Source organism: Vicia villosa, linkage group LG5 (assembly GCF_029867415.1).
Source record: "Vicia villosa cultivar HV-30 ecotype Madison, WI linkage group LG5, Vvil1.0, whole genome shotgun sequence".
NCBI lineage: Eukaryota > Viridiplantae > Streptophyta > Magnoliopsida > Fabales > Fabaceae > Vicia > Vicia villosa.
This window is the reverse complement of record NC_081184.1, coordinates 135,887,921-136,026,455: the sequence shown is the minus strand read 5'-3', so window position 1 is coordinate 136,026,455 and position 138,535 is coordinate 135,887,921. Positions and strand designations below refer to the sequence as shown.

The following is a 138,535-nucleotide window of genomic DNA, read 5'->3' as shown; positions in this document are numbered from 1 at the left end:
ACCAACTTTTACCTCGAGTTTGTCCTACACTTATATTAGTATAATTGAAACACGTACGATTGTAAACCAGAAGTTTACAAATTACATTTAAATGTGTCGTTGGTAAAATCGGTTGAGTCATCTCAGATATAATATGATGCGAATAATTAATATTGAAGAACCGGAGTTTCTTTAATCCATAAATTTTTTGTGTTTCTAAAGGAAATTAAAAATCAGAAAAATTGAGTTTTTCATGACATTAATTGTTGCATCGACCAAAATATCATACAAAATATTTATTGTCTACTCATAACCAGAAGTTTGTGAAAATGTTTTCTCAAACTACGATCTCATTTTCTGAATTTTTTTCTTTCTAGAACTTTCTTGATAAATATCACATATATTATTAAAAATTGATATTGAACATCTTGTAACATATGATCATATGAAAAAAAGTGGACTTGAAGATCCATTCTTTAGACGTTTAAAGTTAGTTATATGATTGATACTTATGAGATTATAACTTCTAAACTATGTTTTAGGAAAATGCAATCAAGTACATTAAAATATTTATTCGCATCAAGCCAAAAAAAATACTATATCTTAACCCTCCCTTAACTTACATTTTATTATAATATTTCTCATCTAAGTGGACATTTGGATGTCTTGTGTATATTCCAATTGCTCTAATATAATACATTAAGATGAGTCATGAAAGAATGTTGAAAAAATATAATTGATATGAATCTCAATTTTGATTATATAACTTGAGCAAATAATAAAATACTTGATTGCAGCCCTGTAGGCTAATTATCACTTAATAAAAAAAAATCTCAATATTAGGGGGAGGGAATAAGCAGCTGAAATCATGAACGAGAAGTTCAAATAAACAATTTTAAATCTTGATCCCTGTACAAACCAATATGAACTAGAAGTTTGAAATATTATTCATTTATAAATTTTATGCAACCAATTACAGTTGTTAATACTACAATCGGAGTGGATTCTCCGGTTGGATAATCCTATGTTGCAAACGAATTGAAACCGTGCATGAAGCATGGTTGGAAAGTAAGTTCCAATATTAACAACTGTAAACCTGAAGTTTACAAATAATAATAAATTTTGTTATTTAGCATGACCGGTTGGGTCATCCCGATTATATAATGATGTGAAAAATAGTTGAAAATTCATGCAGTCATCAATTAATGAATCGGGAAGTTATTCAATCAAATAAACTCTCGTGCAACTCTTGCTCGCAATGAAAATTGATACTTCAGTCATCACCAACAAAAACTAGAAATGAATCTATCAGTTTTTAGAGCTTATACATGGAGATATTTGTGGGCCAATACATCCATCATGTGGACCATTTAGATATTTTATGTTTTTAGTTTATGCGTCAACTAGATGATCACATGTTTATTTGTTGTCAACTCACAACCAGGCGTTTGCGAGATTACTAGATCAACTGATTCTAATAAGAGCTCATTTTCCTAATTATCCTGTTAAGAAAATACGTCTTGATAATGCTGCATAATTTTCATCTCAAGCATTTGATGAGTATTGTATGTCTACTGAAATTGACATTGAACACCCAGTAGCACATGTTCATACACAAAATGGATTTGCATAAACATTTATTAAACATATGAAATTAATTGCAAGAGCGCTTATTATGAGATGCAAAATCTCAGTTTCTGCTTGGGAACATACAATTTTGCATACTGCAACAATGATTCACATCAAGCTAATAAGTTACTACACCTCTCCCCCTTTATAATTAGCTTTTGGCAAAGAACATAATATTTACCATCTAAGAATTTTTTGATCTGTAGTGTATGTTCCGATTTCTGTACCACAACACAATAAGATGGATATTCAAAGGAGGATGGGAATATATGTTGGATATGAATCTCCATCTATCGTAAGTACCTTGAACAAATAACAGGAGATTTATTCACTGCTTATTTTGTTGATTGTCATTTTGATGAATCAAATTTTCCAGCGTTAGGGGGAGAGAATAAGAAGATGGAAAAAGAGATAAGTTGAAATGAATTATCATTATATCATCTTGATCCTCGAATAAAAAAATGTGAACTAGAAGTTCAAAAGATAATTCACCTGCAAAACTTAGCAAATCAATTACCAAATGCATTCACTGATCCAAAAGGTGTGACTAAATCATATATAACAACTACAAATGCTCAAATAAAAACAGATATCCCTGCTGGAAAATCCAATGAGTCTAAACCATGTCTGAAGCGTGGCTGATCAATCAGTTCCAAAGATAAAAATACTTGAACAAGAAAGGGAGCTAAGTACAAAGATCGCCTAGGTGAGGATATAGAAAATATAAAAGAATCTTCAGAAATAATAAACAATTTATCTCCAAAAGAGATTGATAAAGTACCAGAAACTTATGAAAATAAAGAGATCTCGATAAATTATATCCACGATGGAATACAATGGAACCAAAATGAAGTCGACATTGATGATATTTTTTATACAATATAGAGCTAAAATTGATAAATGACAAAGAGGATCATGAACCGACGTCTATTAAAGTTTGTACACTAAGTGAGGACTGGCCTAAATAGAAATATGCAATTGAAGCTGAATTAAACTCACTTCACAATAGACAAGTGTTTAGACATGTAATTCAAACACCTCAAGGTGTGAAGTCACTTGGATATAAATGGATTTTTCATGCGAAAACAAAATGAAAATAATAAAATTGTGAGATACAAAGCACGACTTGCCGCTCAATGATTTTTGCAAAGACTTGAAATTGATTTTGATGAGACATATTGACCTGTAATAGATGCAAGTACTTTTTGATATTTAATAAGCCTTGTAGCATATGAAGGGCTTAATTTGTACATGATGGATGTTGTAACAGGTTATTTGCATGGTTCACTTAATAGTTACATTTACATGAAACTCCCTGAAGGGTTCAATATACCAGAGGCACATAATTTTGGATCTCGAGAAAACTACTTCATCAAATTGAACAAGTCTCTTTATGGGTTGAAATAATATAGACGAATATGGTATAATCACCTTAGTGAATATTTACTAAAGGGTGAATATACAAATAACTCAAATTGTCCTTGTATTTTCATAATAAGGATGTGAAAAATAATTTGTAATAATAGATGTCTATGTGGATGACATGAATATTATTGGAACTCTTGAAGAGCTTCCAAAAGCTATAAATTTCTTAAACAAAGAGTTTGAGATGAAGGACCTAGGAAAAACAAAATTATGTCTAGGCAAACAAATTGAGAATTTGGACAATGGAATATTTTTACATCACAAAGGTTATATAGAAAAGTGTTGAAACGCTTCTATATGGACAAATCTTATCCGTTGTCTACTCAAATAATTGTTATATCATTAGATTTAGAGAAAGATCCTTTCAGGCCTCGAGAAAAGGATGAAATATTGTTTGGTCCTGAAGTACCATATCTTAGTGCAATTGGAGCACTAATGTACCTTGCTAATTATACACGTCATGATATATCATTTGTGGTCAATCTATTAGCAAGATACAATTATTCACCTACACGAAATATTGGAACAAAGTCAAACATATACTTTGTTGTCTTAGAGATGCAGGTTACTTGTCTGATCTTCACAGTTGTAGATCAGAAACAGGTTATTTGTTTACATGTGATGGTAGAACCATTTCATGGATGTCTATGAAACAACTCATGGCAACTACTTCATCAAACCCTGCATAACTATTAGCACTAAATGAAGTCATTTCGAAGAAGAACTTTAAGCAACGAATACAAAGAATATCATCTCAAATATAAATGTATGCAGGAGGGGAGAAATACATATATTTTGCACTCTTTTTCCCGTCACCATGGTTTTGTCCCACTGGGTTTTCCTGACAAGATTTTTAACGAGGCAATTCACATTCAAATGATATTGTGCTTTTTTTTCTTCACTAGAATTTTTACACTATGTTTTTTCTAGTAAGGTTTTAACGAGCATATCATCAATGAACATCCAAGAGGGAGTGTTATAAATAATAGTAAATAGATGTGGATATTCATTTACCCAACTTTCTATAATAACTCTAATGAATTAATTTCTTAATCTTTGTGTATTTCTTAAGTTAATGATTGATTATTGGTCATGTACTATAAATATGTTCCATATTACAATGTTAAGTGAGCTTGAAGATGTAATATAAGATTACTTTTTCTTTTTTCTTTTTTCTTTTTCTCTTTCATCTCTATATTATTTTGGTTAATTTCAAAACAGACCCATTTTAATAGTGACCACTAATTTATATGGGTCCTGTTTTTATTCACGTGGTGTAGCCATTTTGTAAATCTGTATCATATAAATTAAATAGTTATTAAGTATGCAAAAGAAGAACTTTTGGCCTTTAGGATGTAGATTTCCACGCATTTTTTATATATATTTTAATGTAAAATATCATAATTTATATTATCATTTTCAGAACACATATTTTTAATTATATATTATTTTAAATATCATAAGTTGTATTATTAAAATTATTAATTAATTTTAAAGATATAATATGATAAATTATAATTAAAATATATTATGATATTTATGTTATTAAAATAAATAATTAAAAAAATTACACTTAATTTTAATTAATTTTATTTTAGAATTTTTTTAATTATATTATTATTAAAAATCTAAAAAATGATGTGGAAAAAATATAAGATTTAGAGAATTAGATCAAGTTAATAAAAAATAAAATATACATATAATGTAATAAAAGCATGTCCATATGGTCCATATAACACTTGAGAAACCTTAGTCGTTTCTTTGGAATAAAAATAAAACGCAAATTACTGGTGTATTATTTTAAATGGTTATATAATCAAGTTGTTATAATATTTAAGATAAGCTTCATTAGCTTTTTTTGGCAAGAAATAACAATTTTATTTTAAAATGCTTAAATACATTCTTGTTCTATGTAAATTAGCGAGTTTTTAATTTTTGTTTCTATAAAAAAAAATTTTACCTGAGTTCCTATATTTCACTTTCGCGTTCATTTTAGTCCCTAAAATAAAAATTCGCAGGAAACCTGCAGATTTTCCTACGGATTTTGGCTTTAGGGCCTAAACCTCAAGCAAAAAGTAAGATAAAGAGACTCAAATAAAAAAAAAAAAACTTACAGAGACGAAAATAAAAAATTTACTAACTTACAAGGACCAAAAATGCATTTAGCCATTTTAAAATTATAAGTTATTAATTCTTCAATTTTCAAAAAATATATATTCTAAAAAAGAAATAATTAAAAATTCATTATAATATTTTTTTCATAATATAGATTTCTTTAATTTTTTTATAATATTTATTATAGGGGTGTTCAAAAACAAACCAAACCGCATTATGTTACAAAATATAGATTTCTTTAATTTTTTTAGAGAAATCGACAAGTATTGTGTGTATATTTTATCATATTCTTTGTATGATATTTATTCTAATTTACATATCAACAAAAAATAAAATATTATTCATTTATAAATACTATTTTGATAAAATAAATTTTATCGTATTCTTTGTATGATATTTATTTAAGAATGCAATTTTATGTATATCATTCTTTAGATTAAAGATAAACTTGTAAGATGCAATTTTATGTATCAAATTTTAAACTTATTTTGACAATTATAATTTTTTTTATGATAATGTATGAATGATAAAATACAAATTATATTTTCCTCTATATGTTTATGTGTGGCTCAATAATAATTTTGTAAAAAACTGAACCAATCAAATCAACCAAAACCACATTAGTTTGGTTTTATTTGGTTCAGTTTTAATTTTAAAAGTCAACCGAATCAAACCGAACCACGCGCATTTTTCTCTTGCGGTTCGGATGATTTTTAGTGTCAAAACCGCTCAAACCGTACCGCAAACACCCCTACATTATTATTAAAATAATAATAAATGATGTGGAAATTAATATTGCAAATCTGATAGTGACACGTCATTAAATAAATTGACATGTCATTAATACTTAATCTAAAATTGGAAGGGGGACTAAAATTCCGAAAAAACCTCCATTGAGAAATCAAAAATCAGAATTTTAAAATGGATGGACCAAAACTCAAAAGGAATTAAAATAGAGAAATTAAAATTGCAATTAAACCTAAAATATAAAAATATATTTAGTTTTAATCTCTAAAGAGGAATTAAAAACAAACAGCTTTGTAATTTATAAAGACTAAAAGTGGATACATATTATAAGAAATATATAATTTTTATAGATACTTAAATCATACACCATCACTATATCTTTTTCATATCCATGAAATTTGTTGGAGGGTGAAAAAAACTTATGAGTTGTTAGGGTTAGTATTGATCCATGAAAATGATTTAAGTGGGGTGGGGGAAGCTTTGGGTTGTTTTTTGTCGGGAAATTTTTTTTGTGATTGGAGTTTTATGTTGGTTGTTGGAAATGGTGGAAGTCTACTCTTGATCTGGTGTAGATCCAATGGGACCTGTTTGTTCCTTTTTTGGGGTTGGATTTTCGGTGTTTTCCTAACGTTGGGGGCAACTATGATGGTCTATTTTATGATGAATTTTTACTCTAAGTGTTTCCTTGCAAGATAAAAAGGTGTCAGAGAGACAATTGAAGCATCTTGGAAAACTTTAATGACATTCGCATTGTCAATGAGAGGATTTGTGTGGGTGGTATTGATTGAAATGGGGTAGAATGAATAGAGTTTTAAAACTTCATTGATCTGATGGATTTGATTGAACTACCCCTCCTAGGAAGGTAGATCACTTGATTTTAGCCTAATAGAAAAACAACAAGTCAAATTATAGAGTTTTGGTTTCAAAAGGCTAGTGTGAGAAATGGGAACGGATTTCTTAGTGGACTCTCCCAATGGATGTTTCTTATCATTTCCCTTTGGTCCCCTGGTATTCAAAACTACACTTGGGTTTGAAGCCTTTTCTTTTAGTAGCTATTAATTTAACCGTAAAGATCTGTAATATGTGGTTTTGAGTTATTGGAGCTCTAATGTTTCTTTAGGATGGAAGGATTTTACCTTTAAAGAGAAGTTCTCAAATATCTAGAGGGTAAAATAAATAAGTGGGATAAGGAGGTCGTTGATGACCTAGATTTTAATATTAAGCTTCTAGGGGGAAATTAAGTACTTTGATTCCAAATAGGAAGAGGAGTGCATTCTCCAAGTACGAGTTACATATTAGGAATAAGGCGTTGTCAGATTTGTTGTCCCTGCGTAAGTGTAAAACAATATTCTAAACTTCTAGAAGTATATCGCTAGGTGACTCAAGAAATATGAATTCAACTAAGGATACTTGCATGGTCGTGTGAAAAAAAGGATAGTAGTAAATACCTTGGTAGCTATCAAAGTAAAAGGTATGTAAGTGGAAAGGGTCTCAAAGGTAAGAAATAAGGGGTTAAATACTTTGCTAACCAGTTTGTGGAGCCTCTCCTAGATAGGCTAACTCAGAATGGGATTGAGTTTTGATTGATCTCTTAAGAAGTTAATTCCATACTTTATGCCTTGATTTCTCTATCTAATATTGATGTCATTATTGTTCAAGGTGATGGCAACAAGAGCTTTGGTCCTGATGGTTTTACTAACTTCTTTTTAAAATATTTTAGTTGTTACTTTTAGAAAGATATGAGGTTAATTTTTAACCATTTATTTTGATTGGCACCTTTGCCTTGTATCTTTTATTCTTAATTTGTGGCATTGGTACCTAAGGTGGATTCCCCGAGTTTTTTTTTGTGGAGTTTTTGCCTATTTTCTTGAGCAATTCTCTTTATAATTTGATGGTCGTGATGTTGGATACCACAATAGCTTCGGTTATGAATAATCTTATTTTAAGGAGAAAATTAATTGTCCTTTATCAAAGGGAGATAGTTGATGGAGGGAGTAGTAGCAGGAAATGAAATTATTTATGTGACAAAGAAATCTAAAAGGGTTCTCTCATCTTCGAGGTTTATTTAGGCATATTCTTCTGTCAGTTGGAGTTTTTTGGGCTATATGATTGGGAGTCTGGATTTTAGTGACAAATGGAGAACTTGGATGAAAGCATGTGTGTTTCTTATAAGTCTTTTAGTACTAGTTAACGGTATCCTAACAAATGTGGTTAATATCCAAAGGGGTCTCAAGCAAAGTTATCACATTTCCCTTTCCTCTTTCTCTTTTTGGTTAAGTGCATGAGCACATCAATTTCGAAGGTAAGACAACTAGGGCTTCTTACTGGCTTATAGGTTAGGTCCTTTGATTATGTCCTTTATCATCTTTAACATGCGGATCATACACTTATTCTAAGAGGGCTAATGTCAAAGATATTTTGACCGTAAAAATGGACCTTAGATGTTTTGAACTAGCCTATGGGCCTCATCTCAACAACTCTATGAATAGCCTCATGGTGTTTAATGTATATGAAAATTTCCTTGGGGATTAGAATACTTTATGACCTGCAAGTTAGGGACTCTCCCTTTTAAGTACATCGGTCTTAAAGCAGGGGGAACCCTTCGTTTGGAGTCCACATGAGTGTGGATTTACATGTTGTGCATGTACAGTTGTTTGCACCCCATTAGATGATATTGTTGGTTTTTAAGATGACATCACTTTATGTTAAATGGCATTTAGTGAAGTCTTTATCTATCAAGACAGTTCAGTAGTCAAGAAGTTCTTTGTGAGGACAAATGTCAAGTCATCTCAATGATGAAAACACCTTAGGCCAAAGACATTCAGTGCAGTTTTGGTATAAATTGTTCAACAATCTCTAATGATGAAATTCGATCAAGATATCTCCAGCCTCATCATTCAGAAGATTTAAGTTCTTGGTAAATTGCTTATGTCAATGATGAATCGAGCAAAGGGGCTTGAAGCTCCAAAGTTGTGAATGAGAGAAAGTGTTAAAGCTCACTTGGTCATGCCCTTAGCGCATATTTGAGTGATCAATTTAATGTAAGGGTATAATAGTATTCATCACCATCAGACCAAGACACGAAAAAACCCTTCTTTTGTTTCTTGAGAAAGGAGAGACATTTAGACTTAATGTGACCTAAGCCTTCACATTCAAAATACTTAATACCTCTATCTTGACTGGACTTTTCTTCAGTTATGGTTTTTCTCTGAAAATCATAGTTCTTGTTGATGTCAGGTGAGATATTCTTGACATTAGGTATTGTCCTTCTGTCTATTCTCTTTAGCGCCTTGTTAAACTGCATCCCAAGTAACACAATGGTATTTGACATATTTTCTTCGGTGTCAAGGTCACATTGGCTCTTTTCATCTTCAGTGTTGGAAACAAAATCTATGCTCTTGTTTTTCTTTTCAAATTTGTCAATAATAGCTAATTCAAATGTTTGAAGTGACCCAACAAGTTCATCCACTCTCATGCTGCTAATGTCTTGGGCTTTTTCTATGGTTGTCACTTTCATGTCAAATCTCTTAGGTAGAGATCTGAGAATTTTTCTAACCAACTTTTCTTCTGACATCTTCTCTCCCAAGGCACTGGTAGAGTTGGCAATATCAAGAATGCTCATTTGTAAGTCATGAATGGATTCATCATCCTTCATCCTGAGATTCTCAAATTGAGTAGTGAGAAGCTGAAGTCTTGACATTTTAACTTTTGAAGTCCCTTCATGAGGGGATTTGAGAATTTCCCATGCATATTTAGCCATATTACAAATATTTATCATCCTAAACACATTTTTGTCAACACCATTGAATAAGATATTTAGAGATTTAGAGTTTCTAAGAGCAAGTTCATCTGGTTCTTTAGACCAGTCCTCTTATGGTTTCAAAGTTTCATTCCCATTTTTGTCCTTCACAGCAGGATGGTTCCAACCTTTTAAGATACCTTTCCAAGTTTCGATATCCATAGATTTTAGGAATACTACCATACGTGTCTCTCAATAGTCATCATTGGTATCATCTGAGAGTGGTGGTTTGTTGTTGAAACCTCCTTCTTTGGCCATGGTACAAGAAAATATCTTCCCTGGAGCTCACCCAAGACAAAACAGGGTGCCTGCTCTAATGCCAATTGAAATTCTGGCACACAAATACCATATGCCAAACCAGATGTTACGACATTGGGATCAAATCAGTAACAACAACAAGAATAGTTATGGAGATAAAAGAAATTTTTGAAAGTAAAATAACACAAGTGATTGTTTACCCAGTTGGTGCAACACCACCTACATTCGGGGGCTATCAAGCCAGGAAGAAAATCCACTATAACAGTATTATTTTGAAATCCTAAACAACCCCTATTTACAAGTTTCTCACCTAATAACTACCGATGCAATTTCTGCCTAGGACACTCCTAGATATGAGAACCCCCTCTCACTTCTCACCAGTCACAAACCATTGACTAACTCTCAATAATAACCAAAAGATAGAAGACACTATTCCAAGACAAAATCAGTTCTGCTTAAAAGCTTTTGACTGATGAACAATAGAAAACTTGACACACAGTCCTCTCTTACAAGCCTATGAGTGATTGACAATGAACAATATAAAATTAGTCCAACGCTTATTATCAATGAGAAAATAGAGTGGACCATATTAAAAAAAGAACAAACTAAACTCCTAAACCCTTATCTCATACACACGACTTCTCCAAGTGTTTTTAGGTCTTGAAAGTCCTTATAAAAAGACTCTTGCAATATGGGCTTGGACTTTTCACGCTAATCCAATCTTCTAGTTGTAAATCTTTTGCAAAGTCTTCTCCACCAAAATAGAAACAAATCTACAAAGTTTCCTAAAAAGTCTCCAAGATATTTTTTATTAAACTAAATCAAATATGCAATGTTTATAAATTATCCTTCCTTAGCTGCGATCATATGAGAACTAAAATTATTCAGAATCTCATATTTTAAAAACAACTAGAGAGGTACATGGTTCGATTCCCATGAAAGGCAAAAACTTTACTAGAGAGGGGGTAAAGAAGATCGTGAGGTGACAGTGCCGGGAACGCCGAAGGCTCGGGCTGTTACACTACCAATCATGGATCTAACACTTACCGCACTAGTTGTTGTGTCGAGCGTCGTCAAGAACAAACCAAAAACTATGAGAAAGATTGAGTTTCTTGAACAGACACAAGAAATCCTTCAGATTTGCGAAAGAGAGAGAAGAGAAAAGAAGAAGAAATTTAGGATTGGTTAAAACTGTTTTACTATTCACTTTCTCAATTAGGGTTAAAAGATTACAAGTGAATAACAATGATCAAATGCTCTCTCAACAACCTAAGAGAACCAGTCTATTTATAAGCTACTAAGCTAACTTAACAACAAGCTAACTTGAGCAATTGGGCTAACAGACTGGCTCAATTCGACATGCTAACAACATAGCATATTTCGAAAATTGCATGCTTAAATAGACTTCGATAATATGCAAGACTTCGACTTATGTCAAACCAACCCTTGTCGAGACTAGAGTTAGGTCCAATTATCATACTTTAATATTCCAGAGTTTAGTGAGAGGACCTCCATTTTTCGAAGTAATGTGTGTCCTCTCACTTATTAAATGTTTAACCTCTATTTTTTCAAGTAATGTGAGACTTACAACTGACACTTGTGTCATAATAATCCCCTATTAAGTGTGAGTACATCCACTTATATGCTCTCCCTCAAATGAAAGCTCTTTTATCTACATACACTTCTATAATCGTTGACACCCGTACCATATTTTAGACACTTCAATAGGACATGCCACATGACCACCACCTTTTCAAGTAGACTTTCGATACAAGGAGGTAGTTTCTTACTCGAACCATAGTCTCTGATCAGTGGCGAAGCCACGTTATGACTGGGGAAGACCATGACCACCCCCATCATATTTTTTTCAACATGGAATCTATATACTGCCAGACTAATAGTTGGTACGTTAATTCAAGAATTTAAGTATAGATAAAAATACAATCAAGGCGTATGTGGGCTAGTTTGTTAATCAAAATGTAGTGGGTAGGAAAACAAAGTAACCATATAGCAGTATATTGGGTCAATTGTTTTATGAATAATAAATATACGATTAGAAAATATTTTTTTCTAATAAACTTTACTATAAAAATAAATAAATAAGGAAGCATAATTAAAATATAGTTAACCTCAAATTAAAATACAATTTTTTTAAATTTCAATTTAATAATTAGAATACACAAACCTCAAATTATAATACAATTCTTTTAAAATTTAATTCCATAAGCTAAATATACAAAAATATATTTATAAAGTAATATTAATATTATTCATATTGTAGTTACAAAATCTTAAAATTTTTATTCAATAACAAATATGAACACATTAATATAGCGCAAAAAATTACTAATTAAAAATTTATTTTATGAGTTTCACCGATGAAGAATAATTTATAATTTCGTCTTTTAACATTTTTTTATTTGATGTTCTTCAACATCAAAAAATAAATAATTTATTAAATATTCAAGACTTGTGCAATTGTAATAAAGATTTTAAAACCTCAAAAGATCATCGATTCAATGAAATTGTTGGATCGTTGGATTATTATTCTAACCGATAAATTATTGGTCGAACTGCATGACTACTAGCTTATTTATACAAATTAAAATTAAAAATATTCATGAAATAATTTTTTTAAAACTATCTATAAAATCATCAATGCAAATAAGTTGATAATAATCTTACATGAAATTTCAACTTTTCAACATAATAAGTTTTAAATATTTTAAAAAATAAAATGTAACACAATTATAAAATAAAATAATTTTTAAACAATCAATAAGAACATAGCTCAAACGAAACCAATTTTATCAAATTGGTTTATCTCCCGATTCACGGTCTAATTGATCCGACCGTTCAATTTAAACCGAGTTTTATAAGTATTAGTTATAATAGAACATATAAAAATTTAAATATTTATTACTAAACTACTCTGTATTACAATAACTTTTCACCGTTCACCTTCAATTTCTTACTTAATTGTGAGAATCAGAATGCTAACATTGTTTGGAACTCTCCGCGACATGAGAATCTTGTCGACCACGCCAAAAGCGTCTTCAGAGTGATCTTCATCCGGATACCAATCTTTCATGTTCTAGTATGAAATAGATAATAGTTTCTTTTAGCTACACATAAGTTGTTTTTAAAAAGTTATATTAATTCATGAGAACTAGTCTAAAGACAAACATAGCAAAAAGAATATTAAATGAGTTGTTGTTTGTTTCATCCGTAAGCCCAGCAACTACTTGGTCATGCGATTCGGTAATTTTCACTTTCTCAATGTGGACCATATCTTTTCGCGTGTTTGTTTTATTCACACATGTTTGTTTCACTTTGTTGTTGATTCACTTTGTACATTTCACCATACCTTAAATTAGACATGCGAAACTTATATATGATGAACTAATAATTAATGAAGAATCATTTTTACCGACAGAAGCCGAATTCACTGGTTTCTTGAAAAAAAAGTACCTCGTGTTTTTGTCCTTGGGTGTACAGGCAAGGGGCCAAAAATACTGAAAATGATTCAAACCAAAATTCATTAATTTGAAGAAGAACAAGAGGTTATTAAAGAGCGTGCAGTTGTGCCTTATTGTGTTTCTTCTTTTTTACCTTTTTTTTCTTCTTTATGCTATTCTAATATTTATTACTCCTATTTCATAGTTGTTTTTGTTACATTCTAATGGTTTGCATGTAATCATATTTTACGTGAAATATCAGGTTTTATTCCGGATCACCGGTTTTTTTTCCGTAAATATTTATTTGAATAAGGGTTGATCATTAAACCAATATATAGCAAAATGAAACAGCATTAACTTGTTATCACTCATGTTGCACACTTATACTATCACCTTTTAATATTAAAATATGAAGTTGAAATACAATGAGAGAAGTATTTATGTCATATATGTATTTAATTTTTCAATCAAATAAGTTTTTTTATCTCTATAAATGTTTTAAGTTTTGTTTTTAATTCCCTTAAAAAAAAATTAATAAGTTTTGGTTTCAAAAAATTTGCTCTAAAGTTTTGGTCATTATTTGATCAAACACTATTTCGGATAATACGAATAAGTGATATTATCTCGATTGGTATAGAGATTTCACATCAATTTCGTAAGCAAGGTAAAGAAGCATGTCATAAAAAGAACTTCACTTTTCGCCTTGAGTGTTTTGTCAACCGAGAAAACATCTAAAATTGGTCATGTGTCGGAACCTTATAAACAACATTTTTTTTATTTTCAAGCGTCCCCGCTATTTTCCTCGGTTTGATTTCAGAATTGAAGAAATATATTGAGTCTTTTTACCTCGGTTTGAGGAAACAATTGAAGATAAAATTAATTTAACGGTAGACATAATTGATTTTGAGAAAATTGAGTTTGGTAGAATTAATTTAACTTAAATGAGCTTATTGGAATTAATTTATGTTTGGATACAATAATATAGAAGTGGTTATTATTAATTAATGTTGTTTGGATAATTTTATCAAAATTGCTTTTGAATGTATAGTTACCAAAATGACTAAATTCTAATACAAATAAAAAAGAAAAGAAGTAATTGATGAAAATTAAAGAGGGTAAAGAAGGCATATTAAAAAGAGTTGTAACAAATAAAGTATAATAATATAGAATTGATTCTACTAAACTCAAAAGCTATGAATTGTTTCTTCTAAGAGAATTGCTTTTGGAGGAGGAGAATTGATTTTGAAAAAAAATACCCAAACAAGGAAAAAAAATCAATTTTTAGGTTGAAGTGAAATAGAAGTGCTTTTGGAGCTTGTAGAAGTCAATCCAAACACGCACTTAATTTCTTCCTATTAAATCCTCTACTATGTGATCTACTAGATTTAAACTCTAATCTAATTTTACTCAAGAAAGGCCTTTGATTTGATAGAATCAAATATAGGTTTTCTTTCCTCTTAAATTTACTTAGAGTTTCACACAAATCTTTCAATTCCTTTTTCATCGAAACACAAGTCTCACATTTTTCAGCTTGGTTTCTAACATTAGTCATTTCATATTTAAGCGTTTCATTACTATTTTCTAGAAACTCAATGTAGTCTTTAAGATCTACGTTACACTTTTCAATCTTATCATGTTCCTCGATTAAATTAGAATTTTAAAACAATTTCTTGTAAGAGTTATTACCTCACTGTCATCTTCTTTGTGAGAGACTTTCAAGCAAACTTGTTCATCTTCTTCGTTGGAAGAGGATTTTTCAAAGATTCTACCATAAATTAATTTTTCATGATTTCTCCTTGATGTTGAGTCTCTGAATGTATTTCTCATTAAGACTTCTTCCTCATTTCTTCTTTCTAAGATTCCATTTTATGAAACTTCTTTTTCTTCGTATTCTCTCGTTGATGAAGTTTCTTCAGTCGATGTTGAATCTTTCGAGGATCCTTCAACCACCGAGATTGTTCTTTTGAATAAGATTATTGGAGTCGAGTTTTCTTCTTCTTCAAAATAGGTCTTTGATGAAATTGCTAGAGATTCTTCTAGGTTTGAGCTCATACTTTCATCTTTTAATAGTTTAAATCAACTCATTTAATTTCTCGATGATTTCTTACTTTGATTTTTTGTTAAAAATCATAAACATTTTAATCTCTCGATTTAAGGATTAGATCAGATTTTTATTTCAATTCTTAACTGTTGGATATTTGTTAGCGACAAAAGTTCTAGCATGGCAAGATTTCTAAATTTTTAAAAACATTTGTAAAAGTAACATTTACATTCATCTTCTTCATCGCTTGTGTTCATTCCCTCTTGTTTAATACTTGGAAATACTTCATAGATGATTTCAAGAGTGTCCCACATTTTCTTGGCAAACGAGTCCATTCTCTACAAAAATATTTTATATAAAAAAATCAAATAGTCTCTTATTTTTTTAAAATAATTATGCAATGCTAAGCAATATATCTATTAATTATTAAAGTTCAAATCCAAAATTAGAATTTTTAAAATAATTTATCTAAAATAAAATCAAACAACACATATACAGTAAACATGCTAAAGTGGATCTATGTCATTTCTATATAGTAACTAAACTAAGTTAAGATGTAGTAAACTAAGCTAAGATACATGGCAGGGCTTGGGTAAGGGCAATCAATCCCATGACGCAAGGCATCAAAAAATCAGGAGCCTCAAAATTTGGAGAATTGTTAAAAAAAATATATAAAAAATAATAAGTAATAAATACAATGTTTGCTACAAGAATAATATTTTTCAGTAGAGGTGACAATTAAATCCATTAAGGCAAAATTCATTCATTCTATCCATCAAAAAATTCATCCAATCCATCCACCACATAAAAAGAAACTTAACGGATGAGACAAAATCTATCCAGTTATATACATGGATTGACCCAATCCATCCAACATATTTTAATGATCCAATTGATTATTTTTATCATATACTTTAAATTCATTAAATCATTTAAAAAACAAATAAAAAAGTTTTTTCAAAAAAAAAAATTGTTTTTTTTTAAATAAAAAAAATTAATTTTTTCGATTATACAAAAAATCAAAATTTTCAAAAATACAATAAATCGAGTTTCTCAGAAAAACAAAAAAAATAATTTTTTCAAAAAAAAAGAGTTAGATGCACGTTTGGTCCCCCTGTATTGATTTCCTAACATTTTCGTACCCCCGTAAAAAAACTAGCTTTTAGGTCCCCCAATATCAAATAACGTGAATTTTTGTTGGTCCCTGGTCAGTTGGCAGATTTTCTAATGACATGGCACCTCAAGATTTGTCCAGTCACCTGCCACATCATTAAAACCAATAAATTCTGAATTTTTTATTTGAAATATAATATTTAATTTTTTAGAAACATTTTCATTAACATTTTACAATTTTCTTAATTTTGCAAAAACATAATATAACCCCTTCACCTTTTCAATTGACTCCATAAAAGTTCATCAACAAAGACAAACCCTAGCAAAATCGAAGAAGAAAAGTTCCTCAACGAAGACAAAACTCTAGCAAAAACGAAGAAGAAAAGTTTTATTGTCCCAATGTATTCAGCATACAGCAGACAAGCCAAGACTTGATGGTTGGCCAAGCAATTTTCCCACATACTTAGACACACTCCCAACATGAAACCAATTGGGCTAATAGTTATAGCAGTTGAAAAATGGGGTGTGAAACTGTCAACTGATCAGGCTTATAGAGCTAAGAGAAAAGGAGTTGAATTGATACAAGGTGTTGGGAGGGATCAGTTTAAACATCTAAGGAGTTATGCACAAGAACTACTGAATTCCAACCTTAACAGTAGTGTTATTTTACAATGTTCTGATTCAACAAATGGTCATGTGTTTGAAAGAATCTATGTGTGTCTACATGCATGTAAAGTTGGAGTTGCTAAAAGTTGTAGACCATTAATAGGTTTGGATGCATGCTTTATGAAAGGTGACTATGGGGGACAATTGATGGCAGCTGCTGGAAGGGATGGGAATAACCAAATATTTCTCATTGTCTATGATGTTATAGAAGCTGAGACTAAGGATTCTTGGGAGTGGTTCGTTAAACTTGTCCTTGAAGACCTTCAGTTAGTTAACAATGTTCCTTATGCATTCATCTCAGATCAACAAAAGGTAAATGTTATATGGATAATATGTCATTAAATGTACTAATATATTTATCCTATTAACTAACTATACTAATGTGGTTATCTTATCAGGGACTTGTTCCAACAGTTCAAGGTATAACAGAACATGTTGAACAGAGGCTATGTGTAAAACATTTGTATGGAAATTGGAAAAAGAAGTTTTCTGGGTTGGTTTTGAAAGAGAACTTTTTTAGTACAGCTAGGGCTCTTACCATGCCAGAATGGGAGAAAGCAATGCTTAGGCTAAAAGATTTACATCCTGATGCTTGGAAAGATATCATGGAAGTGCCTGCTAATTTTTGGTCAATATCACACTTCAAGACACATGTTAAGTGTGATCTTCAAGTCAATAATATGTGTGAGGCATTTAATAGAGCTATATTGGAGCACAGGGACAAACCAATAATAACTTTGTTGGATGTAATTAAGCATTATCTCACTAAACGGATTAATAATCAAAAGGAAATGATGCAGAAGTACCCTGGAGACATATGCCCTAATATCCAATTGATTCTTGAAAATAACAAGAAGTATGCTCATGGTTGGACTCCAACCTGGCATGGTGATGAAGATATGTCAATATTTGGAGTCACCAATGGGAGAGACACTTTATGTATCAATCTCAAAGAAGGGTATTATTCATGTAGGAAGTGGATATTTACTGGTATTCCTTTCATTCATGTTATCTCTTGTATGTGGCAAATCAAGAAAGCACCAGAAAAATACGTTGATGACTATTATAAGTAAGTTAATGTTAATGACAAATCTTTATGTCTTGTGCCTGTATTTGTAATAATCTGTTATGGATGTTATTGGTAATAATTGTGCAAGAAGTCTAAGTATTTAGAATGTTATTCTAATATCATCTACCCAACAAATGGACCACAACTGTGGCTTGTTGTAGATGGACAGATGGCAGTCAACCCACTATTGATGCGAAGGGAAATTGGACACCCAAAAAAGATGAGGAAAGAGTCAAATGATGAGCCAAGAAATCCACATGTGCTGCCAAGGAGCTTAGCCACAATTACATGCAAAAAATATGGAGGTGTTGGTCTAACATGAGAAGTTTCAAAGGCAAAAGATCTGCAGACAGAGCCATACTTGTTGGTGGGAACAAAAACGCAAAGACTAAGGACAAGTCAACTATAGAGACCAAGTTGACTTTAAAGAGTAAGACTACTGCAAAGGACAATGGGAAGCCTAAAGTCAAAACAAAGACTAAGGCAACGATAAAGAAAAAGACAAAAACTCCTGATGAAATTGGCACATCATCTCAGGGACCACCTATTACACTACCAAGTCAAGAATAGTTGTAGGAAATGATGAAGTTATTGTGGTTTTTTGTAAAGTCATGAACAAGTTTATCTCATGGACTTATGTTATGTTATTTTAGTATCTTGTCATGACCAAGCTAATTATGATGTCACTTTCATGTTAATTTTTTGAAGCTAATTATGATGAATCAAATGAAGCTGTTATTTTGTGTATGAATTGTGTTAAGGTTCTGTTACATATTCTCATCTTCATGTCAATTCAATTGTAACTGTTACAAAGTGAACAAATACAAGGTTAACCAAAAAATAACATCTTCATTTCAATTCAATCCAAAAAGGCCATTCATTTGATTACAGGTTTCAATCAACAGAAAACATTAATCACAAGTTGACAACAACAACTTATACCCAAGCAACTGCTAACACTACTTCATAACATTTGACATCACTAATCCTACTGATGTAAGACCCCGATAATTAGATTTAATTATTTAATCTGTTATTTGATTATTTTGATGTGATTATATGCGTCATTGTGAAATGTCAATGAGATTATGTGATGTGTGATGCTTAAGTTGATGTGTGTGGGGTGGTGGAATTAAGGTATTGGTTAGAATAAAATAAATATAGTTATAATTAGTATTATTATTTAATTAAAATAAAATAAGGGGATAATGTGAGATGGAATTAGTAAGGGCATAATAGAAATATCATATTAGGGGTCATAAGGCTAACTAAGTAAATGAGGAAAAGGGGAGAATATTCATTCTTCGTAGAATTTTTGGAGAAGCGTGAAAGAAAGAGAGAGCTAGGGCAAGAAGAGGAGAAAGAGAATCAACCGTAGAGTTAGAGAGGAGGGTCAAACTAACCAATAATCTAAGGTAATGGGGGGTTATCATGATTATTATATTTGATTTAAGGGGTTGATAATTGTATGTTGGAATTTGTGATGTTCTTGATAATTTGATGAACTATGATGATTGTTTGCTTGGATGGTATGATTAAATGTGATGTATGATATTGATGATTTTTGTATTGGTGAATAATAATTTGATCTAGAGGGAAATCCACCATTTTTATGGATTTGTAGGTCTAGGGTTTAATGAAGATTATTGAAAAGGTGATGAACAATTATGGTTTGATGTTTGGAATGAATAATCCATGTTAGAACTAAGATAATAGACCTTAAATGGCAGAAAATCAATTATTAAAACCTGTTTTGGACAAAATGTTGGGACTAGTTTGATGCAGGTCGCGCAGGGATTTCTGTAGAAATTGCAGACCCCACTTAGCGCGCTTTTGAAAATAAACCAAAAGTCAAGTCAGTGAGGAACACACTTAGCGCGGGCTAGGGGCCCTTGTGCGGTATACTGGGTCAAAATTGTATATTTTTGAAAAATGATTTCAGATTATGGAAGCCTATAATTTATACTAATTTTTGAATAATTTCCCATAATCTAATAAGTATGTTTGGATGGGTTTAGAGGGACGTTTACATGGAACTTGATGATGTGACTACATATATATATATATATATATATATATATATATATATATATATATATATATATATATATATATATATATATATATATATATATATATATATATATATATATATATATATATATATATATATATATATATATATATATATGCTTGTTGTAATTATATGTTGTTGTGATGATTGATAAAATGACGGTTGTGGAGTATGTGTTGTGTTGATTGAGATGTTTGTGATGTTTGTGTAATTGAGATGATGATATGATTTGATGAATAAATGAATGATGGTGTCATTTTGACTAGTCGTGGTCGTTAATTTGTGACGTTGAGCGTCATGCATTCATAGCATATTTGTAGGATGATAGTCCAACGATGTTTGCAGGACAAATGGTCCAGTGGTGGCCTCAATCCCATTGTGCGGATTGGGAGCGATATTGTGAAGTACTCCGGTTCTAAGCGGGAATCAATTCTATTAGTGGGGGTCTTTGGAGAATGATGACTGAGTCATCAGTAAAGTTTTGGTACCACATGCATGAGTCTATTGGTGTTGAATTGCATTGTTTGTGACATTTTATGATTTGAATGATGTTTCATTATCCGTGATGTAAATGATGATTTAAATGATGAGTGTGATTGGATTATATGATGATGTTATGAATAGATGATGATGTGCAGGTGAGTAAGTATGTGAAGCACGAGGATACACTTGTATCGATATATGTGTAGTTGTTGACTAATTGTGTACCACTACTATATTTATTCTTTATGTCTTATATAATAATTATGAAATACTCACCATTTTTGTTTGAATGTTGCCTCCACGTGGGTAACGCACGGGTAATCAGGAGTAGTCTACTGAAGTTAGAGGATAGCATTCGTGGAATAAAGAGAGTTTTGCTCTGATACATAACATCGGGGTCGTGTGTTTTGGAATTATATGTTCAATTCAAATTGTTTTTTCATGATGAAGTACTTTTATTGGTTTATGAAGCATGAACGGTGAAGTCATGAATCATGTTTTCATGAAGCTTTTAATGATATTTTTACACTATGAATTCCGCTGCGACTAAAGTGATGATATTATTGTTGTGTTTAAGAAGCAATTGAATTACAAACCTTTGTTAACCCGTGTTACGGAGCAGGACGTTTATGTATGAAGTTTTTATGAAGGTGACACCCTTATGTGGATGGTTTATTTGAATTATTCCGTATTATATTGTGAATATTCTTTGCGGGTTAGAAGGGTGTTACAAGTGTCGAGACAAATGTTAGTGAAACAGAGAATTTCATCATTAAGTTCATTGAAGTCAACTTCATCTTCACTTCTGCTACTTTTATATTGGCTTCATCCACTTTTGCTCTTTCTTGATCCAACCTTTTTTGTAGTGCACTAATAATTTTCTTAGCTCTTGAAGACATTTCATCATAATACCAAACAAAATACCCACACCTTTTGTAATCCTATACCTGTAAAAAACACAGATGAATGAAAAACATGGATGAAACCCCACACATATGAACACACTCAAAAAACAAAGACAAAATGCATTTTATAGTTCAAAAAAAACCTGACTAATTGTACATCCCACACCCAAAAAAATCTAACTGGGTTAAAACCTGCCCATGAAGTCATCAATGGAGCTTTAAGATCACACATGCACTCGCTTCAAAAAGTACATGAACACGTAGCTCCAAGACTGCTTGCTTTTGAGCAATGAGACATCTTCAGAAAACGAAAATGGAACATAAATGAAAGAAGAAATTACAAACGCAGGTTCTTGTTGAAGATCCTAGGGTTTTCTACGAACAAGAAGAAAAAACAATCTTTCATTTTATAACATAGATTTACGGTTTTTTAAATATTAAAAATGTTAATTAAAATGTTTGTGAAAAACTAAATATTATATTTCAAATGAAAATTCCTAATTAATTGGTTTTAATGATGTGGCAGGTGACTGGACAAATCTTGAGGTCATGTCATTAAAAAAACATGCCAAATGACCAGGGACCAACAGAAATTCACGTTATTTGATATTGGGGAACCTAATATCTAGTTTGTTTATGGGGGTACTAAAATGAGTATAATTAATATAGAGGGACCAAAAGTGCATTTAAGCTAAAAAAATGAAAAATCGAGTTTTTTAGAAAACGGAAAAAATTGAGTTTTTTTCTTCAGAAAAACGAAAAAAAAAATAAGTTTTTTAGAAAACCAAAAAATCGAGTTTTTTGAAGAAACGAACATTCGAGTTTTTCAAGAAAAAAAAACGAGTGTTATCTGAAAAATGAGTTTTTTTTCAGAAATACGAAAAAATTCGAGGTTTTTTTAGAAATACAAAATATCAATTTTATTTCTGAAAACGTAAAGAAAATAACATCAAAATATTATTTTAAAAATTAAATATTTTTTTTGATAGATGGATATATATCCATTAAAATGACTTTAATGGATGGATTGAATGTTTTTAAAGAAGTTTTTGTGGATGGTTAATGGACTAATGAATTATTTCCTTAATTTTGTGTCCTTTTTCCACCACACATTAATGCCTCTAATTTGTGGAGTGGTAAAGCTTCAATGACTCTAATGGGAGTCACTAAAGTTACATAGTTAAAGTCACTAAAGTGTGTTGTGTTCGTCATGTTGTTGAATTATATAATATACCATTTCATAATACTAAAGAAATACAACGTGTTACTAAGAGCATAATTATCGGCAACTTTCAACCGTTCATACACTTTAACCAAAGCCACGGTGTCAGAAACATTTGGATATTTGAGAAAAAGTAACGTTGGCTAGTATGTAAACGTTGGCTAGTTTGTGACCGTTTCTACATGCCAGCTGGATTCTAATTGACAGAAAAATTACACAAAGACTATTATTATAATTTGTCAACAAAAAATTATTACCTACCTATATTATTAATTGTAACATATACATATACTATTAATTGTAAACCTATTTGTAACCATTTCAAAATCACTAACGGTAATAATATTTTTGAAACAAACAAATGTAACGTTAACATTTTTTTACTTAATATTTTTGAATGATTAACGGTAACTTTTTTTAATTATATAAATAAGTTAGTAATTTTATTATAATTTTCATTCACAACTAACCTACTTCTAAACTATTGATTTTATCTCATCTTAATTTTTTTTCTTCTAATTTTCATTCACAACTAGCTCTTGGTCTAATTTTATTCAAAATGGTGGTAGTCCTCCTTCTATTCCAAATCAACAAAGCAACCCATTCTTTAGAAATGCACTTTTTATCTCAAATTCACACCATAACCCAAACTTTCAAAACTCTCAATTTATCCCAAATCCACAAAATAATCCACACTTTGGAAATTACTCATACTATACACCACCTTATCCATATCAATATCAACAATTTACATCTCAATCAACTAACCCCACTATGCATCATGGAACTCAAATATGTAGTAGTGGTGTGCAACCAATCGTACTGAATATAACAAGGGCTATTATCTATCAGATGGTATTTATCCTGAATGGGCCACGTTTGTGAAAAGTATTTCGATGCCACAAGGTGATAAGAGAAAATTGTTTGCCCAACATCAAGAAGGGGCAAGAAAGGATATTGAACGAGCATTTGGAGTTCTTCAATCTCGATTTGCGATCATACGTAATCCAGCACGATCTTGGCACTTAGACACACTCCAATGCATAATGAATACATGCATCATATTACACAACATGATTGTTGAAGATGAACGTGCCACATATGGTGGAAATTTTGATTTTTCTTACGATCATTTGAGCAATGACCCAACAATATTGCCGAATGACTCTAATATTGATTTTCAAGAGTTTCTACATAGAAGATTTGATGTTCGTGACAAACAAATTCATCGGCGTCTTCAACAAGACTTGATAGAACACATATGGCAACATTTTGGTAATGAGAATGACAATAATTAAAAATTGTTTTAAATTTATCTTTTTCTTATAATTCGTATTAGTGATGCATTTTTTAATTTATGATTTTTTTAATGTAATTTTTGATGAATTATTTGTATCATGTATCATTTTATTTAATATATATATTTATTTTAACCTTATTTTGAAGGTATGTCTTTTTAATGTATTTTGATATATTTGAATTAATTTTTTAATTATATTTTATGTAATATATTGTGGAGTGTAGTGGGACCCATTTTAGATTTTTTGATGAGTTAGATGGATATTTGAGAATTGTAGATGAGTTGTTTAAAAATTTAGGAAGTGTAAAATAATATAAAAAATTAGGTGGGTCCCATTTAAAGAACTCAAATGGGTATGATGGATGTGGATTCTCTAAGTACATTGGACAACATGGTGCAAGTTATTATGCAATACAGGAACATTTTCTAGCATCAGCAAATTGGAGCACGTTTCACATGTTGATTTCATACTACTAAGAAAAGTTAAAAGTAGTGGATATTTTTTATTAATCCAATTTACAAATCATATTAAAATCAAATATGATAAATTAGAGATATGATAAGTTAAGATTAGTTCATAAGCATATTATATTTCACAATTAAAAAAAAAGAGTGAGTCATTTCTTTTCAATAGGTCTGTCACTAAACTATATCCTCGATATAGGGAAGTTAAATTAAATTTGTGTAAAACATGTACTTCCTTTTTTTAATAAAATAAATTAAGTAATAGGTGTCCGGTGTGTTTCCTTTTTTTAATAAAATAAATTAAGTAATAGGTGTCCGGTGTGTTTGTAAAAATGTTGAATGAGTTAAAATATAGGCTAAATTACACTTTTGGTCCCCCTATTTTGTCCAACTCACGATAACAGGCCCCCTATTTTATTTTTAAACAGTTTTAGTCCTCCATACCCACTTGTCAGCAAAAAAGCGCTGAGGTGTACATTTCATTAATTACGTGGCATTATTTTTGGTTGCCATGTCATTTTTAAATAAGTTGCAATATAATAATAACTTTAAACAAATTAAAAACAAATTAAAAACATATATTTGTAAATAAATTGCAATATTCTGATGCTGTAACCTAAATTCCATTGCAGCTTTACACGCCCTTCCAAGCCCCAATCTCCATCGTTCCCGTTCCATTCTCCTTTCCGATTTTCATCTTTTTCTTCCCACTTCCAATTTGCAACGTTATCTTCTCCTTACCTAGTGCATCTTCTTCCCTTTCCTTTATAATGGATTCTGAATCTGTGCAAATTTCAAGTTTGTCTTCTCATTCTAGGAGGAGAAGGATTCAATGCTATTGTGGATTTGATTCTCCACTTTCAACATCATGGACATCTCAAAATCCAGGTCGGAGGTTCTATGGCTGTGGGTTATATAAGGTACAATAAGAATCCCAAAATTTCATAATTGTTCATCCTAAAAATCTGGGTAATGCCTAACCTTAATGTTAATTTACTTTTAATTTAGTTACATGGAAAGAAAGGGTGTTCCTTTTTTGATTGGTATGATGAGCAGATACCGGACCGCTCACAAGAAGTGATTAACTCTCTATTGAAGAAGGTTAATGAGTTGAAGAAGAAGGATGGTTTAATAAAGAAGAGTGATGATGACCTAAAGAAGAAGATCAAGTTGTTGATTGTTTTGCTGATTCTGTCCTGGGTTTTGATCATTATGTTGCTGACAAAATCATTTGCTTGAGTATTGTTTTAATTATGTAGTAGTATTGTTGTAAGGTTTGTCTTAAATTAGTGTATTAACTTTGTATTAGTATTGTGGTTACTTTGTGTTTGGGTTATTATGTATTTTGGTTATTATGTAATTTGGATCTTGATTCTGATGTATTCTGATATATTGTGAGAATGAATCTGATTTTGTATTCTGATATATTGTGAGAATGAATTTGATTTTGTATATCATGTTATTACTATAGTTTGGTTATTAATACTGGTACTGTTATTATGATCATGTTATTATTATATTTTGGGTATAGATACTGACAAAATAAATATCAAAAGATACTACAATATGTTACACATAAAAGTTGTAATCCATTACAAAATAACATGATCCAAGTTTAGACCAATAAACAGTGCTAACATTTAAACAACAAAACAACATGATCCAAGTTTAGACCAACAAAACAGTGATAACATTTAAACAACAAAACACCATGATCCAAGTTTAGACCAAGACCAACAAAAAGTGATGTAGTAAGAACATTAAAGCAATCAAGAATTCTCTTGAGTTTGTGGCGCTTGGGACCCTTGCGTCAAAACGGTAGGTGCGTCCTCGTTTGAAACAGTCCTTTGCTTTTTTGCATTGTTACTTCCTTTTGGCAATTGTCGATCCGCCGCCGTTTTGCCTTTACATGTTCTTGAATTGTGCCCAAGATTCCCACAGGCCTTACACTTTACGGTAGTCAACGTTCTAGGCAACGCACTGCTTGAAGTGGCTTCATCATTTGATCTATTTCTCTTTTTTTTGGGTCGACCAGGAGCTCTTCTCATTACCGGCGGATGAATTGGCTCCCCTTGGGCTGTTGGCCAAAGCCTTGGACCATTGGAAGGTAGCACAATGTATGAATATATTGCCAAAAAACTTGTTTTCCTATATCAGCACCACATAAAGAAATAAAGTATCAGTTCAGTATCAATAAAGTATAATAACCAATATAGTATCAATACAAGTTCAGTTTATTGGCATATTACACCAATTCAGTTTATTGGCATATTACACCAATTCAGTTTATTGGCATATTACACCAACACTTTGTGCATTCATTTCATTCAGCCTACATTCTGTCTACATTCTGTCAACAACACATACTTGGTAGCATTCAATATCAGTATTCAATATCAACAACACATTCTGCCTACATTCTGTCTACATACAGTCAACAACACATAATCAGTATTCAACACATAATCAGCCTATACAGGTTCAATAGCCATATAGTATCAACATAGTCTAACAATTAAAATACCACCATCGTTTTCAGCATTAGCATATAGCCAGCATTAATAATAGTATCAGTTCAGTATCAATAATTAGCATATAACAGCAATTCAAATAACAGTAATTTTCAACATTCAGTTTAGTTCAGTATCAATAATTAGCATATAGTATCAGTTCAGTATTCATATTCAGAATTCATATTCAATATTCAGAATTCATATCAGTTCAGAATTCATATCAGTTCAGTATTCAATTTTCAACATTCAGAATTCAGAATTCATATCAGTTGAGAAAATACCTGTAGTATTGAGAAACGTACGGTTCAACTTCAGCCTTGTTGTGTAATATACAAACGATTGCATGGACACAAGGAATTCCAGTCAAAGCCCATTTACGACAAGCACAGTAATGTCGTTGCAAATTCACCTCGTAAGTGTCAATACCATTAGTCACGCTAAATATGTTGAAGTCATCATCTCCATGCCAAGTCGGACACCAACCTCCAGAAATGCCTAAATTACTCTTTTAAAAAACCATTACATCATTTTTGCCACGTTGTATATTTCTTTTTCTTTTTTATTTTACAATAAATAAATTATAACCAAAAATAATGCCACGTAATTAATGAAATGTACATCTCAGCGCTTTTTTGCTGACAAGTGGGTATGGAGGACTAAAACTGTTTAAAAATAAAATAGGGGGCCTGTTATCGTGAGTTGGGCAAAATAGGGAGACCAAAAGTGTAATTTAGCCTAAAATATATCTTAAGAAATTAATAAATTGATTGAAAGAAGTGTGAAAGAAGTTGAAAAGAGAATAAAAAATTGCCGAATCTCATCGTTTTTACAATTCTCTTCAATTTAAACAAAAAAAGTGGGAAAAAATAAATTAAGGGGAAAAAGTGATTATATTTCTTTTGATAGTAGACATTAATTATTTGCATTGTTAAGTTAAAATTGTTTACTCAGTGTATCACAATCATTCATAATTAACATGATTATGATTAAAGTAAAAAATTACAAAAAATTAATTGTTATGATTAATTAATAATGTAAAATAATTTTAGTGTATATCGACAAAATTCTTTATAGTACCAATTAAATTAAGTTGTTAAATTAAAGTATTAATGAATTAAATTTTATAAGTAATAAAATTTTATTTTATTTTTTAAAAGAATAAAGGAAGCTTGTTAAATTTGTAATAAAATATATTAAATATAATTTATTGAGATAAATTATAGGATATGTTGAAAAGATATATGTGTTCTATTAAAAGTAAATATTTGAAACAGTTAGTTTATAATATAAAAAAATAATTAATTATTTAATTAAATTTTAATCGACATAATAGATTTTATAGGAATTTAACAAAAAAATATGCAACATTTTTCTCTTCTAAATTTTTTCTACATTTTATATTTGTCTCTTACATCAATCATTAGTTTAAATATACTTTATTTTATATTTTTCTCTCTTCTTATAATTTCTTTTGTCATTTTCTCTATTCACAACTTCTCTTCCAAACTAAACACACTATAAAAAATGAGAAACAACTCTTTAACATATTTTTGGCTCTAGTATGGGCCACCAACCAGAATCAATTTCGGCCCTGGATTGAAACCAGAATATATGAAACGTCATTAACCTTTACCACACTTTAGAGGTTGCAATTAAATTCATTAAGGAAAAATCCATTCAATTCATCCATCAAATAATTCATCCAATTCATCCACCATATAAAAAGAAAGTTAACGCATTGGACAAAATTAAGGGTGACAAAATTTTAGATCCGCTCTCTTTAATGTGTCTGCCCCGTTTTTTTGTGGACTTTTATAGGCATGAAATTTTTTATACAATTTTACTATTTTTATGCCTAAAAGATTCAATGCCCACAGACCTTCTCTGCTCCGCCCTTACTTTTTTGCTGGACGGGGCAAGATTTTAGACCCGCACTCTCAAATATGTCCGCATCGCCCCGTTTTTTCGCGGGACGGGCCTAAATGGGGTGGGCATGCCCATTTGTCACCCCTAGACAAAATCCATCAAACATATTTTAATGATCCAATGGAGTATTTTTCTCATATACTTTAAATTCAATAAATCATTTAAAAAATAAATAAATATATTTTTTTTCAAAAATAAAAAATTGATTTTGTTTCGGAAAAAAAAAAGTTAATATTTCCGAATATACAATTTTTTTTTTGAAATTACAAAAAAACGAGTTTTTCGGAAAAATGAAAAACAGTTTTTTTTTTCAAAAAAAAAAGGAAATTGAGTTTTTGGGAAAACGAAAAAAATTGAGTTTTTCAGAAAAACAAAAAAATTGAGTTTTTTTTTCGAAAAAATGATTTTTTTTCTGGAAAAATATATAGTTTTCAAAAGTATAAGAATTTGAGTATTTCCGGAAAAAAGAAAAATTTGAGCTTTTTGGGGAAAATGGAAAATTGAGTTTTTTCAGAAAAACAAAAAAGTCGAGTTTCTTTCCGAAAAAATGGAAAAATTCAAGTTTAAAAAAAAACGAGTTTTTGAGAAAAATGGAAAACAACTTTTTTTAAAAAAATGAAAAAATTAAGTTTTTTCAGAAATATGATCGAATTTTTCTGTACTATGAAAATTTTGAGTTTTTTAGAAAAATGAAAAATTTGAGTAGATGTAATTATTTGCCTGGTTTATCGCCAACGACTCTCTTCCACTAACTCCCTTCGGATGTTACGTCATCCCTCCTCAATTTCTTCTTGTAGTAGATGTAATTATTTGTTGGAAATTATAAAATAATAATTTCCTTAGTGTGTTCTAATGTGACAAAAAATGGGAATAGATTTTTGGTTGTTGCATAAATTTGTTTTTTGAATTCAAATTTACAACATTTCATGAAGGGGTGCCTTGTGTCATTATAGATGAACCATTGCAATATATGGTGAAAAGGTGTTGTTTCATCAAGAGTTGCAAACTTATGAAACAACACATGCATGGCCTATAAATACACATTTATGAATCCAAAACATATACATAAAATAATCATTCTCTAATATATTATTCCAGACAGCTTCCTTGCATTCGAGTTTCTTCACCGGTCTTGTGCAGACTCGAGTAAGGCTGAATTATCCTGGGTGTTCAGGCCATTCCAACTCTAAGACAATCGAGAGTGTGCTTGAAATACTTATAAGGAAAGTGATTTCGTTCACGATTCTAGCCTCGATTCCATTCGATTGAAATTAATTTTTGTAACAATCTTATAAGTATTTTGCATAATGGAAATCAAGCAATAGAAATTGAGACTTCCGTTTCAAGCATCAAAGCATGAACTGTTGTGTCGTGGACATATTCTAATACAAGAAGAATCGCTATTATAAATCCGGGTACGTTTTGTTATTTCTCATACAAATTTCAGAATTATGAAAATCATAATATCGACTTTGAATTAATTTTCTAACAATTAATATCAGAGTAATAGTTACTTATATTATGATTATTCAATAATGATAGATTGATAACAAATTATTTTACTCAAAGATAATCAATTACATATATGGCATATCTATTTTATTTTGCATTTGTTTAAAAAAAAAAATTACGAAAATCAAATTGTTTGCATATTCATATAAAGAAAATATGAAATTTTCTGTACTGTGTTAGAGTACAGTGCGTTAAAATTCAATTAAAATTCTGTATGTGTTTCACACTTCAATGCACTATGATATGATAGACATTGTCATGTATAAATTTTGTTGCTAATATATTATTAACTATAGAGGTGCATTGTTAAGAGTACCATCATTTTCCAACCAGTATAACGGTGCCATCCTTTTTCAAACAATGTTAGTTGTATTGAAACTTCGTTTTTATTTATTGTCTGCCAATGTTGCACGAAAATAAGCATGTCGTGAATCATATATATGTTATATAGAGTATATAAAAGCAACATTTGGCTTATAGTCGGCAATGCAATGCTTCTTGCACAGAAAATATATAGAGAGAGAGATTATTTAAAGATAATGAATAAGTGAAAAAAAAATATGTCTTTTGTTTGATAATTAATCATTAAAGTATATAATTGAAAGTAAATCTTGTTTTAGAATAATAGTTTTTCGGAAATGGCTTTTGAAAATTTGGAATCAAATTGTTTTGATTTGAACAATAAGCATTGATAATATAAACTGGTACTGTATGATATTTTGAAAAAGAAAAAAAAAGGAAAATTATGTGGTGTTAAGTAAATTAGTGGAAAGATAGATTGAAATCAAAAATTTAAAATTTTATGAATATGGATTGATTGATTACCGATGTAGTCAAATTTATTAAGGATCACGATTTCTGTTATTGAGTTTTGATTTGGTTTCTACGAGACATAAAGATGATCCAAGAATGGATCATGACTTATATAGACCTTTGAATTTGGATTCTAATGTAATTGAATCCCGAGATGTGGAATTTTGAGAACCTATCACGGAGGATATGGAATTCGAGATTCTCACTAATGAAAAACTTCGTGAGGAAAGTTCTCCACAAATTGTTGAAACACAAACCAAAGGTTTGTCACTGATTGTTGAAAACAACTCGAACTCATAATAAGCAGGAAGTCTGAAAGACTAAGGATCTAGGACATAACAAAATAGATTCTCGACTTATTTTTCTTTTCTAAAAGAATGAAATAGTGAGAATTTTGTTCGTAAGATTCTGATTATTCTTCAAGTGGAAGATGATCCTTAGACTTACAATGAAGAAGTAACTTCAAGAGACTTCTCTTGGAATGATGTTCTTATCTAAGATGAAATAGATTCAATAATGCCAAACCATACTTGAAACTTGTCAATCTACTTACAAGATCAAGATCCATTGGATGCAAATGGATGCTTAGAAGAAAGTATCATAATGATGGTACATTAAACATCTACAAGGATTGATTAGTAACCAAGGGTTTTAGACAAAATAAAGATGTTGCTTATTTTGACACATATGCACTAGAAGCAAGCATAATGAAAATTATAGTTTTGTTTGCATTAGCTTCATCAAATAAATGTCAAAGGACATTCCTAAATAGAAATCTCAATGAGGAGATTTATATGGAGCAATCAGAATGTTATATTGTTCCTACTGATGAACAAAAGGTGTATAAGCTTGTTAAATCCTTGTATGGATTAAAACAAGCACCGAAACAATGACATTAAAAGTTTGACTTTGTCATTGTAAGATTCTCCGATTAAGGAGGAACCACACAAGTTAGGGGGAGAATTTTCAATATTATCAAAACAAGAATTCAAAGAATTTGTCATCATCAAAAAGGGGGAGATTGTGAAGAATACATCTTATATTTAGTTTTGATGAAGACAAAGGTTATCAAATAAGAAAAGGATCTAAAGTGTCATGTACATCAATGATGTGGTTGATCAAGAAGGTTGAACATAGAAATTCAAGAGAAGATTTGAGAGAAGTGAACATAACTAAGGTACTCATTGCAATTCATACTATTTATTTTAAATTGCTCATAATTTAATCTCTCACTTCATCTAAAAACCTTCTTGCATCATCATGCATGATTATCTAAAAACCTTTTTCATCTAATTCTTGTGATAAGTGTTTGTACACAAAGTTGTGTAAGAATTTTGTGACATTCCTTTGTCTCCATGTTGATCATTATCAAAGAGACGAATGAAATCTTAGAAACAAAGAAGTTTCTAACTTCCACATTCAAGATGAAAAATCTTGAAATAGTGGGCACTCTTTGCGATCAAAGTAAAACGAAAGAGTGGGGGTTGAGAAAACCACATTCAAGATGAAAGATCTTGGACTAATTGACACTCTTTTGGAGATCAAAGTAATGCAAAAATAGTGGGGGTTATAAAATTAGTCAAAGACACTTTGAGAAAGTTCTTGATAAGTTCAAACTATCACGTTTCAAGAAAGTGAATATTCAATTTGATCTTAGTGTCAAAATGATGATGGAAGAAATGTGGCTATATTAGAATACGCAAGTGAAATTGGTTTTCTAATGTAATGTACTAGACCTGACATAGAATTTGCACTTAGTAAATGAGTGGATTTACTAGAAATACAAATGGGTGAGCATTGGAAGGCCATCACAAGGATTTTAATTATCTTTTAAAAAATCAAAATCTTGACCTCCGTTATGGTAGGATTCCTGCCATATAAGAAGGATATACCAATATGAGTTGGATATCGAGTGTTGGGGATCATATATTTACACTAGTTGGTGGTGAGATTTCTTGGAAGATCAAGAAACAAAGATGCAACACTCTTTTGACCATGGATCCATAGTATGTGGATCTCGCTTCCACTGGTCAAAGAAGTTGAATGATTGAAGGACTTTCTGTTGGAAGTTCCATTGGCTAAACACAGTGTTTCAAAGATGTTAACACAATGTGTTAGTCAAGCCAATTTAGAAAAAGAATTCAGATAAGTGTAAAATGGAAGTCTGGGCACTGAGGCCTTAGACATTCGTGAGAAAAGTGATTAAAGATGTAATCATTTACTCGCATATATACGATCGATCTGTAATTTGGGAAATTCATTTACTAAGCCACTGGCCAGAGACTTAGTAAAAACAACCTCAAGAGGTATGAGGTTGAAACTCCTTGAGTAAGAGTTCCGACAGTGGCGGCAACCCAATCTTACGTTAACAGAACATTAACCTCAAGATTTTCAATGGGTAACAACAAGTCGCTGATTTGGATAATTGTCGAACATTTCGTGATAAATGTTGACCTTAAAACGAGGGTTGAGTTTTATTTTAAAACTCTTAATGAAGTTCAATACCAAGGGTACGTGTCTCGTGGAAAAGGACACAATATGAACTTCACCTATGTGAATTTCGAGATGGTGCCGTCTCAAAGTGAGAGTTGGAGTTTCTCTCATGAAAAATTCATGAAACAGGATAGCACATGGCCATAAATAAGTGCTAAGCGAGTTATGCAGAGGAAGAACCTTTAAAGAGTGTGTGTAAGGCAACACCGGTCTAATCATATGGATTCATGGTTTAAAAGCTTTGCTACCTAATATTTCGATTAAACTTTGTGTTGTCCTCACTAAGGTTAAGTTTTAAATCGAAAGATACCTAACTGTATTAACACTCTTTATATCTCATTTCTGGAATTATTAATTTTGTCATTATTAGAACAAGTGGGGGATTGTTGGAAATTATAAAATAATAATTTCCTTAGTGTGTTCTAATGTGACAAAAAATGGGAATAGATTTTTGGTTGTTGCATAAATTTGTTTTTTGAATTCAAATTTACAACATTTCATGAAGGGGTGCCTTGTGTCATTATAGATGAACCATTGCAATATATGGTGAAAAGGTGTTGTTTCATCAAGAGTTGCAAACTTATGAAACAACACATGCATGGCCTATAAATACACATTTATGAATCCAAAATATATACATAAAATAGTCATTCTCTAATATATTATTCCAGACAGCTTCCTTGCATTCGAGTTTCTTCACCGGTCTTGTGCAGACTCGAGTAAGGCTGAATTATCCTGGGTATTCAGGCCATTCCAACTCTAAGACAATCGAGAGTGTGCTTGAAATACTTATAAGGAAAGTGATTTCGTTCACGATTCTAGCCTCGATTCCATTCGATTGAAAATAATTTTTGTAACAATATTTACATGAAACTACTCACTTACTCTCATAGACTTTCCAATTTCATGGAATATTTGGATAAATAGTCTTTTTCTAAACTGTGCATGCTTTCTTTTTACCGATGTCTCGTACTGGTCTCGTCAACATGATACTAGTCGTACAGGGTCCTTTTTTGTCATCACTTGTTGGGAAATTTGGAAAGCTAGGAATGAGAAAATATTTCAATCTAAAAGGAAGCCTACTTGGTCGATTGTTAATTATATTTCTAACTCTCATAACTTAATTTTTGCAGGTTTTAAAGATTGTCACCCGGTCGCAGAGTATTTGGAAAGTCGCATGCGTCCCTTCTTTGGCTCCAAGTATGAAGTTAAATGTCGATGGTAGATTTTTTTGATAATCTAGGTTGTGCTAGCTTTGGTGGTTTGATTTATGTTTCTCTAGATCATGTGGTCATGCCTTTAACCTTATGACAAAACTCTATGTTATCATTAAAGGTCTTCATTTCACTTGGGATCTAGGCCACCACATTATTATTTTATAATCATATACAAAATATGTTATTGATCTTATTCACGAAGGACACATCACTTATCATCTCATATAATTGTCCTGGTTCAAATTCGAGCTTTAAGGATGAAAGATTGGTCTTTGACTTTTACTTATACCTTTAGAGAAAACAACAAGTGTGCTGATTGGTTTGCTATAAATATGAGAGTATAAGGCTCGTCTTCATGTTAATCTTAAGTTGTGAGCTACTCCCCTCCTCAAATAGGGCATATGCTACTTGCAAATGCAATGAGAGTATAACACACGTGCTACTTACGAATGCACTGAGAGTTTTGAGGTTATGCCCTCACTAATTTGGTTCTTGTCTTCTTTCCTTGTAATAAAAAAAAAACACGAACTTGAAATCGATCAGGACAAAGTTGCTTATAATTATTAACTTTGCTTTTTAAAAGTTTTATGGACAAATGTGATTAATTCATTATTATATATTGACTATTATACTCCATATGTCCCAAATTATAAGACGTTTTGGCAATTTCACACAAATTAAGAAATACAATTATTATTTTATTAGAAAGTGAAAAGATGTATGACTTTACAAAAATGCCTTTCAATAATTACTTTGGAAAATAAAATTAAAAGAATTGAAAGTAGAAAGAGAAATAAATAGTAGAGGATATATTAGGCAAAAAATTATTAATGATTGATCTTATCGGTTGATTACAATCAGAAGATGGGCCAGAGACGTCTTGCATAGTGATGGTGAAAGGGAGAAAGGGGGTGTACATGCAAGGTACTCCGACATCAAGTATGCAGGAGCACAAATACGTTTGAATGTTTTTAGGATTTAAAATTGTGTTACCCGACCTTCTCAAATGAGAGGGTTTTATATTGTCCACCAGCGTTTGGCCATTGGTCCATGTTTTAGGATGAATCGTGGATCTAGGTCCAAAACGTGTGACTGTCAAGATTCTAGGAGTATGTTTAGGAATTCTGGGAGGCTGCCCGAAACCAGTCGTTAGTCAGGTAGATAGACACTTCTGGGCGGCAGAGGTGTCCAACGAACAGAGGGCTACTTGTCCCCGACGGAAGAGAAGAGCAGATGTCTCGCTGCTGGTGCAGATGTATCTCTAGCTGAAAACAACAATGATATGTTGTCCCTCGAGCCATATGGAAAAATGTTATCGACGGAGGAAAAGGAGGAAAGGGGATTTCCTTTGTCCTTAGTTAATACTATTCAGATCGTACAATAACTTATAATATAAGATAAATATTTTTTAGAAGTGTCTTATAATTAGGGGTGGCAAACGGGCATGCCCGCCCTGCAAAAGCCCGCGAAAAAACCGGGCGGGGCCGGACGGACTTTTTTAAGAGTGCGGGTCTAAAACCTTGCCCCGCCCCGCAAAAAAGTAAGGGCGGGGCGGGGAAAGCCCGCGGGCATTCAGCTTTTTAGGCCTAAAAATAGTAAAATTTTATAAAAAAAATAAATGTCCGCAAAAGCCCAAAAAAAAACGGAGCGGGACGGGGCGGACACATTAAAGAGAACGGACCTAAAACCTTGCCACACCCCGCGAAAAAGTGCGGGTAAAACGGGCTTTCCCCGCGGGCCGAGCCCGTTTTGCCACCCCTACTTATAATTTAGGAGAAGGGAGTATATATTATAATTTTATACTAGTATTTATCTAATACTATTATTTAGACTATCAATTTGATGTTTGCCAAGTTTTGGCAGGAAGACGGAAAAATTGTTTCCGTTGTTAGTATTTCTTTGGCACTTATATGAGAAATTCCTTAATTTCAAATTTTTGTTCTTTCTTGCACCGAAGAACACAATTACCAAGACTCAAAAATGGCGAACCCTAGCAGAAGCAACGAAAGAGCAGTGATCGAAGATAACATGCTTCTCACCATGTTTGATGCCTCCATTACCAACGACACTACTCAAGACTCTCTCGATGAACGTAACCATCTCACTCCTCTTTTTCTTTTTTCAAATAACTTCCTATTTTGTGCCCACCAACAAAATCAACGTGTTTAACCTATTTCGTCTTGTGGGTAATGGGAAAAATGCAAACTTTAGGTGAATTAAAAATCTATTTTTGTTTATTTATTGATTCATTTATGCAGGGATTGCTTTTTTGGATGCTGTTCGTGCTTCTTCAATTGGGCTTGAATATGGAAAACCACCAAATTCGTAAGTCTCTCTCAGTGCTTTTCTCCTCTAAAAGCAAGTTTTTTTTTTGGTGTTTTGAGTTGTGTATTTGTAAGCATTTTTAAAATTGTGTAGAAAAATATATGAGGCAGTCTTCCAAATGCTGAGGACTGGGAAGTCTTTACAGTTGATTGTGGCAAGTTATAAGCTTCTGGTTGATTTAGAAAAGGTATGTGATGTTTGATGTTCAAGGCTTTCTGTTCGATCGATATACTCATAGTCACAGGTTTTTGATTTTAGTGAAACTAATACCTTCTAATGTGTGGATTCTTTTTCGGCTTAGCGTTTCCCTCGTGCATATTTATCCGGTGAAGATGTTTCTATGTCACCGTCTACTTCTACACCGGAATTGGTTGTGGACGAAGAGGTATGAACGACTACAAGTCACCTCAATCTGTAGTTTTTTTGTTCTGGGTTCATTATATCGATTGGTAATACGGGAAACTGGTTGAACTTGCTTTGAGATGTAAAATGTTTTTTGCTAGGCATGGTCTCCCCTTATTGTTGGCTTGGATAATGCCACTGCTGTCAGTGAAGCCGGTGGCAAAAAGTCCGGCGGACGTTTGGACTCTTCTGTGAGTTAGTTTATTCACCACTCAACTTGATTATCTTACAATGTTTTTTGTTTTCTTTCATGTATTTGCAACAATATTTACGGCCGTGTTCACTTTTTACCTATCATCAGCTGAGCCAAAAGAAAGTGTTCTTTACAATATTCAGCTTCTGCAAAGTTCTCTTAACTTTCTTTTCTCTCAAATTGCAATTTGATTTGGATTTTTTTATAACTCATTTTTTCTCTTTATTTTTTCCACCTACCTTAGAGCTTTCATCGCCTGATTGAAGAGCTCGCCGAAACTTTAACTGAGTCCAACAATCAAGCAGCAAGCATGAAGGTTAGTCCACTACTCAACCATTTCTGAACATTCTTTTCTAGGGTTTTGTTGATATACTTGTTTCAACAAATCCGTGATAATTGAGACAATTGTGATTTTGCAATCGGCGCGGAATAAAATTCCGACTGAAGTCATAATATATTAATATCATATACTTTTAAATGTTTTAGATCCCAAGCTTCAAGCTTTCCCATGTGGAGATGTATTAATGTTAAGCTTTGGTTCATAGAGTTACCATTTTTGTCAACAAAATATATGCCTGATTTTTGTGTAATTTTTGGCAGCCCTTGCAGAACTTGCTACTCTTTCAATATCTTGTCATTGTACTTGAAGGCGATTTTCTACCTCGCAATGGTATGTATGAAGTTGAATGGAATTTATGCAGTTGTTGTCATTCCTCAAACTAGTAAATTCTAAGTAACTGTTGTTGCAGCTACCATGAACTGGAGCTTGCAGAGGGAGTCTTTGCTCAACCTGTTAATGGTAATTGGTTCACTCTTAGACTTATTTCCAATCGACAACTTAACCATGTTGGTTAATGTTACGTGAAAACTTACGCTTCTCTTTCCACATGTTCTGTTGTTGTGATCTTATGCATCTTGATTCCACTGCCTTGATTTTTACAGGGATCTAGGAAAATAAACTACAAGAGTTTAATGAAAGACTGCATTAAAGTTATCTGTCTACTATGCCAACTTCTTCAAAATGTTCTTAGTAAAAATCTAGAAGTTGAAAAGAGTTCTGAATCTCAGTTATCCGAAAATTACCATATTGCATTATCTCTTGCTTTTCTTGAAGTATTAAAGAACACACATGTTTTTATGGGGAAACTTTTGGTGATGGTAAGTTCCTGAAAAATTAAATTTGTTATGTTAATGCCAACTTCAATAAACTCTTATGTGTCTGCTTACATTGTGGATGATTTTAGATTATGGCCCTTGATATGTCTAGGAAGAAAGCAGATATTGAAGGCCATACTTCAAGAGTAGATAGTCCAAGGTAGTTTGTTTCTCTTAAATTTCATTTATATTGTTGTTCCTTTCAGTTTAATTTCCATGTTTCTTTATATGCTATGTTTTCTGATTGAAGTAGTCAATCTTGTATTCTGGTGCATTTTATACAGAACACCGTTAGTAGACATAGTTCTGGATGAACTTGCTTACGATAAAGATAATATTCCTCATTTTCTTAAGGTGACTCCTGAAATCCGTATCTCCTCTCTTTGCCTCCTACTGTTCATATCAATGTTTTCCACTTTTCCCCCTCTACACGCATAATTATGTACGGGGCTACAGTCTATTATTGACGGCGACTCACTGGTCTAAATCGTCGTGCCGAACCCTACCACCATTATACTATTTCCGCTATAGCGCGTTATTGACAACATATGTGATAGTGCCTATAGCCACTATTTAACTGACATTGAGTCATATTTTGAGGAAGCTTTCTTGTTGCTAATAGTTTCTACTATTTTTCATGAGAATGGATGTAGATCTTCAGCGAGCCTAAATGGAAGCTGGAAATAGTTGTGCAGTATTTTTGGAAATACATAAGAAAGGTAATCAACAACTTTGACTGTTTGAATATCGTCATACTTTCTTTAACAATATATTTCTCCATCCTGAAAGGGAGACTTAACGGTAGGCCCAGTAGCTTTTGATAATCCGTTGACGTTTGTTTTATACAAAATTGCAGCCTGCTGCTCGCACTCGCCGATCAAATGGTGATACTGTAGTAGATGCAACATTTGATGGTGTTGTGAAATGCTTTTCGAACAGCACTGGCACCAAGAGCATAATAAAAAAAATTGGTGCAGATGTAGTTCAGTTGCTTTTGGCTCATGGTTTTCTGGTAACTAACTGTCTTTGTTCAACAAATCAATGCACAATTTTTATTGAATCAAATGATATGCATAAAGTTATGGGGATGACTAGGAATTCAATAACTACCTAGGATATTTTCTCTCTTGCTTTGTATTCCTAATTCCCATTGTCTACACCAAGACACTGTAATCACCTTGATATATAGGTCTGCGATTTACAGTATTGCAGTGAATTTCCATCTTTTGTTATTTTTCTGCTATTTTTCATCATAAACTGTTTGAGAAGCTTCTTAAGTTAGTTCATTTTTTTACTGGTTTTCAGGCTCAATTATCAATATTATTAGAAAGAAATGCAAACGACAACATTGCTGAAGACAGAGAAGAAGGGGCCAATGCTCTTGTAGATTTGTGCCACACGTTGATATCTGCTTTTGATAGTTTGAGAAGCACCGATAAGTAAGAAAACCATTTCTCAGGACTTTAATTTTTGCATCGCCTGTTTGGTTTTGCGTCTATATTTTGTTTTGTGTTTATCGACAATTTTCAAGTTTATTTTCTGTCATAATGTAGGGATATGGAAATATTGTCGATTGGAAAAGAGGCACTATTTACTGCAGCAAGTTATATCTCCATGGAGTCATAGGAGTGTAAATTAAAGCATTTATTTTATTTAGTTTATTTTACTCATTCTTCTTATAACAAATGCGTTGATTTCAATCAATTCATTCTTTATTAGAGTATGAGGCTTTGTAACTTTTAGATTAAATGCATGAGATACTTTTCCTTAGGGAAATTTTGTATATTGTCTTTCTGAATGATTTTGAATGGCAATACCTCAAAAGGCCAAAACCATTACAAGAGTAAGTAACATGATGAGTAAGTTACCATTGAAAATGATTTTAGATGTTGTCATTTTTTATGCTAATATTGGAAATTGAATAAAGTAAACAACTATTGCATTTATAACTGCACTAAATAAAACCAGTGTTTCAAGAACTCCATGAAAGAAAAATTGTAGTGAAGTCAATGAATTCAGTTATAAATGCAAGAATTGTGTAAACTAAATATCTCTCTGATTTCTTACATATGCATGCTACAATCTCTTCTTTTCTCCCCATGCTTTCTCCCTCTCACAACTTTCACTAAACTCATTTTGTCTATGGCAGCTGCAAAAGCTTGAAAAAACTTCTGTTTATCCTTTGCAAAATCTTGAACCAGTAACTTGGTTCGCATGTCCGAAGCCAAAGCTTGGTCGGACGCTAACAAACCCATCTTGTTCTGCAAGTTACCGTAGTATGCATGATCGAATACAAAAGGGGTTGTGGCATCAAATGGAGCAACAATATCCGAGTTCCCTCCAAAATTCGGACAGTACATTCTAAGAGCTTTCAATAGTTTAGAGTTCATATCTGGATCGGGCTGACCCTTACCCCGATAATTGTAGAGTCGCGTCACAAAGTTTTTACAATGTGCAAACCCAATTGTGTGAGCACCAGAGAGAGCAACCATGTCCTGTATTGTTAAGCCTTTTGAGTTGAATAGTTTGATGAGTTCATCAATAGTCGAGTTTGCGCGAGGGATGTTCGACCCTACCCTCGACGCCATCGATATCTTTCCATCCCATCTTCCCTTCTTTACTTGGTAATAAGGACCCCCTGCCTGTGTCACATGACACACTAAAATTAAACTAAGCACAATCAGCCATTAACATAAAATAATAGTCCTTTGTTTTTAGTTTCTTTGATTTAACTTGTATTCTTTCAGATATAATGTGTCATAGAGAAAAACAACAGTGAAAATTGGACCTATAAGGTTAAGAAGCAAGTGTTGTAACTGGTGCCTAAACAAAGTAAAATCCACAGTAAAGTACAAAAGTTGGTCTGTTTTAGAGTATAACATACCAAACAGTAAATGACAACATGAAACCAGATTCAATTTGACTTTATGCAGATCCCTTATATGAAACAGTGACTCTGCTAACTTCCATAACTACAATTTATATTATAGAGACATTTTTGTATTTTTACTATAGGAAAATACTCTTAAACCAAGACCAACTTGTCTGTTTCTGATCTCTAGAGCTAACTTAAAATTATTTTGGTTAATATTGCTTATTTAATATGTAACAAAATCAAGACCAGCCTGTAACAATATTGTGTCATTTTAGCTAGACAAATTAACAAATGGAAAGATGAATTAATTCTACAATATACTAATTGTTAGCTATTTTGTCTTTTTGCATTATAAAGAAATTTATTAGCAAAAAATAATATCCAGTTTATTGATAAATAAATAAATAAATTTAGAACATATTTTCCTATATACCAAAAGATCATGTACCTAAATCTTATAGAACCATTTCTCATTATTAAATCAGTATTTTCACAAAACTTGTTTGTTGTTCTTAAAAGACAGAAAACACCTCCATTGCTCTAGAAGGATTTTTCTTCTGAGTGTAAGGCATGGTAGGTATAGAAGCAAAGAAGATGCCGTAAGAGAAAAGGGAAAACAATGGAATTTGCACTCAAAATATTTCAAGAAAAGCATATCATTGATTTCTTCCCTCTTTAAGAAAATTAAGTGGACCAAATGTGGTTACATCAGAGAGCAGAATAACAACTTTCAAAACTAGGAACACTTTGTACTTGTATTGCATGTGAACTGGTATATCTATGATGTCAAAACTTAATGCACTACTGGATGGCATTACCAAAGTGCCTACTTTATAGAATGGTAGTGCTCACCATGTTCTTGCGGCCGAGATAGTGACGGCCGAGACAGTGACCTGATTAGTGTTAATTTGACAAAAATAAGAGAAAACTGATTATGCGACCGTCATAGTCGTGAGGACAAGTAAATACTATGAGCTTCTACTTATGAGGAGTGATAGAAAACCAGAAACTTACCAGGTGCACAAAATCCCTTGCTGCAATTGCAAGAATATCTGCACAAGACACTACATTAGGACACTTTTTCTCCACCACTTCCTTTGCCTTCTTTACAGTCTCAAAACCTTCCACTCTCAAATCTTTATTATCCTCTGCATCTTTCTCTGCCAACTCCTTGCTTCCAGGCTTTGATGCTATTAAAATCGACGCATCACAACCCTGCACTCACTCATTCAAATCAGAAATCATGAAAACGGGTTCGACGAAAACAAATCAACACTTGCATGCAAATATATAAAAAGCATTTTTATATGTTTGTATGTGGAATCATGAACCATCTTACTTCTACAAAGCAATCGTGGAAGAGAAGACGAATGGTGGCAGGTCCAGAAACAGGTGATTCTTTGAATTGCTGAGAAGTGACTGAACCAACAAGCTGTTCTACATTTGGACAAGATTTCGCATAGTAATCAGCTCTAAGCTGGCGAGGTACGCGTGTTGTGCTCTTTCTAAATATTGCTAAGCATGATGAATTTTCAGTCAAAATGCAGAAAATGAAGAAAAGAAAGAAAGAAAATGTGAATAGAAATGAACTAGTGACAGACATGAATTTTGGAGAAAATGAAGAGAAAAAAAAAAACAGAAAGAGTGAAAGTGAGGATGGGAAATTTGTTTGTTTAATAATTAAAGGGAATCAAATCCCGTGAGTTTTAAAGAAGAGGTAAATGAAGGTTTATATATTATATTTATTGGTTTCTAATGCTGAAAAAGACAGACATACTCAAAAAAGAATTCATATGATTTTAGAGTTTTTTTTGTAATGTGTTGAAAATAAGACTTGAAGTTCACCTACCTGATAACAAATTTCTGACAACATATAATTGGTTTATTCATAATGTGTTTATCTTTGGTCAAATGGAAATATAGTGTCTAAGAAATACTATACTATTATGTTACTTTGGTTATTTGTGCTAGTGACAGGTTATCAGAGAGAAACTGTGGTTAATTACTAATTGTTTTTATAATAATTAAACAGGAAATGATTAATGAATAAGGTTATGGACTAAGAGTATGTTTGGATTGATTGCCATTGGAGTTGGTATAATCAAAGTGTGCTACCATTGTTTTGGTAAAATTTATAGTATTATTGCTACACCTTAATTTTGTGAAATTCACTTAATACAAACATGTACCATAAACACTAAGCTAATAGTTAATGGTCCTCACACAAACCTATAATTTAATTATAGATATACTATGATATTTGTCTCTATAGCACCAACATGTTTGACATGTTCAATTGAAATTAATGTAAAGGTTGAAGATGATTGTCGCGGTAAGACTTTCGGTGCGGTGGTTGTGGTTCAGTGTTGATCTGAGGGGTACCTGTAAAAAAAAATTAACACTCTGACACTTAAGTAGTATATAAGTGAGGTGAAATTTTACAAATTTGAGTGAAATAATACAGGGAATTGTGACTCAAGGTCACACTTATATAGAAAAGATTGTTATAAACCCGCATGGAGCGCGGACGATCGTTAGATGTGTCGATCAACAATTGAGATGAAATTGGCCTAAAAATCAACGATGAGAGGTCTTACGCGCGTCAAAGAGTACGACGTTGATGTCTAAAGAATAAAATCGAGAAGAATTAGTCTCCTTCACCTTCTCATTTCCCTAGACAATTTTTTTCATTGAATCAATAAGTTTTACCATATCTCAGTTGATGAAACGGCAAGATTTATTGATCAAACATACACATAGTACAACACTTATTTCATCTGTACATCATAGCATAATTTACATACAATAATAGAGTAGAAAAAGTAACACATTAAATTTACATAACAAGCATGCTAGTGAGTGAGTGCGACCCACCAACACCACTGTGGTGCCACCATTGGAAGAGTAATTTAATGCAAAGCATGTGCAACCAATATAGCACCACTAGATTATTAACAAACGAAGTTATTCATACTAATTAATTAAGCTGAACAACTTCACCATCCCTTTGAGTAAAAAAAAGTGAGTAAGTAGCTTTTTACTTTTTTCAGGTTGGTCTTAAGTGGGAATAGAAAGCCTTTTTTTGTGTGACTGCATTAAAAAGGTGGTGGACCAATTTTGGGCAGAGCAAATTCATTCCTTCTGTAAGGCTAAGCATTGGAAGAAGCTACTTTATGATAGCATCAAATGCATGCATTCAGTTAGTAATGTGAAAGTGACACACCATTTCATTGGTAGGGTTGAGTAATTATTATCCTTTGTTTTTTATCCACAAATATATGATTTTGTATTGTTTTTCAAATTATGTATAAGATGTGTTTGGTTTGTAGATTTGTTGTACTATTATTTGTTGGAGTTCTAATGTCATGTTTACTATAAAATATCACATTTTAGAGAGATAGATCAAACAATCATCCACATATACATGTAAAGTGATATTAAGGGGTGTAAATAGCTCATTTTCTATCTTTTTCTAATTTTCTCCACTTGTTTACTTTTTTCTAATTTTCTCCCTATCTCTCTCTTGATTTATTTTTTCTCGCATTTTTTTCCTCCAAAATTAATACCACCAACCCCTTTAAATCATAAAAAAATATGATTTAAAATCATTTTAATTTTCCCTCCTTAAAGTTAGAGGATCTTTACCCCATATGTATTATATAATGAGTGGATTGGTCGAACGTGTAACCTACAAGTAAAAAAATAAATTATTTTAAAGGTATAAAAACAAACTATTTTAAAAGTATACAATAAAAATAAATTTTAAAATATGTACTTTTAAATATTATACACATATTTTAAGATGCTTTTTTTTTTATATTTCAAAATGAGTTAAGAAAGGCTAGCTTAAATTCTAAAACAATAATAATTAATAATTAAATTACGATTAAAGAAGTAAATATAAAAATTTAATGATTAAAATACTAGCAAGTGGTTGGGTTTAACCATTTAACCCTCCATTTTTGGTAGCCTGAATCGAGATTTTGAATGCATGTTCTTTACCTTGATCGTCCACATTATTTTTGGCGTACTTTGGCGGTATGTGCCTAAAAAGGGCAAACATGCCCCCGACTTCATAATACATTTTAGGGGTCGGACTTGCTTGTTTAACCACTATTTTTTGGTGTGATGAGTCATGATTGTTAAACTAGAATCGATATTACATGATATTAGAACACACTTACTTGTTGAAACTGATTATCAATTCTTTAGAATGATCGAAGTATTTGACTAAGTTTTCCTTTACCTGATCACGTGTTTAAGTATATGAGATTCTCAATGGAGAAAACCTCAGACAAACGTATTTTAACGTGATGACAAAGATGATCTAGCCTATCTAATTATAAGATAACAACCCTAATACCAACCATCATGAATTCTAGAGGTTAAGCTTACACTTTGTTCTGCACAAATCAAAATTAATGCTCAAAGCCATTTGTTGACCACGTTTCTCATAATTAAGCATCATCCAATGGATCACATTTATAACAACACTGCGAACGGACCTGTCGCGCCGCTGCAAACTACGTCGTCCAGACCCACTGCTAGTCGCGACTCTGACACCTCCTGGTCTATTTTTTCCTGTCTTTTCGACTTTCAAAAATACTTTCTACAATTTTCAATTTTCTATTTATGCAATATTCAAATATATTTTCTTTCTCTTCATCGACAAAGATTTTAAGACATACTTCAACAAGTATCATATCTCAATGTGATTGGAGCACTGATGTATCTCAGGGAGAAATAAATTTATCTTAAAAGAATGTCATAGAAGTACTATTTTTCTTTCACTGAGTTTTTTCTAATAAATTTTAACGAGACATATCTTAAACTAACATTCAATAGAGAGTGTTATCAATAATAGATATTAAACGTTCTTGTTTCCTAATAATTTTTTTCATGTGTAATATTTTTTACTGATTATATTGTTTGATTTTAATATCCTATAAAATAAGGTTTATATTATTGTGTAAAGACACGCTTGTGAATAACTGAATACAATAATAGAAATACTCCCTCCGTCCCAAATTATAAGAGAAAAAAATAAAATCACGTTTATTAAGAAAAGTAAAAACACAATCATTTAATTTATGGTTTTCTTGAAATAAAGTGTTTTGAAAAATGTAAAAAAAATTCTAATTGGTTGTTGGTTATAGAAATGATGAGAGAGAATGTAAGTTAAATGCAATTTGCATTTAATTTTACCTTGAAAGAAATGAAAGATGATTTCTTCTCTTATATTTTGGGACAAGAAAAATGCATTTTTTTCTCTTATATTTTGGGACGGAGGGAGTATTATAATTTGTCTAAGCTTTAGTTTTTTTCTCTTAAGTTTATGACACAATCTTATTTTTCATGGACAATGGAAAAGAGGAGTCCAAATCAGTACACATTAGACAATAATTTATTAAAAATTGATTTTAAACTGCTGACTATTGCATATAACATGACTTGTTTTATGTTTTTTTATAAGATATTTTTGATGATTTTCCAACATAAGTATCAAAATCGACTAGGAAAGTTATTACTTTAATTAGCTATTTATTAGCGAAGAATAACTAATATAGTATTTACATGTTTGTTTGTTAACATATTTATACCTCGCATCCTAAAATTTTCAGATGGAACCAAGATTAGAGCTGTCAAAATGGGCTATCCGGCTCATTTATGGTCGGCCCTGATGGGTCTGAGCTTTTTAGGGCTGAGTCAAAAAAGCCCTATTGTAATATAGGCCTCAAAATTACTACCCGAGTCCGGCCCTAGATGGGCTTCGGGCTACCCGGCCCTAAACAGACTTTTTTTAATAAAAAATTTAAATAAAAAATCCATAATATTTATTATAAATAAAATCAAAAATTATATTATTTTAAACATAATACATTTTTAAAAGTACTATATTATCTTTTGTAAATACAATAAAGTGTTTTTAAATACAATACATGTTTAAATTGTAGAAAATAATACTCAAATATTTAATATAAGAGATAGGGGTGGCAATTGAATCCATTAAGCTAAAATTCATCCAATCCATCCACCAAAAAATTCATCCAATTCATCCACCACATAAAAAATAAGTTAATGGATGGATTGAATTCATTCATTTATATACATGGATAGATCCAATCCATCCAAAACATTTTGATAATCCAATGAATTATTTTTATTTTATACTTTAAATTATTTTTTTCAAAAATAACTAAAATTATTTTTTTTTTAAATAAAAAAATTTGAAAATACAAAAAAAACGAATTTCTTCATAAAATTGAAATATCGAGTTTTTTTCGAAAAAACGAAAAAATCGAGTTATTTTGAAAAAAAATGGAGGTTTTTCGAAGAAACAAAAATCGAGTATTTTTCGAAAAAACAAAAAAATCGAGTTTTTTTTTCGAAAAAACGAAAAAGTCGAGTTTATTTTGAAAAACAAAAAAAACGAGTTTTTTAGGAAAAACGAAAAGTCGAGTTTATTTCGAAAAAATGAAAAGTCAAGTTTTTTCGGAAAAAATGAAAACATCGAGTTTTTTCAAAAAAACGAAAAAAAATCGAGTCTTTTTCCGGAAAAAACGAAAAAATCGAGTTTTTTCAAAAAAACAAAAAAGCGAGTTTTTCGGAAAAACAAAAAAATCGAGTTTTTTTTTCTTCAGAAAAACAAAAAGTTGACTTTTTTTTCGAAAAAACAAAAAAAAAACGAGTTTTTTTTCGAAAAAAACGAAAAAAGTCGTGTTTTTTTTATAGAAAAACGAAAAAATCGATTTTTTCAGGAAAACGAAAAAAAATCGAGTTTTTTTCGGAAAAACGGAAAATCGAGATTTTTTGGAAAAACGAAAAGTCGAGTTTTTTTCCGGAAAAATGAAAAAATCGAGTTTTTTACGGAAAAACAAAAAAATCGGGGTTTTAATCGGAAAAACGAAAAAAAATGAGTTTTTTCGAAAAAGTCGAGTTTTTTCGGAAGAACGAAATTTTTTTTTAAAATTTTTTTTTTATGAAATTTAAAAAAAATTAAGAATTTTTTATTTATGTTTTGGATGGATGGATATCCATGCATTAGAAATAGGTTAAGGGATGTATTTGATGGATTTTATTCTTTAATGGATGAATTGGATTTTTATTAAGAGAGTTTAGTGGATTGGTAATGGATTAATGGATTGGTTTGGTCCATCCATTAACCATCCAATCCATATTCATCCATTTTGCCACCCCTATAAGAGAAACTAATAGAATACGAGAAAATAATGTTGATTATATTAATGTATAATATTTAAAAGAGAAAATTGAATATAATAGAAACAAACAAAATTTAGTGAAGTGGGAAAAATCAATGTTTTATTTTGGAATAACACAATATAAGAATTAATATGATTTTTAAAATTTATAGTTGTGCGGGCCTAATGGGCTACCTATGACCTATATGGGCTAGTCCTAATGAACCGCGGCCTTTTAAGGTTGGGCTAAAAAAACTCTTAAAAATATGGGCTCTAATTTGAAGACCCAAGCCCTATGATTTTTCGGGCCGGGCGCGCCGGTCCATATGGGCTAGCAATGGGCTCTAACTAAGATAATGTAGCGCCATTATTAATGTTCTTAAGCTATTATATGTTGCACAAATATGACAATGTTGTTTGTACCATGCACGTGTTTATTTCCACCATTGAAACAATTGGCACCACTATATATCATTTGATCTATCTTTGAGACATACTAACTAATGGTGAAAACAAACTTGTACATTAAGTAAGTGTAGTTCAATTTTTTTATTCCAAAATTTTGAATGACAACTAAATTTGACAAATAACTTCAACTAAAATAGAATGTTGTACTCTAGGAAGGCGATAATGATGTAATTTCCATTTAAAGTGATATTGAAGGGTACAAATAGCTCATTTCTCACATCTGGACCTTATAGCCTCTGGGCTGATCGCATATCTTGCAACCGACAAATAAAAAGTAAACTAGTTTTAAAAGTATAAAAAGCAATAAAAACAAATTTTAAACTACGTAATTTTATTTTTTTATGTCAAAAAAAAAAAACTACGTAATTTTAAGTATTATATGCATATTTTAATATTTTTTTAATATTTTTAAATGATTTAAGAAAGGCTAGCTTAAATTCCAAAACAGCAACCAAATTATGGTTTAAAAGATTAAAAAAACTTCAAAGATTAAAATCTATTGGGTAAGTACCAAAAATTACAAAAACTTCAAAATTAAAATCTACTGGGTCAAGTATCAAACTTAAAAGTAAAATATGCTTAAAAGGATTTGATATTTGATATGAAGCTTAAATCTCTAAAAACAGGAAAAAAAAATGTCAATATCGAATATTGAAATTGTTGAATTTGACTCATATGAAATGTCAAGTGGGCAAGAGGCAGAGCGACCACGACACTTGCCCTTGTGTTTGACTCAAGTGTTTGTTGGGGCGATTAGACTGCGTGGGGGTGCGGGAGATTTCGCCCTCGCGGTACGGTTTAAAGTTATTATTGTAATCTGAATAATTAGTATTTCTATATATACTTGTAACACTACACTTTAATTTAGGATAATTCAGAACGAATCAATAAGACGGAACTATAGATGCTCTATAGTCGTAGGCGTAAACAATTTTGCTGAATTGCGTGAACAAATGTTTTGGGTATTTCTCTCTACTCTGATTTTTATTTGCATTTTTGGTCCAACAGAAACTCCATAAATATATATTTAGAAGTATCCATTTTTTAAAATGTATTTTATTAGGTATGTATATATATATATATATATATATATATATATATATATATATATATATATATATATATATATATATATATATATATATATATATATATATATATATATATATATATATATATATATATATATATATATATATATATATATATATCTTTGAAAAGATAAATAAATAAATATTTTAAGACAAAATTGTGAGACATTATTAGATTGGTTGATGATCCAATTCAATATGGTGTTGAATTTCTTATATTAGCATAATTGTTTTGTGATGAAGAGCATTTAGAAATTGTTCCCACTACTACAAAAAAAACACATAATACCTCAGATATGAAATGTATTTAATCTCGACTAAAGAAGCGAGGTAACGAAGAATGTCATAAAAATTTGTCACACTGAAGGGTAAAATTATATGCACATGGCTTCGAACCCCAACATTAGCACTTTTATTATTTTCAAAAAATTAGCGTATCTTATATTCCTGTTTATCCAGAAAATGAAGGGGTAAGATTATTTTATTTCTAAAATATGTGTTACATTGTTTATCCAGAATATTATATTGTTTACACAAAATATTAAAATAATTTTTTTCCAGGGATCTAGATAAAAATCAAATTCTTTGAAGTTTTCTAGATTTTAGATCTTCAAATTATTGAATTTTAGGGAAAATCAAATGTTTGGTGCAAGATTATTCTATACGAGTTTTGTATTCATTTGTTTCTGATGAAAAAAGGTAAGATAATTAAAGCCAATATTCAAATATATGATTTTCGGCTCAAATAAATATTTAAGAAAACAAACCTTGAACTCAGATAATTTTCTGCTCTTACAGTCCATCATAGAGAACTTTTCCAAGTGTCTGTAGGTTTCAAACGTTTCATGTTTCATTAAGGTTATAAATGTTAATATTCAACATGCTTTTATAATAGATGTCTCTTAGGTTTCACGTGGATTACTAATGGAAGTGTTTTGAACGTTGATACTCATGAATGGACGACACAAATTTGTTTAAGGACGGTGATCAATATTCTCAATTATCACGCCAAAAGTATTCTCTCGGTTTTTGATAAAAATCGAAATAAAATGTATATACGCTTTTTTTAAACACTTCATTGTTTACACATAATATTAAATTACATTATTACAACAAATGCAAGGTTATCATAGTAGTGGTTGCTTGTTGTTCTTGGAGAATAACATATCTTTGCTCTAATCCAGATCCTATTGACATCTTATCTTTATTTAACTTGAAGCAAGAATGATTTTCTGCACTTGTAATTCATCATTGAGAACTTTTCCAAGATTTTTTAAGTTCTAAAATTTCATTATCTTGAGCAAATGTTATCAAGGCAAATGCTTTCACAAGAAAGATATATAGTGGTGGATGTAGATAGTTTGTTGTGGATTGATGTCATGGTAATATCTTGAGTGTTGTTCCTTTAATAATGTAGGATAGATATTCGTTGTTGTAGCTGTGTAACATATTTCCTCGGTTTTTTTAAAAACCGAGCAACTTATTTTCTATTTTATATATAAAAATAAAATAAGTAAGCCCCTCAGTTATAACATAAAATCGAAGTAAATGATATCTATTTTTTTAACATTACATTATTTACACAGAATATTAAAAAAAAACATATTCTTGATCATCACTTAAATGTTATATTTTGTTGCATATATCTTTTCAAATGTTGAACAACCTTTTTTGTTTAACCTGGAAGCATGAATGCTTTTCTGCACTTGCAATATATCATAGGGAACTTTTTCAACACTCTTTAACATATCTTTAACACATAGTTGTTCAAAAAATACAACATCAACACCATTATGTGAGATAGATTGCAAGGGCAGAAAAAATGTTTCGTTCAAGGGTAGAAGAACATTGCAGATTTTTTTTGTCATGCAATCCATCCCAAAAAATGATTCGTACTAGTTTGAGGCGGTAACATATAAGATAGGATTAAGATAAATTTTGTTTGACGAGTGCTTTTATCGTAAAATCTTATTATGTTATCCCTCAGTTTTTTAAAGAATCTGAAGGATTAGATCATTTATTATTCACTTATAAACAAATAAAAACATAAACATCCTTAAGTGAGATTCGAAGCGTGTCCTAATTAGTTTTTCGCCTCGGTTTTATTAAAAATCGGGGGAATATGTTGTTTTTATTTTTATAAAAAAATAAAACATTGCACGCCTTGGCATAATACCTCAATTTTTTTCTGGCTAAGGTGAAAGCTTTGTTATAAAAATCGTTATTTATTATAGTAATCGTAAGGGAATTAGAGTTTATTGAAAAGTGAGGATGCAAAGTTTGTTGTGGTGGCTCTAAAATTTTTATGCGGTGGAGAGTCGATTAATTTGGAAGGTTAAAATTCCAATGCTCAAGTTAGTATGAGAGCGAAAAGTGGTGCTCAAATGAGAGAGGATTTGAATACTTAAGAAATGACGCAATTTTCTTCTTTAAATAGGATAAGTGATTGACAACTAAATATGTGTAGCAAGATGTGAATTGCAGTCATCCATCAAATTGATTTGGATGATTGACATGGTACTTGTGTGAGGGACATGCTGCTCAGTCGAAAAAAGAGTCTACATGTTCTACATTCAGTGCTCCGCTATTTTGTTATTTGGCCTTTGTTCTGTGGGCCTGGTAGATGGACGTGGAAGCTTTTGATGGGTCATCGTCGTTATTGAGAATATGTGCATTAAATGTCATTCTTTTGTAAGAGGTAACGTTTTACTAGAAGTGACTGTTGTAGAATAAAAGTAAGTATGTATTTAGATTATTTTCTCTACAGGGACTGATGCAATTTCAAAAGGCGTTTGAAATTTTGTTCGATCAATGACAAGATGTCGCACACAATATTTTGATAATGTGTGACACAACTCGATATACAAGATGTGAAGAACAATAAAAAATAACACAGATAATTGTTATCCTAGTTTGGTGCAACATCACCATCGTTTAGAAGGCATCGACCCAATAAAAATAAATTCATTAACCATTAGTCAATAGTATACGACTGCCTCATATAAACTCTCCCAGTCCAGTGATATATTTTTAATACTACCCGCGAATTTTGACACAGGCCCCCCTGAATTTGAGACCTTTCACATTCAATCAAACACTTTCTCAAGTGTTTGTAAGATGACAATTACATGTGGTGTGATAAATTACAACTACAACCAGATACTCTATCCTTCAAAATTAAGAAAGACCCAAAAATTGAGTATAAAAAACAAAATACACAAATTTAATATAAATAGAAAATGGTGCGGTAAAAGCTTCAAGGTATGAGTCTTCAAACAAGGAGAATCATCTCCTTGTATATCAACCATAATCCACTCAAAATTTGAATACTAATGATAATGGAATCAAATTTACACTAGAACCCAAGTCAACAAGTGCATTTTCAACTTTCACATCACCTATAGAAATAGGCAACATGACTCCTGTAACATCCCGATTTTTCTATTTTATTTATTTAATAGCTATTTCATTATTAATATAATTATTTAATTATTATTTGGTGTGATAATTATTTAATTGTGTGTTATTATGCCAATTGGGTTATTATATTATTAGTAGAATAATGATATAATGACTATTTGGCCTAATTAATCGAAATAGAAGTAATAAGGGGGTGTGAGTGACTAAGCCCATCTAATTAGAGAAAGATAGTAAGAGGAAACTATGTTTAATCTCTCATAACATTCATTTGGTAAAAGAAGAGAGAGATCAAGAGAAGAGAAGAGAAAAATGAGAAAGAGGGAACTAGAAGAAGAAGGAGATTTGACCTAAGGTAAGTGGGAGAATCCTTATTATTATGAGTATGGTATAATATGTTATGGGTAGTAGTATGCTTAGGTTTTCATCTCTCAATTTCTCATAATTCATATGTTAGGGTTTGTGTATATCTATGAGATTTTGTGAAAATATCATGTTTAATGATGTTATCATGATAACCCATGGTTAGAAACATGATTACGAACCATATACATGTGATTAGGGATGGCAAGCAGACCCGCACCTGAGCCCGAGTCAACGGGTGAAAACCCGAGTTGACTGGGTTCGGGTGCCACCCGATATTTCGGGTGCGTGTTTGGGTAGTGTGAAACCCACACTCGAAACCCGAAATCCCACCCGCTTATATATATAATATTGTGGAAAGTTGTAGGAAAATTGTATTTTATGTATTTTGCTGCTGGTTCGGGTTTGGGTGAAAAAACCCGAACCCAATGGGTGTGGGTGTGAGTGTTATTTTTTCATCCGAAAAACATTTGGGTTCGGGTTCGGGTGTCGATTTCGGGTGCGGGTTTGGGTAGTGTGAAACTCGCACCCGACCCAATCCATTGTTATCCCTACATATGATTAATTGTTGTTTGGATGAACTTTGGTTGGATAAAAGTGATTTTCGGAACTGCTGTCAAAACTGGTTTTTTTCAAAATATCGCAGAGGGCGCGTACCGCGTTATTGAAAACTGAACAACCCATTTTATAGAAGATAGCGAATTTAGATAAAATATCAGCTCTGGTGTTTTCTTCACTTGGGATATGCTCTATCTCAAACATTTTGAATTTGGTTATTTTTTCTCGAGCTATCTAGATGTAACATTGTAGCATTGGATCCTTCTTCCAAGTCTCTCTTTTAACTTGTGACATTACTAGCTAAAAGCCAGAATTTAATTGGATACTTTTCTCCCTCATCTTGGATGTCAATATGATGCCATCTATCACTGCTTCGTACTCAACTTGTTTATTAGTGGGCAAAAAATTCAAACCGTAGAGATACTTTGATATTGAATCCTAATTTGTTTTCTAGAATGAGTTTAGTTCTACTCCTTTGGATATTGGATAACCCATTGATAAACACCGTTCAATAATTCACTAATTTTAGCTCGGCAGACATCATCTCTGTCTGGAAGTCTGCGAATTATTGGGCTTTCAGTGCCTTCCTGGCCTTATATGCAAAGTCGAATTCACACATCTCGACCAACCACTTAGTCAGTCCTCATATAGTGTGAGCTAAGAAGTAGCGCCATAACTTTCTAGATGTGGTTACAAGGGCCAAGTCCGCCTTCTGTATCCTATGATATCATGTTTTTGGTTCGAATAGGGCTTTAAAAATGAAGTATACTTATTGTTGTTAATTGTCTAGTTCTCTGACTAGAACGGTGTTGCCCGCTTATTCAGAGATAACCAAGTAAAGGAACATGGATTCTCCCAACAAAGGTTTGGTTAAGACTGGCGGGGTGGATAAGGTTACTTTCAAGGACATGAATGCTTACTGGCATTTTACAGTCCATTCGAATTGAGCTTCTTTATTTAATAGTTTGTAGAAGGGAAATACATACCGTATTGATTTCAAAATGAATTTGTCCAGGGCTGTAAGCATTTCGTTCAATTTCATTACTTCTTTCTTAGACGTGGGTACACTCATCTACATTTTCACATCACACTTGTTCGAGTTTGCTTTTATTCCCCTTTTATTGAGGTAGAAACCTAGGAAGTTCCCAGCTTTCACCCCAAAGGTGCACTTCTCGGGATTTAACCTCGTATTATATTGGACCCTCTAGAAGACACGTGGCGAGATGCTAGTCGTGCAGTTCTTCTTCGCTTGACTCAACAATCATGTCGTCCACATTCACACTTCCAAGGTTTCTCATATCTCTTCCTTAAAAACTTTATTCTTCATCCTCTGGTATGTGGCCCGATGTTTTTCAGTCCGAAAGGCACGACGTTGTATTTATATTTTGCATGTTCGCTCGTGAAGGCATTTTTCTCTCTATTTAGCTCATACATCAGGAAATGATCTTATCTTAACAATTCTTAAAAGATTATCATCCAATTGGATGACCTCAAAGTTGGCAGTTGGGGTTGGTCTCAGGTTTTTTCGTTCTGGCTTCGGTTGCCAGTTCCAATACCCCGTACCCGAGATGCTCTTAATCACACACATCGACATGGCTACGCCTGTCGTCAAATTGCTTTCTTCGATGTCTTTCACACGGACGATAAAGGATATATTAGACATCTTATTTCTCGCTTCTAGTATCTGCATAGCTCTGAAGAGATTGGCTTTAACCATGTCAATTATGCCAAATTCGTAATGGTACTTCAACTTCAAATGCACGGGAGGTGCGAGCGCATCTAGCTTGGGTATGAACATGCGTCCAAGGATGCCGTTGTACAAAATCTCACCCAGGATCACGAAGAAACACATGTCGAACGTCTTTATTTCCTTTTTTCCCCTAAGGTGACATGCAAGTAAACTTGTCCGCAATGGCGAGTGGCAAAGTCATCAAATGCAAGTAGGCTTTGATCTTTGCAAGATCTCAAGTCTTGTGATCATATTCCAAGTTTAGTAAAAGTTTCTAAATATATCAAGTTATATGTACATTCGTTGTCCACCAGAATTCTTGAGATGAAATTATTTGCAATGATGGCGATAATGACTAGGGAAAGATATGCATTAGGAATTCTGCCTACTTTTTCTTTGTCCAGTAACTCAAGGACCGATCATTCATCTCCCCGTTCTTTGTCAGCAAGCACGTCTCCTTCTGAAGTCAGCGAGAGATCTTTGGTTCGATTGAATGAATCTTCTCCAATGGTATCGATATGGAGTACCAAGACGTAGCTTAGTCCAATAACTTTGGAAATCGCCTCTATTCAATGTAATTTTCGAATCTTATAGAGATATAGAACGAGAAGGTTCAGTGATGAGATGTAACATGAATCAATTGACGATTCTCACATACTGTACCGATGTTCTACTATGAAACAAGAATGGAGAAGGTATGTCTTGATGCTAACGATGACGCTTGTAGCTCTGATACATAGGAGAATATGGATTTCCAAAGTTAACACTTAACGCCTAAGTTAATTATGAAAAAACTTAAGATGAAGTGAAATACTAGGAAATGAAAATCACACCTACTTTGGCAAAAAAAGATAACGTATTTATAAAAGTGAGAAGAATTAGACATTCTTAATTTTCTTCTTGGACCTTGATCCGGCCTATAAGAGTACCATCAAATTTAATTATTTTATTTTGACTACTAACTTTACTAAATTAAAAGTGAGAAGAATTAGACATTCTTAATTTTTTTTTTTTGAGCTTGATCCAACCTATAAGAGTGCCATCAAATTTAATTATTTTATTTAGACTACTAACTTTACTCAATTAACATGAAGGAATAATATATTTTTAATGTTAAAATAAAAATGAGAGATTAAAATATATAAGGGCCTGTTTGAAAGGCTTTTTAAAAACTCTATTTTAGTTTTTGAAAATTTAAAAACTAAAAACTTGTTTGAATATAATATTTTACAAATGTGTTTTTAAAAACTCTTCACAATTTTTAAGTTTTTAAAAGCAAAAAACTGAAATGGCTAAATTGTGTTTTGATTTTTACTTTTCAGTTTTTAAAAACTAAAAACAAAAACTATTTCAAACAGACCCTAAGTATTTTCTTTTAACTTTTCCAAGGGTAGTGTGGATATTAGTTAATCTTGACGTTCAAGTTAGAGTGATTAGATTGTTGATATGAATCCAGATAGTTTTGTCTTGGGATAGAATACTAGTAATAGAATACACAGTTTGATGTAAAAGGAAACTCGTCCCCATCGAAAACCAAGTTGAGGCTTACATCACTGAATCCCACCTCTCAGTCACACATACGTATACTACTACCAGTACAGAAACATAACTTAACTCTATTTCTCTCTCTTAAGTAACCTCTTGAAAAAAATCAAAGCAAAACGAAACGAGAAACCCTTGTATTCTTCACTTCATTTCAGGTACTCTACTCTATCTTCCTTACCTAAATTCAAATAACACTCTTTCTACTCTCTATCTCTATTCTTCAACTTCGCAATCGAAATTCCAGAACCTTCTCCAATGACTGACCCTTCCGAAGAAGCTGCTTACATCGAGAAGCTCTACGAATACGGCGAGCAACTCAACAGCGCCAAAGACAAATCTCAGGTCTATAGAAATCTTCCATTCTCACCTTTTATTTAGGGTTTTACATTTTCTCTTTCAATTAGGGTTTTTGTTTGATTTTCGTGTTGTTTTTTCGCAGAACGTCAAGGATTACCAGGGAATCATAGATGCAGCTAAGACTAGTGTTAAGGCGAAACAGCTCGCAGCACAGCTCATTCCTAAGTTCTTCAAGTTCTTCCCTGAACTATCTGGTCCTGCACTCGATGCTCATCTTGATTTGGTTGAGGCCGAAGAACTTGGGGTATGTTATGTGTGATTCATAGATAATGTTTATATATAATTAGAGGCATATTAGTTCTAGTATATATTGCTTGTTGTGTTTTCTATGTAGTTTATTTGTATGTGCTATATGAAGTTTGTATTTTTAGTTTACAATTTTTTTTATGTTGCTGAACAGGTTCGGGTGCAAGCGATAAGAGGACTGCCTCTTTTCTGCAAGGATACACCTGAGAATATTGGGAAAATGGTTGATATTCTTGTGCAAATTCTTGGGTCTGGTAAGTTGTGGTTGGTTTCTTATGATGTTGGATTCTTGAGAGTATGGTCTTGATTCTGATGTTTTTATTTATTTTTTGGTTTGAATCGTTTAGAGGAATTTGTGGAGCGTGATGCTGTGCATAAGGCTCTTATGTCTCTGCTGAGGCAGGATGTGAAAGGTAATCTGATTTTTTTTAATGTCAAGTATAGAAGACTGGTTGTTAAATGCTATGTTTCAAATAATGTTAAGGATCTTTCATCTGTAAATGTTTCTTATTTTGTCATCAGCCATCATGATAAATTCTGAGTTGTGTATTGTGTATATGGTTGGGTAAGAAAACATAAACTTTAGCTACATATTGGTGTCTCAATCTTCTTGATTGTTTAGTTTTTATCTTAACATCAGAGGCAAAGCTTAGTTGTCGCATAGGAATGTCACAGTCAGACTGCCCCCTCAGACATTTTAAAATTATGTATCTATAATGGGTGTTTGCTCCCCGAAGCCAAAGCCCCCCAAAGAAACGACCTTTTCAGTCTTCTCAATAACTTGCACAGTCTCTGCTTCTAGTTTTTAAGTATGGATTTATATGCAATATTTATGATACCAAAGAGCTGATATTGTTAGCATATTTATGTGTAATAATTTATGAAATATCTTTGCAAATAGTTGGCTTATAAATAATAATTATCTATGCCACTGCTTAAGATTGTAGTTCACGTCATTTACTCTTTCTACAACTTTGACCCTTGCAGTGGCAAATAAAGCCAACCCATCTTAGATCTATATAAAATAGATAAAAGAGAATGTCAATCTAACAATGATCTTACTTATCTAGCACCTCTTTAACGTGCATTGCATTTTCATTAAACAAATAGTCTTTTTGTTGAGGATAATATTAGTATTGCAATGCGCTGAGCCTTCTTGATATATCTAGCATTGAATAGTTTGTCAGATAATTAATTACTTGTATATTTGAGGTGGTTTTTCATGATTTCAGTATAGATGATCTCCGGCAGCTTGTTAATATGGTGACTGCTGAGGAGCCTTTAGGTGGTAGTTAAACTTGAAACATTTGATTTGAACCTTGGTACAGGAATGAGATTAATTGTGGAAGTCCAACAATTTTGTAACTGATACTTGCCAAACTGATGCCTGCCTAGTTAAGGCTTATATAGCCTAGAAACCTTTTTTGTTGTTGTCAGTTATCGCAAATTATGCTTTCAAGATTCTGGACATTTGTAATTACTGTTGCATTTTGGGGTTTTCCTTATAATAGTATAATTGTGAATGCAGCTTCTTTGACAGCTTTGTTTAAGCACATTCGTGGCAGTGATGAAGAGCCAAATACAGATGATGTTATTCGTGAAAAGGTTTTAAACTTTGTTAGAGATAAGGTGAGAAACCATGTGTTTTGTTATAATTATCATGGCCCCTTATTTTGTTGTATCTTTAATATATAAATGATTACTGAATTCTAAATATCTTCAATATAGGTCTTCCCTATTAAAGCTGAACTGTTGAAGCCCCAAGAGGAAATGGAAAGACACATAACCGATCTAATAAAAAATGTATTCCCAATTGCTTTGATTTGTATTTTTACGAGTTCATTTGTTGATATATTAGTGTTTTCATTTTTTGCAACATAATTAAGATTGATGTATGTTGTGGTTGCATTTCATTTCAGAGTTTAGAAGATGTAACGGGTTTAGAATTTCAAATGTTTATGGATTTCTTGAAAAGTTTGAGCCTATTTGGAGAAAAGGCTCCAATTGAGCGGATGAAAGAGCTGATTGAAATCATTGAAGGACAAGCGGATTTAGGTTCACCGTTCAATGTGATTACTCAATTTCTATCTTTCTTTGTGTTTGTTTTAAATCTGAAAAGAGTCTGTTCTATGTTAGTCTGGCAAATAAAAGTCAAAGCTGCGCAAATAAATTTTGAGGATATTATGTTATTTATTTACTTTTTATTTAACTGGTATTTTGTAGGTTGCTGATGCAGGCCATACAGATCATATTGATAGGGTGATATCATGCCTTCTCATGGCACTTCCAGTTGTCATAGTAAGAACTGTTAATACTGTTTATCTTTTCTCATAGTCATTGCTGTTTGATTTTTCTTCAACTGACTTAATTTTTGTGTGCAGAGGGGTGCATCTAGCAGCAAATTTATCAACTTCATAAACAGTTATATAATTCCTGTTTTTGACCAGGTAATTAGATTATTTAGTTTGAATAGTTGGTTTTTGCTTGAATATTTGAGTTTTCTTGGTTGTTTGGAGTTACAAAGTGTTGGTTTCCTTCATGCATAATTGAATAAGATTTTTATTGTTATATTTTGTATATCTGCTCAACTTTGGGCAGTTTAATCATTAAACGTAAAGGTTGGCATTTTTTGAGGATTAAGGGTGGCCTAGTGGCAGTATGAATCTTCTAATACTGTGGGTTGGCCGGGTGGGGTCTACGGAGTATCAGATGCATGCTGAATCTTTACCCAATAAGCAGAGAAACTGTTTTTGCTGCTGATGCGCAGATACATTGAGCACTTGATACATTATTTATCCAATACAAGAATACGCCTCTTGTTGAAAAAAATCGGATATGATGCATCTAAGACAGATATAGTCATGCATAAACATATCATGAAACATCATAGTCATATAATTGCACTACAAAAATTCAAGCTAGAAGATATTCCTTGTACATTCCTTTATATAATAAAACTAGTATATGGTTCTACTAGGATGCTGAAAAATATGCCATAAACTTTTAAAGCCACAAATATGTAACAACCTAATGATGAAAAATAAAGTCAGGCTTTTTACTGAAATGCTTATAGTTACGTAAGCAACGGCCAATGTATTCCATCAGAAGCTGCTTTTATTATTATTATTATTATTATTATTATTATTATTATTATTATTATTATTATTATTATTATTATTATTATTATTATTATTATTATTATTATTATCATTATTATTATTATTATTATTATTCATATTTATTTTTTATTTTTAAATTTCATTTCACATATATTGTTGAAAGAGTGAATGCCATCTTAAATTTCTTAAGCTGCATTCTTAAGCTGCATTAATTGCCACTAATGTATCGAATTAGAATAGATTAGGTTTCTTTACAACTTTTTTTTACTCGGATACTGTATAGCCATCAGTTAAGTGTCCTGAAACATTGATATTAGATATGTATCCAAATTAAAACTATTGATATATGCAGAAAACATAATATGGTGCTCCCTCCGGAATTAACTAAAGCAAAAATTGATCAAATTACACATATTAAGAAAGATAGTTGATCACATTTAATCTATGCAATCCCATTAAAAAAATAAAGTCTATTGTCTAACTTACCTTTCATGACTGGTAAATTGGGTCATTAGAAATATAACAAGTTAGACTAAATGAGGAGGTGTTTTAGAGATACCATCATATTATAAAAAAAGAGAGAAGTTGTTAATATTTGCTTACTTTTCATTTCATCGAACTTCAAAATAACTCAAGTCATAAATCAAAATGATAGTGAATTGGCTGGTTAGACAAAGTTTAAATGTTCAGCCCTAAAAAATTATAATCTAACTACACTTTGGGCTCATTCATCATCCCCAAGCAGTGTTTTTAAAACCCATAGATGGTTTGGTCCACTTATTCGATCAGATGTGCATTTGACTCAGATCTGATGTCATTAAACTGGCCTAAATAGGTCAGAACCAGTAGGCTCGGTGATGTAGTGTTAATCTTTTACTGCCTTATTGCACAGTGTGAAACAGTTCCCACACATTCTGCATTGTCCATAATCCACATATAAATAGAGTTGCGCTCCTTCCCAAAATAACACATCCACCTGCACTTGAAATTAAATGGCAGCAAAAGTTTCCAATGCAACACACCCTCTTTGTACTTAAAAAATGTGAAATTGATATGTGCATCGGCGAGGATTGAACCAAGAAATGATTATTGCAAAATGATACATTAGAGGAATAGTTGTGAATAGTCTCTAAGTGAGGTGTTTTTCTTGAAAAACTTAATATAATGATTTTATTTCTGTCAGCTTCCTGGAAAACGGAAAGGAGATTTGCTCAGAAACCTTGCAGAGTTCTCACCTTTCACAACGCCACAAGATTCACGGCAATTGCTTCCTTCTATTGTTCAGTTGCTGAAGGTAACCATTTCTTTATGAATGGCATGATTGGTAGACATCAATGTGTTGTATATATCAGTTCTGACATAATACCAATTTATTGTTTATTTGTTCTTGTTTATGCTGTTATTTGGATGTTCAAAGAACATTGTTAACTAGCTTAAGTGGAATTTTGATGTGGATATCTTGTATGTTTTGAGGCATAATTTGTTCATCAAATTTTGGCTCTGTTCCGGCTCATCATCTGCAGAATATATTGTTGAGTTGATCAACATTCAATCCCCAAAATATTTGATTTACATTGATTAGTCCTTCAAATTCATTTGAACCAATTGATCACATCATTATCCAAAGTTTGATCATTTAAGTCCAGTTATGTATTAAATTATTATTGTTATGAACCCAACTTTTTGAAAGCAGTATTCCAAATTAATTGAGTTGAAAATTATAGTGGTAAAATTAACTGTTAATAATCATTGATGGATTATATTCAAATTTAAACACAATATCTCAGATCAATACATCAATTTTTTTTACTTTCTATAAACTGTGCTTTGCTATTTTCAGAAAAACATGACTTGGAAGAAGACCGGAGAAGAGATGAATTTTACATATGTTGAGTGCTTGTTGTACACATTTCATCACCTTGCTCACAAGGTAAACCTTTGTCATAGCAGTAAAAAAATATAAGCTGTTGCGAGTCACTTAAATGCAGCACATAATTGAACTTGTTTGTTATATAGGTTCCTAATGCCACCAATAGTTTATGTGGTTACAAAATTGTTACTGGTCAGCCATCTGATAGGCTTGGAGAAGACTTTTCAGAGCATTATTCTGATTTTACTGAAAGGTATTGACTTTATTTTGGTATATATAAATAAAGAATTTATCTACTCTTTGGTTTGTATTTTTTAGATAATCTTGTTTGTAGTACATGTGTACTTGTGCGTGCACATACTAATGAAGGACCACCGTCAAGAATCCAAGACCTGCGAGTTTAGGGTAAAATAATGCTAATTTATGAAGCCAGACAAATTTAACAAAGTATGTCGTCAAAGGGTAAAAGGACAGTAAGGGCTTCTTTTGGATTCGCCTTCAGGATGTCTTTGTAGTCTTAGGCCATAACTGAATTAAGAGTTCTGCAATAAATTTAACATATAAGCTGCAATAGATTTAAACTTGAACTTCTTACAAGGTTTGAGCATAGCAGCGGCTAGTACAAAGTGTTGTCCAATAGCAGCTATAGGCACTGTAGCATAGCAGAATTTTAGCTAGCCTCTACTTTCCGCAATCTGTGATTGAAAATGCTGAGGAAAGTAGGCTTCTGATTCATGATTCAAATCTCTATTTGGTAACCTATGTATGGTCTGGTTTACAGTTATGGTTAAGAATATGAGTATCTGTGCATGATATTAGTGTAATCAAACTTATATTGCAAGTGTAAAAATGAGGTAACAATTGTGTTTCATTACTTACTAGGGTTACAAAGTTATGCATATATATATACAAGAAACTAATGGGCTTGGGCCTAATATTTAAAGTATTCTACTAAAGCTGGAGCATATAGATTTTATGCACCAAGCTTGTTACAATTACATATTCACTCAATTCGTGAACCCCTAAGAGAATTAGTAAAAATATAACCAGACAAAAATTTCTCTCTAATGATGTTTGGTTCTCATGAAAAATGGGATTGGGAGCAATGTGAAGAGCATCCTGATTATCACAAAACAACTTCATTTGAGAGACCTCTGTAAAATTTATTTAATTCATGAATTAACTGCTTGATCCAAATAAAGCTCACATGTCCCAAACGGCTGTGAAGAAGCTACAGTGATGAAGTAGCAGTGGAGGCAACCAATGACAATTAAAGATAGTACAGACCCTGTGTCTTACGTCCTGCGCCAATCACCCGTCCCATGCAGAAATCCTGAATAACAACAAAGTAATGAGAAATATGACATTGCAATTTAAGGTACGCGTCAGATAACTAACAGAAACAAGATTGAATGGACGTTGAGGAGCATATAACACACTGTTCAAAGAAATAGAAGGTAAGGGTTGTGCACTACCTACTGCAGTAGCATTCTGATAAGAATGGAGTAACTAATATGAGAAAGAAAGAGGGAGTTACCACAAATATGATCAGAGGCGCTATAATCAATAAACCATGGTCCCATAGAAGGTTGGGACACAGGCAAAGGAATTACCAGAACGGGCAACAGATGAAGATGATTGTTGTGATGCCTGATACCTCTGTTAATCATCATAACTAGTCCTAGTAAGCTTGACAGATTGCTGTGTTGGATGGTCCCTTGATTGCACAGGTGGATTGAGGAGGACCGTGCAACTTGTAACATTTCATGAAGTGTGCACCCATATGTGACGATAAGTACATTTAGAACAAGATGCCCTATTGCACTCGATGATGACCACCATGTTCCTCCTTAGAATCACAGTGTCATAATAATATAAATGTTTTCACTTGTCTAGTAAGAGTACAATAATTTGGGATAGTGAAAGCTCTTGATTTGGTTGCAATTATTCCATTATTAATAAACTTTTCATTGTTGCCTCTTTTGTATCCATCCTTCCTTCGAGATTTGTTAGCCACCCTGGTGTGTTAGGTTACATTTTGGGTTCATTTTCTTTTTCCAGATTGAAAAATGTTGAGGAGTTCGCCCGGGCTACAATCAAGAAATTAACTCAAGGAATGGCTGAAGACAACAAAGCTATGGCAAATGCTAAAACTGATGAAGAAAAGGAAATAATTGTAAGTCTTATCTTGTGGTTTGTTAGTTTTGTGTCATGTCTTTATCTTATTATGGATAAGAAAATTGTGACTCAATAATTAAATATTGTGAGTCTTATCACACTTACATTTTACACGGTGTTGCAGAAAACTAAAAAACAGAACGCTACAAATGGGTTGCGTATCTGCAATAATGTTTTGACGATGACGAAGGTAAGAAAGATACACCCGTTTTTTTTTTAGCTAACGAGATATTGTGTATATGAGCTTGATTTTCAGTTGTCTTTGGCCTCCCTTATCTTTTAATTATTGAATTGTTCAATTTGTATGGTCAGCCGTTGCACGCCAAATCACCTTCTTTTATTGGAGATAAGAGAATCAACCTTTCATGGAAAGAAGCACCCAAATCCACATCAACTACCGTACAAGCTGTTGGGTACTGTATCTTTGTCTTTGCTTTTGAAGATATTTTATTCTCTTTCTCTTTTGAGAGTACCTTGTATCACTGTATGTTTGTCTATCGCCCTAATTACCAATTTAATATGAAAATCAATTTCTTAAAGATCTCTTGTTTATTTGGACAACAAAAATATTTAAAAGTGGAGTGATAACTTAAATTTCTTTACTTCTGCAGAGCAAAACGGCCTGCTACCGCGGGCAATGGATCCAACAATATTGCATTGAAGAAGGGCCGAGGTTCTGGTAGTGTGCAAAACCAACTTGTCAATAGAGCAATAGGTGGATTATCTGGTGGAGGAAGAGGCAGAGTATCTGGCGGAGGGAGGTTTGGAACTAGGGGCCGAGGTTGGGGTGGTCGTGGAAGAGGAAGTGGAAGAGGTAGAGGTAGAGGGTATTGGTGATTCTGTGGCAGTTCTGATATAGATAACATTAAGTTTCACGGAGATTACCAGAATACAAGTAGGACTTGTTAATGTACTAAAATTCTTTGGCAGAGGAAGTTTTGATTATAGAGGGTGATGACATTTTTCATTAAGTTGTACTTTCTCCAAAGCTTGTTTCTGTAAAATGGGAGTTGTTGATCATTTTCCTATCCTTTTGATGCTAGCGGGAATCAGTTGACTGGACATTTTATGCCCCTAGTTATGTATGCTTGTAATTTTAATGAGAAGTGGATTTATATATGAAGCCCATTTCTGGTTTTAGCTTTTTTTTTTTGAGCATATTTTTAGAATGTTGTTCGCATAAAAAAATTATGAAATTAAAGTGTTTCAAAAAAAGAAAAAGAAAGCAATATGAAATTGATTAAGTAATTTCTTTACACAAGTGTCCCCTATAACAGTGTCAAGTTTAATTCCTTCATGCTCTACTATTACAAGAAGCAAATTTATATACATGCTTTCTTCCGCTGTTTCCTTCCTAGATCTAATATTGGATGAAAAAGATCATTGTTGGGGTTATCTTTCCTAGTTGATAAGTTACTGTATTGGTGGGGAAGAGACTGTTATGATTTCTGGTAATTGAAGAGCCATTCCCTGCTGATGCTCAGAGACTGTTATAATTTCTGGTAATTGAAGAGCCATTCCCTGCTGATGCTCATCAAGGGTACTGGAAGGACAATCAGTAACATCTTGCTTCACCATGCTTGCTATATTAAGCTTTCTGTTATAAATCTTACTAGTTAACTTAACCATCCTTTTCCATCTGCTCACATAATTTCTGCAGCCATTAATTTCTTGCGAGTCATCATTTGGTGTTTGACTAGATTTTAGAGAATGGATGGCCGAAACTATAAAACAAATAGTAGAAGTTGCACCAGAAATCACATAGAGAATCCATAGACTTCCTAGCTTCAAACTTTCTGTATTCTCGGAGTTCAAATTCTTGGAGCATGTGTCCGGATTCAACCATATATCTTCTAATTTCCTCACTTCCCCCTTCTCTAAGAGCTGCAAAATAGCTTTTGAAACATCTCTGACCAAGGGGGAGCCTTTCTGGAACATCTGTGTCATGAGAATGAAAAGAAATTAAGCGACACAGAATATATAAACCAATTTTTTTAGAGATTTTCCTTTGTAACTAGAGTTTTAGATTATTAGTTGAGTCAAATTATAGAAAACAGTGAGTTAGACAGATAATCCCAGGTTGTAGAATTCTATTGTCACTTACAAATCCAAGTCCTCCGAATCTTGTGGTAGGCGTAGAAGCCGAATACCCCTTGCAGTATTTACTGATGTATACTTTCTCGTAAGGGAGTTCGAGAAACGCAGCGGCAATTGAGTTGTTTTTGAATACAGGGTCATAATAGTTTTCATTGCTAATGTTTATGATGTTCCCTGGCTTGAATTTTTCGACTTGCTCAAGGTATGTCCTAACGAATGAATCTCCATCACAACCAATTTTCATGTTGTTTTTCTTCAGCCACTCAATGCCAGTGACATTTGTTTGAAGTTGTTGAACTGTAAGCATTGAAGAAAGACTCGCAGTGTAGCTCGAATTAAGAATCAAAACTAGAAACAGCCACGATACCATCACTACGCGAGATAAATTGCTATGCATTTTCTCCCCTGCAATAAGAAATCACTGGCACAATCAGTTCAATTTGTTATACAGTTGCAAATTGTTAAGTTGAAATACGAGATCGATACTCACTATGAGCAAAGAATAGCGAGGAGAAAGTAAACAAAAAAGAAGTGCTGATTTGCTTTTTCCAAGTGCCTTGAAACTCTTGATTATCATCTTTCTCCAGGTACCACACTACTGTCATTGTATAAATCAAGATGGCACCAGTTGCCACCCATAGTTGCCATGTGAAGGGCTTCACAAACATCCATGCTGATTCTTGCGACTTTTCCGTAACTATCATCGACAATCCTGATTCTGCATACGGTACAGTAAAATCTACATATTGCAATCTCTCTGCCAGTATGGTCATGTCGCCAACAACACCGTCGTAAGTCTGCATCATTATGAAATAATTATCTTAGTTAGTAAGCAAAAGCGAAAGGGAAAAGAAGGTTTATTTATCGTTTCAGATGAGACCGGATTGTTTACCTTGTTATAAACAAGTTGAACCAGATCAGAATAGGTTCCATTGATAGGATAGTATTCATGTGGAAGATCATAACCCAAAAGCTCCAAAACCTTATCGAAAATTTCAATGCAAAATCCACTATATTTTGGATTTCCTTGCTCATCATAATCGACCTTGACGAATTTGGAAAATGAAGTTCTACCAGGGACCGCGATTCTCAATGGTTTTTGTTTAGTAGGAAGGTTCCATCCCTTTGGAACTCCTTGCAACTTTCCAGGCCAAATTACTACACTGCTTAAACTCTCCGCGTTCCTAGAACCGCCGTTTTTACCTATTCCTGTGGAAATGTTAGTGAAGAATCCATTTTCTAGAGTCCAATAGTCTAATTCTCTGTAACTCTTCCCATCTACATTTACTATCCTCAAAGTAGGATTCTGCAAAAGCTGTTCTGATTCAAATTGAATTTTTCCGCTTAAACCAAGAAAATCGCTCGAGACTAATTCTTGCAGCAAAGTCTTTTTCTGATTACCATTGCCACTGGCCATTCTGTCTATTGCATGTCCAACCATTTGAATGCTGTCATATGCTTGCAAAGCGTAATACCCCGGATCGCGGTTATCTTCGTCCGGATACCTGTCCCGAAAAGCTCGCCTAAACCGAGCTTCGAAATCTTTAAACTCATTGCTGTTTTCTGAGTAGTAGTTCTTGATTCCTAAAGCTCCTTGCATATACGAAATACTAGACTTATTGACAGAATCCAGTAAATTCGTTACGCTCTCAGAGATTATCCAAACCGAATCTCCATCCACTAGTCCCATTTGTGAAGCTTCCTTAAACAAACGAATCGCCATTTCTAACGACGATTGCAATACAATGAATACTCGAGACTGCGTGTTTTCAGTTATCTTAAACAGCTCGTCACGAATAAACGTTCCTGGATCGCGCAGATAAGTAAGCGATGGCAAAGCCAAACGATATTCAATCGTCGAATCAATCTCTTGGAGGGCCTCGGATAGAACTGCTAGCATCCCGGAATCACCACCATAGGCATCATCTTCATAGATGGCAACCACACTATGCCAATCATAAACATGAACCAAATCTGCTATGCATTTTACATATGCTGTTCCATTGGTAGCTAGTCTCACCAAAGACGGCCATCGAATCGACATCAACGGCGGAGTAACTGTAGGTGCTACAAAGGATATGATAGGAATTTCAACTTCAGCTTCATGTAGTACTTCAGCCACTGAAGCTGCTTCTGTCCATGTTTGCATCCCTACAATCACTTCCACCTTCTTTTTGATCATCTCTTCAGCTTCATTGGCTCTGAAGGAATTCTTGGTAGGTTCTTGAAAATGGAGAGCAAGCTTGTAGGTATTTGAAGTGTTATTGTAATTTTGAGCTGCAATATCCATGGCTATTCTTTGTTCTTTCCCGACTCGAGAGTTAATATCGATCATTGCACCGATCGGTATAACTTTGTTGTCTCCACTTGTAATATCAGCTTGATAGCCATTGATGAAAACTAAGGAGATGAATAAATAGGTGAGAAAACAAGTTCTTGATAGTGCTTGAGGAGTAATGAAAGAGAAATGCATTTGTTGGAAATTTTGAGTATGAAAAAATAGGCTTTTTATGGCAAAGTTTCAAGTTTTATTGAATGCAATGCAAGCAATATGTTGTTAAAGTTTTGAGGAAGAGAAAATATTTATAGTGATGGATGTGAAGGATTCTGTGGGGTAGGGTTGATTGTTGATTGAGTCAATTATCCAGGTTTGAGTTTTGACTTGTCTAGAAAGATATTGTTATGAATTGTGACAATGTTGTGTTTGAAAAGAAGGATGTGGAGAAGTTTTTGTGACCACAAGTTCAAGTACAAAGTTGGCAAATAAATACATAAATATAAATTATATAATAGTAGCAAAAGTTTGAATCAAACTGAAAATAGTGCACATGGCAACAAACTACTTGCAAAGTTTGCTATGAAAATTTGGATATTTTGAGACTGTAAATTGCTGGGAAGTATCATAGAATGAGACTTTGAATGCTAAATTGTGGAAATGGAGGTTATGAGATATATTGATTTATTGATTTATTTAAAAATATTGAGATAGACCTGTTCAAAATTATGTAAGTACTAGAAAAGGTTTATAGAGTTGAAGTGAGCACAACCAGGTTTGAAGTATATTATGATAATAATTGATACTTAGACATGTCCTCTAATTAGTAACATTTTAATTACTCTCATTAACCTTGATTTTCTTCCAATGAGTATGACATCTCACAAAAAATATGCACTTTCTTATATTCCTAGTAAAAATGTAGTTTTACATCAATTTTATTCAATAAAAAATAAATGTGAATATTGAAAAGAGAATATTTTAACTCTTTTTATTTTTGTTTTTGTTACGTAGGAAGATTCTTGTATAAGAATACGCGGTTATGAAATTGGAAAAACAGTATTGATGGTGGCAGTTTTTGATAGAATAATAGTATAATATAGTTAGCAATTAAAAGTGGACACCTTTGTTTTTAGCATCAAGGTTGATACACTATCCTGGCACAAGTTGATTTGACAAAGTATAAGGAGTGAGTAACAAGAATAACATTTTCGGTCAACAAAAATAAAAGAAAAATAATAACATTCAAGTTACATATTTAATTTCATGCTTAAGTTGTTGGAGACACATTAAAATAGTTAGCAGTATCTTTTTAACTATAAATGAATTAAATATGATATATCACATGAATATTCATACATTATATGTTTTAAGCAAGGTAATTATAATCGGACCGAATATTAATTTGGTGTATTTTTCTTGGCTTTATACCACCGGTTTAGTCCGGTTCGGGGGCGAGTTATGGCATCAAGTGGTTCCATCCCCCTCTCGATCGCAGTTGTGGGGGATCAAACTGTGATTCTCACTACCAAATCCAGCGCCAATCACCACTGGACCAACTAACAATTGATAATTTGGTGTATTTATTGGTTCAAGGTTTGATGGTCTAATAGGAGTCGGACTGAGATTTAACCGATATTAATTGAATACATGTTTTTTTTATAAATAATCTGATTAAAAATAAAAAATACCTATAAAAATATAGAATATAATCTTTAAATAATTTTATATTAAAAATGATGTAGACTACTAATAATCTTACATTGAAAAGCATTTTGGAATTTTGGCTGATTTTCCTGGATTTCGTCCGAGTTTCTTGTATTTTCATCGGAGCAGTTTTCATAGTTATTTGGGCCGTACGCAGCTTCGATTCACGGTTGAATCGGCCGGTCTGATCCAGTTTTTATTACCTTAGTTTTAAGATTTTAAAATTAAATGCAACATCTCATTGTAATATTACAAAGTTTAGATTTTCTTTACCTAAAATAAAAAAATAGTTGTGATAAATATTTTATAAATGTAATTTAACTAATATTTTAGAATAAATATTTATTTTGATTCTCACAAAAATTGCAGAGTTCAAATTTATTTTTGAAAATTTTTTTATTTAATTTTTTACAAAATTTAAACGAATCATATTAGTTTCTCTGTCAACATTTTTTTCAAATCAATCTTTTTTTTCTTATTTTGAACTGGTACTAGACTGTCACATGTATTATTTATAAATATAAGAAACATTTAGGTCTCTATATTGTTTTTCTAGACAATTTGGTCGCATAGTTTTTATAATTAAAATTGAATTTTATTAAATATTCGTGAAAAAAATACCAAAAATTTTGTTTTTAAATTTTAAGAATCATATTAGCATCTATTTTGATCCTCTTACAAAATTGGTAAAACTCAAACTAACCAGAGAAAAATAATCATATTTAATTTCTTAGAAAATTCAATTGGGATGAAAAGTTATATTGAAATATATACATTATCATTATCATGCACATTTAAAAATCATCAAACCCAAAAGATAATTGTATTAATAATGATTTAAAAATTTAAAATATTATAGTACCATTAAGTTTCAAAGACCATTGTACAAACAATTATAATTTCAAAATCCAAAATATTTGATATCATCCAAATAAAATCAACAAAATAAAGTACTGTAAAATTCCAAAGAACATTGTAGTAATAATTAGAACTTCAAAACCAAACATCATAGTGCATTTAAATTCAAAAGAAAAACTAATTAAAATAGAAAGAAATATCAAATAGATTGCCATTGTTTAAGACTCTTTTATGAGATGTCATTGTCATGTTCTCCAAATATCTTAACTTAGTTTTGATGAAGATAAAAACTTATCATAGAAGAAAGATCAAAGAAGAAAAAATTGAAATCAAATATTAAGAATGAATAAGTTTTGAAAATCAAAAGATTTAATCATGAAAATTAAGGTACAATGGCAATTCATATGTATATAAGCTTTAGGTGCTCAAAATCTTTTCATCTAAATCATTTTATATTTCTTAAACATTCATGCATGATTGCCGTTTAAAACACTACTTTTAACATGCAAAATTTCAAGTTTTTAAGGGAGTCAATTGATTTACCCTTTACATCAACCGATTTATGTGCTATCTTTTAAAGAGCTGATTTTTCGTAAATTGTGGTCTTTAGAAACCGCCACAATCTTATTGTCATAACCGTCATGATTTTACTATTTTTATTAAACACCACACTAGTTCATAAACGGTGGCAGTTTGAAACCGTTGTAATTTATATATTTTTTAAACAATATAATGATTCGTAATTTGCACAGTTTGAAACAAGCACAAATTTACTATTTTTTCAAAACAACTTACTATTTGGAACAATATGAACCATTGTGATTCCAAAATATTGTCAATGTTCATGAAAATTTTCCAAAAAATTGCATCAAATCAAAGAGGTACAATGAGATGTATTTAAGTCAAAATACATCATTTTTTTAATTATCTCTTTCATACATCACTTTTCTTATAATTCAAATAAGTTTTTTTCCAAGTGTTCATATATCTATTACAATGAAACTTTGTGCATGAACTTTCATATCATTGAATAAATTTCATTCAAATTTTTGAGCACTTAAGGTTCATATATATTTGAATTGTACATTGAAAATTAAATCATTTTCATCTTGTAATTCAATTCAAGAAACAACTTTGTTCATTTCTATACAAGTGTGTATATTGTTTTTCATCAACGTGTGTTGGTGAAAGGTGTTTGTAAATAGAAAGTGGAGTAATTTTTATTTTTAGAAAAGGTCATTTAAATTGGGTTGATCCAACGTCCACCATAGGTTTGGTGCTTGTGAACTCAAGGAAGTGGCGTGTTTCTTTGTTAAGTTAGAAGATTGTTATTGGTGTGAGGCTGGTATAAAGATCTAACATAGTGGAAATCCTTTAAGGTGTGAAGGAACTAGACGTGTCATTGGTTGATAATGGGAACTAGTATAATTTCTTGTGTCATTTCTTTTCCCCATAATATCATTCTAAACAAAGTGCAGTATATCACTTGTTTTCGGAAAAGTAAAAAGAAAAGGAATTTGCATAAATTACAAGAAGAATCTAGCAAGTCTAATCCACCTCCTCTTATATTACACTCTATAATTACAATTGGCATCTGAGCAGGTTAAGGTAGCTTGCTCTTCGATCTAGAAAGACGACTTACGCTAATCCTATTTTTAGAGATAGTGGCAGTAATAGCAAACCTCTATGTTACGTCGGTGAATATTATGACTTTTGGAAAATTCGCATGCAAGCATATCTATACGCACGAGGAAAAGAAATATGAAATGTTTTTGAAAATGGTTCATACGTTCCTAAGACGGTCATCAATAATGTAGAACAAGAAAAAGTAAAAGGCTATTTGAATGAAGATGACAATAAGTGCTATTTGAAAAAAATACAAAGAACATTCTTCAATCAGCCCTAGGTATGGATGAATTCTTTCGTATATCTCATTGTAAAACAACAAAAGAGATTTAAGATACTTTGGAAGTGACTCATGAAGGTACAATAGAAGTAAAAAGATCAAAACTAAATACTTTATCAGAAGAATACGAAATGTTTAAAATGCAGTGTGAAAAAACAATTCTTGGCTTGGAAAAGAGATTTTCACATTTGACAAATCATTTGATGACTCTTGGAAAAACATTCACAAATAATGATTTGAATCACAAATTCCTTATATCATTAGCAAGAGTATGGCAACCATAGGTGACAAAAATATCAAAAAATAAAAGTCTCTCCAAAATGTCTTAGGCCGCATTGTTCGGTAAACTCCAAGAATATGAAATAGAACTTAAAGGCTAGAAAAATACGAAAAATCCAGAAAAGAAACCCAAAAATATCGTCTTAAAAACAAGAGTCAAAGGCCGTGATAGTGAACAAGAAGATGAATCTCAATCCACTAGTGATGAAGAAGATGTATTAATCAAGAAATTCAAAAAATTCTAGAGAAAGGAAAAGAACAAAGAAAACTAGTAAAAAACAAGCACCAACTTCAAAAAGGAAAGTTATTTATTTTGAATGTGGAAGAAGAGGACATGCCAATAGTGAATGCCCTACACTTCTAAAGAAGAACAAAGTCATTAGTAAGAAGAAATAAAGGCCAAAGGAAACATATGTGGCATGAGAAGACAATCAGAGAACTCTTCTTCAAATGAAGAATAAGGAAACTTAGCATTAATATCTTCACACCATTTTGATGATGAAGAAAATGAGGTTAGTGATTATGAAATTAATGATATACTTTCATATGATGAATTACAAAATTCCTTTCATGAATTACATGGAGAATGTTTGAATCTTTCTAGAAAATGTTCAAAGGAGTAATCCCTATAAAGACATAACAAAAAAACCATGAAAATAGAGCCCAAAACAAAAAATAAGCTAAATAAGTCCTTCACAATTGTTAGTATGGACTAAATAAGTCGTTGTTAGTTATTGGTGTGAGTCAAATAAGTCCTTATCACGTGATAACTACATGCAACAATAACTAGAATATAACAATCATGTAAATTATAAACCAAAAAGTATAAGAGAATATCTTTTATTAATTAGATATGAAGGATATTTGCATCATCACCATCATTGTCCTTCAAATTATAGCGTAACTCCTCACACTTCAAACATTGATTCATATTTGCATATTCTTTCATATACAATATCTTATTGACCTCGTAATTATAGTTCGGCAACATGTTACCTTCTAAAAGCATATCTTTCAACAATTTATGCAAATTTAATGAAACTTTTATTCATCCACCCATTTTTCCTTCAAATTAAAAAGTATTAACACCGTTGATAATCATGTAAAGTTTGTGCATCCTGGATACAACAGATCTTTCATGTCACTAAAGAAAGTATCATACACAGGGGCTCTCCTAAAAGAATCTTCTCCAGTATCACATATTATATCCTCTAGTCGATCACCCATATATACACTAACTTCCTCTCAATGTGATGTATTTGGGAGTTTTATTTCACTTCACCATGCCACATCCATGTTCTATAATGTTAATAAATTTCATCATAACATAGATGATTTAATATTTCTTTGTCTCTGTGTTTTTCCGTATTCCCACAAAAACACAAGGATAATATTTTTCATTATTGTCAGAAAGATTTATTTTAGAAAATTGAAGAAATTAATGAACTTCATTCTCATACTCCATACTTAATCTATTAGATTTCATCCAACTACGATCCATAACTATTTTCTAAAAAATAAAATCAAAATTCAATAACTATAGTCCATAAATACGTGTTATACAACCATAAAAAAACATTCAGACACAATATCTAACACTTGTTAATTCAAATATATTTTTTAATCAAGCAAATATTTTTGCAATTAAGATTGAGTAACTCATTATTTACCTAAACAAGTAAATAATTGATTAACTCACTATATAACTCACTTTAGAGAGTAAAATGAGGTATTATTGATCACATATTAACTAATCGCTACACCTATGAAAAAATTGATATTAACAAAATTGATTCCTCCAATTAATTGTATTACATAATTTCCATTGACTACACCTATTAAGAAATGCTAATACTCTCTCTTACTCCATTGTTACTCTTCACTCAATCCTCACACACATTCTTCTTACATTTCCACCATTTTTGTATGTTATGGGTGAGTTTCTAATTTGTAGGACATGGCCATAGTTGCATTCAAACTCAATCTTAATCGACGAATTTTTTTTGCAAATTAATGTGAATCATGTAAAATAGTCTCAATAATAAAGTAGTAAAAGTTTTGGTTGATAGGAACAATGTGAATGCTATCGACATGGAAGCATTTTTTTTTAATAAGCACATGGAAGTATCTTTGTGGCAGCGAAGACTTAGTCATATTAGTGAAAAAGAGCTGAATGTTTTCGCAAAAAAGAATGTTGTTGCTGGATTAAATAATATATATTTGGAGAAGTGTTCTCATTCATTGACTGATAAACAAACTATAGTATCTTTTCAGAGACATCCTCCCTTAAGGAAGTCAAAGTTGCTACAATTGGTGATGTTTGTGGTCCATTAAAGGTAAAATCCTATAGTGATGCACTTTATTTTGTTACCTTTATTGATGATTGTTCCATGAAATTACGAGTTTATGCCTTGAAAACAAAAGACCAAGTATTGAAGAAGTTCAGAGAATTCCATGCTTTGGTAGAGAGGCAGACATGTGAGAAGCTGAAATGTGTTTATTCTAATAACTAGTAACAAACCTGTACATACGCACGGGTTCTGGTTTGGTACGCACATTTGATTACATAATATATTTATTTTAAATCAAAATCAAAAATTTTGGATCATAAATATCATTTTTCGCATATAAAAATATTTAGATCAATAATAGATTTTTTCCCGTAAACAAATATTATTTATGTTTAGGCATCAGTTAGAAAAAAATTTGGATCAATAATAAATTTTCGTATATAAAAAAATATTTTTTTCACATATACCATTTTTTAATGAAATTTTTTTGGATCACAAATACCAATTTTCATATATAAAAATATTTAGATAATTAATAGATTTTTCACATATACAGATATTATTTATGTTTAGGTATCGTTACAAAAATATCCGAATCAATTGTAAATTTCGTATATAAAATATTTAGATCAATAATATTTTTTCCCGTATACCTTTTTTGAATAAGTTTTTTTGGGATCATAAATAACATTTTTCACATATAAAAATATTTAGATCACTAATAGATTTTTCCTATATACAAATATTATTTATGTTTAGGTATCATTTACAAAAATATCTGAATCAATTGCAAATTATCGTATATAGAAATATTTAGATCAATAATAGTTTTTTCCCGTATACGTTTTTTGAATAAAAATTTACATAAATATCATTTTCATATCTAAAAATATTTAGATCAATAATAGTTTTTTTCCCGTATACCTTTTTTGAATAAATTTTTTTTGATCATAAATACCACTTTTCATATATAAAAATATTAAATCGTTAATAGATTTTTCCCATATACAAATATTATTTATGTTTAGAATTGTTTACATAAAAATATTTAGATCAATAATAGTTTTTTTCCCGTATAGTTTTTTGAATACATTTTGTTTGGATCATAAATACAATTTTTCGTCTATAAAAATATTTAGATCAATAATAGATTTTTTCCATATACAAATATTATTTTTGTTTATTTATCATTTACAAAAATATCTAAATCAATAGAATTTGACTATAAATAATAGTAGTATGCTACAGTTGAATAAGTAATACACTTTTTCCCCGTAGATATATATATTTCTCATATTTACATTGATAACATATATTTGTGAAATGTAATCAATAACAAATAATTTTTGTAATATTTAATTGTGCAAACATTATTTTAAACATTATTTTTATTGTATACACTTCATTAATGATATATATTAATGACATATGTTTTATTGTATACTTCATTAATGATAAGTGACACACATTTTTGTATTTTATTTTTATCCAATAACACACATTTTCAAGTATATTTTTAAATTCATTTTAATTTAAATATTTTTTTTAAAATTAAAATTATTATTGTTTTCTTAAAAAATATTGTATCTTAAAATAAAAATTATTTCAAATTATATTTTGTCGTTATTAATATTCAATTATTAAAGTTAATTTTTAAAAATTAAATATTATTTTAAATGTAAATTAACAATCATTTAAAATGATCATAATAATCTTTTTATTAAAAATAATTTATTAAAATATTTTTGTTAATTATTTATTAAAAAAATAATAATAAAGTAATAAAAAATGAAAAGTGAAAAAGTGAAAAATGAAAAGTGAGTTGGAAAGTGAAAAATGAAAAAGTGAAAAATTAAAAGTGAGTTGGAAAGTAAAAAATGAAAAAGTGAAAAGTGAAAAATAGGTTGAAAAATAAAAAGTGAATTGAAAAAAATCAACAAAAAACATTTTTTACCCCTAAATTATTAATTTAGATTAAGATAACAAAAGAGTATTTTGGTAATCTCTATAGCAACAACTTTCCTTATATTATAGATTATGGTGAGTAAGAATTATGGGATTGCGCATGAAATGAAAAGATTCGAAGATGAATCGAACACTGATTAAGAGAGTAAAGTATACGCTATTTGAAGCTAAGTTGTTATGCATTATTAATGTGAAATATTTTATACTCTCAATATATTATATTCATAAAATATTTTACATTAATAATCCATAACTATTCATCTTTTAAAAAAAAAACTGAAAGAGTATTTTTAAAAAAATTATAAATTCTCTTATGACATACACAACTACCAAAGTTACATTACACCCTTAATTTTATTTATCTAAAAATCTCTTAATAGAACTAAATCATTTTAAAATAAAATACTTTTTCTGAATCCATTACAACCATTTTTGACAAAGATTCAGCAAAATTCATTTGCATATTTTTACGATAACCTAACAGATCTTTCATCATCAACTTCTGAAAAAAAAAATTAAGAAAATTTAATTCATAGTAGTAGATGGTAGGTGGGAGTTATAGTATTATTAATTTCGACAATCATCATTACACATGAATTCCATTTTAAGAACAATAACAACAACGTTAATACCAAGAACAATCCCTGTCTCCAAATTCATGGATTCTTCTCCCAACGCCACCATTGGAGGATCTCAGAGGCTTCTAGCTTTGGCACAACACCTTCGCCTCTACAAGCCACCACCTTTCCCTGAAGATATCTTCGAACAGAGCATTGAAGATAGTGGTAGCGGCAAAGTTGTATCTCAATTGGGTTTTCCTGAATCAGCCACCACAATTCAACACCCGGAGAAATTCAAACCTAAGAAAGCTGCGGTTTTGATTTGTCTCTTTGAAGGTGATCATGGGGATCTAAGGGTTATTCTCACTAAGCGGTCTTCTAAGCTTTCTTCTCATTCGGGTTAGTTCAGTTGAGGGTTTTGAATGTAGAGCATTGTTTTGTGTAATCTGGTTTTTAATTTTCAGTTTTTGAATTCAATTGTGTTTTGTTTGTAGGTGAAGTGTCTTTGCCAGGCGGGAAGGCTGATGAAGGGGATAAGGATGACGCGGATACTGCGAAAAGAGAGGCAAATGAGGAAATTGGGTTGGATCCTGAACTTGTCAATGTTGTTACTGTTCTTGAACCATTCTTGTCTAAGGTATATATTCTGTTCAATTATTCATTAACTGAAATGGAGTTATCATGAGTATTTAACTATGAAGCACGGTTCACCTTTATGAAAATTATGTCTGTCATTGATGTTTGGTTCATGAAATACTTATGTGCTGGGAATTGTTGATTTTTTTGAATGTGTCTTTAAGTCGAGATCTGCTTTATCATATTTCGCTTGTGAAGGAGATTCCATGCCGCGAGAGGAATAAGTTTGTAATAGGTAATTTGTGGTTTGAGTCTGAGATGATCATTTCAGAAGTTGGGCTGCTGTCACTAGTTATAAATTTGTATTAATGGAAATCATGTTTTCATTCGCCGGTGTTAGATAGTTTGCACACTTTTTGTCAGTCTATTTTTCATTTGTTTCGGTTTGAAAGGGTTCATTGGGGAAATTTCACCTATCATTGTTTCTTTTACAGCACCTTCTAAGAGTAGTTCCTGTCATCGGCATACTTCATGATAAAAAAGCGTTCAGACCTGTTCTGAATCCTGCAGAAGTGGAATCAGTATTTGACGCGCCTTTAGAAATGTTTCTCAAGGTACCATGCTTAGTGTTAATTTTAACTCACCTCATCTTCCTTTTTGTGTATTCATCTTAAAATTGTCTAATGCCGTAATTCATTTAAGCAGGATGAAAATCGGAGTCAGGAGGAGAGAGAGTGGATGGGAGAGAAGTATTTGATACATTTTTTTGACTACGACGACATTGAGCAGAAAAAATATCTGATATGGGGATTGACCGCCGGGATTTTGATTAGGGCTGCATCAGTTGTGTACCAACGGCCACCTGTTTTCATTGAGCAGAATCCGAAATTCAAGCTTCCACAGGTTGTAAGCAAGGACAGTTCAATGACTTGAGTTCAATAACCATTTGTATCATATGTTTTTTTCTTCATCCTGCAAGAATATATATTTGTCACAAATATAATTTATATTTCCTGGTAGAAAGGAAGAGGATACTCTCCATCACTTGGAACTCGCCTTGTGTTCGGATATCTAATTATCGGTAGAATCAATTAAATGGAAAGGGATGGGGAAGAAAAATCAGGATAATTTTGGGATTCTGGTATAATAAAATGTTGTAAAGGCTTTATTCTATTATTTGGAAATGGATGAAATGATAAGGAGATGATGATGCAAAATGAACTTGGATTGTTTATATCATTTTTAATCTATAGATGTGATAGCAATTTGCCATTTAAGATACTGACATCTATCTTTGTTTTTAAGGATTTTATTTAAGGAAATTTATCTTTTATTAAGTTTATGTATCTAATTTTGATTTGTTAAGAATTTCTAGTATCTTTTAGTTATAACTATGCCTGAGTGTCTTATGTGCCTTATATGTCGTATCCTATCTGGTGGTTTGCTGCTACATATCCATTTTTGCCTCAGTGCTTTGTTGAAAATTCATGATTTGCGGAAAATCCAAGTTAGTGTTGGAATGTATAGACTTGAATACAGTGGTTACTTTGTAAGTTGAGTTGAATAGATCCGTCTCTGCAGCACAAGTCATTTTCTAACGACACTGTTGGCAAGTTTTAGTAAGGATAAAACTTGGACAGTTCTCTGTCAAAAAACTTAAGTCAGTTCTATAGCTGTTGGTGCTGCTTTCCTCTAAAAAAATATTATACATGGGAAAAAAGAATTGATTATGTTAATACTGTTAATAAATAAATATTACAGCCATTGTAATCTAATAGAAAAACATCTTAAACACTCTACAAAAGTTTTGTCCTTGTAAATGACTAGTATCTATTCCGGAGAGCAGAACAGCCGATATATTAGTGACACAAACACTAATACAATTCATGCTAATGAACATATTATTCTTTAAGATTAAAATCACCTTCCTACCCTTAAAAGTTAATGGATGTTAAAGGGTAATCGCATATACCACTGATTGACATGGCTGCTCTCTACGTGATAGCAGCGGCATTCTGAATCCAACCTTATTCTTGCAATTGTCCGAGTCACACGTCTGTGATGGAACAACACAGTTTGACGAGGCTTTTTGATTTTGCTGTTCAGGGCTGAGATAACGGTTGGAACGGCTGAGTTTGATAACATAAATATCTCTATGTTTGTTTTTTAATATAGGCCATGTTGTAAATAGTTAATTTTACTATTTTTACTTTTAGTATTATTAATATTTTATGTTTGCTCATTAGGTCAGAATGGTTTATTTAAAGAGATTAGTGCTTGTGTTTCGTTAGGTTAGAATGGTTTATTTAAAGACATTAGTGTTTGTGTTCCGTTAAATCAGCTCAGTTGATAGTTGTGCAGAAACATCAAATGCAAAGACGCGAATTCGAACCTACGACATCCCACTTATTCACCATTAAGAAGTGAAATTCTAGCCACTAAACTAATAGACAAAAAAACGAGATTAATGTTTGTATATTCATTATCACAAATAATATTTAGATTTAACATGGTATCTTGGCATGGCATGAGAGGCTATCCAAGACCACTTGTTAGGCTTCCCGCATCATTCACGCTTCGGCCTCATTTAGGACCGAGTGTGAGGGGTGTTTTGGAATTTTTGCCTTCATTGCGGTCCGCCTAGTCATCTAACTTGGTCTGTGTTGTATTTATAAGTGGAGGTAATCCTCAACTTATATGCCGGTTTTGTAGGGATAAGAGTTTTGTAGGAATGAGTTAGACTCAATCATGAGACGCAATACGTCAGTAGTTGGTGAAAGTTATGCGTGATTCGACAGTAGTTGGTGAAAGTTAGAATGACATGGGCAAATGAATGTAAGCTTATATGCATGAATATCTTGTCAGACAATTATTTCAGGTGGGAATCATATATTGAAAATGCAAAAATACTTGGCCTCTTACTTAATAGTGAAGCTTAAATGCGTGTAAAAATCATTTCATTCCAAATACTTACATATCAACCTTTAAAAAAAAAAATACAAACTCTCTTTACAAAGCTAATGAAGGGACCAAGTTTCCAAAAAGCTGTTCATTGTTGATTAATCTTCATTTTGAGGCCTCTCAAGCTCATGTTTTTCCTCATTAATCTTCATTTTGGTTTAAATAATCTATCTTACACTGGAAGACTAATCATATCGAAGAAACTAGAGACAGAACCAGGCTTGGAATTTCATAATCTTGCTCATATTCAAGGACAGTGAAATTCCCACAGAAAAAAGGAAAAATGTAAACCATGATATGTTAACATTTTCATTCCATGTTCAGCTGAATACCTCATAAAATTTCTCAATGACAAGTAAACCCGAGTCTATAGACTCCAACGGATCCTTTCGAAGACGGTGTCTCAAGCAGTTAGGAATGACAATAGCGATATCCTCTGCACTTACTCTATCTCTTCCCTTGAGGGCAGAAAGAGCTTTTGCAGCTCTATTCGTTACAATATCTCCTCTTAATCCATCCACATTCAAATCTGCACAAACCTGAGAGATTTTCACCTTGAGTTCATGGTCTATTTCAACAGAAGCAAGAAAACTCCTTGCGGAGGTAATTTGTTGCTCGAGCTTTTCCTGCTCAGCTTTGTAAGAATCTCGAAACTCATTCGGATTTTTATCAAAACGCACTCTCTCCTCCACAATCTTCACTCTTAGCTCAGCCTCCCTCACAGTCCCCACTTGAGCATGCATTCCAAACCTATCCAACAGCTGTGGCCTGAGTTCCCCTTCTTCAGGATTTCCCGAACCAATAAGAATGAACCGAGCAGGATGCGCGATTGAAATACCTTCTCTCTCCACCGTGTTCCAACCCGATGCAGCAGAATCCAATAAGACATCAACTAAGTGATCATCCAAGAGATTAACTTCATCTACATACAGAATTCCCCTATTAGCTTTCGCCAGTAAACCAGGCTCAAACGCCTTCACACCCTCCGTCAGTGCTTTTTCAATATCAATCGTCCCACAAACTCGGTCTTCTGTAGCTCCCAACGGTAAATCCACCATGTTAATTTTGGCAAACACAACTTCAAGCTGTTCTCCTTTCAACACACGCTCTCTTACTTCAATACTCATGAATTCTGGATCTTCTGGATCTGAATTATATGGATCGCCAGCAACAACCTTGATTTCAGGAAGCAAATCGACTAATGACCTAACAGTTGTAGATTTCCCGGTTCCCCTATCGCCCATGATCATTACACCTCCGATCTTTGGATCAATCACATTTAGCAGGAGACAAAGCTTCATCTCATCCTGTCCAACTATTGCAGAAAACGGGTACACCGGCCTTTGGCTTTCTTTAGAAACAATCCTCTGAATCTGATTATGCTAAGTTTACAGAGTTATGATGTTACCGAAAATGCAGAAACTGCAAATTAAGGGTAAGAATGACAGAAGCTAAAATGAAAAATCTCTTACCTACCTGTTGAGGAGAGTTAATTTCAGTGGCAACACTCAGAACTGAAAACTGAGACTTTCCTTTAACTTCATGAAATCCAATTCCACCCCAAAACTTATTCACATATACTTGCCCTGCAAAGCCACAACTGTTAAATATCGTTGATAATTTACCATTTCCATTAAAAACTCCGCAAGATCAAAAAACGTTCATAGCTTTGACCAAAATAAATAGAAAATAGGTTTGCGGCATGCCTCACAGGAAAATTATGGTGAAGTTTGTAAGACAATTTACCTTTGGTTAGGGAGAGAGAATGAGTGGAAGGGCAAGAGTGATGTATTGAAGACAAGGTTGCAATTGAAGAAGTTCGCAAAGCGGATGCCATAACTTTTATGCAGTAGCTGCAGCTTCTTCCTTGTGTTGTTGCGTTTCTATTCACATTCAAAGTTACTCACATGGAAAGCTTGGTATATGGCATAAGAAGACAGCTATGAAGCGCCGACACGCCATCCAGAAGGCGTGTCGCCGCGTCGGACACGTATCGGACACGGATACTCGTACGACACGCGTACGACACGTATCTGACACGTTTTTGCAGTGTCCAACAAAAAAAATAATTTAATTGCAGCGGACACGGATACGACACCTTGTTTCAAATAAAGGACACACCTAACTCAAAAAAATTTAGATTTAAAAAAAAAAAAGAGGCTCAACTCAATAATTATTAGATTTTGATTTATAAAAATAATAAGATTTTCTTACCTTTCATATTTCACTTCTCCACTATAAAAATAACACAATTAGGATTCCTTATTTTTTTCTTATTCAGGATTCCTTATTTTTTTCTTATTCCACAGTTTAGAGACCGGTTTTATCAGTATAGAGGGACTATGATATGATTTGTATTATTTTGTTTTTGTGGATTTATGTCTTTTTTTTGTTAATTGAAAGTACTAAGTTTAAATATATATAAATTTTACTTCTCGTTTCAAACTCTATAAATTGTGCTCATGCATTGCATTATTATATGAATATATGAAATATATATAGCCGTGTCCGTGTCCTATGTTTTCTATATTAGCGGTGTCCTCGTGTCCGTGTCCGTGTCGTATCCCGTGTCCGTATCCGAGTCCGGGCTTCATAGGAAGACAGGTTTTATTATTTCAGTCTTATGCAGATAGCTTATTATATATATAATCGTTTGTTTTTTTAACAGAAAATGATGACAAATGTGCGAAAAGAGGACCATTTAAGTTGTTAATAATTCAATATAGATTTTGTACCTTTTGACTTTGGTGAAGGGGCCAATGTTTAGAATGAAAGAACATAATGAGAGAGAAGATGGAGAGAAAAGTGGAAGTTAAAGAATCTTTGCTTAAGAAAGATGAGTATGACTGAAGAATTAACTTGTTTGAGATGCTAAAGTGTTCATTCATCCAACTCTTATGCATATTTTAAGAGATTGTTACATGTCAAAAATCATGAAGTAGTATTAATCAAAATGTGTGGCATGTTGTTTTCTTTAAGTTTTATTGAAATCCTATATAACACCGACACCTTTGAAAAAAAACGTGTATGTGTCAGACACCTACACCAACATTTGTGATTACGTTTAATGTATTTACTTTTTTCAAACTATTATTAGTGTCGGCGTGTCAGTGTCAGGATCATGTTCGGAGTGTCCGTGCTTCATAGTTGAAATCTATCCACCAAAAGTTTTGTGAAATCCCCTGAAATTTATCATCTTTCTTTGGTGTCTCCATTTGGTTCATTTGGAAAAATAGGAATTAACTTGTCCTTTGGCTGATTTTGCCATGGGCTTTGTTTTCACCCTTGTTGTTTAGGGTTATGTTCACATTACTGAAAGTGAACTCTCAATCTAGCTAGAGAGGCCTCTTTCTATTGTCATGTTATTTTTAAAGTTGCTCAACGCTTTTCACAAGGGGGATATCTCAATTCTCCCTCTTCATTGCACCCTTTTCTGACTTCATACAAATGTTGAGACTTTTGAATTGGCAGATGCTAGAAGGAAAAACCAGAAAATGGATTGATATAAATCACAACTTCAGCTAAACCAAAATCTAATAATATTTGCTAACAGGCTTATAATTTATAAACACACGGATCATACAAAAGCTTCCTGCAAAATTCAAAAGGCAAACTATGAACATTCTAGCCACCAAACTTGTGTGCTCAATAATTTGGTTTTGGAACTACATCATCATTAGAGTTTTTGCCAAACTGAGACATAAATGTGTTATCATTTATCTTTTTATGTTGTTATGAGAAGATATACTAGGCCTTTCAGGTATTCAACAATCTCTGATCCACCAAGCTTTGAACTTCCATAGACTCTATCAACAAACGTGATTGGTACCTGTACACATGGGAAACTAAGGTAAGCTACAAAGTGAATAATGAAAAGAAAACTAAGGAAAAAGTTATATATCAAAAAAAGAAAACAAAGGTAACCATCATGGGTTAAGTAATTGCACCTCTTCGATATGGTACCCTTTTCTGGATGCTCTTACTATCATCTCCATTTGAAAGACATATCCCTTGCTAACGCAGCAACTAATGATATCTTCGAGCACTGATTTCTTATAAAGTCTACCAAAAAAAAAAAGAAGAACAGTACATCAATCTCAAAACCAGTCAACAGAGGAACAATGAACAACAACACTATCCAAACTGTTTAATATCCATTATCAAGCTCTATACCTAAAAGACCCTGTCAAATCTGAGACACCAGGCCATAAAAGTGTGTGTGCAAGAACATTTGCTCCCCTGCTTGTTAGTTTGCGCATAAGATTCCATCCATGCACACCACCGTCTTTAACATAACGAGTCCCTGTAACTATATCAGCACCAGTTTCCAACTGCTTTCTGAAAAACAAAAAGGGCAGAGTTAGGTTGTGGCAGGTGGGAAGAAAACAAGAAAAACACGATTAAAAGCTCTCCTTACCTAAGGAAGCCAGGCAAATATTTTGGCTGCAGAAGAACTAAACAGATCAGAAAAATAATAATACAATGCCACAACAAACAAATTCTCCAAACTAAATCTAAAACAAAGTTCATCCAAGTCTTAATTATTCTTCAAAACTGCAACCTATTGTCTACATGTCAACAGAAGAATTTACATGGTGTGATAGATCGGCATCCATAATGACAACAAAATTTCCAGATGCATGCTTCATGCCATGAATATAGGCCGTTCCTGCAAATTAATAACATCAAAGACCAATCTATCAAGATCATTAAGCAAAAGCATCAAGTAAACATACCTAAACCCATCTTCCTAGGTCTCGCTCTTAACAACTGCAACCACAAGAATAAACACGGTTACTCTAAATGATATAACAGATCACAAATTACTAGTCATTTATCTATGTAAAGGTCACTGCTTACAATCCGATCTTCTCCGTAAACCTGCTGCAGTTGTTTCACAATATCCTGAGTTCCATCAGGACTCCCGTCGTCGACAACAATAACTTCAAAATCAACATCTCTAAAATTGAGCAACAGAAAGAAGTATTCATAAATATGATTGATCATAATATAAAAGGAACAAAAATTGAAGAGAGAGTATATAGAAATTACGGAAGGTGTTTGAATATAAGGTAAATAATGAGGCTTATGTTGAGTCGTTCGTTATATGTAGGAACAATTATACTGTACTTGTTTTTCTGCTTCTGCGTATCCATTCCTATCTAAACATGAAAGAATTCCACTCAATCAAAACCAGAAAGTGATTATTGAAAACCTTATACTATACATGAAAGGAGGAACATGATTATCAATTTCATATAATCAAATCCAAATTCGTATAACCTTGAGTTATTCAATAAGATCTGAGAATCAATGAAAGTTCCGATAATAAGCGGGATGAAATTAGTTTTGTAATTGGGAGTTTCAACATTAATCATACCAACTTGGACCGGGTAAGAACAGAAATGGTGCTATCATGGAATAACAACAGTTATGATTAAAGAAAATTAAAGAGAAAGTGGTAGAGATTAACGAACCTGATGGCGTAGAAAGTGAGATCACGAAGAACAGACACACATTCAGTCACCGTAGCAGCCGTTGACGTGGAAACTAGAAGGCGAAACCAATGTCTGCTCCCAAAATCTTTTTTACTTTTACAGTTTTACCCATGGTTTTTATACAAAGATATTACTTTTTGATAAGGTTATATTTTTATTTCCTCAAAAGAATCTGTTTATTTTTTAGGTACAAGAGTTTGCTTTATTAATTATATTATGATTAATTACAATTTTGGTACTCTATTTTAATTGATTTATGAAATTGATTAATTAATTTTAAATTTAAACCGTTATGATATTTTTATTTTAAATTTAAACCGTTTTGGTTTTTCTCTCATTCTTTTAGATTATGTTTGGGAGTTTGGAGGGAAAGGGAGGGGAGATTTTTGAAAAAATAAAAGGATTGGATGAAAATAATTAAATGATTTTGGTTGGGAGGATGTTAGAGGGTTTGCTTTTATTCATAACACTAAAAATCCCTTAATTCGAGAAACTCAAAATTTGTATTGAATGAGGACTTTTGATGGCTTACATAAATTTTTAATATATCTTTTATGTTGTTATTCGAGGTGGCAAAACGAGCCGCTCACCCCGCCCTGCCTTAAACCTTCCAAAAAAAAAAAAGCGGGGCGGGCATGCCAGCCAAGTCGAAATGGGCGTAAAATCAAATCCGCCTCGCCAAGGTGGCGGGTTGGCGGACGGCGGGCTTGGCCGCCTATATTTTTATTATTTATTTTTCAATTTTTAATAAATTAATAATTTTTTTTTACCCTTCGATTAAAATTTTCACTTATTTTTTAGAAATATTTTGTATAAAGCATCTTTCTAACCAATTTTACTTAAAACAATATTGCATATATTCACAAATAAATGTATAAATCAAATCATCAAGAATTAGAATTATTATAATTAACTAAAATAAGGGCAAACTTAAGGCGAGATAGACTGAACGAATAAGCGAGGCGAATTTTGGTGGGCGGGCGGGTTTTGGTGGGTGACAGACACAAAATCTCAACCCAACCCGCTATTTTATGACGGATGCGTGGGCTGGCCTGACGAACCACGACCCGTTTTGTCACCCATAATTGTTATAGTATTCAGAAAGTTAAAAATATAGTAATGATATACACTCTTTTATCATTCTATACAAAATCAGTTTTTCAAAAAATGTCAAATATTTTTCTATATTTTTTTAAAATTTAGTTTTTGAAAGTCTTCTTCTCCACTCTCTTCCAAACTCCCAAACATAGCCTTACTCTAAAAATTAATGAATTTTCCATTTTTTAAATGACAAGTTAGTTAAGAAACATGACAAATCGTTGAATATAGACATGTTGTTGAACTTTATAGTTAAAAATATAAGTTAAAAATGAATATTTCATTGATTTTTTATGAAAAAACATGAGAAGGAAATTAAAACTGTTTGAATTTAAAATAGAGTGTTGTGAAAAACGATACCAATAACAAAGTATAATAGGGAATTAGGGAAGAGAATAAGAACACAAGAATTGGTTATAACTGCTATTCTTTTACTTTCTCTTAAAACAAGATTACAAGTTTACAAGAATAACAAATAACCTCTCTCACCTTAAATTAGGATTTGCAGCTTAGCAATGATGAGAGACTAGTATGCTATTTATAATAAAACCTAACATACTAACTAATGGGCTTTTTCCACAAGGCCCATTACACAAGTCAACTTAATAAACAAGCTAACTTAACAAATTAGGGTTTAAACACTAAAACCTAATTTAACATGCTAACAACCCTAGCATCTTCGACACAAGCATGTGAACAACCTTCGACTTCATGCTTAACCCTGTCGAACCAAGAAGCTACCCTTCGGCCATACTAGAGTTCGATCCAAAATCTCACAAATCTCCACCTTGGATCTAACTCTACAACATCAAGGGAACAAACTAGCTTTCTTCATGCAGCTTTATCAACTGCATACAGTGGAAAAACTTGCAACTCGGCAATGTCTTGGTGATCATATCAGCAGCATTGTCTTCAGTCGAAACCTTCAGCACTTGGACTTCTCCACGCTCGATTACTCCTCTGACGAAATGCAGTCTCACATCAATGTGCTTAGTTCGCTCATGATAGGCTGAATTCTTCGACAGGTGTATTGCACTTTGACTATCACATTTAACAGTGATACCTCGACCTTGAAGTTTCAGCTCCTTCGCAAAACCTTCAAGCCACAATGTTTCTTTCACAGCTTCAGTTAATGCAATGTACTCCGCTTCAGTGGTTGATAGAGCAACAACCTTCTGAAGTGTTGCTTTCCAACTAATTGCAGTGCCAAACATAGTGAAAACATATCCAGAAATAGATTTTCTGGAATCCATACAACCTGCATAATCAGAGTCGACATATCCTTCTATTACTGCTTTACTATCTTCACCCAAGGCTCCACCATAAATTACGCTGTGTGCTTTCTCGATCATAGTTGTCTTCTCCGCTGCCGTTAATGCAGCATTCATGGCTGCCTCTCCCTTCAACGCTTCCAAACAACCCTGCTGAACCAGTAGGGCTTTCATCTTCAAGCGCCACAGACCGAAATCATTCACTCCGGTGAATTTTTCAATCTCATACTTTGTTGAAGGCATCTTCTCCACGCTCACCGCACCAATTTGTTGTGAAAAACGATACCAATAACAAAGTATAATAGGGAATTAGGGAAGAGAATAAGAACACAAGAATTGGTTATAACTGCTATTCTTTTACTTTCTCTTAAAACAAGATTACAAGTTTACAAGAATAACAAATAACCTCTCTCACCTTAAATTAGGATTTGCAGCTTAGCAATGATGAGAGACTAGTATGCTATTTATAATAAAACCTAACATACTAACTAATGGGCTTTTTCCACAAGGCCCATTACACAAGTCAACTTAATAAACAAGCTAACTTAACAAATTAGGGTTTAAACACTAAAACCTAATTTAACATGCTAACAACCCTAGCATCTTCGACACAAGCATGTGAACAACCTTCGACTTCATGCTTAACCCTGTCGAACCAAGAAGCTACCCTTCGGCCATACTAGAGTTCGATCCAAAATCTCACATAGAGAAATCAAAAGGAGGATTAATTTTATGAATAAGATAAATTGGAGAATTTTACCATTATATTATAAATATTCATTCAGAAATACTAATAATCTTTTTTTCTCAAAAGAAATGTCATTTAAATTTTTATTTAGAGATTTAAAAATGCGTTAAAAATAAATAACTTTATTTTATTAAAATACTCTTATTAATTACTTCATCTAAAATAAAATAAAATATTTTAAAAATAGTGTATTAATAGTAGTTAAATGATATAAAATAAAAATATTTTTATCTTATATCATTTAACTGTGAAAGCCTTAATTAAAGCGATTTAAATTTTTTTTTGCAAAGTCTATGCCTTTCATCATCTCCTTCGTCTTATCAAACTTAAATAGTCAGGTATTTTTCTCAATTCAGCTTTTTCTTCTCAGTGTTTACCGTTTTTCTAGATAGAATGAGTAATACAACGATTAACATAGAGAGTGATTCTTATAGTGATACCTCATCTTCTGCAAGAATAGGAGTATCTCCTGATTCTCATCTTCCTCCTCTTAGTCCCAATTATGAAACTAAAAATCATACATTTATTTGATGATTTCTGACTCAAAGGGTATTTGGGAATTCCTTGGAGGAAGGAATTCTTCATTTGACTAGTTAGAAACCCTTTTATTAAATGTTGGAGGAGAAGTTAATCACGCCTAGGTCCCTATGCCCCATCCCATCTTAACCAATGAGGAGATACAAGCCAATTGGAATAGGATAACAGAGGAGAGAATGCACTCAGGATTATATTCGGCTTTGCCTGAAGAATAATAACGATGAGCCTAGTGAAGCTGATGTGATGACCTTCTTGAACCTCTGAAATTGGTCGGACGTAGCGGAGCTTGAATGGATGGACGTAAAAGTGGCGGGAACTCCCTCTGTTATGAGCACAAAGGCTACCATAGATGTTGCCGCAATTGTGGTCGGTGATCCCTTGGAATAGTCGCCTCTTCTATTGGGGCCAGAGTAGAGGATATGCAGTTCCTTCGATGACTGTGAAATCCTTTTTTTCAAGAGAGACATGAGCTAGTAATGACCTTGACTTTCCATCTATCCAAGAAATGCCTTATCCCATGTTTCCTATGGTGAGACGATAAGAAACTCCAAGGACGCGAGGCGATACCTCCCTTTAGGCAAAACTTACTCGTTACCTCTCCTAGACCGTATAGAGGCATCACAACCTAGACGAGACCCTTTGTCATTATAACACTACAAATATACTAAATCCCTGTAAAAAATGGACACTCAAGAAATCTAATTTTGATTTTCACACTCTGAAACTTTGAATGAATCCTTGAATAATAACACCTATATATTATCTGAAATAGTAATGATTCCAATTCGATCGTATGTATATATGTTTCATTCTAAGACTAATTTTTATGTAGTTTAAGAAAAAGGATGATGCACTTACAATATAAATTATTTTTACACTGTTAATCCATGACAATCATACATTCCACTAAATCAGACTATAAATTTAAAATACTTGTATAATTTAGCATTTTAAAATATTTTGAATGAATGTTTGTGTAATTCTTGTTTAGATTTTCAATACACTAACTCACCTAGCTTTCTCTTTTTGGCCCTTTTGTTAAAAACAAATAAATAGTTATTAAAAAAAACGGGAGGACCATGGTAATCCCACAATGCTTACTTCCTTTTGCCTCCATTTCTCGTCTGTTACCCGCCTTTACGAAGTACGGGCTTAGAAGCCGTTACTATTTAAAGCTCTCATTCGAAAGCACAATGCTTACTTCCATTGTTCCCTCCTCACGCTCTCAGTGACGGGAAATTTTCTCGCGCTTCTTTCTCTTCTCACCTCAACCGTTCAAAACCCTATCGCCGCCGATCGTCACTACCGCTCGGTTGCTGAAGTTGCAAATCGCTTCCATCTCCTCCATCTCCCGAACATACGATCTCCGATTCCGCCGATTCCACTACGTTTCTCGAATCTGTAACTCCGCATTTCTGTTTTACTTCTCACTATATCTCTTTGCGATATCAACACTTCATGTGCGTGCTTTGTGCTACTGCGTTTCATTTTCTATATCAATTTAGTTAAATTGCTATATATGGAGTTCAACTATTTCCAATCGCTGTAACCATTATACACGCATACGTGCTTGATTTATGATCAGTTTCTGTTTACTTTTAACGAACTACGAAATTGTGCGATGTATTTGACTAATAGTTTTCTCTCTCACTGAATCTCTCATGTTGCTGATTTCGTATCTATGCGATTCAAATCAGTTGCAATTGACTTCCGAATCTGATATTTTCATGGATCGCCATTGTTGATTCTCTGTGCGGCATCATAATGTGATTTTTCTGCAATATGTTTTGATCTAATAGCATCTCACAGTAGGAGACATTTCGTTTCTATTTTTCTCGTAATACATAATTAGGTTAGTTTTTTTCTTTCCACCATTACTCTAGGTGGTTATATTGTTTATACTTTGTTTTCTGGTACGGCTATGATACTTTAAAGCATGTATAAGCATTTTGGAACTTTTCCCTTAACTTGTAAACTTGCACTTGTTATATCTTACCGGCTGAATTACAATTTATGATTAAAGGTGAACATATTTCTGATTTTGGAAGATTGACCTAAAGAGTGGCTTATAACATCTACTGTTAGTTCATATGCTAATTACTTTAGCGATTCTTTGGTTTAAGTATTCTATGATGGAAATATGATCAATAGGATATTGCGTATTACTAGTCTCCCGATGTTTGGAGTATATTTGACAGGATACCGTATAATCGTATATTATAATCCTACATATTCTATTATTCAAATTGGTTATTAGTGATTCATATTTTCTTGTCTTATTTCAGTAGATATTTGACACAATTCTTCACCATTAGAGCACCTTAGAGACTTGTCTCGTTGTTTGACATTTGCACCTGAATAATTTTTCTTTTCATTTTGTAACCTTTTAAAACATCTATAATTCATAATAGTTGTTTTAGTTTTTGCTGGTGGCTGGATTTACAGGCAGAATATTCTATTCCCTATTTTTTATTTGGAATATTACAACTTTATCATACATGATGCGTGAATCAGGAAATTTTTCAACCTCAAGGAATGGCAGAACAGCAGAAGGAATCCCCGCCTAAAGATTTGAAGAAGAAAAAGTCATTGCTAGGTTTTTCTCTATATTGATTCTTTACTTTTATTATGTAGTGAGTATCATTTGTAGGTTCGTCCATTCCCCCCGTACATTCCTTTAAGGCTATTATCTTTGTGCTGTTTCTTTATCCTAAGGGTTGACACAGGTTTCTTAGATATCTCTCGACCTGTAAATTTGTGAGATTGCATTCTAATCTACACTCGGAAAAAGTAAATAAACACACACACACACACACACAGTTTCATTTTCCGGCAGTTATCCTTAAACAATAACACTGATGTCACATAAGTTTTAATTTTGCTTCTCCTTTGGATTTTTTTATAATTCAAGCAGATGATGATTTCGGGACAGAATTTCTTGGCTCCTGGAAACCCATGTCAATGGCAGATGATGATGCTATGGATTTTAGCTTTAACACAGGTTCTAAAAGCAAGAAAAAGATATTCGACTTTGAAAAAATGTAAGCACCCTTAATGTTAGTTTCAATTATTCAAAATAAAATATGGATAGCAAGGACTCTGATACTGGTTTCAAACTTCTCTGATTTAAAATGTTTTAGGTTGATATATTCCATGGTCAGTCTTGCAGATGAATTAAATGTGCAGTAGTTTGGTTATTATGCAGATTTACAATGGTTATGATGTTTATGTAAAAGAATATTTCATTTAAGGAATATATTATCTGGAGATACATATATGCTTATACAATCCATTTGCAAGTTTGTAGTTCCTTACCAATTGTTACTAATTATCTTTGGTAGGGACATGAATTTTGATCTGGATACTGCTTTTGGCAAAATATCATCATTTAAGGTGGACATGTCAGATCTTGATTTTACATGCCCACCCAAAAAGCCTTCTCAGTCTACGGACAAAAAGGGAGAAGCTTCTTGTGCAAAAGGAGGGAAACAAGATGGATTTAATTTCAGCTTTGATTTTAATGAGTAAGTGGGGGGTAATTATTCAAGCCAACTTAATGCACAAATATGTTATTTTTGAGTTATGCAACATCAATTTGAGTGATTAAAGGTACACATCTTCTCATATTATCTTGCCTTTTATTGGTGTAGGTTGGATAGCTTCAATCTCGATTCAAACTTACTAAACGTAGATACTAGTAATGACGACAGTTACCTGAGAAAGAAAGGAGTTACTGCAGAAGGAAATAATAGTGAAGATGCTAAAAAGCCTAACATCAATGATGATGACAGAGGTGTTCGCTCATCTAGTGATAATAAGACAACGAAACCTCGAGCATCAGAGAGGCTGGAAACTTTGAATACTGAGACTTCAGTTGGTAACCTAGGGAATCTAGTTTCCAGACAGGATATTTCTGTTTCCAAATTTTCTTCCTCTGAGAACCTTGACACGGAAGTTAAGAATCAGACTTCTGATCTTAGTAAGATAACAAGCATGAAAGAAATGGATCAAGAAAAAGACTTGTCCGAGGAGACAAAGTCAACCAAATCAAAATCTGAGCAGGTTATTGACAAGGTACCTTCCAAGTCTGTCAGTCCAAGTGATTCAGAGCAAGACACTGTCTCAGAAAAGCATACAAATGTTTCTTTATCTGGAACAAGACGAATTAATGTTGCAGCTGATAAACAAGTGATTAATGGTAAGGCAACATCTGTAGATTCCGATGTTGTAGACTTACTGTTAGAGCATTCATCCCTACCTCTTACCTCTGAATCAGATGGCATTGTTAGAGAAGCAATAAATCTAGGTAGCAGTGCTGAAGAAGTTTCTAATGACACTCAACCAGAAAATAGTTATTCAAGTTCCGGAAATATCACTAAAGTTGATTCCTTGAAGAAGAACTCATGTGACAATAGCATAAGAGAAAATAAAAGAACAGCTTTGGAGTGTCACTTGGCTACATCAAGCAGGTCAAACTGTTACTTTTCTTTTTAGGATCATGTCTTTGTAAGTTTTTTATTATTAGCTGAGTTGCTGAAACTCCTTTTCTGCAAGGTAGCAAGGGCATAATGAATTTGGTTTTAGAATTATTTACTGATTTTCATAACATTCACTCATTTAATGCAGTAACCCCATAGTTGATAAAGTCTCGCTGATGAAAGATAAAGATCTCCAAGTGAAGAAGTCAAATATAGTCAGTATCCTAGAGAACAAAAGGTCTTTAAAAAATCCTTCATCAACATCTGGAACAAAGAGTGTAGTCTCCTCCGACTGTAAAAAAAATGCCGACATAAACCTGAGATCCATAGCCCAAGAAAGGTGTGTTATACTTACCTCAATAAATGTATTTGCCGGCCTTTCAATTGTAGAATGTCTTTATATATATTTTCCTCAACAGGAACAGCTTCAAATCCAATGAGACAAAGTATGGGGGCAAAATGGTAAGCGGTTCACTCCAAGGTTCTAGCAAAGTAATTAGGGATGCACCAGCAGTTCTTGGCAGCAAAGATGATCCTAAAAGTTGTAATGCCAGGTAATTTATATTCTCCTGGATTTCAGTTATACGGGAAGCTTCTTATTTTATAAACAAAAATTTTTGCAACTGCAAAGATGATATCTTTGTGGAATTTAGGTTGTTACTTCACAAGTAATGAATGTAACTGTTACTTCCGATCATGATCAGGAAGGGCGTTGTTTTTGATGGTTCGCCAAGCGCAGGAAAGTTGGCTGGAAATATGAAATCATTTCATGAAGATGTAAATAAAAGAAAGGCCATGTTTCTGTAAACGGGCATGTCAACAAAAAATGTTAATATTTTGAGGTAAGGCTTCTGCTGTTGAATGCTGACTTTTGTTAGGCTAGTTGGTGGCTGAACTAAAAGTCATACCAGAAACCAGATGCTAATTTGTGGATATGTATGAATTTGTGTTGGTTGGTTTTGCTAACAGGCAACATTATAAAGTCATATTGGCGGTACTTGCCAATGCTTTATTTAACTAGATGTAAACCCATGTGTCTGATGAGTTAGAAAATAATTTTGGTTTGAACTTTGTTTAATTACAAAACATGTTCTCAGTTCCAACATTTACACAGTATAAATTATGTGTCTTGAGTTATATCTGTCATAATTTTAACACAGCTCACTTTACAACCATACCAAGACAACTTTTTCCCAACATTCTCTCAATGCCTTGTTCTTGTTCTTAAACTTTTGGTTGTTAGATTGGTTCTTGTTTGTGCATTTGCTACCACTTAGTGTCTTTTCCATAATTATAAGAAAATATGGGGGAAATAAACAATGACAAAAATGAAATCAAAATACCTGTGGTAGGGTATGAAAGGAGGTGGCAATTGCAAGTAAGAAACATGAAGAAGAAATAAAATTGATGCATAGTAAATAACACTGGCATTTAAGTTTGCATTAATATGATAAAACATGTAAGTAACTTATGTGATTAAGCTGATAAAATAATACAAATATTAAGTAAAAAATGCTAATGTAAAAAGCCCACCGACTATGTTCTTTATCATCTATATAATCTACTGAAAGTAAGGTAGGCTGTTCACCATTACCACAATGACTAGAAGCATAATACGTGCACCTCATTGTCTGCATCATATCCTATCCTTTCAAATATAAAATATCTCCTGCAAAACACTGCAGTTCCATTTTACCACTATGATTGTAATTCTTTTTCAGTACTGATATGATTTGATGAATGCTTAATGAACTTGATTTAGTCTTCCAAATATGAATTGACAATTACGGCCAAGTTGCTTTTATGGAAAAACAGTAGAAATTCGAGTTGTTGAAATGACATCTTCATAGGTAGGAGTTCAGTATGTCACAATAGATGTAGCCAAAGAAATATGAGTTTCATTTGAAGGGTTTTTGATGGTGCAGAGAGGTCAAATGTTTGATGTTATGGATTGAGATAAATTATTGGATATTTTAAACTTTGTCCTACACACACACACATGATCCCTGTTTCATTTTCTTTGTGAAAATTTTCAGTTCTCAAGTTAATCCTTGCATCTCAACAGAGAAGACAGCTAAACTTACTACTCAGATATCTCTAAATTCTCAACCTGAAGCTTCGGGGAAGGAAGCCTTTCAGAAATCAAAGATCACCCACATAGAAGGAAATAAACTTTCTTCTTTTAAAGCTTGCAAGATCACACCTGCTTTTTCTAGTGTAAAAACTTCAAGGTCTGTACCAAGTTGGTTGCTTTTGTAAAACTCTTGTGGAGATTTTGATTGACGTTTTTTTCTATCTCAGGAACATTGGGGCTAACTCAGTTTTAGCAACGTCTTTACACCAAAATGAGGCGAACTCATTGGCAAGTTCTGAACAAAGAAAAGTGACGCGGGCTATTTTAGCATCAAACGGTGATCGTCTGACTGACAGTGGTGATAATCAAAAGGCTTCAGCCCGGTTCTTGAAGAGGAAAAGTATTGAGGTTTGATATGACTTTTTACTTTTGAACAATTGATGGAAGAAATTATCACTAAATGATTTGATGCCCATAGCCTATGCCTTTTCTCCTTTTTCCTCAATGTCATAGCTGCAACTGTCTTCATTTAATGTTTCCTACTGTACACTTTTGGTGTATAAAACCTTGGCCCACACTCAACTGCATAATTGGAATAATTTTATTTTTCCATGGAAGAAAAGATAACGACAAAAGTAAGAATAATTTAGAACTTCACTGCTATATTACTCTAATAGGAGGATTAAGTACCTCCCAATGAAGAAAAAAATCATCCTAAAAAATTTATTATAACACTTATACCTATGACTCAAATTTGCAGATTTCTGAAGCAGATTTAACATCCTTGAGGCCCCTAAAGCGCCTACCTCAGTCTCCAATCAGAAGCAGGTCCTGCAGAACAAATTGATCTTATTACCTTTTTTTTGGTAGCATATAGTTTCTGTTCTTAATTTTATTGGTTTTTCTGACTAACATTGTTCTTAATAACTCCAGAAATAATGAATCCAAAGAATCTTCCGGAAAAGTTGAACAGGTAAATTAACAGATGTTGGCATTATTTTATCTGTTCTGTTGACTTATATTTTAATGATTACAGATAAATGCTAGGATATTTAAGTGTGATACTTGTTAGTACTAGTTTTCTTTCTTCTTTATCATATATACACATATATATTAGTCCAATTCACTTATATTTGAAAATCAGGTAGAGAGAAAGTCCAACGACTTAGCCTACTATGATTCAACCTCTGGACTTGAAAGTCCGTCAGAGATTAAAGTAACAGAAGTTGAAATACCTGATTCCGTACTCATGGAAGACAACGGTAATGTTGAAAAGGCTGAAGCATATATGAAGGAACTTGAAAATGTGAGTGATCTAAATCTACAGACAAGATCATAAGTTTTACTAATATAAATTATTCAATTTACTGGATTTTCAAACTCTAGTGAAAAACAACAAGGATATGTTTGGTGGCTAAGATATGAGGAATTATTTTACCTTATTATAACCTACTGTTTGCTGAGACAATATGATAAGTTTACCCTGTTTGCTAGAGAATTGGAAGAAATAATTTGTTACATTAAAAAAGCAAAATGACACTTTTTTGGGACATTTTAATATTCTAAAATTAATTTGGGATGGAAGTAGTACCTTGTAATCTATTATTTGGAGCACATCAAAGATTATTAGGCTCGTACGAAATTTCATTCTATCCAACTCTGTATACTATCTTTCCTTATCATGCCTTCATCACCAAATGAGCCCCAATTATGTTTAAGCTCTAGAACTGGTATTGAAAAATGAAAATCGTAAGATATACTACTGGTTACTAAGAAATAGATTTTATTGAAGGGTAATAGTTTCCTTTAGCCATAAGTTCAGACCTACGAAAACAGTTTGGTAGAATTCAGCAATTTATGTGAGCTGATTGTTAAAGTTAAATTTTACTTGACAAACACTGTCTAGCTACCACGGTTACCATTTAATAATTAGTGTATCCCCTGTTTTTAATGTCAGTTCCACCAAAATAACTCCATGCTCAAAATTTTAGTTACTATGAAAGCGTTTATTTTAATCACTATCACAATATGACATTTTGAAACCAAATTTACTGTACAAAAAAAATAAAATTCATGAGTATCATAAAGTTCAAACCAGAGTGTAGAAATTTAGAATTGGCTTTTGTTTCTCCTGATTAATATAACATGTAGTATCTCACGTTTTAGAATTTGAGAGGAAGCATGTTATTTAGACAAATGTCTGTGTTGGCCCGAGGCTGATTAAGAAGCATGCAAGGAAGTATACTTGTATCTCCTTTTATAGTACAATTTCTAGTTCCTTAATTCACAGAGCTTGTCTTTATGTTTAACTGTTTGAGTAAAAAAAAAACTGCTTGTACAAGCAAACCAAATAATTTCATCACTTAATGATATGGTAGTTTTATGCACTTGCATTGATTTAAAATTTGATTTTTTTTAATAGAACTGGATGGTGATGAATTGTCTTTTCCATCCATGTTTCTGTTATAATAAACAGAAAAATAAAACTGCACCTTGGGGATTTCTTTTTAAATGTGATTATTTGCAGATTTGTAACATGCTGAAAAAAAGGCACGAGGAAGCAAAAGAGTTATTAGTGCGAGCTGTTATCAACGACAATAACCTGCTGATGCTTAATCATCCCATTTATGAAGAAAAAATATCCTTCCATTCTTCTTTTCAGTCATATCCTCCTAACCTATCTATTTGTAGATATTAAAGCTGGTTATTTCCTTAGCAATTGTTAACATTCGGAAGGTTCAGAAATTTGCTTCTCAATTGATGTCAAAGGAGATTCAAACTTGATCAACAATAAATTGTTGCATTTGAAGGTATGTAGCCTATTCTGCACTATACCATTTATTGGGTTTTTAATCACCACATAAATTTAAGGACATAGTACATTCATATAAAATTGGTATGCTTATTCCTTCAGTTATGTCTTGACTGAGAAACACTTTCCACTTCTTAAGATGAAAAAACTGTAAAAGAATTGACATCTTTTTAGTCCATGAAGGTTTCAAGTATGTACAAAGTCTATTCTATATTATGAATATGATGCATGCCACAAGTCCATTTTGATGTTGTTATCATATTTAGGCGTTGATGTAGTTAAATGAATATTTAGCAACGCAACAAATAAACACATTTCAGCCAACGCCTAGGCAATAATTCCCTCGTAGTGCTTTTTAGAAAAAAAGGTTTCACAATTGATTTTGCATGTCTTGGAAGATTCCAGAGTGTCAGACATTTGGTCTTGAACATCAATGACGGGGTAGAAATGATGGTTTATGGTATAGCTAAAATGCGAATTCTATTGCACAATGGGTAGCAAAATTAGAAGAAAAACAGCGCCAAGGTCAGTCCAATTACAGGAAGCAAGAATCTCAAAATTTCTTTGTTAAAAATGATTGTTGTTACAATTTGTTGAGTATGAAATAATTTGACATAGAAAATTTCCAAACTACAAAGTGCCTGTTTGTTTTCTCTTTAAACCGTCAAACCATCCATATATGTTTATTTGCACCTGTCAACAGAAGAATTTACATGGTGTGATAGATCGGCATCCATAATGACAACAAAATTTCCAGATGCATGCTTCATGCCATGAATATAGGCCGTTCCTGCAAATTAATAACATCAAAGACCAATCTATCAAGATCATTAAGCAAAAGCATCAAGTAAACATACCTAAACCCATCTTCCCAGGTCTCGCTCTTAACAACTGCAACCACAAGAATAAACACGGTTACTCTAAATGATATAACAGATCACAAATTACTAGTCATTTATCTATGTAAAGGCCACAGCTTACAATCCGATCTTCTCCGTAAACCTGCTGCAGTTGTTTCACAATATCCTGAGTTCCATCAGGACTCCCGTCGTCGACAACAATAACTTCAAAATCAACATCTCTAAAATTGAGCAACAGAAAGAAGTATTCATAAATATGATTGATCATAATATAAAAGGAACAAAAATTGAAGAGAGAGCATATAGAAATTACGGAAGGTGTTTGAATATAAGGTAAATAATGAGGCTTATGTTGAGTCGTTCGTTATATGTAGGAACAATTATACTGTACTTGTTTTTCTGCTTCTGCGCATCCATTCCTATCTAAACATGAAAGAATTCCACTCAATCAAAACCAGAAAGTGATTATTGAAAACCTTATGCTATACATGAAACGAGGGACATGATTATCAATTTTACATAATCAAATCCAAATTCGTATAACCTTGAGTTGTTCAATAAGATCTGAGAATCAATGAAAGTTCAGATAATAAGCGGGATGAAATTAGTTTTGTAATTGGGAGTTTCAACATGAATCATACCAACTTGGACCGAGTAAGAACAGAAACGGTGCTATCGCGGAATAACAATAATTGCTGTTAAAGAAAATTGAAGAGAAAGTGGTAGAGATTAACGAACCTGATAGACGTAGAAAGTGAGATCACGAAGAACAGACACACCCTTGAGTCACCGTAGCAGCCGTTGACGTGGAAACTAGAAGGCGAAACCAATGTCTGCTCCCAAAATCTTTTTTACTTTTACAGTTTTACCCATGGTTTTTAGGCTTTGTTTGGATTGATGGAATCGGATGGAGCGGAGCAGAATGGAATGGAATAAAATGATATTCCGTTGTTTGGATAATTTAAAAACGGATGGAGCGGAGCGGAAAGGAGTGGTATGGATTCCATTTCATTCCATCACTTACCACCATATTCCTTCCCCTCCGATTTGGGCGGAATGAATAATTTGTCTTATTCCGTTCTAAAATTTCCAAACAATGGAATGGTACATTCGTTCCGCTCCGTTCCACTCCGTTCCATCCCACTCCGCTCCATTTCATTCCACTCCGTTCATTTCGTGATATCCAAACATACCCTTAGACAAAGATATTAAGTACTTTTTTATAAGGTTATATTTTTATGAGTAGTGCTATTTAGTACGAAGTAATTTGAAGAAGAAATGTAAGAATGAGTATGTGTCACTATTTTAGTGGTAAATTTTAAATTAATTTTAAATTTAACTTCCTTTTTAATAGGGATCATGGAGTTGTGGTGATAATAGATGGTTGGGATCTATTCTTGCCTTTCTTATTTTTCTATTTTCTTACTAATAAGCATTTTCCTATTTTTATTTCCTCAAAAGAATTTGTTTATGTTTTTTTATACAAGAGTTTGTTTTATGAATAATATTATGATTAATTACAATTTCGGTCCCTTATTTTAATTGATTTATGAAATTGACTAATTTATTTTAAATTTAAATAGTTTTGATATTTTTATTTTAAATTTAAACAGTTTTGATCTCTCACATATTTTTACACTAAAAATTAACAATATTTTTATTTTTAAATGACAAATTACTTAAGAAATATGATAAATCATCGAATATAAACATATTGTTGAATTTTATAGATAAAAATATAAGTTAAAAAATGAATATCTCATCGATTTTCTATAAAAAAATGTGAAAGAAAAATTAGAGCTAATTCTATAAATCAGATGACCAAAACTATTGTTTAGCCATTATATTATTAATATTCATTTAGAAATACTAGTAATCTCTTTTCTTCAAGAGAAATGTCATTTAAATTTTTACTTAGAGATTTAAAAATGCGTTAAAAATAAATAACATTTTTTATATTAAATTACTCTTATTAACTAGCAAAGTTTCTTCATCTAAAATAAAATAAAATATTTTAAAAATAGTATATTAATAGTAGTTAAATGATATAAATAAAAAAATATTCTTAAAATAATCACATTCATTAATTTTTTTTAAATAACATTTGTTATAAAAAAGAGATATTAATTGACTTTTAGAAATTGACTCAAGGCTATTATTAATTGATAGACATAATTTACGACGCTGCTTAATTGTCACAAAATAATCTTGCTGAATGTGTAATATGTAAATCTGTTAACAAATATCTCAACCAAGAAAATAAACAGGTGGTTGTGACCATTGAACAATACTTGACTTTTGTTGATGATGTTTATATCGTTGTTTGTTCTTGCCTTTCCATGAGACAAAGGACTTTTCAAGAAATCTTAATATAAGAAAATCCATTGTTCTTGAAATCTCTTTTTTACCCTTCTTTGGAATATTGCCTGACACGTGGATGCTCTATTCAACTTCCTTCCAATACTACACTTTTTGCTTCATTTTCTTTCTTTCTTCTACTTCCTTTATGTCTTCACGTGCACCACTTTCTTCTTCTTCCTTTTTTTCCTCGAGAAGACAAACTTTGCATCCATACTTTCCCATCATATCACTACTTATCACACCTACTCTACTTCATCTTCCCCTCTCTCTTCAAACTTCTATTCTCCCACAAACTTCTATTATCCTCCCACAAACTTCTCTGTCTCTCCACTGAAAAAACAAACCCCGTTTCATTTTGATTTTGATTTTGATTTGGTGTTTGTTGTTTCAGGTTTGGTGGTGTTGACTCACGCGAAAGGGATAAGCTTCGCTGACGGTGCGGTTATCTGAACAGGTTTGATTTGGTGTTTTGGTGTTTGTTGTTTTAGGTTTAGTGGTGTTGATTTGGTGTTTGTTGTTTTCAGATTTAGGTGTAACAGATCTGATTCTTTATCTTGGACTCTCTACTCAGATCTACGAAATTATGGCGGTGGCTATGGCGTTTCCGGCGGTAGGCGGTTTGACAGTGGTAAACTATAGTAGCGGCAACACGTGTTCAAGATTTAACACAAGCTGTTGAAGATTCTCAAAGAAAAGCTGATCAAGTAAGTCTAAGATTATATTGTATGTTATAGATTTTATAGAACAATTACATAAGAATAATATTTTAAATCATGTTGAACAGTTGCGGGAAAAATTGCACGAGAAGCAAAAACAAGTAGACGAGGAGCTCCAAGAATTAGAATACTCAAAAGAATCTTTAACAACTTTGGAGCAGAGTCTTGCAGAAGTTACGAATGACCGTGATAGGCTTTTATCACTATGCGATGAAAAAGATAATGAACTTCAGGTAAAGCTCTTTCTGTCATGGTAACAGTTTAATTTTTATCGTTTAGATGTTAGCCTTTCTTAACTTAACGATTATACAAATATACTAGGATAAAATTCTAGAGAAAAGGAGTTTGGAAGCAAAGATGGCCAACTTAAATAGTTTGAAGATAGATGGAATTACTAATAAGGATCATATTGAAGCAAATGACTCGGTAAGTTACTTTTTGTTCCTGATATTCATTTTTTTCCTTCTTCCTGATAAGTTGTTTTCACGTTTTAGATATGGAATTTGGTTGGTTCCTAGCAGGCATTGAGAAAGCTTGAAGGTGACTTGAAACGTTGTAGAGACGAGTGTATGGAAGCTGAAGAGAAAATCAAAAGCTTGACAAATGAGAAGTTGATTTTGACACATAAGCTAGCTGAGCTTGAGGAAAAAGAATGCTAAAGAGGTAAAACTGAGAGTTGTATATTAATATTTAAAGCCACAACACTTAATTTTAGTACTTGGGAATTACCAAATGGACAAAATGCAGAAGTATTTTGTGCAATGTTAGTGAAGTTCACGTTCACAAAGTTGCAACTTTATTCATATCAATTCATGGTTAAATCCAATGACAAGAAAGTTGCAACTTAATTCCCTTAGATCATTCTCTTTTTAGACTTTTATGTAGAAAATAAGAAAATGTATATAGTCTGAAAATGTATATAGTAGAAAATAAGAAAATCATAGTCCGAAATGACAAATTATTTTATGATCAACATTTAAAATAGTTTTCTAAATTTATATTAATATATAGAAAATAAGAAAATTATTAAATAATTAATAAACATGTTTTTAATTATCATAAAAATGGTAAATTTGCACAACTAATAAAAAATGTTAAATATGTAATAATTTCTAATTAATTAAATGGACATGTTTTCAATCGTAATTAGTTATATTCCTGAGAAGAATAAAGAAATTAATCATTTATGTTAAAAAAATAATCATTTTAAATGCATATTTATAAATGAATGATATTCAAAGTATTTTTTGATTTTGAAATGACAGAAATGAATAAAGAAATTGTATTTTGTATTAAAATGAATAAAGAAATTGTATTTTGTAGATAAATGAATAAAGAAATTGTATTTGTATTAAAAAAATATTGATCTAAGTGTTTTTACGGGTACCAGACATTTTTTATACATTCAATTATTATTATTTCACGGGTACCGAACATTTTTCTTTGCATTCAATTATTATTTTTTCACGGTACCAGATATTTTTTTAATCATTTAATTATTATTCTTTCACTGGTACCGGACATTTTTCTATACATTCAATCATTATTTTTTCACGGGTACCAGACATTTTTCTATACATTCCATTATTATTTTTTCACGGGTACCAGACATTTTTCTTATACATTCAATTATTTTTTTACAGGTACCAGAATTTTTCTAAACATTTAATTTTTTTTTTACGGGTACTAGACTTTTTTTATACATTCAATCATTATTTTTTTACGGATACCAGACATTTTTCTATACATTTAATTATTATTTGTTCACATGTACTAGACATTTTTCTATTAAAAAATAAACATCTAAAACAAATGCGCGTCACGTATCAGAACCCGTGCGAACGCACGGGTTTGTTCCTAGTATACAATAAAATGCTACATAACGGTGTGTGGTCACGACATCTTGCCAAAATGGCATTACAATTTCCAACCAAAATGAAATGAGCTATTTGACATGAATTATAACCCTAGTCCCATAGCTGTATTCAACTTTTGGTTCCCGCATGAATTGATTAAGCATGTATTCATAGTATGTAATTTTATGTTGGCTGATTGTGAGGTAACTTCGTTTCCCAACTAGCCTACGATATCAAGTGGGATCCTTGAGAGTTTCACTCCCATTTTATTGTCAACACAAAGTCAGGTGTTGTAAGGACATTTGTTTGTGTGCGTGTGTGTGGTCTAGCGGTGAATCGCTTGGGTCTTGAGAGTGTGCTCCTCTCAAGGTCTCAGGTTCGAAACCCACTAGGTCCAAATTGCTTATTAAAAAAAAAAAGGACATTTGTTTGTTTTGCTCCAAGTAATCCATATTCTCCAAATATGTCTAGTGTGTATTTTCTTTGACAAACTATTATTCGTGCCTTAGATCGAGCCACTTTAATACCGAGAAAGTATTAGAGAAGTCCAAGGTATTTAATTTTGAAACAATTATTGAGATATCTTTTGAGATCATTGATCATCTCATTGTTCCCAATAATGACCATGAAATAAAATTTCCACATAAAGTAGCATCACGATAATAGAATTCCCATGAACTTGTGTAAATAGTGAGTAATCACCCTTTGATTGCTGAAAGCCAAAAAATGTTGGCACCAACTATGAGATGTTTGCTTGAGCCCATAAAGTGACTTGTGGAGTTGACAAACTACAATATACCCTTGTTGACAATAGCCCAAAAGGGCAATATGTATACTTCCTCCTCTAGTTTCTCGTGAAGAAATGCAATTTGCACGTCCATTTGGTGTAAAGGTCAATTTCGAATGGCAAAAAAGGCTGATAAGCAACGGATGGTGATTAATTTGGTAACTGGTGTAAATGTATCCATATAATCAATGCATATACGTTGGGTGAAACCTTTGGCGACAAACTGAACTTTGTGACATTCGTTTATACCATCAACATTACACATAATCTTAAATGCCCATTTGTAGTCGATTGGTCATTGGCCAATATGTAGTGGACCTATGCACCATGTTTTATTGTCCTCAAGGGCCAAAATCTCAAAGTTCATAGCGACAACCTAATTGAGATCATGACATGTTTGTTCATAAGTTGTAGACTCAATAAAAAGAGATATGTTATTCACAAAGAAATGATATATATATATATATATATATATATATATATATATATATATATATATATATATATATATATATATATATATATATAAACCATAGCAAGTAACATATTCTTGTTATATATATATATATATATATATATATATATATATATATATATATATATATATATATATATATAAACCATAGCAAGTAACATATTCTTGTCGTGGATAACAAGTGCTTGACATGGAGGATGGCGAGTCAATATGGCTTAGGACATCATCATGGTACATTTTGAAATTTGTTATGTTCGGGAATAAAAAATGGATGCAATTGGAGAAATGATGATCTTGAACGGTGATGTTGACATCCTTCACGACGGTGCGGGATGGACCTGCATGGTTAACACTTTAACACCTAGTTTCAAGATGAGTGTAGTGAAAAATGTAGATTAGAGAATGTACCTTACTTTTTTTGTGTGAATTGAGCCTTAATTATTTGAGCCTTTCTCCGACCCAGAACGGTTGCCCCCATTATTTTTCGAGGACTGAAGGAGCCAGGGGAAGCCTTAAGTGATGTTGGTCGGCTTCCAAGACATTGTTTGATGTGAAATAGAAATGAAACACCTGGAATCAATTGAAAAAGTAGTGGGAAACGAGTGCATTAAATATGATCCCATTGTTGAAACGTTACAAAGCCTTATTCTGACACATGTGGTGACATGATTGGCTAGGGCATGACTTAGTTTATTGTGCCCTCAAGTGCACTTGAGTTGATGTGTTTTCCTAAGGAGGGATCTAAACTTTATTTTTAATTTCTTCATCTAATTAATATGAACCATTAAGTTGTAGTTGCATATAAATATGAGGAATTGAGCGTTTCAAAAACCTTTCGAAATCTTCTCATTCGAACTTATGGTTACTCTATCACGAAACATCTTCATTTATCATTTCTATGAAAGCCTTAATCAAAGCGATTAAATTGTCATGTGCAAAGTCTATGCCTTTCATCATCTCCTTCGTCTTATCAAACTTAAATAGTCAGGTATCTTTCTCAACTCGGCTTTTTTCTTCTCAGTATTTACCATTTTTCTAGATTGAATGAGTAATACAACGATTAACATAGAGAGTGATTCTTAGAGAGATACCTCCTATTTTGTAAGAATAGGAATATCCCCTGATTCTCATATTCCTCCCCTTAGTCCCAATTATGAACCCAAAAATCATACATTTATTTGATGATTTTTGACTCAAAGGGTATCTGGGAATTCCTTGAAGGAAGGAACTTCTTCATTTGACTAGTTAGAAGCCCTTTTATCAAATGTTGAGGGAGAAGTTAATCACGCCTAGGTCCATATGCCCCATCCCATCTTAACCAAGGAAGAGATACAAGCCAACTGGATTAGGATAATAGAGGAGAGATTGCACTCAAGATTATATTCGACTTTGCCTGAAGAATAATAACTATGAGCCCAATGACGCTGATGTGATGACCTTCTTGAACCTCTGAAATCGGCCGGACGTAGCCGAGCTTGAATGGATGGACGTAAAAGTGGTGGGAACTCCCTCTATTATGAGCACAAAGGCTGCCATAGATGCTTCCGCAATCGTGGTCTGTGATCTCTTGGGGGTGGAGTAGAGGATATGCAATTCCTTCGATGATTGTGAAATCCCTTTTTCCAAGAGAGACGTGAGCCAGTAATGAACTTGACTTTCCATCTATCCAAGAAATGCCTTATCCCATGTTTCTTATGGTGAGACGATAGGAAACTCCAAGGACGTGAGGCGATACCTCCCTTTATGTGACACTTACTTGTCACCTCTCCTAGACCGTATAGAGGCATCACCGCCTAGACGAGACCCTTTGTCATTATAACACTACAAATATACTAAATCCCTGCAAAAATTGGATACTCAAGAAATCTAATTTTGATTTACACACTCTGAAACTTTGAATGAATCCTTGACCAATAACACCTATAGATTATTTGAAATAATAATGATTCCAATTCAGTCGTATGTATAGATGTTTCATTCTAAGACTAATTTCTATCTAGTTTGAGAAAAGGGATGATGCAGTATAATTTTTTTTTTATATTGTCAATCCATGACAACAATGCATCATGCTAAATCAGACTATAAATTTAAAATACTTGTATAATTTAATATTTTAAAATATTTTAATTAAATATCTGTGCATTACTTTTTACATTTTTTCAATGCACTACTATTAAACTGAACTCAACGTAGTTTTCTCTTTTTGGCCCTTTTGTTGAAAACAAATAAGTAGTAGTTATTAAAAAAAACGGGAGGACCATGGTAATCCCACAATGCTTACTTCCTTTTGCCTCCATTTCTCGTCTGTTACCCGCCTTTACGAAGTACGGGCTTAGAAGCCGTTACTATTTAAAGCTCTCATTCGAAAGCACAATGCTTACTTCCATTGTTCCCTCCTCACGCTCTCAGTGACGGGAAATTTTCTCGCGCTTCTTTCTCTTCTCACCTCAACCGTTCAAAACCCTATCGCCGCCGATCGTCACTACCGCTCGGTTGCTGAAGTTGCAAATCGCTTCCATCTCCTCCATCTCCCGAACATACGATCTCCGATTCCGCCGATTCCACTACGTTTCTCGAATCTGTAACTCCGCATTTCTGTTTTACTTCTCACTATATCTCTTTGCGATATCAACACTTCATGTGCGTGCTTTGTGCTACTGCGTTTCATTTTCTATATCAATTTAGTTAAATTTGCTATATATGGAGTTCAACTATTTCCAATCGCTGTAACCATTATACACGCATACGTGCTTGATTTATGATCAGTTTCTGTTTACTTTTAACGAACTACGAAATTGTGCGATGTATTTGACTAATAGTTTTCTCTCTCACTGAATCTCTCATGTTGCTGATTTCGTATCTATGCGATTCAAATCAGTTGCAATTGACTTCCGAATCTGATATTTTCATGGATCGCCATTGTTGATTCTCTGTGCGGCATCATAATGTGATTTTTCTGCAATATGTTTTGATCTAATAGCATCTCACAGTAGGAGACATTTTGTTTCTATTTTTCTCGTAATACATAATTAGGTTAGTTTTCTTCTTTCTACCATTACTCTAGGTGGTTATATTGTTTATACTTTGTTTTCTGGTACGGCTATGATACTTTGAAGCATGTATAAGCATTTCAGAACTTTTCCTTAACTTGTAAACTTGCACTTGTTATATCTTACCGGCTGAATTACAAATTATGATTAAAGGTGAACATATTTCTGATTTTGGAAGATTGACCTAAAGAGTGGCTTATAACATCTATTGTTAATTCATATGCAAATTACTCTAGCGATTCTTTGGTTTAAGTATTCTATGATGGAAATATGATCAATAGGATATTGCGTATTACTAGTCTCCCGATGTTTGGAATATGTTTGACAGGATATCGTATATTATAATCCTACATATTCTATTATTCAAATTGGTTATTAGTGATTCATATTTTCTTGTCTTATTTCAGTAGATATTTGACACAATTCTTCACCATTAGAGTGCCTTAGAGACTTGTCTCGTTGTTTGACATTTGCACCTGAATAATTTTTCTTTTCATTTTGTAACCTTTTAAAACATCTATAATTCATAATAGTTATTTTAGTTTTTGCTGGAGGCTGGATTTACAGGCAGAATATTCTATTCCTTATTTTTTATTTGGAATATTACAACTTTATCATACATGATGCGTGAATCAGGAAATTTTTCAACCTAAAGGAATGGCAGAACAGCAGAAGGAATCCCCGCCTAAAGATTTGAAGAAGAAAAATTCATTGCTAGGTTTTTCTCTATATTGATTCTTTACTTTTATTATGTAGTGAGTATCACTTGTAGTTTCTTCCATTTTTCTTTAACTTGCCTGCCAATGTCTGACAATTTCCCCCCCGTACATTCCTTTAAGGCTATTATCTTTGTGCTGTTTCTTTATCCTAAGGGTTGACACGGGATTCTTAGATATCTCTCGACCTGTAAATTTGTGAGATTGCATTCTAATCTACACTTGGAAAAAGTAAATAAACACACACACACACACACAGTTTCATTTTCCGGCAATTGTCCTTAAACAATAACACTGATGTCACATAAGTTTTAATTTTGCTTTTCCTTTGGATTTTTTTATAATTCAAGCAGATGATGATTTCGGGACAGAATTTCTTGGCTCCTGGAAACCCATGTCAATGGCAGATGATGATGCTATGGATTTTAGCTTTAACACAGGTTCTAAAAGCAAGAAAAAGATATTCGACTTTGAAAAAATGTAAGCACCCTTAATGTTTAGTTTCAATTATTCAAAATAAAATATGGATAGCAAGGACTCTGATACTGGTTTCAAACTTCTCTGATTTAAAATGTTTTAGGTTGATATATTCCATGGTCAGTCTTGCAGATGAATTAAATGTGCAGTAGTTTGGTTATTATGCAGATTTACAATGGTTATGATGTTTTATGCAAAAGAATATTTCATTTAAGGAATATATTATCTGGAGATACATATATGCTTATACAATGCATTGGCAAGTTTGTAGTTCCTTACGAATTGTTACTAATTATCTTTGGTAGGGACATGAATTTTGATCTGGATACTGCTTTTGGCAAAATATCATCATTTAAGGTGGACATGTCAGATCTTGATTTTACAAGCCCACCCAAAAAGCCTTCCCAGTCTACGGACAAAAAGGGAGAAGCTTCTTGTGCAAAAGGAGGAAAACAAGATGGATTTAATTTCAGCTTTGATTTTAATGAGTAAGTGGGGGTAATTATTCAAGCCAACTTAATGCACAAATATGTTATTTTTGAGTTATGCAACATCAATTTGAGTGATTAAAGGTGTACACATCTTCTCATATTATCTTGCCTTTTATTGGTGTAGGTTGGATAGCTTCAATCTCAATTCAAACTTACTAAACGTAGATACTAGTAATGACGACAGTTACCTGAGAAAGAAAGGAGTTACTGCAGAAGGAAATAATAGTGAAGATGCTAAAAAGCCTAACATCAATGATGATGACAGAGGTGTTCGCTCATCTAGTGATAATAAGACAACGAAACCTCGAGCATCAGAGAGGATGGAAACTTTGAACACTGAGAATTCAGTTGGTAACCTAGGGAATCTAGTTTCCAGACAGGATATTTCTGTTTCCAAATTTTCTTCCTCTGAGAACCTTGACACGGAAGTTAAGAATCAGACTTCTGATATTAGTAAGATAACAAGTATGAAAGAAATGGATCAGGAAAAAAACTTGTCCAAGGAGACAAAGTCAACCAAATCAAAATCTGAGCAGGTTATCGACAAGGTACTTTCCAAGTCTGTCAGTCAAAGTGATTCAGAGCAAGACACTGTCTCAGAAAAGCATACAAATGTTTCTTTATCTGGAACAAGACGAATTAATGTTGCAGCTGATAAACAAGTGATTAATGGTAAGACAACATTTGTAGATTCCGATGTTGTAGACTTACTGTCAGAGCATTCATCCCTACCTCTTACCTCTGAATCAGATGGCATTGTTAGAGAAGCAATTAATCTAGGCAGCAGTGCTGAAGAAGTTTCTAATGACACTCCACCAGAAAATAGTTATTCAAGTTCCGGAAATATCACTAAAGTTGATTCCTTGAAGAAGAACTCATGTGACAATAGCATAAGAGAAAATAAAAGAACAGATTTGGAGTGTCACTTGGCTACATCAAGCAGGTCAACCTGTTACTTTTCTTTTTATGATCATGTCTTTGTAAGTTTTTTATTACTAGCTGAGTTGCCGAAACTCCTTTTCTGCAAGGTAGCAAGGGCATAATGAATTTGGTTTTAGAAGTATTTACTGATTTTCACAATATTCACTCATTTAATGCAGTAACCCCATAGTTGATAAAGTCTCGCTGATGAAAGATAAAAATCTCCAAGTGAAGAAGTCAAATTTAGTCAGTATGCTAGAGAACAAAAGGTCTTTAAAAAATCCTTCATCAACATCTGGAACAAAGAGTGTAGTCTCCTCCGACTGTAAAAAAAATGCTGACATACACCTGAGATCCATAGCCCAAGAAAGGTGTGTTATGCTTACCTCAATAAATGTATTTGCTGGCCTTTCAATTGTAGAATGTCTTTATATATATTTTCCTCAACAGGAACAGCTTCAAATCCAATGAGACAAAGTTTGGGAGCAAAATGGTAAGCGATTCATTCCTAGGTTCTAGCAAAGTAATTAGGGATGCGCCAGCAGTTCTTGGCAGCAAAGATGATCCTAACAGTTGTAATGCCAGGTAATATATATTCTCCTGGATTTCAGTTATACGGGAAGCTCCTTATTTTATAAACAAAAATTTTTGCAACTGCAAAGACGATGTCTTTGTGGAAGTTAGGTTGTTACTTCACAAGTAATGAATGTAACTGTTACTTCCGATCATGATCAGGAAGGGCGTTGTTTTTGATGGTTCACCAAGCGCAGGAAAGTTGGCTGGAAATATGAAATCATTTCATGAAGATGTAAATAAAAGAAAGGCCATGTTTCTAGAAACGGGCATGTCAACAAAAAATGTTAATATTTTGAGGTAAGGCTTCTGCTGTTGAATGCTGACTTTTGTTAGGCTAGTTGGTGGCTGAACTAAAAATCATACCAGAAACCAGATGCTAATTTGTGGATATGAATATGAATTTGTGTTGGTTGGTTTTGCTAACAGGAAACATTATAAAATCATATTGGCGGTACTTGCCAATGCGTTATTTAACTAGATGTAAACCCATGTGTGTGATGAGTTAGAAAATAATTTTGGTTTGAACTTTGTTTAATTACAAAACATGTTCTAAGTTCCAACATTTACACAATATGCATTATGTGTCTTGAGTTATATCTGTCATAATTTTAACACGGCTCACTTTACAACCATACCAAGACAACTTTTTCCCAACATTCTCTCAATGCCTTGTTCTTGTTCTTAAACTTTTGGCTGTTAGATTGGTTCTTGTTTGTGCATTTGCTACCACTTAGTGTCTTTTCCATAATTATAAGAAAATATGGGGAAATAAACAATGACAAAAAAGAAATCAAAATACCTGTGGTAGGGTATGAAAGGAGGTTGCAATTGCAAGTAAGAAACATGAAGAAGAAATCAAATTGATGCATAGTAAATAACACTGGCATTTAAGTTTGCATTAGTATGATAAAACATGTAACTAACTTATGTGATTAAGCTGATAAAATGATACAAATATTAAGTAAAAAATGCTAATGTAAAAAACCCACCGACTATGTTCTTTATCATCTATATAATCTACTGAAAGTAAGGTAGGCTGTTCACCATTACCACAATGGCTAGAAGCATAATACACGCACCTCATTGTCTGCATCATATCCTATCCTTTCAAGTATGAAATATCTCCTGCAAAACACTGCAGTTCCATTTTACCACCATGATTGTAATTCTTTTTCAGTACTGATACGATTTGATGAATGCTTAATGAAGTTGATTTAATCTTCCAAATGTGAGTTGACAATTACGGCCAAGTTTCTTTTATGGCAAAACAGTAGAAATTCGAGTTGTTGAAATGACATTTTTATAGTTAGGACTTAGGAGTTCAGTATGTCACAATAGATGTAGCCAAAGAAATATGAGTTTCATTTGAAGGGTTTTTGATGGTGCAGAGAGGTCAAATGTTTGATGTTATGGATTGAGATAAATTATTGGATATTTTAAACTTCGTCCTACACACACACACACACATGATCCCTGATTCATTTTCTTTGTGAAAATTTTCAGTTCTCAGGTTAATCCTTGCAGCTCAACAGAGAAGACAGTTAAACTTACTACTCAGATATCTCTAAATTCTCAACCTGAAGCTTCGGGGAAGGAGTCCTTTCAGAAATCAAAGATCACCCACATAGAAGGAAATAAACTTTCTTCTTTTAAAGCTTGCAAGATCACACCTGCTTTTTCTAGTGTAAAAACTTCAAGGTCTGTACCAAGTTGGTTGCTTTTGTAAAACTCTTGTGGAGATTTTGATTGACGTCTTTTTCTATCTCAGAAACATTGGGGCTAACTCAGTTTTAGCAACGTCTTTACACCAAAAAGAGGCAAACTCATTGGCAAGTTCTGAACAAAGAAAAGAGACACAGGCTATTTTAGCATCAAACGGTGATCATCTGGCTGACAGTGGTGATAATCAAAAGGCTTCAGCCCGGTTCTTGAAGAGGAAAAGTATTGAGGTTTGATATGACTTTTTACTTTTGAACAATTGATGGAAGAAATTATCACTAAATGATTTGATGCCCATAGCCTATGCCTTTTCTCCTTTTTCCTCAATGTCATAGTTGCAACTGTCTTCATTTAATGTCTCCTACTGTACACTTTTGGTGTATAAAACCTTGGCCCACACTCAACTGTATAATTGGAATTTTATTTTTCCATGGAAATAAAGATAATGACGAAAGTAAGAACAATTTAGAACTTCACTGCTATATTACTCTAATAGGAGGATTAAGTACCTTCCAATGAAGAAAAGAATCATCCTAAAGAATTTATTATAACACTTATAACTATGACTCAAATTTGCAGATTTCTGAAGCAGATTTAACATCCTTGAGGCCCCTAAAGCGCCTACCTCAGTCTCCAATCAGAAGCAGGTCCTGCAGAACAAATTGATCGTATTACCTTTTTTTTTTGGTAGCATATATTTTCTGTTCTTTATTTTATTGGTTTTTCTGAGTAACATTATTCTTAATAACTCCAGAAATAATGAATCAAAAGAATCTTCGGGAAAAGTTGAACAGGTATATTAACAGATGTTGGCATTATTTTATCTGTTCTGTTGACTTATATTTTAATGATTACAGATAAATGCTAGGATATTTAAGTGTGATACTTGTTAGTACTAGTTTTCTTTCTTTATCATATTTACACATATATATTAGTCTAATTCACTTATATTTGAAAATCAGGTAGAGAGAAAGTCCAACGACTTAGCCTACTATGATTCAACCTCTGGACTTGAAAGTCCATCAGAGATTAAAGTAACAGAAGTTGAAATACCTGATTCCGTACTCATGGAAGACAATGGTAATGTTGAAAAGACTGAAGCATATATGAAGGAACTTGAAAATGTGAGTGATCTAAATCTATAGACAAGATCATAAGTTTTACTAATATAAATTATTCAATTTACTGGATTTTCAAACTCTAGTGAAAAACAAGAAGGATATGTTTGGTGGCTAAGATATGAGGAATTATTTTACCTTATTATAACCTACTGTTTGCTGAGACAATATGATAAGTTTACCCTGTTTGCTAGAGAATTGGAATAAATAATTTGTTACATTAAAAAAGCAAAATGACACTTTTTTGGGACATTTTAATATTCTAAAATTAATTTGGGATGGAAGTAGTACCTTGTAATCTATTATTTGGAGCACATCAAAGATTAGATATGATAACATCTTATTAGGTTCGTACGAAATTTCATTCTATCCAACTCTGTATACTATCTTTTCTTATCATGCCTTCATCACCAAATGAGCCCCAATTATGTTTAAGCTCTAGAACTGGTATTGAAAAATGAAAATCATAAGATATACTGTTTGTTAGTAAGAAATAGGTAATAGTCTCCTTTAGCCATAGGTTCAGACCTACGAAAACAGTTTGCTAGAATTCAGCAATTTATTGTTAAAGTTAAATTTTACTTGACAAACACTGTCTAGTTACTGGTATTGAAAAATGAAAATCATAAGATATACTGCTTGTTACTAAGAAATAGGTAATAGTCTCCTTTAGCCATAGGTTCAGACCTACGAAAACAGTTTGCTAGAATTCAGCAATTTATTGTTAAAGTTAAATTTTACTTGACAAACACTGTCTAGTTACCGCGGTTACCATTTAATAATTAGTGTATCCCCTGTTTTTAATGTCAGTTCCACCAAAATAACTCCATGCTCAAAATTTTAGTTACTATGAAAGCGTTTATTTTACTCACTATCACTAAATGACATTTTGAAACCAAATTTACTGTACAAAATAAAATAAAATTTCATGAGTATCATAAAGTTCAAACCAGAGTGTAGAAATTTGGAATTGGCTTTTGTTTCTCCTGATTAATATAACATGTAGTATCTCACATTTTGGAATTTTGAGAGGAAGCATGTTATTTAGACAAATGTCTGTGTTGGCCTGAGGCTGATTAAGAAGCATGCAAGGAAGTATACTTGTATCTCATAAAGTTCAAACCAGAGTGTAGAAATTTAGAATTGGCTTTTGTTTCCCCTGATTAATATAACATGTAGTATCTCACGTTTTAGAATTTGAGAGGAAGCATGTTATTTAGACAAATGTCTGTGTTGGCCGGAGGTTGATTAAGAAGCATGCAAGGAAGTATACTTGTATCTCCTTTTATAGTACAATTTCTAGTTCCTTAATTACAAGAGCTTGTCTTTATGTTTAACTGTTTGAGTAAAAAAGAAGTTTAACTGTTTGTACAAGCAAACCAAATAATTTCATCACTTAATGATATGGTAGTTTTATGCACTTGCATTGATTTAAAATTTGATTTTTTTAAATAAAACTGGATGGTGATGAATTGTCTTTTCCATCCATGTTTCTGTTATAATAAACAGAAAAATAAAACTGGATTTCTTTTTAAATGTGATTATTTGCAGATTTGTAACATGCTGAAAAAAAGGCACGAGGAAGCAAAAGAGTTATTAGTGCGAGCTGTTGTCAACGACAATAACCTGCTGATGCTTAATCATCCCATTTATGAAGAAAAAATATCCTTCCATTCTTCTTTTCAGTTATATCCTCCCACCTTATCTATTTGTAGATATTAAAGCTGGTTATTTCCTTAGCATTTTTTAACATTCGGAAGGTTCAGAAATTTGCTTCTCAATTGATGTCAAAGGAGATTCAAACTTGATCAGCAATAAATTGTTGCATTTGAAGGTATGTAGCCTATTCTGCACTATACCATTTATTGGGTTTTTAATCACCACTTAAATTTAAGGACATAGTACATTCATATAAAATTTGTATGCTTATTCCTTCAGTGATGTCTGGACTGAGAAACACTTTCCATTTTTTAAGATGAAAAAACTGTAAAAGAATTGACATCTTTTTGGTCTATGAAGGTTTCAAGTATGTACAAAGTCTATTCGATATTATGAATATGATGCATGCCACAAGTCCATTTTGATGTTGTTATCATATTTAGGCGTTGATGTAGTTAAATGAATATTTAGCAACGCAACAAAAAAACACATTTCAGCCGACGCCTAGGCAATAATTCTCTTGTAGTGCTTTTTAGAAAAAAAGGTTTCACAATTGATTTTGCATGTCTTGGAAGATTCCAGAGTGTCAGACATTTGGTCTTGAACATCAATGATGGGGTAGAAATGATGGTTTATGGTATAGCTAAAATGCAAATTCTATTGCACAATGGGTAGCAAAATTAGAAGAAAAACAGCACCAAGGTCAGTTCAATTACAGGAAAGGGAGCAAAAATCTCAAAATTTCTTTGTTAAAAATGATTGTTGTTACAATTTGTTGAGTATGAAATAATTTGACATAGAAAATTTCCAAACTACAAAGTGCCTGTTTGTTTTCACGTTAAGCCGTCAAACCATCGATATATGTTTTTTCCAATTCTACGATTTTGAGCTTCTTATTTTCAGGTTAAATCAACCACTTGATGCACGGCTGCTGTGTTCCAACGCTCAACCAGACAAACATAAAGTCTGGAGAAACAGAGCTAGGCTCCTGTTTAGTTGATCGTATACGACTATATTCACGCTGTGAGTAAATAGCATGTAAATCTGTGATACTATTACCGTGATAACAATTTCAATAACGAATCCTTCTGTTGTCTATGTTCCTTGCTTAGCTAAACAACATTATGTCGTTTTGCAATTTAAAAATAAAAAAACAACATCATGTTGAATATGCATCTATTCAAAATCAGCCGCTTCTTCTAGTCACACTAAGTCTCTTTTTCTTTTTTTTAATAAGCAATTGTATATAAGATATCACACTAGGGGTGCAACCCTTACAACAAGAACACCCTAAAGAGGTATTCTACAAAGCAATGGCAATTTGTACCATTCGTAAAAATTAAGTCTACTAGGAAACTCCTTACTACTAAACCATCTCCATGAAAAATACAATATGTTTGATATCACCTCGTCGAAGCAAAAGGTGCCGTTATCAAAAATGATTGTATTTCTCATTTTCCAAATGCACCAGTCATATTATAAAGTAGATACTGAGAGCTACAAAGCATGGGTTATTAGACAATTAATTCAAATAGAGTTGAAAATATATTTCAATCATTTAGAAAGCATTTTGTATGCTTGAATAGTGTTTCGTGCTATCTTTTGTCAAGTGAGTGGAAGTTATCTTTATAGGAAACTAAGGCTAGTTTTTTCTAGTAAAATTTAATATAATCAGCTGCATTGTAAGAGTAAGCAAATACACGTTTATGGCCAAGAAAGCTAATCAAATATGAAAAGAATATATAATGGAACATGATACAATTTAGCAGGCCTATATATGCATCCACGCAATATTCAAATTTTTAGCTAAGTATATGCTCAGCTCCCATTTATTCATCAATTATTTCGCTTTTTGCATAAAGAAAATTAAGATGCTTCGCGTGATTTGCGCCTTCAAAATTTTCTTTTAGATTTATAGTGTTAAAACAATATAAATGAAAAGAAAAACAGCTGTAGAATGAAAATATGATTTTTTTTTGAAGGATTCTTGAGAACAAGTTTGAGCAATCGTGAGTAACAGAGTAAACATGATTTAGTTTTACAATGTGATCTCGTCGGAGTAAGTTTTGATCCCTGACTAATTCAAGCAACCTTTTGGCTTATTGCTTATGTTAAAAAAAGCAAACTTTTGACAATCTAGTGTACTTATTAAAAACTGTATACCATCATCCTTATCTGGTCTAGATTGTAGGAAAAGAAAAATGAAACACAGAGTAAAATGTCAAGTACGCATGTTAGATAGCTCCACTCAGACTTCACGAAAAATATTAAAATACCTAATCGGAACGGTTAAGTAAGCAACTATACATATTAGTGAACAAAAAAAAAAAAGTTTACAATTGGTCATCATTGATGTGACTCTTCAAAGGTTGGAACGCAAACACAATGGGAAATGGGGATACTCGTCTCAGTCAGATTAGCCTTTTTTATTAGTATTTTTTTTCACATACGACATAGCAACACATTCACCAGGCAACATATTAGCACTAAGGAGGTGAATGATGTGGCTGAGAATGGAAAACAACAAATTTGGCTTTGCATATAAATCCAAGATGCATCTTTTTAACATATGTCCAAACACAGATTCGTAAATATTTATTTTTAACGTATGTTAAGGATAATAAAAGCTTTTGGCAATTAGTTGGAAGTGCTCATTAAGATACAAAAACGAATTGCGAGACATACTCAGACAAATGTTTTGATGTGCTTGGATTTCCACTTAGATTACTAAAAGAAAAAACTATCACTAACCATGATGCATATATATACACTTCCTTCCTTGCTTGAATATATCAAAGTGTCTAGCATTCTTCAAAATCTTTAAGGCGGCAAATTAAAATGGCAAGACTGAGTTTCTGTCTCTTTACTTTGCTCCTGTTGCTTTCATTCTCCTTGTCCGAGACTCGGCCGCTGAGGATTAGTCATCCATTTTCTTTTCATTTCCATGCTAGCTCTGATATCTTCTTCGGCACACTCAAGCACTACCTTTATCCAGGATCAAAAGCCAGAAGCCTGGCAAAGATAGATAAAACATTGAACACAAACTCTAAGGTCTCTTTCAGCATTGGCTTCAGAAAGAGCAATGCAACAAGAAACCAGTACTTTAAACCCCTTCGAGTGAGTCCGGGAGGCCCAGATGGACACCATCACTTCAAAGCAACTGCTACTGGAGGACATGGGAGGAGATAGATAAACTGTGTGCATTAGATAACGGTTTTAATGAAAAGAGTCTTATCCTAAAATCATTTTATGAGAATGAAAACAAAAAAAATAAGACATGCCACCCCCAAGGTGGATATTTTGTTAGAACTTTTAAGTTTGTAATGAATCTTTTAATCCCAATAAATAAGACATGTGCCTTTTGTTAATTTGAGAGTACAGAGTAAGCAGTAATAATTGCATTTTGTTCCATTAGTAAATAGCTTAATCACTTTGGTCATGGAACTTCCTGTTACAAGGGTGTTGAAATTCAAAGTGCAGTACTCTATTGTAATTTTGCGCATGGTTCAATTAATTCAAGTTTGCGGAAAAATTGAATAATTTTAAGAGAAATAACTTGTAATATGAATATATATTATTAGTTTGATCGAACACAGACAGACATATACACTTTTTTTTCCAGCTGATTTCAATTCTTTCTATCAAAACTTTTAATTAGAAAAGAAAAAAAAGTTAATAATATACTATTTTTAATATACACTTTTTAGATTCGCAAAGTGGGTCTTATTAAATTCGTAATAAGTTTCTCATCATTTGCTGTTATCCATATAAATTAAAATAAAATGGAGTGCCCTGTGCTAGCACTGTTTCAATTACTGTAATATTTGAGATCAGAGATGCACAACTAAGAGTGATATGAAGAAAGAAAGTATGTTGTCCTAATTGTAAGGATAATATTATTAGTTGTTCATATTGAAGAACTTGAGAAATGCTAAGAAAACTCTCTTTTCAACACTCTCTCAAATACTCACTATTTTATTGGTTGAAACATGTGTGGGTCCTACCTCTTTATGTGGGACCTATTTCTAAAGTGAGGGACCCACATATGTTTCAACCAATGAAAGAGTGAGTGTTTGAGAGAGTGTTGAAAAGAGAGTGTTGCTAGCACTCCTCTGAAGAACTTTACTAACCCCAACAAATTTGAGACAATTACTTATTAGACTGATTACTAACCCCAACAAATTTGAGACAATTACTTATTAGACTGATTGTAAATGTAATAAATAATCTTTAAAATATATAAAATCTGTCAATTAATTTTTCATGATTAAAATATAAGAGACTAAATTGACATATTTTAATATACATTTAGCGGATTTCATATACTTTATAATAATGTAGTTGCTGTATGATAAGTTTTTGTGACTTTCAGAATTTAATCTTTGATGTTACATTACATATTTGGTATGGACTTTGATTTTGAGAGAAATTAAGATGTTTTAGTGTGATGTTAGATTTTGACCTTAATAGGTTTATTTAGGGATGACAAAAAAATCTGCATCTGAATATCCGCGAATAACTTACTCCCTCCGTCTCATAATAAGTGTCCCATTTGCACTTTTTTCTTGTCTCAAATTAATTGTCCATTTACAATTCCAATGCATCAATCATTATTATTTTTCCACTATTATACCCCTATTTATTAACTTTCACGTTATTCAACTACTATTAATAGGGGTATTCTAGTAAATGACATTAACTTTTTTACTAAAACCAACACATCCAATCATTTTCTTAAAAACCGCGCATTGCTCAAATAGGACATTTATTATGAGACGGAGGGAGTAATAGATATGGAATTGGATCCTCTCCAATTTTTTCTCTCATGCCCTCTCTCATGTGTAATTATGAATGGTTGGATTAATCTAACAGTTGACAACAAAAAGAAAAGAAAGCATCATTTAATGAAGAAAGAGAAATATATATTAGTTTTAATTTTCTTTTTAACCAAATATTTAAGAGATAAAAATGAGTATATTTAAAAATGAGAACTTTCTTCTACCAAAAAAAACAAATGAGAATTTGTCACATGTTTGTTTTTATTTTCGTTAATTTTTGTGGTATTTTATTTCTACAACAATCAACTTATATAAATGTGGCTAAATAAAAAACGTGATTGTGGCTAAATAAAAAATATTTCAAAATTTATTAAAGAAAATTAAAATAATTATATTATAATAACTATAATATAACTATTCTCATTTTTAATTAGAAAATATATAAATTAGCTAATTAATTATAATTTATGGCAAACAAAATTAATGTATAAGTTGTATGTTTTAACGATTTCACTCACGTTCAAATAATTTATTTTTTTAAATTTAAAGTTTGAAAAAATAGTAGTTGATATATTATAAAAAAAATTAGTTGACAATATGAAAAACAAGAAATTAATTTTCTTCTTAGCCACAAATACATATTTCATATATAATTTTTATAATATTTTAAACTATTCTTATTTCTATTTAAAAGATAGAAAAAAAGTTAAAAATAGCTAATTAAGATGGTGATAGATAATTGTCATATGTAAATTGTACACTTAACATCTATTTTTAGCAAATTATTTTAAAAAAACATAACGTTTAAACAATGAAATATAGTAGATTATAATTCATTTATTGTAATTATTTTTAAAAACTGAAAATGTTATAAAATATAAAATTTAAATATTTTTTACTTACATAATTTTCTCTACTATATTTATATAAATAAATATAATTTTGATTATTCTCATTTTTATTAAATATAAAAATTAATTTAATTAATTAAATATATATAAAAATAATTTAATAATTTTTAAATAAAAATATGATTAAAATTAAAATACCACAAAAATTAAAGAAAATAAAAACAAACATGTGAAAAGTTTTTTTTTGTAGAAGAAAGTTTTCATTTTTGTCTCCTAAAATATTTGATTAAAAAGAAAATTAAAATTAATATATATTTCTCTTTCTTCATTAAATGATGCTTTCTTTTCTTTTTGTTGTCAACTGTTGGATTAATCCAACCATTCATAATTGCACATGAGAGAGGGCATGAGAGAAAAAATTGGAGAGGATCCAATTCCAATAGATATATATGGATAAAATAAATGAATATTTAAATATATATTTTTAATAGATGCAAATGTTTAATGATATTTATGTGAGAATATTGATATCTGTAAATAAATTATAAAATTATTTAAATATTATTAATTTATTATAGGGTTATTAATAGTTTACCCCTGTAATATGAGCGTGTTTTGGTTTACTCTCACCGTTGCCAAAAGCAGGTTTTGGCAACGATTTTTTTGAAAAAACCGTTGCCAAAAAGTAGGGAGGGGGAAAAGCAAAATTCGCTAACGAATTACTATTAACCCTTTATTATATACTGTCTTTTCATTAATTTATATATATATATATATATATATATATATATATATATATATATATATATATATATATATATATATATATATATATATATATATATATATAAAGTTTTTTTCAAAAAATCTTTTACATACCATTTGTCTTTGATATCTTTGATTTCGTAGCATCATAAGCTGTGAATCTTTTACAGAGTGTTCAAAAATAATAATGTTATATCTTTCAAATTTTGCTATAAAAAAAGGTAACGGAACAACTTATTACTCGTTTGTTTTTATTTTTGTATAATCTATTATATACCTGGAGTAAAATTTTAAAGTTATATGTAAGTAAATATGAAGTAACCAATTGGGAGGGCAAAAGAAAGGTACAAAGTTAGACATTTCGTACAAAAGGTTCGCTCAGATTCGGGTTTCTAATTCTATAGTGATGGTTAAAAAAAGTAGGTCTATAGTGGGTTTGAATGAGAATCAGTGATATATTATTATAGTGGGTTTGAATGTGAAACATGGTGTAACTATATCATATCTCATTATTATATGCAAGAACTGTGGTGTAGAGAGAAAAGTGATGCACAGAACATATATTAATCAGCCATGATACCCTAGCATTAGGGCATCTAATAAGGAAACAAAAAATAACAAGTTTAAGTGGAAAATATACTTTATGGATATATACAAAATTGTCAATGACCATAATGTTGAGCGTGTGAGAAAGATAAAGGGCACACTAGTGCAAGTTAAGCATGTAAGGATAAGGTAAAGAATATAATAGGACATTAGGAATAATGATTTCTTGTTATCAAAGTAGATTTTCTCTTGAAATTAATGATATAAACTTGTTGCAATAGTATCAATTGAAGATACAGTAGTTAACAATTGCATGCCTCCAAGCCAGTAGTAATAGCTAGTGAGTTGTGTAATAAACTAAACTATACTCGTATGTTAAGGACAGTGTCGGTCTCTTATTATACAATGCCGACCAACATTAACAAATAGTACTGTGCAGGTAATTGATATAGAAACAACAACATGGAATTAATACTGGATTACAGCTGGGGGATCACATACATTTGGAGATGGGAAAGTGACACATTTGCAGCAACAACATGAAGCTGATCCTAGTTTGCAATATGTAACTGATATTTTCATGGAGAACTTGACAACAACACATTGTTGGTGGATTTAAATAGACAACAAAAGCAACAAATTTATCTATTGGGGACAATGCCAACCGGTAGAATTGGAGGATCAAACAGACAGTTATTGTGCCATACCGGAAACTTAATTCGATATAATTCTAAAAAACGACTTTGATTTTGACTTGGTGGTGAAAAATGACATTCAAGTTATCCCACACGTATGGGCTAATATGGCAGAAGGGGAATAAATTTTTACACCGTATATCTTTATGGGGAATTTTAAGAGAATTTCTTCACCCACCTCCCAACCTTCTTGGCCACCTCCGGTGAATTTACCACAATACCCCTTGTTTCGGAAGTTCATTTCCGAAACGGTACTTTTTTTTGGAAAAAAGGTGTTTTCGGAAATGAACTTCCGAAAACGTGTTTTTTTTAATATAAAATATTGATTTCGGAGATGCATCTCCGAAATAAAGTCACTTTTCAGAAAATGTGGTGTTTCGGAAGTTCATCTCCGAGCGCACCCCCTTGGAGGAATTCGGAAATGCACTTCCGAAAATAGGTCTGGACAGAAGAAAATGAACAATTCGCTTTATTTAATCGGGTGAAAATTACAACGATAATATTACATAAAATTAAAGTTACATATTGTTAAACACGGGTAGGTGGGGATGAGAGAGTGGTGGGGAGAAAAAAAGGCTTCCAAATTTCAAAAGGTTTATTTATTATTTTAATAAAAATACGTACAACTGAAAGTAACAAATGACGGAGGAGGTGTAACCGGAGCCGAAACATATGACGGAGGAGGTGGATGTCCGGAGGAAGAAGACCCGGAGGTACGTCCACCGCGAGACAAAGGAGCCAATCAATGTAAGCTATAATTTATCATTATCATCAGGGGACGTCATTACAAAAAATTGGAAAAAAAATCTTATTATTTTTAATCTTGATTTTTTAGAAATGACCTCCCCAGATGATAATCATAAACTATAGCTTACATTGATTGGCTACTTTGTCTCGTGGTGGACGTATCTCCAGTTCTACTTCCTCCAGACATCCACCTCATCCGTCATATGTTCCGACCCCGGTTACCACTTCCAAAAACTAACATGATAAATCCAATACAAATACACTGTGCGATACAATCCGAAATCAGAACAAAACAAAACAAAAACATGTTATTCTGCCCGATGAGCGTTACAAAATACACATCAAACAAAAAAAAACACGTTATTCTTCCCGACGAGCGAACTCCTCCGAATGAAGATAATTATACCAATCCTCATCCCACTCAGTCTCAGAACCATCAGCGTTGATCACGACTCTCACGCCTGAAGATTGAGCTTGAGCATCCGGGCCCCGGGCCCCCTGGGAACGAGAAGTAGAGCCGGTCGAAACCTTCTTCTTCTCCTTCACCTCCTTCACCTCCTTCACCTCTTTCACCTCTTTCTTTGAAGAATCCTTTCTTCCCTTAGCGCCCTCTCTAGAAGACATGTTCCTGTAAACAATTGAAATCGATTAATATGCGCAAAATAAAAAACAAAAAAATTTGAACTTCTGATATATTTCGGAAGTTCATTTCCGAAAACTGGGATGGAGGTGTTTTCGGAAATGAACTTCCGAAACACCCCTGCGATGCAATTTCCTGCAACTTCCATGGCAGACCCCTAAATCAACCTTCAAACCAAATCAAAATGCTTCTAAACAACCTAAATACTACTAACAACCTAGCCATATATCATTTATGCAATTAAAACCCTAAATAACATGCATTTGAATAATAGATCTAAAAATTTCAAAACTTACAAAGTGTTAGGATTGAGGGCTTTTGAATGTTGTTTAGCAGTGTGATTGGAGCCTTGATGCAGCTTTGGAATTTTGTTTGCACAAATTTTCGCCTCTGCCACTTTTTGTTTTGATTTAGGGTAAATGATTGGGGGAGGGGGAGTGTTTTGATAAATCTGCAGAAATCGCAGTATTTCGGAAGTGAACTTCCGAAATAATTGTTTCGGAAATGAACTTCCGAAGTAAGTCAATTTTTTTAAAAAAACACGCTTTCGGAAATGAACTTCCGAAGCAGGGGTAGTTTTGGTTTTTCGCAGGAGGTGACCACCCATAGGGAGGTGGGTAAAGAAATTTTCATTTTATTTTCATCTTTAGCAGTGTCTTCCACACCTTCGAAAATCTAAAATTATTTTTTATGAATTTGGAGACGCATCTTCGGACGCATCCAAAATCAAGCTAATCCTTTTTTTTTCTTCTTCTGAGTTTGACTTTAGTTTTAAAAAAATGAGATGCATCTCTGTATACTGTTTGGATGTATCCGGAGATGCATCTTCGAAGTACCCCTACACTCTTTTATGGGATTTTGTTATTCACGCAGCTGGTTTAAATAACAAGTCAGTGATATTTCCGAAAATGCTCAACGGAAAATTTGATAACACCACCTTGCATGATCTTCTTCTTCATGCTAAAAACATACTCAATTGCAGTATCCTAAATTTTTTTCCTCTCATTCTTAATGAAAATTTCAACACCAAGACATCATTCTTGTATTTCATCACTTTAAAGAGATCAAAATAAGTTAGAATTGCAGGTAAAGATCATTCATTTCATCCCTCATTCCTTACATTAATCTTTTCTTTGAGTTGAAAAATGAATATGCATATCTGGACGAAGTTTAGTGCGGTCCGAATGTGCATATTCATAATGTCATGTTAATTTCAATTTTAACACTGTTTTTCCTGTTATGAGTGGTAATAGATATGGTAAATCCGAATACGTTTTCCAAAGCTATAGTGAGTGTGGATGTTAAACCAGTCGAAGTGAAGCATGACGTCAAACCGGATGAACTGAATGATGATGTTAAATCGGATGAAGCAAATGATGATGTTAAACCAGGTATTCGATCGGTTGTTGTTGAGGTAGATGTTTGTGCATAATTTACAAATAAAGAAGTGTTTATTGTTCGTGAACTTATGCTACAATGAGTGCGTAGGGAGGCTGGCAAATTGAGGCTTGGAGTTGTAATTGGAAGGTCCGACATTGATTCAGATAGAAAACAAGCATTTGAAATATATATCAAGCAAATATACAACGTGGGTGCTCGAGACAAGAAGGCGGTTAGAGGACCAAGATCTGAGATGCAATAACTATTAAGGCTTTTAGAAGATGACGACTATGTTTCGAGGTACAAAGTTTGTGAGGATAAAGTCACCATTCGAGATATAATTTGGAGTCATCCTGATTCCCTGAAGTTGTTCAACATCTTTCCCTCCGTACTCATAATTTACTCAACATATAAAACAAACAAGTATAGACTTACACTCTTAAAAATTGTTGGTATTACTTCTACAGAGATGACATATTCAATCAGTTTTGCATTTCTAGAATCCGAAAAAGAGGACAACGTACATGGGCTTTGGAAATATGCTAAACTATGTTGAAGGACCAAGAAAACATACCACAAGTCATAATCAGCGATCACAACACCATACTGATGAATTCGGTTGCAACTATGTTTCCTATATCGTCCGTATTACTTTGTAAGTATATATCACATATCCAAAAATGTGAAAAGTCGAGTTAAACCTACGGTTGGCCCCAAACAAATCAAGGGTGAAGATGAAAAATGGTCAAATCTGGTGTGGTGGTAGAAAAGATAATGGATGCATGGAATTAGGGGTGGCAAAAAAGGCCAGGCCCGTCAGGCATGCCCGTTTTTCCCGCACTTTTTTGCGGGATGGAACAAGGTTTTAGGACCGCACTCTCTAATATGCCCGCCCGCCCTGCCCCATTTTAATGCGAGTTTTGCAGGCACAATCATTTACATAAAAATTTGCAATTTTTAGGCTTAAAAGGTGCAATGTCTGTAAGCCCGCCCCTCCCCACACTCAATTTTTTGTGGGGCGGGGCAAGGTTTTGGGCCTGCACCCTCAACAAATCCCGCCCCGCCCTATTTTATTGCGGGGCTGGCATGCCCGTTTGCCACCCATACATGGAATGATATAATAAATTCTTTCATGACATAATTATATACCAAATATGTTATACATTTTAGGAGTGTGTGTGATATATCCAGATTTATTATGTTAGAATACCGATTCAAAGTCAACATCTTTTATTCACATTTGGTTAGCAACGTATCTCAGGCGGAATTGAATTTCATTTTTCTTGAAGCTAAGCGAGTAATTAAAACAGGTTCATATAGCTCAAAGTGTGGATGTACACTTAGAAAGACTTACAGTCTTCCATGTGCTTGTTTAATTTCGAAGAAGATGAAGCTTGAAAAACCAGTACATATGGATGAAGTTTTCACTCATTGAAAATGGTTCTATTTTGATAATGATGGTGTGATGAAGGATTATAAATCAAACATATCTATCACAGAAGAGTGAGAAGTCATCCAAGAGAGATTCATGAAAGCTGATGACATAATGAAATTACATATCAAAGAGCAAATGAGAAGGACTTCCTATCTATAAACAACTGATTTGAAACCCCCGTCATAACGATTAAAATAAAGGGTGCTCCTAAAAAGGTCAAACCGACACAAAGTGACAACTCTCCGAGACAGTCTCCTTTATACTTTGAACATGTTGACTCACACTTTTCAGATTCTCTTACTCCAAAATACCAAAAGAGTATTTTCAAGGGTACTCGCATCAGCAAACCATATCTAGAAACAACTGATTTGAAACCCCCGTCAGAACGATTAAAATAAAGGGTGCTCCTAAAAAGGTCAAACCGACACAAAGTGACAACTCTCCGAGACAGTCTCCTTTATACTTTGAACATGTTGACTCACACTTTTCAGATTCTCTTACTCCAAAATACCAAAAGAGTATTTTCAAGGGTACTCGCATCAGCAAACCATATCCATCACCACCATTACAAAAACTCATCCATATTGAAAATATGTTGCTTTTTATGCACAAATACATGAGCGGAGTATAAATGTCGGAGCTGACGATAATTGTGGTGTTCGAGCTGTTTCGAGTTTGCTCGATAAGGGAGAGGATGACTACCAATTTTTTCATCGTCATCTTATACAAGATATGAAGACACACAGGGAATCATTCACAAAGCTATACGGGAATAAAGCAAATTACGATGCAATTCTCAATGCTCTAGTTCCCTGTCTTAGTGGTTTGATTCCGCTTGACAAATGGACGCGCTTCCTAAAAATGGGACACCTTATAGCAAGTGCTTATAATATGGTGTGTATTTCTTTAACATTATATGGTTTCTCAAAAACATTCTTTCCACTTAGGAGTTAGCCACCTCAAAATCCATCCGAATGCAACATGTGTATAGGCTGGCTATCAAAAATACAACATTTTGTTCAAGTTTATTTGAAATTAGGATGTCCTATACCAAAGACATCACTAGTGTCTGCAACAAGTTTGACAAAAAATTCAGTTTCTAATAGAAGGATCAAGCACATTGAGACTAGATTCTATATTGTAAGATAACAAGTAATGAAAGGTGTGATTATGGTAATATATTGTCCTACTAAAGAGCAACTTGTAGTTGGATTCACAAAATATTTGAAGATTGAGAGTTTTGAGTATCTAAGAGATCAACTAGAGCTAATAGTTATTTAGAATTATGGGAGGATGTTTTATTAATTCCAAAGCTACCATTTAGTAGAGTTAGTTAGGTAGTTTGTGGTTAAAAAGTTTGTTACTTAACAAAAAAGATATCTATATATAACCCTAATTGTATGCATTTCATTTAGTACCAATTTTCATATAATGTGTATATGATATAACTTGTATTGTAAGTTTCTCACATTTGCTCAAACTTCATATTTTTTGTTTTTTGTTTTTCTGTCTTTCTTGCAAAACAAGCAAACTCAACTGCACCATTAATTATTGAATTCAAGTGTGAATGGTTAAGTCTAAAATCAACTAGAAATGGAGAAAATACTGGATATATAAAAGAGGTAACCTATATCCCTATTGAAGGTTTTAGGTAGATATGTGGTGTCAAGGTTTCTTGGATCCTCAACATTTAATGCATTTGCACTTCTTGCGCTCTCTTGACTCTTCAACAAGTGGTATCAGAGCCAAGTTAGGCTCAGTGGGAGAGCGGAAGTGGAATCCTTGTATGGATTAAGACTAATGATGTGAGTGACTCATACTTGTAGAGGAGATTGTTGAATTCAAATGTGAGTCGTTAAGTTCTATATCGACTAGAAATAGAGAAAATATTGGGTATATAAGAAAGGAGACTCATACTCCATTGCCTTAAGGCTTTGGATGGATATGTGGTGTTAAAGTCTCTTGGATCTTGGACTTTTAGCCCATTGACACATTTGGTGCTCCCGGACTCCCCAATAAGTGGTATGAAAGTTATGTTAGGCTCGGTGGGGAAGCGAAAATTGGATCCTAATATGGATAAAGGCTAGTGAAGAAGGGTGTGCAAAAAAATTGGTTATCCTTAACCAAATTGGTATCCAAATTATTTCATTTTTTAAAACCCAATTCAAATGCTAAAATATAAAAGCGGATATCCATTTGTTATCCAAATATAAGTGGTACCCATAATAATAATAATAATAATAATAATGTGGTTTAGTTATTGGATACCCAAATTTTACTATATATTAAATTTACATGTTGATTTTTTTCCCATGATTCACCATATACATATATGAGTCAAAATTTTCTAACAACATATTAATAAATTCCGATTTTAAAATATAATTCTAAATAATTTTATTGTCTAAAACTTCTATACTTAAGTTTACAGTCTTGATGTTGGCTTGTACATTAAGTTCTACCTATAATTTATATATGATTTATAATCTTTTTATATTGTGAATCTATTATAATTGTTTATTGTTTAATGATTAATTTTTTTTAATTTTAATGATTAATTTTTTTTAAGAAGAAGTACATTTGAGAACAGACTTACTTTACACACTTTGGAGTCAAGTGCTTATTTAATTCAAACATGCTCATGTTAACCCCATTGTCAATTCATGTTGATGAAAATAATTAATATATGGGTCCTGCTAACCAGTGTCCTAGAGGCACTAGATAAGAAATATTAAATGAGGTTTAATTAAATTATTATAATTTTGAAATAAATGATAATTACAAATATTTAAATATTAAATTAACTTAAATTAATTTATTCACTATTTCTTTCATAACTTTATTTCAATATTATTATATTTTAATATGAGAACATGATTTACTAGAAACAAAATTAAAAACTCTTAAAATATTGAAAAAAAAGAAGTAAAATAATAACTAAAAAATCAAATAAAAATTCGAATTCAATTTAAACATTTAGATATTTTGGTGAAATAAAAAAAATAATAACACTTTATCCATAATATTTTTCCTTAACTAAATGTGAAAAGGAAAAATAGTGTTTTTTGAAATTAAAAAGTATTAGGCATTAAAATGCAAAAGCAATAAGCAGCCGTAAATAAAAATGAAAAGTAATTAATAATTGTAACGTCTTAATTTTTTTATACTCAAATTTTTTTATTTTTTGGTCTTAAATAACACTATTAATAAGCCTTTTTTAAATAATATTAATGAATCTATAATGTAATTAATGATACTTATCCAATGTAGCCGTAATATATTAATATCTGTTTATTTATGTTACCTACCGACATAAACATTTGTATAATGATTTCTAAAAAATTATTAAAACAACTAAGCAAGATTCGTAAGTTAAAATTTTAATATTTTATAGTAAAATAAACCACAAATGGTTCACTTTAATTCTTCTAGAGTGAATGACACATACATATTTAATTATTCTATAGAGAGATGTTTCTTTATGATGTTGAATTTTTTTTTTCAATTTAACAGTTTTCAAAAAAATAATAAAATTGGTTTTAAAATTAAGTTTTTTTATTAAACTACTTTTAAAATCGATTTTTTTAAAAAAAATAAAAAATTGATTTTGAGATAAATCGGTTTTAAACCAGTTTTTTTTAAAAAATTGGTTTTTATAAAAAATCGATTTAGAACTGAACCGATCCACATGTAAACCGGATTTTAAAAAATAAACCGGTTTTAAGAAAATTGTTTTAAGTTCTAAACCAAACCATACATATTGTTCAATTTTGTTTGGTTATTGATCCATGCACACCCCTGATAGTGAAGTGTGTGACTCACACTTGTGGATGAGATTGTTGAATTCAAATATGAGTGACTAAGTTCCACATTGACTAAAAATGAAAAAATGTTACATATATAAGAGAGATAAGTCATACTCTATTTTCTTAAAATTTTGAAAAAAAATGTATTTTTAAGATCTCTTCTTAAATGTTTAGTCCATTAAAACTTTAGTCTCTCCTCGGACTCCTCAACAGTTATGATTTTCTAGATAAGATTCTTTTTTCCTGCTAAGATAGGTGATACCAGATTGAAAAAGTGAACTATTGTTATGAGGTTTTTATGTTTAGTCTATATCATTCTTAAAATATTGATTTAATTTATAAAGTGAGTGATGTCTCTTTTCTTTTTCTTTTTTTAAAAATTTGGGTGTTGAATTTTTCTCAATATGTGTACTCATTCATTTCCGATTTATACTTTTGTATAGATATTTTTAGGGGTGACAATCGGGCATGTCTGCCCGTTTAGACCCGTTCTGCAAAAGTCCACAAAAAAAGGGAGTGAGGTGAGACAGACATATTTAAGAGTGCGGGTCTAAAATTTTGTTCCCTTACAAAAAAGTGAGAAAAGAGCGGGAAAAGCCTGTGAATATCGAAACTTGTAGGCCTAAAAATAGTAAAATTGTATAAAAAAATTCATGTCCGCAAAAGCCCGAAAAAACAGGACAAAACGAGGCAGACATATTAGAAGGAGCGGGTCTAAAACCTTGTTCCACCCAAAAAAATGTCGGTAAAACAGAGTTTGCTCGCGGGCCATCCCGGTTCTGCTACCCCTAAATATTTTTAACTTATGTGATTTTGTAGTCATAAATTAACTTTGTAAGTATTGTCTTGTGCTGGCTAATGTGATATCTTGAATTATTTGTTAAAATTCTATTTAAAATTTTAAAAGCTATTATATTATTATTTAAATGAGCACTCAATAATGTTAAATATTTTGAAAAAACTTTTATCATATAAAATATTAGAGAAATTCTTTGGCCACCTCCCTATCTTCTAGTCCACCTCTGGTGAAAACCCCATTATACCCCTGACTTCGGAAATGAACTTCCGAAATGCATGAAAAAGGTGTTTTCGGAAGTTCATCTCCGAAAGCGCCTTTTTTTTTGAAAAAAGTGTCTTATTTCGGAAGTTCATTTCCGAAACTACAATTTCGGAAATGAACTTCCGAAATAAAACGCGTTCTGCAGATTAAGCAGAACTCTCCCCCTCCCCCAAATCATTTACCCTAATCATCATCAAACACTTCCATAGGCGAAATTTCTGCAGAAGCAAGTGTGAAGTAGCCAAACTCTTTTTCCAAACTCAACCAAACTCATCATTAAACACTAATTGGTAAGTTTATCATTGTTTTTTCAAGTTTTAGATCTATTTGATTAAACTATATTAGGGTGTTTAGAATCTGAAAAAATGACATTAAGATAGCTTAGTACTGATATTAGGATGTTTAGTAGGCAAAAAAATGGATTTGGTTTAGGTTTTTGGGTCTGCCATTGGAGGTTGCAGAGAAGCTCTGCGTGGGGGTGTTTCGGAAGTTCATTTCCGAAAACACCTCCATCCCAGTTTTCGGAAATGAACTTCCGAACTGTACCAAAAGTTCATTTTTTTTGTTTTTTCATTTGTCTCGCATATTAATCGATTTCGATTGTTTACAGGATCATGTCAGACCAGCCAGCACGCATCAGACAGGGGAGAGAGTCCCAGACTGCGTCGGCTAGACGCGAGCGGGCGGCGGCGCATCTGGCGTCGACCCAGGGACGGGGGCAGGGACGGGGACGCCGTGTCCGCGTTCCACAGGACTTGGTGGAGAGTTCATCTGCTTCAGGCTCTAGGAGTAGGCTGGCTCGGGTATCTTCTTCCCGCCAGCGAGAGGAGGAGGATGAGGAGGTCATACCGGATGTTGACCCTCCAGTCGGGGAGGAGGAGGAGCAGGAGGAGCAAGAGGTGGATAGCTTTTCGGGAGGGCCTTTTGACACTTCCATGCTGATTCACTACCAGGATCACGTCGCTCGGCGGATCTGGGAGGGAGAGGTATTTTTTTAACTTAGCCGTTTATTTGTCACCATTTTTTATAATTTTACCGTTTATTTCTCGCTTATTTGTTTTTTTTTGTAACAGGAGAGAGAGCCATTGAAAATGGTGAACCACTCCAGGAAGATTTTCGGTCTGTTTAAACCAGCAGCTCAGTGGTTTAACGACCATGTGCGAGGTTTAGGGCTTTGCGGGCTCTGCATGACCGGGTACACCACCATCAGCACCGGCATGCAGGGGGCATTTGTGGAGCGCTGGCACAAGGAGACGTCTTCTTTCCACTTGCCGGTGGGGGAGTTGACGATCACCTTGCATGACGTCCAGTGTCTTCTCCACCTGCCTATTAGGGGGCCACTGTTGGACCACTCCAGGATCCAAAGGGTCGAGGCCATTGAGTGGATGATGCACTATTTGGGCCTGCCGCACGAGGTTGCTCACCTGGAGTGCGTCTCGACTTCTGGGCCTCATGTCCGGTTCAACACACTGAGCCTCTATTTTGAGTTCCAACTGGACGCGGCGGTCGAGGCCGAGCAGGAGGGTAACGACCTATTCAGGGAGTACCACCGCGGCTGCGCTCTTCGGTGCTGGTACATGCATGTGGTAGGCGCTGCATGCTTTGTGGACAAGAGCGCCAGGTACGTCGACGTGGCCTACCTCCGCTATTTCATGGACCTGGATACCGTTCACCAGTGGAACTGGGGGGCAGCTACTCTGGCATATCTCTACCAGAAGCTGAACGAGGCCTCCAACTGGAGGACGAG

General features: G+C 32.5%; 12 protein-coding genes and 1 long non-coding RNA gene across 25 annotated transcripts; 8 read left to right on the top strand and 5 right to left on the bottom strand.

Annotated features, from left to right (window-relative positions):
- Positions 1-23,879: 23,879 nt before the first annotated feature.
- Positions 23,880-24,281, top strand: LOC131605522 (uncharacterized). Its single transcript, XM_058877869.1, has one exon. It carries the CDS (start codon positions 23,880-23,882, stop codon positions 24,279-24,281), a length of 402 nt encoding a protein of 133 aa, XP_058733852.1.
- Positions 24,282-25,385: 1,104 nt separating this feature from the next.
- Positions 25,386-26,075, top strand: LOC131607447 (uncharacterized). The gene is made up of 2 exons (XM_058879449.1): positions 25,386-25,668; positions 25,757-26,075. Exons 1-2 carry the CDS (start codon positions 25,519-25,521, stop codon positions 25,985-25,987), a joined length of 381 nt encoding a protein of 126 aa, XP_058735432.1. The 5' UTR covers positions 25,386-25,518; the 3' UTR covers positions 25,988-26,075.
- A 10,973-nt stretch (positions 26,076-37,048) lies between these two features.
- On the top strand, positions 37,049-41,138 carry LOC131602640 (negative regulator of systemic acquired resistance SNI1). The gene is made up of 15 exons (XM_058874807.1): positions 37,049-37,314; positions 37,481-37,547; positions 37,641-37,734; positions 37,849-37,932; positions 38,051-38,140; positions 38,387-38,458; positions 38,743-38,812; positions 38,892-38,941; positions 39,085-39,300; positions 39,387-39,457; positions 39,582-39,651; positions 39,951-40,016; positions 40,154-40,309; positions 40,603-40,736; positions 40,851-41,138. Exons 1-15 carry the CDS (start codon positions 37,203-37,205, stop codon positions 40,921-40,923), a joined length of 1,425 nt encoding a protein of 474 aa, XP_058730790.1. The 5' UTR covers positions 37,049-37,202; the 3' UTR covers positions 40,924-41,138.
- Positions 41,139-41,247: 109 nt separating this feature from the next.
- Positions 41,248-43,863, bottom strand: LOC131602641 (peroxidase 19). Its single transcript, XM_058874808.1, has 3 exons — positions 43,512-43,863; positions 43,187-43,387; positions 41,248-41,939 (listed from the first exon to the last, which is right to left on the bottom strand). The coding sequence occupies exons 1-3, from the start codon at positions 43,773-43,775 to the stop codon at positions 41,361-41,363; spliced, it is 1,044 nt and encodes a 347-aa protein (XP_058730791.1). The 5' UTR covers positions 43,776-43,863; the 3' UTR covers positions 41,248-41,360.
- A 14,676-nt stretch (positions 43,864-58,539) lies between these two features.
- Positions 58,540-67,452, top strand: LOC131602639 (apoptosis inhibitor 5-like protein API5). Of its 2 annotated transcripts, XM_058874805.1 has the most exons (17): positions 58,540-58,697; positions 58,787-58,884; positions 58,982-59,143; positions 59,300-59,399; positions 59,493-59,558; positions 60,674-60,774; positions 60,874-60,948; positions 61,065-61,214; positions 61,369-61,443; positions 61,527-61,592; positions 63,448-63,558; positions 64,105-64,194; positions 64,281-64,387; positions 66,196-66,310; positions 66,437-66,502; positions 66,625-66,725; positions 66,924-67,452. In XM_058874805.1, the coding sequence occupies exons 2-17, from the start codon at positions 58,798-58,800 to the stop codon at positions 67,147-67,149; spliced, it is 1,698 nt and encodes a 565-aa protein (XP_058730788.1). In that variant the 5' UTR covers positions 58,540-58,697; positions 58,787-58,797; the 3' UTR covers positions 67,150-67,452. The 2 variants fall into 2 exon arrangements, with proteins under 2 accessions (XP_058730788.1, XP_058730789.1); XM_058874806.1 differs by lacking the exon at positions 58,540-58,697 and having other exon boundaries at positions 58,704-58,884.
- Positions 67,453-67,569: 117 nt separating this feature from the next.
- LOC131602638 (glutamate receptor 2.7-like) lies at positions 67,570-71,040 on the bottom strand. The gene is made up of 4 exons (XM_058874804.1): positions 69,302-71,040; positions 68,900-69,206; positions 68,417-68,814; positions 67,570-68,250 (listed from the first exon to the last, which is right to left on the bottom strand). Exons 1-4 carry the CDS (start codon positions 70,880-70,882, stop codon positions 67,726-67,728), a joined length of 2,811 nt encoding a protein of 936 aa, XP_058730787.1. The 5' UTR covers positions 70,883-71,040; the 3' UTR covers positions 67,570-67,725.
- Positions 71,041-80,137: 9,097 nt separating this feature from the next.
- Positions 80,138-81,879, top strand: LOC131602636 (nudix hydrolase 15, mitochondrial-like). The gene is made up of 4 exons (XM_058874798.1): positions 80,138-80,649; positions 80,745-80,887; positions 81,321-81,440; positions 81,532-81,879. The coding sequence occupies exons 1-4, from the start codon at positions 80,283-80,285 to the stop codon at positions 81,757-81,759; spliced, it is 858 nt and encodes a 285-aa protein (XP_058730781.1). The 5' UTR covers positions 80,138-80,282; the 3' UTR covers positions 81,760-81,879.
- Positions 81,880-83,264: 1,385 nt separating this feature from the next.
- Positions 83,265-86,370, bottom strand: LOC131602634 (magnesium-chelatase subunit ChlI, chloroplastic-like). 2 transcript variants are annotated; one of them, XM_058874796.1, is made up of 3 exons: positions 85,534-86,370; positions 85,264-85,373; positions 83,265-85,169 (listed from the first exon to the last, which is right to left on the bottom strand). In XM_058874796.1, exons 1-3 carry the CDS (start codon positions 85,622-85,624, stop codon positions 84,108-84,110), a joined length of 1,263 nt encoding a protein of 420 aa, XP_058730779.1. In that variant the 5' UTR covers positions 85,625-86,370; the 3' UTR covers positions 83,265-84,107. The 2 variants fall into 2 exon arrangements, with proteins under 2 accessions (XP_058730779.1, XP_058730780.1); XM_058874797.1 differs by having other exon boundaries at positions 83,271-85,160; positions 85,534-86,369.
- A 951-nt stretch (positions 86,371-87,321) lies between these two features.
- LOC131602637 (dolichol-phosphate mannosyltransferase subunit 1-like) lies at positions 87,322-89,425 on the bottom strand. Of its 4 annotated transcripts, none has more exons than XM_058874802.1 (9): positions 89,265-89,425; positions 88,840-88,945; positions 88,648-88,747; positions 88,524-88,557; positions 88,380-88,456; positions 88,205-88,230; positions 87,961-88,125; positions 87,735-87,849; positions 87,322-87,616 (listed from the first exon to the last, which is right to left on the bottom strand). In XM_058874802.1, exons 2-9 carry the CDS (start codon positions 88,941-88,943, stop codon positions 87,512-87,514), a joined length of 726 nt encoding a protein of 241 aa, XP_058730785.1. In that variant the 5' UTR covers positions 88,944-88,945; positions 89,265-89,425; the 3' UTR covers positions 87,322-87,511. The 4 variants fall into 4 exon arrangements, with proteins under 4 accessions (XP_058730785.1, XP_058730782.1, XP_058730786.1 ...); XM_058874799.1 differs by having other exon boundaries at positions 88,840-88,949; positions 89,265-89,423; XM_058874803.1 differs by lacking the exon at positions 89,265-89,425 and adding an exon at positions 89,071-89,238.
- Positions 89,426-94,024: 4,599 nt separating this feature from the next.
- Positions 94,025-102,690, top strand: LOC131605521 (uncharacterized protein At4g18490-like). Its single transcript, XM_058877868.1, has 14 exons — positions 94,025-94,340; positions 95,454-95,535; positions 95,854-95,980; positions 96,281-96,463; positions 96,590-97,408; positions 97,566-97,757; positions 97,837-97,971; positions 98,122-98,220; positions 99,454-99,648; positions 99,719-99,899; positions 100,252-100,319; positions 100,425-100,464; positions 100,636-100,797; positions 102,019-102,690. Exons 2-14 carry the CDS (start codon positions 95,475-95,477, stop codon positions 102,187-102,189), a joined length of 2,433 nt encoding a protein of 810 aa, XP_058733851.1. The 5' UTR covers positions 94,025-94,340; positions 95,454-95,474; the 3' UTR covers positions 102,190-102,690.
- Positions 102,691-102,838: 148 nt separating this feature from the next.
- LOC131602633 (dolichol-phosphate mannosyltransferase subunit 1-like) lies at positions 102,839-104,018 on the bottom strand. Of its 5 annotated transcripts, none has more exons than XM_058874792.1 (5): positions 103,902-104,018; positions 103,477-103,586; positions 103,285-103,384; positions 103,161-103,194; positions 102,839-103,093 (listed from the first exon to the last, which is right to left on the bottom strand). In XM_058874792.1, the coding sequence occupies exons 2-5, from the start codon at positions 103,578-103,580 to the stop codon at positions 102,987-102,989; spliced, it is 345 nt and encodes a 114-aa protein (XP_058730775.1). In that variant the 5' UTR covers positions 103,581-103,586; positions 103,902-104,018; the 3' UTR covers positions 102,839-102,986. The 5 variants fall into 5 exon arrangements, with proteins under 5 accessions (XP_058730775.1, XP_058730776.1, XP_058730774.1 ...); XM_058874793.1 differs by having other exon boundaries at positions 103,477-103,582; positions 103,902-103,978; XM_058874791.1 differs by lacking the exon at positions 103,902-104,018 and adding an exon at positions 103,708-103,895.
- Positions 104,019-105,652: 1,634 nt separating this feature from the next.
- On the top strand, positions 105,653-107,027 carry LOC131607446 (uncharacterized). 3 transcript variants are annotated; one of them, XR_009285306.1, is made up of 5 exons: positions 105,653-105,978; positions 106,049-106,228; positions 106,309-106,473; positions 106,562-106,666; positions 106,762-107,027. It is a non-coding gene; the product is annotated as an uncharacterized LOC131607446 (long non-coding RNA). The 3 variants fall into 3 exon arrangements; XR_009285304.1 differs by having other exon boundaries at positions 106,735-107,027; XR_009285305.1 differs by having other exon boundaries at positions 105,654-105,978; positions 106,096-106,228; positions 106,735-107,027.
- A 4,593-nt stretch (positions 107,028-111,620) lies between these two features.
- Positions 111,621-121,547, top strand: LOC131602632 (uncharacterized protein At4g18490-like). 2 transcript variants are annotated; one of them, XM_058874790.1, is made up of 17 exons: positions 111,621-111,939; positions 113,045-113,126; positions 113,478-113,604; positions 113,907-114,089; positions 114,217-114,764; positions 114,843-115,035; positions 115,193-115,384; positions 115,464-115,598; positions 115,749-115,886; positions 117,093-117,287; positions 117,358-117,538; positions 117,888-117,955; positions 118,063-118,102; positions 118,271-118,432; positions 119,978-120,090; positions 120,180-120,260; positions 120,989-121,547. In XM_058874790.1, exons 2-16 carry the CDS (start codon positions 113,066-113,068, stop codon positions 120,232-120,234), a joined length of 2,391 nt encoding a protein of 796 aa, XP_058730773.1. In that variant the 5' UTR covers positions 111,621-111,939; positions 113,045-113,065; the 3' UTR covers positions 120,235-120,260; positions 120,989-121,547. The 2 variants fall into 2 exon arrangements, with proteins under 2 accessions (XP_058730773.1, XP_058730772.1); XM_058874789.1 differs by having other exon boundaries at positions 114,217-115,035.
- The last annotated feature ends 16,988 nt before the right edge of the window (positions 121,548-138,535 follow it).

Coding starts and splice junctions, on each gene's coding strand:
- LOC131602636 (XM_058874798.1), top strand. CDS start 80,283: ATGAATTCCATTTTAAGAACAATAACAACAACGTTAATACCAAGAACA. Junction 80,650..80,744: donor TAAGCTTTCTTCTCATTCGG/GTTAGTTCAGTT, acceptor TTTTGTTTGTAG/GTGAAGTGTCTTTGCCAGGC. Junction 80,888..81,320: donor TTGAACCATTCTTGTCTAAG/GTATATATTCTG, acceptor TTTCTTTTACAG/CACCTTCTAAGAGTAGTTCC.
- LOC131602633 (XM_058874792.1), bottom strand. CDS start 103,580: ATGGATGCGCAGAAGCAGAAAAACAAGTACAGTATAATTGTTCCTACA. Junction 103,195..103,284: donor TTTACGGAGAAGATCGGATT/GTAAGCTGTGGC, acceptor TTGTGGTTGCAG/TTGTTAAGAGCGAGACCTGG. Junction 103,094..103,160: donor ACCTGGGAAGATGGGTTTAG/GTATGTTTACTT, acceptor ATTAATTTGCAG/GAACGGCCTATATTCATGGC.
- LOC131602641 (XM_058874808.1), bottom strand. CDS start 43,775: ATGTCTGTCACTAGTTCATTTCTATTCACATTTTCTTTCTTTCTTTTC. Junction 43,388..43,511: donor TCCACGATTGCTTTGTAGAA/GTAAGATGGTTC, acceptor GAGTGAGTGCAG/GGTTGTGATGCGTCGATTTT. Junction 41,940..43,186: donor CAAGGGATTTTGTGCACCTG/GTAAGTTTCTGG, acceptor CATGTGACACAG/GCAGGGGGTCCTTATTACCA.
- LOC131602637 (XM_058874802.1), bottom strand. CDS start 88,943: ATGGATACGCAGAAGCAGAAAAACAAGTACAGTATAATTGTTCCTACA. Junction 88,231..88,379: donor ATGCCGATCTATCACACCAT/GTAAATTCTTCT, acceptor GTTCTTCTGCAG/CCAAAATATTTGCCTGGCTT. Junction 87,850..87,960: donor GATTTGACAGGGTCTTTTAG/GTATAGAGCTTG, acceptor TTTTTTTGGTAG/ACTTTATAAGAAATCAGTGC.
- LOC131602639 (XM_058874805.1), top strand. CDS start 58,798: ATGACTGACCCTTCCGAAGAAGCTGCTTACATCGAGAAGCTCTACGAA. Junction 61,215..61,368: donor ATTTAGGTTCACCGTTCAAT/GTGATTACTCAA, acceptor GGTATTTTGTAG/GTTGCTGATGCAGGCCATAC. Junction 61,593..63,447: donor TAATTCCTGTTTTTGACCAG/GTAATTAGATTA, acceptor TATTTCTGTCAG/CTTCCTGGAAAACGGAAAGG.
- LOC131602640 (XM_058874807.1), top strand. CDS start 37,203: ATGGCGAACCCTAGCAGAAGCAACGAAAGAGCAGTGATCGAAGATAAC. Junction 38,813..38,891: donor CGATTTTCTACCTCGCAATG/GTATGTATGAAG, acceptor CTGTTGTTGCAG/CTACCATGAACTGGAGCTTG. Junction 40,017..40,153: donor TTTGGAAATACATAAGAAAG/GTAATCAACAAC, acceptor ACAAAATTGCAG/CCTGCTGCTCGCACTCGCCG.
- LOC131605521 (XM_058877868.1), top strand. CDS start 95,475: ATGGCAGAACAGCAGAAGGAATCCCCGCCTAAAGATTTGAAGAAGAAA. Junction 95,536..95,853: donor GAAGAAAAAGTCATTGCTAG/GTTTTTCTCTAT, acceptor TAATTCAAGCAG/ATGATGATTTCGGGACAGAA. Junction 100,320..100,424: donor CAGTCTCCAATCAGAAGCAG/GTCCTGCAGAAC, acceptor TAATAACTCCAG/AAATAATGAATCCAAAGAAT.
- LOC131602632 (XM_058874789.1), top strand. CDS start 113,066: ATGGCAGAACAGCAGAAGGAATCCCCGCCTAAAGATTTGAAGAAGAAA. Junction 117,539..117,887: donor TGAAGAGGAAAAGTATTGAG/GTTTGATATGAC, acceptor TCAAATTTGCAG/ATTTCTGAAGCAGATTTAAC. Junction 118,433..119,977: donor ATATGAAGGAACTTGAAAAT/GTGAGTGATCTA, acceptor GATTATTTGCAG/ATTTGTAACATGCTGAAAAA.
- LOC131605522 (XM_058877869.1), top strand. CDS start 23,880: ATGCCACAAGGTGATAAGAGAAAATTGTTTGCCCAACATCAAGAAGGG.
- LOC131607447 (XM_058879449.1), top strand. CDS start 25,519: ATGGATTCTGAATCTGTGCAAATTTCAAGTTTGTCTTCTCATTCTAGG. Junction 25,669..25,756: donor ATGGCTGTGGGTTATATAAG/GTACAATAAGAA, acceptor CTTTTAATTTAG/TTACATGGAAAGAAAGGGTG.
- LOC131602638 (XM_058874804.1), bottom strand. CDS start 70,882: ATGCATTTCTCTTTCATTACTCCTCAAGCACTATCAAGAACTTGTTTT. Junction 69,207..69,301: donor TTCAACTTGTTTATAACAAG/GTAAACAATCCG, acceptor ATAATGATGCAG/ACTTACGACGGTGTTGTTGG. Junction 68,251..68,416: donor GATTCGGAGGACTTGGATTT/GTAAGTGACAAT, acceptor CTCATGACACAG/ATGTTCCAGAAAGGCTCCCC.
- LOC131602634 (XM_058874796.1), bottom strand. CDS start 85,624: ATGGCATCCGCTTTGCGAACTTCTTCAATTGCAACCTTGTCTTCAATA. Junction 85,374..85,533: donor TTCTCTCTCCCTAACCAAAG/GTAAATTGTCTT, acceptor GTGGCTTTGCAG/GGCAAGTATATGTGAATAAG. Junction 85,170..85,263: donor AAATTAACTCTCCTCAACAG/GTAGGTAAGAGA, acceptor CTGTAAACTTAG/CATAATCAGATTCAGAGGAT.